The 119,932-nt window shown below is 34.0% G+C and overlaps 7 protein-coding genes across 10 annotated transcripts; 5 read left to right on the top strand and 2 right to left on the bottom strand.

Moving 5' to 3' along the window:
- Positions 1–21,683: 21,683 nt before the first annotated feature.
- Positions 21,684–35,321, top strand: LOC115717209 (polycomb group protein EMBRYONIC FLOWER 2). 3 transcript variants are annotated; one of them, XM_030646170.2, is made up of 15 exons: positions 21,684–21,796; positions 21,981–22,118; positions 22,530–22,585; positions 23,339–23,403; positions 23,757–23,809; positions 24,467–24,520; positions 24,596–24,652; positions 29,164–29,210; positions 29,315–29,439; positions 30,546–30,822; positions 32,404–32,452; positions 33,009–33,092; positions 33,958–34,037; positions 34,248–34,337; positions 34,973–35,321. In XM_030646170.2, exons 2-15 carry the CDS (start codon positions 21,993–21,995, stop codon positions 35,103–35,105), a joined length of 1,296 nt encoding a protein of 431 aa, XP_030502030.2. In that variant the 5' UTR covers positions 21,684–21,796; positions 21,981–21,992; the 3' UTR covers positions 35,106–35,321. The 3 variants fall into 3 exon arrangements, with proteins under 3 accessions (XP_030502030.2, XP_030502031.2, XP_060971882.1); XM_030646171.2 differs by having other exon boundaries at positions 21,729–21,848; XM_061115899.1 differs by lacking the exon at positions 21,684–21,796 and having other exon boundaries at positions 21,858–22,118.
- Positions 35,322–36,175: 854 nt separating this feature from the next.
- LOC115718026 (increased DNA methylation 1-like) lies at positions 36,176–47,858 on the bottom strand. 2 transcript variants are annotated; one of them, XR_009687980.1, is made up of 11 exons: positions 47,463–47,858; positions 47,246–47,371; positions 43,851–44,728; positions 43,633–43,747; positions 43,453–43,535; positions 43,108–43,352; positions 37,263–37,349; positions 37,054–37,153; positions 36,714–36,912; positions 36,251–36,522; positions 36,176–36,214 (listed from the first exon to the last, which is right to left on the bottom strand). XR_009687980.1 is itself a non-coding variant. In XM_061115898.1 (9 exons), the coding sequence occupies exons 2-9, from the start codon at positions 44,694–44,696 to the stop codon at positions 36,452–36,454; spliced, it is 1,746 nt and encodes a 581-aa protein (XP_060971881.1). In that variant the 5' UTR covers positions 44,697–44,728; positions 47,246–47,635; the 3' UTR covers positions 36,261–36,451. The 2 variants fall into 2 exon arrangements, 1 of the variants encoding a protein (XP_060971881.1); XM_061115898.1 differs by lacking the exon at positions 36,176–36,214 and having other exon boundaries at positions 36,261–36,522; positions 47,246–47,635.
- A 2,250-nt stretch (positions 47,859–50,108) lies between these two features.
- On the top strand, positions 50,109–55,034 carry LOC115715852 (uncharacterized). Its single transcript, XM_061115897.1, has 8 exons — positions 50,109–50,310; positions 50,431–50,497; positions 51,821–52,549; positions 52,649–52,804; positions 52,897–53,481; positions 53,572–54,099; positions 54,183–54,670; positions 54,750–55,034. Exons 2-8 carry the CDS (start codon positions 50,438–50,440, stop codon positions 54,901–54,903), a joined length of 2,700 nt encoding a protein of 899 aa, XP_060971880.1. The 5' UTR covers positions 50,109–50,310; positions 50,431–50,437; the 3' UTR covers positions 54,904–55,034.
- Positions 55,035–56,136: 1,102 nt separating this feature from the next.
- Positions 56,137–59,598, bottom strand: LOC115718024 (uncharacterized). Its single transcript, XM_030646991.2, has 2 exons — positions 59,301–59,598; positions 56,137–58,759 (listed from the first exon to the last, which is right to left on the bottom strand). Exon 2 carries the CDS (start codon positions 58,755–58,757, stop codon positions 56,253–56,255), a length of 2,505 nt encoding a protein of 834 aa, XP_030502851.2. The 5' UTR covers positions 58,758–58,759; positions 59,301–59,598; the 3' UTR covers positions 56,137–56,252.
- A 23,470-nt stretch (positions 59,599–83,068) lies between these two features.
- On the top strand, positions 83,069–85,615 carry LOC115715885 (uncharacterized). The gene is made up of 6 exons (XM_030644561.2): positions 83,069–83,221; positions 83,386–83,425; positions 83,537–83,805; positions 83,967–84,003; positions 84,212–84,474; positions 84,653–85,615. The coding sequence occupies exons 1-6, from the start codon at positions 83,156–83,158 to the stop codon at positions 85,334–85,336; spliced, it is 1,359 nt and encodes a 452-aa protein (XP_030500421.2). The 5' UTR covers positions 83,069–83,155; the 3' UTR covers positions 85,337–85,615.
- Positions 85,616–92,718: 7,103 nt separating this feature from the next.
- Positions 92,719–95,470, top strand: LOC115717342 (probable enoyl-CoA hydratase 2, mitochondrial). The gene is made up of 8 exons (XM_030646313.2): positions 92,719–93,050; positions 93,138–93,307; positions 93,710–93,784; positions 94,171–94,261; positions 94,372–94,423; positions 94,693–94,796; positions 94,879–94,955; positions 95,112–95,470. The coding sequence occupies exons 1-8, from the start codon at positions 92,852–92,854 to the stop codon at positions 95,286–95,288; spliced, it is 945 nt and encodes a 314-aa protein (XP_030502173.2). The 5' UTR covers positions 92,719–92,851; the 3' UTR covers positions 95,289–95,470.
- Positions 95,471–97,151: 1,681 nt separating this feature from the next.
- Positions 97,152–100,164, top strand: LOC115716839 (ubiquitin carboxyl-terminal hydrolase 3). The gene is made up of 9 exons (XM_030645743.2): positions 97,152–97,336; positions 98,023–98,154; positions 98,242–98,280; positions 98,368–98,473; positions 98,950–99,008; positions 99,107–99,181; positions 99,446–99,494; positions 99,614–99,690; positions 99,819–100,164. The coding sequence occupies exons 1-9, from the start codon at positions 97,262–97,264 to the stop codon at positions 99,906–99,908; spliced, it is 702 nt and encodes a 233-aa protein (XP_030501603.1). The 5' UTR covers positions 97,152–97,261; the 3' UTR covers positions 99,909–100,164.
- Positions 100,165–119,932: the final 19,768 nt, after the last annotated feature.

The following is a 119,932-nucleotide window of genomic DNA, read 5'->3' as shown; positions in this document are numbered from 1 at the left end:
GCTGAGTAATTTCTCTATCACGCCGCAAACGCTTACAGTTTTTATATTTTCTTATATACAACTGACATTTGCAAAAACACGGTTTTTCAGATACAGTGCAAAATGAGGACCAATACATGTTTATCAATAACTGTAAAAAAAAAGTAATTAATCCTATTTTTACTATTTCCAATTTGGTCCCTCATCAAATTAGAAATTTTTCTTATGGTATCCACATATTAAAATCTTGACAATCATGCCCTTGAGTCATAAATTTTATTCTGAAATAGACCACATAAATTTGACTCATTTACATGATGACCCAACATATATTGTATATATACAGTCACTACAAAAAACTGCTATAAACTTGAGCATACATATTAGACTCCCAAGTTCTAGCAAAGAGGTCATCAGTTCTCAAGTTCCGCCATCTCAGCCAATCCAAGCCCCTTCGCCCAGTTGCCTAGAGACAAGATAGATCTTCCACCACATCCTCCTTTTAACATTGTCTTACCGGTTTATTATTCTTCGTTACCAGAGGAAGTAGTATGTATTCAATTGGAGACATTAGATTGATTTTTCAGCAAGAAAATCATTTTTGAGTATGAAAATATAAGGAAAAAAAGCAAATTCGCTTTACACTAGGCCAGGTGCAAAATTCGTTGATGCTACAAAATTTAACGAGCCACTTCTTGACATTTTTGATCGTCAAGCGATTGCTGAGAGGCTCTGGCCCAGATCTGGCTAAGTTTGCAGCAAACTTATTGGACCTAAATGCTGTTATGTGTAGCAGATTAGGTTCTGATAAGTTTTTTACAATGGTGAGTGGAGATCTAGTCTTTATAGCCGATAGTCTTAAGAATCATGTTGCTGCTGTAAACTTATTAACTTTTGATTAAGTCATATACATTTTTTAATCTTTGGCTTACATTTAATTTCATATAGTTTCTCTTTTAGATAAGTCTGATTGTGGAGAGGTGTTGTAACGCCCTAACAATTAGGCACGCCACGACAACTAATTATGAAACCCTAATCCCCTAAACTGGGATTACTAGGAAGAAAAGCGCGAGAAATTTAAACTTTAAACTAAAGCGAAATGAAAATAAAACTTATAATAGCATTAAACTTTACAAATAAAAGTGACAAGTTTCGGGATCCCAAAAATCTTTTACAAAATATTACAAGTCTTTTCACTAGCCGACCTAAGCGACAAAAATAGAGTTACAAAAGTACATCGCTGGTAGACTCCAACCCGCTTGGTCTAGTGTGGCCCGAGCATGTACATACATCGCCAAGCCCTCGCACTCATGGCTGATCAGAGACAGATTTACCCTTTCCTGCATAGTAGAGCACCCGTGAGCCAAGCCCAGCAAGACAATATAAAATATCAATAGTCATAATTAACACATCACATAAACATTAATGCCATTTCACATTTGTCTGTATGACACAGACCCGCGTGTTACGCTCACACGCCTATTTATGTCTATGTGGCATAAACCTACGTGTTACGCTCGCACGTCTAAATATAATAAGGCCTTAGAACGGTTCATCTCGGTTCTAGTTACCGAGTCCAACCCAATTATACCTTTAACGTATAATCCTTATTCGCAATACATATATAACATGACATAGCATTTACACATTAATAATCATTAGGGTAATAACCCTATGCCATTAAACCGTTCATGTTAGGGTAATAACCCTAATTCCGGTTCCTAATTACTCACATATATCATTTTCAATATAAGTGTCACCGCGCATAACTCTACGTGCTAACTACTGTCTTACCTGATGTCCTGCAAACGTGGAGATTTCAAATCTCTGGGTGCTCCTGACCAAGTACCGGTAATCCTAGTCACAATTTTCGAGATTCACAAGTATAGGGTTAATCCTTAAATCCACTTTCACATAATATAAAACTAGCATTCAAAATACTAGATAATCACATAGAGCTCAGAACGAGCTTTCCAACGATATATAGAACTCCTAAAACAGAGTCTGGATCACAAAGTTACAAGGATTCGAATAACGCGTTCGAATCTGCCCAAAAACGTAGGGCGGGCCGCGACACTCCCCACATGGGGCCGCAACACCTGGGTTCAAAACCCATGATTTCAATAGAGGCGGGCCGCGACCCCTGGGTTTTAAACCCAAAAAATCCCAATTTTCAGCCTCGAAAATTCCTGCTCAAACACACCCAAACTAAGCCAAAATATGCTCAAACACCACATTTATCTCCACACAAATACCCAACATAACAGAGGGCAAAAAAATATATTTAAAGCTCAAAAATCACAGCTTAATGCATAAAACTTCAGATTAAATCACTACTCAAAAATAAGCTTCACACTTGAGACTCACCCAAATCACAAACTCAAGAACTTGGATATTACAACATGTTACACTAACATCCAACAACTAAAAACTAGAGCCAAGGATCAGATTTTTAAACTCTAAAAACAACCCTAAATAATCACCAACAAGGAAAGATGCAAAATCCCCATATGGGCAAGTTTAAGAAACAATATCACCATCATCTAACACCATTTAACTTCTCATGCATTCAAGAATATTCAAAGCTCAAAGACATAATTCTCAACTTCCATTTCAGCAACAATTTAAAGACAAAAAGAGATAGGACTACCTCAAGATCTCAAATCACTCAAGCTCCAAAGATTCCCACAAATCAAGCTTGAACCAAAGCAATTTCTCAACAAATTCAAAACTTGGAAAGATGAGTTTAGAGAGAAAGAGAGAGAGAGGGGTCGATTTTTGGGTAAGAAATAAACCAATAAATAACACCTCAAAATTCAGCCGAAAATCTCTTTTGTTGCAAATAATTCAAATGCCAAAAATGACTAATATACCCCTAGAACCATATAACACACATATTCATTTAAGGCCAAATAGGTCATTTCCATCACATATCACATATCACATATTCAAATAATTTTCAAATTAATCACATATTAATAAAATGCCAATAAATAATCCCGAAAATAAATTTTGGCCCCAAACTCGGTTCGGCCCAAAATTCCCAATTGTGACTATATCGAGCCGACTTGTCACTGTCAGAAAATACTTGAAAAAGGACAAGACAAGTATACTATATAATAATATAGTCCCATAAGCACACAATTAAATTAAATCCACAGTTTTACCCTTCTCGGGTCAAAATTACGAAAACACCTCTAGCTCACCAACGGAGTCTTAACATATTATAAATTAGACTAATTCACATATAATAGATTATATATTAATATAATTCCATACTAATACAAATTAACTAGTTAGGGTTTGCTAATCTATTTTCTTAATGTTAGCGTATTACAGGTGTTCTTCCCTGATTAACAAATTGGCTTACGAAATTGAGACCTTGAAGAGTGAACGTGATAGTTCTGAGCAACAAAAGGAAGAGGCTATCAAAGCTTTGAATGATACTAAATCTCAAACTAAGGCTATAGTCAAACAAGGAATTGAAGATTATTTTAACGATGAAGTTTCCAATTACAAGACTTCTGTCGAAATGGAGAAAGAGCACGCTGAAAAATACAAAGAGCCTTATAATCAAGTCAATTCACATGTTTCCAAATTGGAAGAAAAATTAGCTGACACTCAGGAGAAAATTAACATATATAGGAATAGAGACATAAGGACATGGTAATATATTTGGATAATTAAAATTTTTCCTAAAGAACTTTAACTTGTATTAAATTTTACGTCTCTTGAATTTTGTAGGTCGTTAAAAAATTTCTTTGAACTATTTAAATTGTTGGATAAATTCAAAAATTTCTGTCCAATTATGTTCACAACAAAAAATTTTACTTTTAGTCACAACAAAACTTGTGATTAAAAGTGAAAAAATTGTGACTAATTATAAATTATGATTCTTATGTTGTGACTAAAAGGTTCATGGATAAAAGTATTAGTCACAAAAATTACAATTTGTTGTGACTAAATGTATTTTTAGTCACAATACTTGTTGTGACTAAAACTAAATTAGTGACAACTTGTAACTAAATACTATGTTTTAATCACGAGTAACATTTTGTTGTGACTAAAAGTTACATTTAGTCACAAAAAAATTATGTTATGACTAAAAAGTTGTCACTAAAAGTAGCAGTTTTTTGTAGTGGTTTAATTTTATTAACACGATGATTGTCTATATACAGATTAATTGTGTCATCCAAACTTTGATATGTATCCGAACTTTGACACGTACCAAATCGTGTCATCTTAACTTTTATCCACGTCAAGTGCCCGCTAATTAAATTAGATAAAAGCTCTTGAATCTAATAATTTAATAGTTTGTGGGAAATTTTTAGTTATCTGAAAAGTTTGAAAGTATAATTTAATACACATCAAAGTTTAGAGGTAAAAATTTTTAATTAGTTGATATTATTATTATTATTATTATTATTATTATTATTATTATTATTATTATTATTAGTACACTTTTAATATGAAGTATCATATAATTTGATATAATCAATCATAGGGTGTGGTATTGCACAACCGTAATTACGTGTCAAATAACAATGCTAAAGGAGGAAATGCTTTTCCTTTTCAACCCAGAAAAAAGGTGGTACTTTGTTAGTTAGTTAGTTATGTGTGTTTTCAAGATCTAACTTAATCAATTTGGTACTATTTTGAAATAATATATATGAACAAGAAATAATGTTTGGATCGATGACCTTTTTTTCCTTTTTGAAATGATGACCCTATATATTTATTCATTAATTCGATTAATAATTTTTTTTTATTAAATTCGATTAATAATTTAATAACTATATATTGAAGTTTACAATATAGAAAATATAATTGACATTATTTATTTGGATTATACAAGACTATATCTTCTTTAACTAATTCATGCATGCATGATCATCAGTCATCAGTACGTAGCAAGATCATGATGATTACCTTTTTTTTTTTATTCAAAGAAAAATAATCACACAACAAATAGTTGATTTTAAAAGTTGGATATTTATACATCTTTAATTGTACATCGTAATATATAGTCATAAAAGATATAGAAAACTAATTTTTAGTCATTGATAATATTCTTTGATGAATTCATGCATATAATACATAGAAGTCGGCTAGCTATAATAAATTAGGTCCAAGTCTTAAGAAGGCATTTCTCTCAAACAATATATATATATGTAAACACAATATTGTTCTCACTAGTATATATGTATATGCATAGGAAACTTCTCTTGTCTTTCATTTTCACTACATAATTATATATTGTTCATACATATACAAGAGTGGAGCCATGATTATTTGACCCTGCAGGCATGAATATTGGACTATAATAAATCTTTATTATATATTTATACATACGAGACCTAACAAATTAAAACATAAAGATATAGTACTGGTGGTAGCTATATGGGTACACAGAAAAATAGTTAAATTTGTAAAGCAGCCAATAGAAAAAAAGTAGCATAAATATATTTATTTTACTCTTTTGAATGAACAAAAAGTAACTTGACTACTATATATGTTTTATATGTAACATGCATGTTGTACGTGTTGAGTTTCTATTCACACTGGGTTAATATTTTTCTGTAGAACATGTGAAAATAGAATATATATATAGAATTTAAAAAAGATTATATTGAAATTAATCAAGGATATTTGATACGTACCAAAGAAACAATACTCCGAAATTAATTCAAAGACTCTTGTTATTTATTGTGGCGTGCTGTTGTACTAGTAAAAAGTTACGTGCGAGGTACGTATACTAAATTTTTTATGCTAAAATTTTTCTAATTTATATAAAAGTTATATAATAAAAGAAAAAATGTTATTATTTATTAGGTGAGATTATTATTATGTATATCTAAATAATGTAATTTATAATTTAACTGCAATATGTTCTTAAGATTATCTAAAAATAAACTAAAAACTATTGTTCAAATACTAAAGAAAACAATATACTACTAAAAAAGTTTTGCACGAATATAGGTCTTGTCTTTTGACATGGTTGTGTTGTTCTCTCTTTAGTGTTCTGTCTTTCGTTTTGTCGTCTACTGGTTATTGACTATAGTACGTATATGTGTCATGGCTTCAACAAGTTCTTTGATTAAGGATGTGGAAGATCAATATGCTAATATATTGATTGAAGGAGAAGATGATGGGGATACTGCATATGATTTATTTGATGATTCAGATCAAAGTGGGGAAGATCGTTGGTGCATTGTAGGGAAGTTTCTAACCGAGAGGGCTATTGATTTTGATGCAATGAGGCATATGATGGCATCGTTATTCCAACCCGGACGTGGTATGTACGTTAAAGAACTCGAACCAAATCGGTATTTGTTTCAATTCTATCATGAGATTGATCTGGAAAGGGTTATTGAAGGAAGTCCTTGGACATTCAACCGTACACAATTTGTTTTTGAAAGGCTTCAACGGGGACAAGATCCTCGTTCTGTTGTTATCTCTAAATTGGATATGTGGGTTCAAGTGCATTGTTTGCAACCTGGCTTCAAAACTGAAAGAACTCTTCGTGAGTTAGGGAATTATATTGGAACCTTTGTGAAAACAGACCCAAAGAATTTCCAAGGCATATGGCGGGATTATTTGCGGGTTCGTGTTACACTCGACATCAACACTCCATTGAAGAGGAGGAAGAAGCTACGTCGTACTGCTGCTGAGGAAGGATTCTGGGCTATGTTCAAGTATGAATATGTTCCTACCTTCTGTTTTATTTGTGGAATATTGGGTCATTCGGATAGGTTCTGTCCTCAACTGTTCGTTGTGCCTGCTGATAAAATCGTTAAGCCGTATGGGGCTGGTATGCGTGCCCAGCCAAGAAGACGGAATCACTTAATCGGATCGAAATGGCTCAGAACCGGTGAGGATGAAGACGACTCCTTCAATGGTGGTGCGACTGGTCCAGGTTCATTGCACCCAATCAACGCTCAAGGTCAAATTTCCTCTTCAGGAGAAGTTATTTCCACCAATCAAGGAATATCAACAGGTAAATTACCTGTTATTATTTCAAATCAATTTGAAGGAGTGAATATTGGAAAGTCAAATATCCAAGGAAATAATGTTGTTGCTGATCCTATTCACGTGGGGACTATTATGGAAACAAGTGAGGCTTCTCCTTTGCTTGTTGTTGATACTAAAAGAAGAAGGACTAATGAAGTGGGTTCTAATGGGCCCGATGGAGTGGGCTTGCAAAATAGTGAAAATATGGATATTTTAGTGTGTGATGATGATACTGAAGAAGGCTCAAAAAATGGGCTTTTGGTGGGTACTGGTTCCCAGGCCCACCGCTCATTATGAATATACTAAGCTGGAATTGCCGGGGGCTTGGGAACCCACGGGCTTTTCAATTCATTTCGGATCTTGTTATCCAGAAGAGACCCAATCTTGTTTTTCTTTGTGAAACGTTATGTCGGAAGAATTTGGTGGAAAAGCTTAGAGTGGCTATCGGTTTTGAGGGCATGATAGCTAGTGATGCTCGTGGTCATAGTGGTGGTGTTGCGTTGTTGTGCCGGTTTAGTGATGAAGTTGTTTTGTTGGGTTATTCTTTGAATTATATTGATTTAAAAATAACCACGGCTAGAGAAGCACCTTGGAGGCTTACGGGGTTCTATGGTGAGCCTAATAGATCGTTTCGTGCTAGAACTTGGGATCAAATTCGTGCTTTAAAGTCTGACTCTCCTCTACCTTGGTGTATTATCGGTGATTTGAACAATGTAACGTCTCAGGCGGATAAAAGAGGTGGGCAGCCGTACCCACAATGGTTACTAGATGGTTTTTGCAAAGTGTTGGAGGACTGTAATCTTAATGATTTGGAGCTCTCAGGTTATCCATTCACTTGGGAAAGGGGTCGTGGTTCTAATAATTGGATTGAGGTTCGCCTTGATCGTGTTCTTGCTTCACATGATTGGACTCAACGCTTTATTTCGGCCCAGCTCTTCAATCTTGAAGTGACGATATCAGATCATTGTCCTATCCTTCTCCGTACTGCTGCGATCAATCTCCACCATTCGGTTACTAATTTTCGTTTTGAAAATGCATGGCTCCGTGAGCCATTGTGTCGGCAAGTAATACTTGACAGCTGGGAAGTTTGCGTGGGGCTGACTCTAATCGACAAAATAAAATATTGTGGTGAGAAGTTGATGGTTTGGGGTCAAGACTACACGGGCAACTTTAAGAAGAGGATTGCTAATTGTAAAAAAGAGATCCGAAGGCTTAAATGGTGTACTGATGAGGCTTCTATTGCTCAGTATAAGCGGTCTGTTGCTGCTCTTGGGGAAGTGTATACTCAGCGTGAGGTTTTTTGGCGCCAGCGTTCCAAACAACTTTGGCTTCGTGAGGGTGATCAGAATAGCAAGTTCTTCCATGCAAAGGCAACTGCTCGTAAGAAAAATAACTCCATTAACTCTCTTTTGAATAATTCTGGTGTGTGGGTTGATTGGGAAGGGGGTCTTTCAGATGTTATTGTTGATTATTTCTCTGATATATTTACTTCCACTAGCTCTAACTTTGATACTGTGGTAAGTGGTATTCGGCCGACTATTACTAGTGTTCAGAATGACTCTCTGTTACAACAAGTTACACCTGAGGAGATTAAAAAAGCTTTGTTCCAAATGCACCCCGACAAATCGCCTGGACCCGATGGAATGACACCTGGGTTCTATCAGAAATATTGGGATGTGGTTGGTGTGGATGTTATATCTCAAGTTGTTGATTTTTTTGAGACTTGCTCTTTTCCTGCTGCTTTGAATCAAACCAATATTGTCCTCATTCCTAAAAAGAAACATGTTACCACTATGAGTGATCTAAGGCCTATCTCTTTGTGCAATGTGGCTTACAAAGTTGTTTCTAAAGTGCTTGAGAATCGACTCAAGATAGTTTTGCCGAGTGTTATCTCTGAAAATCAATCTGCTTTCATCTCGGGGCGTCTTATTTCTGATAACATCATGGTTGCTTTTGAGGTTATGCATTACCTTAAGCGTAAGCGTAAAGGGAAAACGGGATTTATGGCACTAAAGTTGGATCTTAGCAAAGCTTATGATCGCATTGAATGGGGTTTCTTGAAGGCTATGATGCTTCGTATGGGTTTCCATCCGCGGTGGGTTGAGCTTATGATGGCCACTGTGATGCATGTGGAGTATAAAGTAGTCCATGGTGGTAGGAGTATGGGTCCTATTATTCCTACGCGCGGTATTAGACAAGGTGATCCATTGTCACCTTACCTTTTCCTTCTTTGTGCTGAAGGTTTTTCTTCTTTGATCAAGCAGTTCGAAAGAAATGGAGAGTTGAAGGGCTGTAAAGTAGCCAATGGAGCTCCAACTATCTCACATATGCTATTCGCTGATGATAGCTACATTTACTGTCGTGCTACTGAGGAAGAAGCTCACAATGTCCTTAGATTGCTTAATATGTTTGAAGCTGCTTCGGGTCAAAGGGTAAACTATACTAAATCTTCTATCTTCTTTAGCGCTAATACTCCGATGGATTTGCGAGATAGATTGTGTAACCGGTTGGGGATGGTTGCTGCTGATGAAAATAGCTTTTACCTGGGCCTTCCGTGCACTATGGGTCGGAAAAAGACAGCCATTCTTGGCTTCCTGAAGGAAAAGATGGAGAAGAGAATACTGAGTTGGGAGGGTAAGTTTCTTTCTAAAGCTGGCCGTGAAGTCCTTTTAAAAACGGTAGCACAAGCACTCCCCAGTTATGCCATGTCTGTGTTCCTTATTCCACTTGAAACTTGTAGTGCGCTTGAGAAACTTATGGCTAAGTATTGGTGGGGCAATTCAAAGAAAGCTAGAGGCATAAGTTGGATGAGTTGGGATCGTTTGAGCAAACATAAGAGTTCGGGAGGGATTGGTTTTAGAAACTTACATGACTATAACTTATCTCTTCTGGGCAAACAAGCTTGGCGATTACTAACTAATGATAAGTCCCTTGTTGGCCGAATTTATAAAAGCAGATATTTCCCTCATGGTTCTTTTCTTACTGCTGAGATTGGCAACAATCCTAGCTTCATTTGGAGGAGTATCTTTGAGACTCAATCGATTATTGCAGCAGGTGCACGTATTCGAATTGGAGCTGGTTCAAATGTGCCTATTCTAAACACTCCTTGGTTACCTGATCCGAATCCGTGTGTGTCGAGTACTCATCCTGCTCTTGTGGGGGCCGTGGTTAATCAATTGATGACAGCATCCAAGGATCAATGGGATGTGGAAATTCTTGAGGACCTGCTTGAGCAACGTGATCGAGATCTTATCATGCATATTCCTCTGAATTCGGGCAAAGAAAATGACATCTGGTTTTGGCAACATGAGAACTCGGGCTTTTATTCAGTCAAGAGCTGCTATCAATGGTTACAAGTGTCGAAAGGGAGATGGTCTGCTGATATGGAATCGAACCTTTGGCGTTCTTTATGGAAAACCAAAGTTCCTCCTAAAGTTATTCACTTTGTTTGGAAAGCAATCACTGGGTGTCTTCCCACTCGTACTCAACTTTATACCAAACATGTGCCTGTGCAACTTGATTGTCCTTGTTGTTCAAGAGAGGAAGAATCGATTTTCCATGTCCTGGTTACTTGTAATTTTGCTCAATCATGCTAGAACTTATCAAGTGTGCCTACTGGTGCTATTATGGGGACTGCATTTGGTGATTGGATAGAGCAGATTTTAGTTAATTGTCAGCCGGTGGTGTTTGAAGAAGCTCTTATGGTGGCATGGGCAATTTGGAAAGCAAGGAAAGAACTGCTATGGAATAAAAATGCTACTAGAGCGGCTGAGGTAATTATCACTGCAACAACAGTGCTGAATCAATGGAAAACTGCTGCTGCTAACAGGTTTTCCCCCTTACCTGCTGTCGTAAACAACACCAGCAACAACGACAATAACTGGACAGCACCAGCTGCTGGTTTCTTGAAGGTTAACGTCGACGGTGCTGTCTTTTCTGCATCCGGTTCTTTTGGTGTGGGAGGCCTAGCCCGTGACTCTAATGGCCAGCTGATTGAAGCGTTCTGCATGCACAAAGCAGGGTGTTTTCAACCCAGTTTGGTAGAGGCCATTGGTGTGAAAGAAGCTCTAAGTTGGATTAAAAATAAAGGATGGGAACATGTTACTTTGGAAACTGATTCTCTTGTGGTTGTTCAAGCTCTTCAAAGTAATGTGGTCATGCATTCTGTGTTTGGCTCTACTATTACATATTGTCTGAATCTTTTAAAGTCTTTGCCTCATGTTAATGTTTGTTTCGTTAAACGATCTGCTAACAACGCTGCACATTGTCTTGCTCGTGGCGCTTGTTATTGGTCAGATTGTATTTTTGTTGGTAGCAATGTCCCTACTGCTATAAACACTGCTGTAATGGCCGATTTGGCCGTTCTTTCTTAATGAAGTTATCTATTTTCATTCAAAAAAAAAAAAATACTAAAGAAAACACAACTTAAATGTGTGTAAAATAATAAAAAAAAATTAAAAATCAATCTCTAAATTATTGATAATTGAAGATAACATCTGTCTAAAAGTTATAGATAAGAAAAATAAAGATACTCTTAATGGGTGGATTTTAATCTTCTATTGCTTCGACAGAGACAATAGTGTAATGTTTGTATTTTGCACTTTTTATTCTAATTGGGTCCGCATATAATTAGATTATCCATTTTTCCAGTGAATAAAATATATATGGTAGTATTGACAAAGTGGCGGTGTTCCTGCAAATAGTTATTTATTTTCATTTAAGATGATAAGACATAGTGTAAATAATTAATTTAATTAAAAAAATCTACTTATGAAAGGAATGTAAAATTATTTTTAATTCAATTCCAATAAGGAAGGAGAAAAATTATAATTTTATTATTATAAAATTATAAAATTAGAAAGTAATCGTTTTTTTAATTAATAATATACAAGGTGTGGTAGAGGTACATGAAATGTTAACAGAGATGTTAATTATATGCATTTAAAATAATATAAATTAATTAGAAATATTCTGTTAAATAGTATATTCTGGTTAAACCAAAAATATCGGTGACTTAGACTTTAAAAGTAATATTAATTTATTTAAAAATTAATATTAAAATACATCTTAATAAAAAATAATTGTTATTTTTGAATAGATTTTTTTTTAAAAAAAAAGTCACCCAATAATTTTTCATAAATTAAGAATTCTGTTATATAGCCACATTTTATATAGAATAGATATACATATATATTTTATATAAAATATGATTATGTAATATAATTTTTGATTTAACTGTATTTTTTAATTTTTATCTAAATTTTAATAGAATATACTATTACTTAACAAAATATTCTTTATTAATTAATTTTATAATATTATTATATATATTTAAAATTAAAAATCATATAAATATCTTATATAAAGATGTTTAAATTTTAATTTAGAATAAGTAGATATTTTTAATTTTATAATAATTAATAGAGAATAAAAAAACACAATAAATAAAACTAATTATTAATAATATTTGACGAAAATAAATTATTAGAAAAAAAGAAATTAGATGCAATGTTGTAATTTTTTTTAAGGGTAAATACTATTTTGGACCCTGTGTATTTGTAAAAATTTACCGATTGAACCTTCTATTTTGTTAAATGATAAAATGGACCATGTATTTTTTAAAATGGTAAAAATAGGACTCTGAGCTTAATTTCTAACAATTTTTTTTAAATATAATCAACTTGAAGACAATTACTAACACGAACAGATACAAAAATGTAAATAGTTTTGTCATAACACCTTTAGATCGAATTATTATTAAATTTTATTTTGACAAAAAATTAGTTCAGTGTCCTATTTATATACCATTTTAGAAAATGCAGGGTCTATTTTTGTCATTTAACAAAGTAGAGGGTCCAATTAAGAACTTTTGCAAAAACAGAGTGCAAAATGGTATTTACTCTTTTTTTAATATTACTTACATATACCATTGATTAAAGTATGTCAATTGAAAGTAAACAAAATGAATCAAAAACAAAACTATCTTAATAAATTATATAAACTAGCTTAAATGGCCTTTTATCACTACTCAGACCGAAATTATAAACATTATCCAAGATTATTATGCTTCTATTTTCGATTCTTCTAGTATTAATGAAGCTGCTCTTACTGATACTTTGGCTACTATTCCCACCACCATCACGCCCACTATGAATGATATTATGCAGAACAAAAAATGTCGCTTTTACCAGCCCAGTTCGCTACTGCGCTAAGTAATTTTTACCAGCGCATTTCGCAAATTGCGCTGGTAAAAAAGTCAAAATTTTACCGGTGCACATTTGCAGTGGCTAAAATCTAACTTTTACTAGCGCATTTACGCGTTGGGAAAAGTTATTTTTGCCAGCACTTTTCATTTTGTGCTGGTAAAAGTTCTAATACTAACTTTGATTTGCTAACCTCTTTTGCCAACACATCAGAAGTAAATTCTATTTTACCAGTGCAATACTAAACTTTTGCCAGCACAAAAATGTGCGGGTAAAAGTGACATTTCTTGTAATTTACTAATCACTGGTTTGTGGTGAGCTCTTTAGTGACTAAGGGAGTTCTTGATATTCTTAACAAGGTCGGGGACCGTTCTGGCATCAATAATACCTAGTTGACTTTTATTCTAAAGGTCAAGAATCCTACAACAGTGGCTCAATTTAGGCCTATTAATTTTTGTAATGTGCTCTACAAACTTGTCTCCAAGGCTATCGTCCTACGCATAAAGCTGTTCCTGGCCCATGTCATATTTGGATGCCAAAGTCCTTTATCTCCAATAGACTAATAATGTTCTTGTGGCCTACAAACTTCTATATTGCTTGAGACATAAAACTAGAGTCGTACGTGGACTACAAACTTCTCCATTACTAATATATAAAAAAATTAAATATTATATTTATTAGTCATTATCTTAAATTTTTTTTTTAAAAAGAATATTTACTAATTTAGTTTCTTTCTTCTTCAAAAAAAAAAAAACTTAGTTTCTAAATTTAAGATTATTTTACATCTCAGTTCTTAACTTTTTAAGTTATATGAGACTCGATATTCAGTTACAGTAATAGCGGCGATATGATATCTCTTTTAACAATTCTCTTTAAAATTATAAAACAAGGGCGTTGGGATTAGATTTAGTAGGTCAGTTTTGGAACCAATAATAAGTCTTGACTTTTAAGCCTTAAGAAAGAAATGGATGATGGCTTTTTTCTTACCAACTCTTCTATTTATTTCATTTCTCATCAGATCTCCTTGTTCTTTACATATTAATAATTATAACTAATTAATTTGTAGATATGGTGCAAAATGCTAAAAAGATATTAGTGTTATTATGAAGTTATACTCTTAAAATATAATTAAATATTAATATTTATTATAAAAAAAATTGTTAATCATTTACAAAGAATGCTTATGAGTATTAACAATTATTAGATTTAATATATATGTAGGATCTAATATTTCATTTTATTATATTGATGTGTTGATATGACTCCTAGTATTGATAGATACTATTTGATGCTTTTACCATCGTCTCAAATTTGTGACCAAAAAACTATAATATCTCAAATTCATGATTTAAGTTTTATTTGTTTAATTAATACTATAATACAATCTTTTCAATTGATCCTTAATTTTTATTTTTTTGGTTAAACTTAAACAAGGTTTTATATTTTTACCCAAAAATTTATTTTCTCTAAGCACTTAGAAAAGAAAAAAAAAATGGAAATAGTTTTCTGAATTTATTAAACTTATAGTTTCTAGTAAGGTGCTCTTTTTAATAGAAACTCACAAAAAATGTATCTTTACTAATGAACCAAAGACTTTTATTTATAGTATTTAATTTCACACATTTTGAAATTAAAACTCATAACCCCATGGATGTTATAGACTTAAGCATAACTTATGTACACACCATAACTCCTATAACATTAAGAATTTTAAATTAAAATGTGTAACACTTTTTTTACACACTTAATATTGATAATAATTGTAAAGGTTATAAAATATAAGTAACTAACCTCTTATATATATTTCAAATTATGTGAATATTACATGTATATAACCCATAATCAAATTATATATACATATATTAATTTTTTTATTAATATATAATATATCACATTTTAATATTTTAATTTATCTTATATTATAACAAATATAATATAACATTCATTATATATAATGTGACGCGTTGGGGGAGTAGTAAACAGTTTTAGCATTTTTCTTATGGAAACATTATTATATTTTTCTATATAAAAGTTATATTAATTTTTTAAAATATATATATATCTCATATACAATAATTTTTTAAAAATGAAACTTCATATACAAATATATAAAACTATCAAATTTTAACCATGACTTTATTTTAAAAATAGATGATGATCGATCTCTTTCATAATATATAACACTACATACTCAAATATTCACATAGAAGATATACGTAGATAGATATAATGAATGAGATCATGCTCTTTCGTCAACATCCTTCATTTTAAATTAAAATTATTTAATAAAAAAAGAAAAATAATAAATATACATTGACATTAACATTGACATTCACCAAACCTTAAATCTTAAATTTGAAAATGTTGCCCATTTATTAGTCTTTTTTGTTCCTTGAATTGATGATGATGAGTTTCATGCTTAATATTATAATAAAATATGAGAAAAAGGTACTAATAATTAATGGATCTTCATCAACAGGAAACTTCGGGTTTCTTTTTGTTTGACTATATATCCTAAATCAACAAAAAAGTCACATATATATGTTTAAGTCATGTTACTGTTCAAATAAACAACAATCTCTACTTTATTTATGGTCTATTTTCCATTTTTCTATCTAACAAAATTATTTGAGTACAGACCTATAAAGTGCTGGCTTTTAACAAACATTTATGAACACTGATTTTTCTTTTGACAAATGAAATTTCCACGACATTAATTATCACAAGCAGATTTCGATTTCCCAACTAACTTGTAATTATAAGTTAAATAGTATGTAAATATATATTATATAATAAAAAATGAGAAGAAAATGACTATTAGCATTGTACACCAGTCTTATACTAATTATTAGTGTGTTAATTATAATAATTTTATTGCAAGATTTTTAATAAAAAATTCGAATTAATATTGATGTATTTCGGTAAAATTGGTATACTAAATTTAAGTATTAGATGTGTTCGCGGCGCGGGTAATGCGGGTTGTAATTTTTTTTCTAACCAAATCACATATATGATTTTTGTAATCTCCGCAACCGCATTGTAAGATCTTAAAACTGTAAAAATCACATTACAAAAATATAGTGTGATGCGGTGCGGTTTGAACGGTTTACACTATATCATCATTATCGAACATTATAATTAAAATTTAAAAATCAAGCTATAAAGTTTTAACAATAAAAAAAATATTATTAAAGTTTTAACATCATAACATATATACTAATTTTTAAGTCATGATATTGAATTGTCTCTAAAAAAATAATGTAATATATACATATATTTATTCTTATGTGAAAAAGAATAAAAATTATAATGTAAAAATTAATAATTTTGTAATATATAATACGGTGTAGTTTGAATCTCAATTATTTAATTCAAAATCACAAACCGCAATGCACCGCGTGATTTAAAAAAATACACAAACTGCAACCCCACCGTAAAAAATTTAAAGATACATCTTTTATTCAGTATGATGCGGTGGGGGCGATTTGTGCAGTGTGAGCAGTTTTATGAACACCCCTACTAAGAATATCAAAATTAATTAGATATGCCACTTTTTTATCAAATCCAAAAATAGCCCTCTCATAACGCACCCCTCCTCTCTCACTTCCTCTCATAACAGACACGAAGACCTTAGCAACCCACGGTTGCCAACCACCGCGCCTCCAACTGAAGACCACCAATCCACCAATGAAACCCAAGACCCAGGATCTCTGAACCACGACCACCGAGCCATAAATGTAAGTTTTCCATTTCATTTTATTGTAATATTCTATGTAATTTATGGTTGAAATTGTTAAAAATTGAGCTTAGGGTCCTATTTTTACCATTTTGGAAAATATAGGGTCTATTTTGTCATTTAACGAAATTGATGATCCAATTAATAACTTTTGCAAAATATAGGGTCTAAAATAGTATTTACTATACTTTTGGTTCTACTTCTAATAATGAGGTGCATGTTCTTGTGAAACTAATAAAAGAGGAATTTGAGATGAGTATGGTGGGAGAGTTGAACTATTTTTTAGATTTACAAGTCAAGCAGTTAGATGACGGTATATTTGTTTCTCAAAGAAAATATGCTATGAATTTGGTAAAAAAGTTTAGACTTGAAAGTTCAAAGATTGCCAAAACTCCAATGGGAACAAATGTAAAGTTGTCCAAAGATGAGAATGGTGTCAAAGTTGATCCTACATTGTATAGAAGCATAATTGGTAGTCTTCTTTATCTCACTACTAGTAGACCCGACTTGAGTTGTAGTGTTGGTTTGTGTGCCAAGTACTAAGGAAACCCCATGGAGTCTCATGTAACAACTATGAAAAGAATCATTCGTTATGTTCATGGGACTGTTAATTATGGTCTTTGGTATTCAAAGGAAACTAATGCTAATCTTATGTAATTTAGTCATGCTGATTGGGCAGGTAATACTGATGATAGAAAAAGTACCAGTGGAGGTTGTTTCTACTTGGGAAACAATTTAGTTTCATGGCATAACAAGAAACAAAACTTAATCTCTCTCTCAACCGTTGAGGCCAAATACATTACTGTTGGAAGTTGTTGTGCTCAACTTTTGTGGATGAAGCAAATGATGATGAATTATTGGTTTGATCTTGACACTTTAACTATTTTTTGTAATAATACTAGTGCAATCAATATTTCAAAGAACCATGTGCAACATTTACGAACTAAACATATTGATATTTGTAATCATTTCATAAGAGAATTAGTTGAAAATAAAGTCCTTGTCCTGGAATACATTGAAACACATAAATAAATTACTGACATTTTTACTAAGGTTCTTGATTCGGTTCGCTTTAATTTTCTCTTAAAATCTTTGGGGGTTTGTTCTCTTTAACTTTCAAAAGTTTCTTTTTGTTTCCTGATCAAATTAGGGCTAAGCATAAAATCTAGAAAACTAAAAGAACCGTTCAAACCGACCTAGCGAACACCGTTGGAATCGAAACCAACGGAACCGAAAACTGAAAAAACTGTTAACGGTTAAAACTGCCATTGAATAGTCCGTTTTTTTGGGTAATAAACCGACCGAAAAAACTAAAACCGACTGTTGTACATATATATTAATTTATTAAGTTATTTTTTTTGCTTTATGTGTTGTAGTTATTAATAGTATATAATAACAATATATTATTATTTTATTAATATTAAAGTTAAAAGAATAAGATAATTAGTTTTTGAACAATTAATTTGTATGTTTGTAGTTGTAAAATGTAGAATAATGTGTTTATAGAATAAATTGGATCATATTTCTTTTTTAAAAAAGTTCGGTTTTGGGAGGTTTAAACCGACCAAACCGTGGTTCAAAACGGTCGGTTTTGAGATAGGTTTTTGATTGGTCGGTCAGTTTTCAGATTGCACTAATCCAGACCGAAAACTGAATTTTGGATTTTTATATAGAAAAAAACCGACCAAGCCGACCGATGCTCAGCCCTAGATCAAATGTGTTTATTTCTAGTTTAAGAAATCTAATAATCTTTTTGAAAATTATGTTTTGTGTTTAGATAGATAAATTGACTTGTGTTTTGAGATTTTAGAGGTATTTTATTGAGAGAAAAAATAATCAATTCTTCCTAGACATATTCTAGTCAATCAATCAATGGTTAATGTTTGAGCACCCGTTTGTGTAGCATTGTATCAAGCTCCTGTGCAAGAATAGAGCTACCTGCATCAGTGTGTGAAAGTCATCTTTTAAGTAAGTTGGTACTTTGTAATAGGAGTTTTTACACCACATGCTTAAATTTCTAACTTTTTAACTTTTTTAATGTGGGCAGCATTTTTAAAAAAATATTGTGTTTTTTTTTTTTCAAAAATACTGTGTAAGTTTTATACTATGTACTGTGTTAAGTTTCACTGTTATTCCGTGATTATTTTTTAGTTGTTCCACTGTTGTTTTAATTGTTCTGTTTTCTTGTTTTTCAGTAGTTTTATAAAAAGATAGTATTTTTGTAAAAAATTCTGTATAATAGTAAAATTGTAAACTTTTATTCAAAATCTAGTATTTTTTTGTAAAATCCCTTATATAATAATATTGGAAGCCCAATTTTAATTAAAATAAATCATAATATACCTTGAGTTGGATGTGTTATGAACATAATTACATTTTTTTTGTATTTTTTGTGCTAGAAATTGGTTCATTTAAGATATACTTTAGTCATATGTATAAAAGATTGGAGAATTTTTATTTTTATAGTTTTTAAAGTATAAGTTTATAAAAATATGATTTTTTTTCTCAAAAAAAATTATTTTGTGGAATTTTTTTTAAAAAAATAGGTTAAAATAATATAAAAAAAATAGCATAAGGTATCTAGTTATTCTGGTTTTTCTATATTTTTTTTTTCAAATTTTCTATAAAATAATCTTTATTTTTGCAAAAAAAATATAAAATCTATAAAATTTATAATTTTATCTAAAAGAAAAAATTAAAATTGAGTTCATAATATTATTATGTATTATTTTAAAAAATAAAAATCTAAATTATTATTTAATAAAATAAAAAATCAATTCAACAAACTTTTACAAGAAGTAAAAAATATTATTTCCAAAATATATTAGATTTTTTTTTTAAAGTTTTTCTTTTGTTAAAAATGACATAATTTTTTCTTAAGAGGAAAAATAACATAAGTTGAAATTGAAACTCAAATCAATAGCGCAACATGTGAAAGTTAAGTACCAAACAAAATAATATTCTTATTGGGCTAATGTTGTAACATTTTTTTGAGAAATTTACATGGTATACTAACTTTTGCTATTTTTTTACAAAAATACTGTCAGGCGGTATTTTTTACTTTTTTACTGTGTTTTTTATAAGTTTCATACTGCAGTATACTGTGTCAAGTTTTCACTGGTATTCTACTGGTGTTTTACTAGTGTTCTACTGTTGTTTTGAGTTGTTTTGTTTTGTGTTTTACTGTTGTTTTATAAAAACACAGTATTTTTGAAAAAAAATTCGTGTGACAGTATTTTTGTAAAAGTTAACCCAAATTTCAGTATTTTTGTAAATTTCCCCATTTTTTTAGGGAAATTTACATGGTATACTAACTTTTGTTATTTTTTTACAAAAATGCGTCGAACGTATTTTTACTTTTTCTTGTATTTTTTTATAAGTTTCATCTTTGCGGTATCTTTTGTGTTAAGTTTTCTTGGTGTTCTCTTGGTGTTTGTTTCTTAGGTGTTCTACTGTTATTTTGAGTTGTTATGCTTTGTGTTTTACTAGTGTTTTATAAAAATACAGTATTTTTGAAAAAATTTCCGTGTGACAGTATTTTTGTAAAAGTTAACTCAAATTCTAATATTTTTGTAAATTTCCCTTTTTATAAGTGGCATTATATAATTTAATTAATAATATTTTTTTAAAAAAATTATTTTCTTAATTTATATAGATAAATATTTAATAAATACTTGATACTAATAATATTTTTTTTTAGCAATTTTCCGAACAAAATTACTTAGGGAAATTTGAAATTCTATGCTTAAAATGCCATTTTATTTTTTCTCTAAATGTATAGTTATTAAAATTGTTCCTATATGCCAACTTTTCTAATTTTCCTAAACTACCCCTCACATTTCAAACAATCATCCTCTCTCTTCCTCTTGCTCAGCCGAACCGTCCCCCACGATACCCATCTATCACAGCCAAAAATTATTCAACCCATCCCTCTCACAGCCACCCATCTCCGTCGACGCTCGGCAGGCCTACCCACCGCCGTCGAAGCTCAACCCCGACCAACCACGGCGACCAATCTCAGGCGAACCCGAAGCAAAAATGTCGAAGGTGTGTTTGGTTTTTTTTTTTGTTTTTTTTTTGTAAGTGTTAAAAGATTGATTTAGATGTGTTTTTTGTTTGTGAAACTTTGTTGGATTGTGTAAATTTGTTAGATCTATTAGTTAGATTGAAGAATTTTTTTTTTTGTGGAATGGGGATTGGGGTTCGGCTAAACATTGTGGGTTTTTTTTTTTTTTTTTTTTTTTTTTTTTTCTTCGGATATCGAGAGAGGAAGAGAGAGGCCCGATGGTCGAACCTTGGGGTCGAGGTGGTCGGACCCCAAGGTCCGACCATCATTGTGGGTTTTTTTTTTTTTTTTTTTTTTTTTTTTTTTTTTTTTCCGATTTCAGAGAGAGAGTTCCGATGGTCGGACCCCATCGGACCCCAAGGTCCGACCATCGGGTTTGTGGGTTTTTTTTTTTTTTTTTTTTTTTCTTCAGATTTCAGAGAGGGTCGGGGTTGAGCGTTCGGCCGGGGTTCACTTCGAGGTCGGGGTTGAGGGTTGGTTCGTTGAGTGATGGTTCGGCTGGCTGCGTTTTTGAGAGAGGGGGTTCGGCTGAGAGAGATGAAGAGAGAGGAAGAGAGAGGTTGATTCAAATGAGGGGGTAGTTTAGGAAAATTGAAAAAGTGGTCATACATAACCAATTTTAATAACTTTGGATTAGGGAAAAAATTATAGGTATTAGTAAGTATATTAATTCAAATTTCCCATTACTTATTATCCTATTATATTACCCTTTCCCGAGAATATAATTATATTATATTATATATATTATACATATATAAAATTTGGGATCGCCGGCGATATTGCCGTGGACTTTCCAAATCCGTAAGCAGCTTCCTACATCTTCCTAATTAATCTAATCATTAACCTGTACACAGTAATAACATTTTTCTCAGAACAATCAAATTTTCTTTTCAAGTTTTCAGAGATTATATATATATAAATATATTGTGGTATAGAGGTGAATTGTGAATCTGGGATTTTGTTATTATTTATGACAATTATTCAGATAAGAGAAGATATGTGTCGCCAGAGCTGTTGTGTGCATTTGTCTGTAGAGGACGCAGTGGCTGTGGAAGAGACTCTGCTTGTGTATTGTAAACCAGTTGAGCTTTACAACATTCTTCGATGCCGTGCCCTTGATAATGTAACGTTTTACGACATTATTTTCATATTGTGTGGAATCGTATCTAGTGTAATTGGGATTCTTTTGATTTGTATAATTGCGTGATTTTTACTGTTATTTTCTTTTTTTATTATTATAATGCAACCTGGACTATGTCTAAGTGTACAGAATTTGTGCTTGAATGTAAAACTTTTAGCTTTGAATTTGATCTCACAAAAACAAGAAAGCATGAGTTTTTAAACTATTTGATATTATAAACTGGAGTCATTTTGATATTTGGGCTTGGCTTTATTTAATTCATCTTCATATTGATGCTATAAACTTTATATTTTTTGTTTGATTGAATTCGCATTGTCTGGTTAGAATTTTTGGTTTGTGATATTACCCTTAGCTTAATTTCTATTTTCTAATTGAGAACCTTTCTCTTTGTAGCCTTCATTCCTTCGGAGATGTTTGAATTACAAAATTCAAGCAAGGCGTAAAAGGAGGTATTATTTTAGTTACAGTTATCTTTTAATGCTCTCTCTTATATTCTTATCATAATATTATAATTTTCAATTCTACTGAAGTCTTTGAGTAGAGGTTTCTGTATTGTCTGTAGAGTTTTAGCAAAAGCTTGATGTACTCTGATCTCCATTGTAGTCTTTGCTGCTCAGTTGGTATTTTTAGCATATAATAAATGGAGACATACCAAGTCCCATGATTCAATGGTCTTTAGCATTTTCATGGCCTATTTTATGGTCATTTCTTTATTCATACTCTATCACAGCTGCGTGTGCACGCAGTACTACCCAAATGCATCTGATTACTTAACATATTGCATATGTAAAATTGAGAAGGGTCATTGGTAGGCAAGTTAGATGCTGAATGCTGCCAAATTATGTTTCAGAATGTTGTTGAAGCAAGTTTTTTTTTGTTTTTTATTTTTCATTGACTGCTTGGCATGTGTTAGAATTTTCAAGACTACTATTTTAGGTTCCATATAGTTTTTCAGTAATTAAGTAGTTGGTGTAATGAAGAATTCAGATGGTTTAATTGCTATACTTTTCACTTTGCCAGAGTAATACTCAAGGATTGGTTCAAAACTGTAGTTTGATAAATATAATTTACTATGCAACTCAATTGAATTAAAGCTTAAAGCAAGTTCTTATGTAATTTTTCTTACTTGTTTCACTCTTGTAATGATTGTTTTGTGCATAAATTGGCTGCTCAATTAGTTTGTTTTTTAAATAATTGTGTAGGTTGAGGGCTGGAACTGTAATATTCAATTATAGGGACTGTAACAACATGCTTCGAAAGACTGAAGGTATGAAAGAAGTAATTTTCAACTTCAATGGGGGATAGTGAGAACTGAGGATGGTGTGTTAGAGGATTCTCATTTCAAGAATTACGTTGCTAAGAAGAATGGTTATATAGTTGCATTTTTGGGAGTTATGTATGTAGTTGGAAGTATAGAGCATGTAGTACGTATCGGGAATTACAGAGCATGTTATTGGTTAATTCCTTTCCTAAAATATTGGTTTCATGTTTGACAGTGTTCAGAGATATTTATACTTTTCTAAAATATTGTCTCATATGTTATTATATTGCCGACAAAGTTAAAACTTTAGATTCAATCTTGATTTAATACTAACTGTTTTGTGTATGTGTCTAACACAGTTACTGAAGACTTTGCTTGTCCATTTTGCTTGATGCAATGTGCCAGCTTTAAGGTATTTTGAATATGACATTTTCCCTTAAAGTGAATCTAAAGTCCTTGAGGCTTCATGAACAAAGCATAGGGCATTTTATGTAGATTATATCTGATAAGATTACCATCTTTGTAGGTGTTTTTTCTTGTCTTAGGACATGAATTGTAGTTCTGTTATGGAAGCCTTTTAGATCGATTCTCATGAACAGCTATTTGACTTTTATATGAATTATTGTCAATTCTTCATGATAATAGGCATTATATAGACATCAGTCTTGATATATATTTCATTGTACTAATATTGCACACAGTTTTCTCATTGTTGAGAGTTTTTTTTTTAACTTCTTGTTTCATTTTCTCTTTTATTCAATAAGGATTTTCATTATCATAATTTCATCTAATTAAACAATAGAAGCTGACTCTTTTGTCATTATATGTTGCTGTAACTCCTGAATTCAGCCTTTTTCTCAACCTTTTTGTCTTAGAAAGCTGCTATGCGGTCATTTTTTCATAATATTTTTAGCATTAGAAACTTATGTTTTTCCGTCCTTTATAGTGTATTATATTCTTTTGTACATTTTGTTTCATCATGTAGAGAAAGAGATATACTAACCTTAGCTTTCAAAATTGCGTAACATGTTTGGTATGATATTAAAGGAGCTTAATTTTTTGCTTGCAGGGTTTGCGTTATCACTTGTCTTCTTCACACGACCTTTTCAACTTTGAATATTGGGTTTGTAATTTATAATATCAAGTTGTTGCTTTCTCATAACTTTATAGAGGCTAATGTAGACACATTTATTTGTAGGTGACTGAAGAGTATCAGGCAGTGAACGTTTCAGTGAATATAGATGTATTATCTGAGGTCAGGACATTTATTCTCTTAAAAATTATTATTGAAGATTTTTATGTTTCAGATTGATATTGATAGGATTTCTCATGTCAAACCTTCAAAAAAGGTTGTCTTGTTCAGAACACGTACATTAAATATGGACCCTGTGCTTGTTTTTTAGGCATGGTAAAAAATGGTGAATGAATTGCGTGTTTTATTTAATAGAATAGTATGTATTTATATACAAAATTAGAGAGAGTAAATAGGAAACTAACTAAATAGAGTAAATAAGAAACTAAATAGAGTAAATAGGAAACTACCCAAATACAAATAACATAGCTAATATATTCTAACACTCCCCCTCAAGCTGGAGCATAAATGTTAATCATGCCCAGCTTGTTACAAAAGATACTCAACCCGCATCTCATTCAAAGCCTTTGTAAAAATATCTCCTAATTGTTCTCTAATTTTCACATATCCTATGGAGATCAGGCCTTATAAAATTTTCTCACGAACAAAATCACAATCAATCTTAATGTGCTTAGTTCGCTCGTGGAACATAGGATTTGAGGTAATATGAAGAGCAACTTGATTATCACACCACAATTTTGCTGGAACTGAAGTTTTAAACTTGAATTTAGTCAAAAGTTGATAAATCCATACTATCTCACACACAAACTGTGCTATAGCCTTATAATCTCATTCTGCACTGGATCCGGACACAACATTTTGGTTCTTACTTTTCCAAGAGACCAAATTACCTCCTATAAAGACAAAATAACCTGAAGTGGATCTTTTATGTACCTTGGAACTAGCCTAATTTGCATCTGAAAAATTCTTGTAAACAATACCTCGTCTGGGTGTTCCTTTCAAGTAGCACAAAATTTTCTCTGAGACTGTCCAATGATGAATTATTGGAGATGACATAAATTGACTGACAACACTAATTGAGAATGCAATATCTGGATGAATCACAATAAGATACTTTAGCTTTCCAACTAATTTGCAATACTTCGCAGGGTCTTTAAATGGTTCTCCATCGCTCATTAAATGAATAGCAGGATTCATTGGAGTACTACAAGGTTTTGATCCAAATCTTCACGTCTCAATTAACAAATCAAGTACATACTTCCTTTGAGATAGAAAAATTCCTTGTCTACTCCGAGTGACTTCAACTTCCAAGAAATACTTGAGCACCCTCAAATCTTTCGTGTGGAACTAGGTATGAAGAAATGATTTAAGGGATGAGATACCTCTAATATTATCTCCAGTAATAACAATATCATCCACATACACAACCAACAAAATAATACTGACAGTTGATCTTTTATAGAAAACAAAATGATTTGACATACTTTTTAACAAACCAAATTTCTTAACAACCTGGCTAAATTTACCAAACCAAGCACGAGGACTTTGTTTCAAACCATATAAAGACTTGCGAAGATGACTAACTCCCCCTAACCCTCCCTGAGCAACAAACCCAGGAGGTTGCTCCATATACACTTCTTCCTCAAGATATCCATGAAGAAAAACATTTGTAATATCAAGCTGATGCAAAGGCCAATGATGAGTAGCTGCCATAGAAATGAACAGTTGAACAGATGTCAGTTTAGCAACAGGAGAAAAAATATCATAATAGTTCACTCCATAAGTTTGAGCATAACCCTTGGCAACAAGACGGACCTTTAAGCGAACAATTGTTCCTTATGGATTGACTTAAAATATTTGCACCTTATGACCCGTTTTCTTGAAGGTAAATGAACCAAGTCCCAAGTACCATTCGCAACTAAAGCATTTATATTTTCTATCATTGCAGCAAGTCAACTAGGATGAGAAATGGTTTCATGAATAGTTTTAGGAATAGTGATAAAAGTAAGAGAGGCAATGAAAGAGGAAGAAGAAGAGGACAAATGATTATTACAAACAAATGAAGGAATAGGATAGGTACATTTGCGTTGACCTTTACGAAGTGCAACGGGAAGATCATTGCTGGGGTTCGGATCCGATGATGAAGAAGCAGGTGCAGGACATGAAATAGGAGGCATAGGGGGCAGACGCCTAGAGTACACTATAATAGGAGGTGGAGGAGGCGGAGGTGTAAGCATGTCGGGAGCTGTGACCAAGTCAGATGGAGGAACAAGAGACTCGTCAGAACATGTGTCAAGTGAAGAAGATGTGATAGAATATACCAACAAATCATTATCCTCCTCCTGACGAGTAGGAGTAGGTGAAGATGAAAAATAAGTAGTATTTTCCATAAAAGTAACATCGATAGAAACAAGATATTTATTAAGATCGGGACAATAACACCTATACCCATTTTGAAAACGTGAATAACCAAGGAATACACACTTTAATGACTTGGGATCTAATTTAGTTACCTGTAAACGAACATCACGAACAATGCAAGTGCTACCAAAAATTCTTGGCTCAATATGAAATAGTGGCTTATTGGGAAAAATAATTTTTTAAGGAATTTTACCATGAAGAACAAAAGATGGCATGCGATTAATTAAAAAAAATGCAGTAGAAACAGCATCGACCCAAAACGTTTTAGGAACATGCGTTTGAAATAAGAGAGCTCTAGCTGTTTCAAGGAGATGTCTATGTTTTCGTTCTCCTACACCATTTTGAGATGGAGTATCAACACAAGAAGTTTCATGAAGCATGCCGTTTTGAGCCATATAAGATTGGAATAAACCAGATTTGTACTCTTTGGCATTATCACTTCTCAGAGTACGAATAGACACATTAAATCGATTTTGATTTTAGCACAAAAGGCACGAAAAATAGAGATCAATTCAGAACGATTCTTCATCAAAAACAACCAAGTGAAACGAGAATAATCACCTACAAAAGTAACAAAATAAGGAAAATCAGGTTTAGACAAGATAAGAGAAGAACCCCAAACATTAGAACAGACTAATTCAAAAGGAACACTAGCATGTTTATTGACTCTAGGACTTGAACTAAGGCGATGATGTTTAGTAAACTGACATGGTTCACAATCAAATGAAGACAACTTACTATATTGTCGACAAAGGTTTTTAAGCTGAGGAAGAGATGGGTGACCCAACTTACAATGTGCCTCGAAGGGGGGGTTGTACACCAGAACAAGTAACTGATTTAGGTATTGGTGCATCAAAAATGTAGAGGCCTCCAGATTCACGCCCTTTACCAATAATTTGCTTTGTCATAAGATCTTGAAATAAGCAATGATCAAGAAAAAAGAAGATACAACAGTTAAGATCACAAGTAAGCTAACTGATAGAGATCAAATTAAAAGAAAAATTAGGTAAATGTTAGGCAGACGACAAAGGAAGTATTGGAGTAGGAGTAATTGTACTAGACCTAAAAACAATCAGCTAAGGTAATAGTAGAAGTGGAAGCGTGAGGTTGAAGATTAGAAAAAGAATTTAGAATTACCTGTCATATGGTCTATAGCACCAGAATCAATGACCAATTGGGAAGACGAGGAAAGAAGACACGAATTTGATTTACTTGAATCAACAATAGTAGTGATAGAAGAAAATGAATACTTATGAGACTCCTGATACTGTAAGAATTTGGCATATTCAACTGCAGAAACAAGAATTGGTCTTCCAGAAGCCGTTACATATATTATGTTTGTCCAATCAAAGTAACTCAAACAACAAACCAACCAAGAAATTCGATAAAAGAGCAAACAAATTGAGACAAGCCAGAACAAAATGAGATACTGAGCCAACAATCCAAATGTCACAACCAAAATAGGAGAACTCAAACCTTCACAAGCACAAATCAGCGAAGCATATAAGGCATACTAACAGAAATGGACAACGAAACCATATGGGAGGTCGAGGAGAACGACAAGAAGAAAAACAGTGATTTGGAAAGTGCCATGTGGCCCCACACGACGACGCCCGGGAACAGTGGCAGCAGAATGGTTCAGCGCGTGGGGCCCACTCGCAGGTCTTCTGGGCACCAAACTCCTGCGACTAGCAGATTGTAGGTTGGGTTGTCCGTTGGTGGCGACGGTGAGAGCTCACGTGCTCTCTAAATGTGTTTCCCAAAAAATGAACCTTAAGATAGATGAAGAACAAACCCTAATTGCAAACCTCAATTTTGGGTTAAACCCTAATGTCAAATTTCAAATTTCAAATTTTGTTCTGATACCATGTAAAAAATGGTGAATGAATTGCGTGTTTTATTTAATAGAATAGTATGTATATATATACAAAATTAGAGAGAGTAAATACGAAACTAACTAAATAGAGTAAATAGGAAACTACCCAAATACAATTAACACAGCTAATATATTCGAACAGGCATCACATTATCTTAATAACATCATACTGTATCTTGAATGTATGCTTCTATTGATTCTTTTCCCACTGAGTTGTGCCCTGTCAAACATTTTTCTTCTTAAGTAAAGTTTTGGACTTGAAAACATAGCAACAGTTCTACTTTAGTAATTGAGAAGCACTGACATGTATATATTTTTCTCTTCTTACTTTCATGATATCTGCTTATACTACCTTGGTAATATGCTTTCCATGCAGACCATAGCAGATAGGGCAGTGCCACAGCTACAAACATTCTTCTTCTGGTCGGTTTGAAATCCTTGGGTACAACTTACTACTTTACATTATAACTTATTATCTTTTTAAAAAGTATTGAGAGTTTAGAAGGTGAAAAAAATTGTTTGTCCAGCTCAAAACGAAGAAGGTGTCGGCGAAGGAACCTTGTTCAGAATGAAAATAATGTTAATGTGCAATTCTTGGAGTTGGACTCACCTAGTGAAAATGTACAAACGCTTGCTTTGGAGAGAGATGATGGTATGTTCTTTTCTGATGCATCTAATTAGGCTGGGATCCTAACTTTGATGTTAACAATCTCATAACCTCTGAGTTATTGCATTGAAAAATCATTTGGCTTGATATTATTTTATGCAAAAGATAGCATAACATATATTGACAAAAATAAAATAAAATTATATACTCCAAATCTTAAGAACTCGTATCCCATTTCAGAATTTCGCTTATAAGTTCATTTATAACCTCTTTAGGAAAAAAAAAGATTATTCTCCTTGGAGCAGGTTTTCCAATTGTCTTTCCAGTATTGACTATTTTTTACTTGTTTAGTTACATTCTAGGAATGAAAATTCCATGTATGTTTTCTTTTTTCTTTTTTGGTGTGTGTGTGCTTATGTGTAATTATTAACAAAAGTTGCTGCAGTCCGCATTTCTGACATTCTTTTCTTAAAGAAACAGAGGATGTGGTGTTAATAACTATTTAGAATACGAAATAAATGAGAACAAGGTGTCCTCTCAATTACATCAAAAACCTCAATGTAATCTGGAAACATCACAATTTCAAATTCTGCTGTTCTTGAATATTGTGCATTGTCTGTTTGTCTTGCATCTGTTTGAGTTCTGCTGAGAATATGAAATCCATTGAGGATATTATGTTCTCGTGATAATTTCAGTGTTTATTGTTCCCACTATATGTCACGACAGACGTAAGGTCAAAATCATTTGTGAAGATTGTGTTACACAACTAGTGGTTGAAACTAGATTGGGTTGGGTTTCCTATAAACTAAATATCTTACATAGTAATAAAACAATTAAAATGTTGGATCTGTTTTGATAGAGCTGTAGATGTACTTATGAGAAACCCAGTTTTTTTACTTTATACGTGTATATGTATATGGAGTCTTTATAGTGGTTTTCAAAAATTTGAAATTCGTATGGTTATTTTCAAATTGATCATAACTATTGAATAAAGATCTAACAGCTGAAATCTATGTAACCATTATTGAGTAAATATTGACAACTGTTAAGTATTGTTCAATATATATATGTGTGTATGTATTTTCATTCAATAATGTAAAGATCAAGTATTTTAAGTGTTTGCTGGACTAAGAATTAACTTCATGCTCTAGATTCTCTATCATGTAAAGATGAAAATATTTCAAAGCCATTCCCGGGAGAGAAAGATCTGCCGAATGGAAGACATGGACGAGAACATTATGGTCCTGATTTTCCAAGTTCGAGCGAGTGCATAGAACGTGTTGCATCAAGTTCCAACGATCTAGGTGTTACAATTGCCATAGCCCAAACATCTGTGGACCTTGATTTTGTCAAACCCCTCTTAGGAGGTGAGCCTCCCCTCCCCTCAAAAGCAAAGAAGATATCCGTTGAGCGAACAGACCTGAAAAGGTATGTTCCAAGATGCTGTATGTCTCAATATATATTAAATTCACTATATTGAAGAGTATCTTTTTTAGCTTACCTGACCTTGATTATATTTGTTAAGATGGCATTTCAAACTTTCTGTAAAATGCATGTATTAGCAAGTAATAAAAAGCATTCCTAGATTGGAGATAGTAATTGATTTTTGGACTAGTGTACCTGAAGATGTCATTTCAAACTTGCTGTCTAAAATTCATGTATTAGGAAGTAAAAAAAAAGCATTTCTAGATTGGAGATTGGTAATTGATTTTTGGACTAGTGTACCTGAAGCTAGGATCTAAATAGGTGTGCTGTTTAAACCTGGTTTTTCTCCATACAATGATAATAGATGAAAAGTTTCTTTTACAATAGTCCACCCAGTAAACAATGATTGTAGAGGTTTTGAAGGAGCTGTATAAACAAAAATCATATTGGTCTATTCCAATTTCCAATAAGTTATTATTTTGTGGCTCAAGATTTTGTTGGGATTTACAAAACTGTTTTGAAATTGTGAGTGCTGACCTTCGTGTGTGTGGTTTGGTTATAGAGAAATCAAGGTAATGAGAGTCCTTTTGCATCTTTGTGGGAATGGATAAAGTTCTGAGTTGCTGTGTGGCTAAACATTGTGAAAATGTTTAAGAGAATTGGAGGTTTTGTTGTAACTAGTTTGGGGTTTGGGTTTGTTTTTGTGTTTTCTATGGGCGCCCCTTTGACTGCAGTTTTCCTCTTGTAATAAATATATAACTTTGGTTTTTCATTAAATAATAAAATAGAATAAAAGGTTATAGATATACTTATTTGGAACTTTGTAGTTCATCAAGAGTGTGAAAAATACTACTAGCTATTCATAAATTTACAAATGGACAATTTTAACGTTAGAAAATCCATTGCTTATTAATACTCTCTATTTAGTTCCATAGATGTAAAATTTATTTATATTTTTTAATTTCTGCCTCACTTTCAAAGGATTACATTATGATTTTTTGTTTTAGGTAAATCAGAGAATCCATTATGATTTTTTGAAGAAATCCTTCCCCATATTTTTATTTACAACTAAATCTGGTACCAAGTGAAACTTGTCAAAATTAAAACAGAAAAGCCCAGGCCTTAAATCTTAAATTTAAAACCAAAAGAGAAAAGGTATTTTGTTTTCAGTTAATTGGAAGTATTGTAACAAGTAAATCACACAAAATATTTTTTTTTTTATTTTTTAGTGTACATTAATAGATTTAAGATTTAGGTTTAATTACATATTAGATATACATGTTGAATATGGTGTTTTTTATTGTTGATTTCATATTTCAAATAAAGAGATTATTGGATCTCGTAAAAATCATGTTAATTGTCTCTAAAATCAAAACAGATGGGGAGTTTTTGTTGTTATCAGCTTTCTCAATCACTGTATGATTTATGTTCTAGATTTTGTTATTAGCATGAGTTTTTGTATGTGTTCAAGACTTGAAGTTCAAGTATAGATGCGTCCACAACACTAAGGCTATTTATTTTTGTTAAGAATGTTTTCTACTCTTGTTTTCTTTTCTAATGTTCTCTTGAACTTCATTTTGCCAGCCGAGTGCTTCTTCACAAAAGACAGTTCTACCACTCTCACAGAGTTCAGGTAGTTAGCTACTTTTAAACTTGTTTTTTAGAAATTCTTCCTTCATCAAGCTATTTCATATTTGATATTCTCTTTATTTACTGCCATTTTGATTTTCCATTAAGATTTTTACTTTGGAACTTTTTATTGTTTGATGTACTGGGTTGCCTACATTTATAAGGTTTTGATGTGCAACTGATGTTTCAGTTCACAAATTGCTATTTTTGAATATTTATTGGGTTTTGATGTGCAACTAATGTTTCAGTAAGCTGCTTCTAGTTTTCAGAATTAAAAAAGCACTTTTGGGAGTGTTGGGCAAAAAATAAAGACTTTTAATTTTTATGATCTTTCTTGTGGAGCTAAACTTCTCAGAAAAAGACTCCTTGTCATTTTATTTTTTCTTTTGGTCTGTCTTGCTTTGTATTCCAGACAAGGAAGATGGCTTTCAAATCATAAATCTTGGCATACAGCTTTAAGTCCTAGCTATAAATGTGTGCTGTATTTGATCTGTAGATTGTAATTTGTTAATAATCATTTAATCTCAAGTAATTTACTGTTGATTTGTTTGTGTATTAAGCCTATGGCATTAGAGCAAGTGCTTTCAGATCGAGATAGTGAAGATGAAGTTGATGACGACATTGCAGATCTTGAAGATAGAAGGGTATGCTGTTCTGTAAACCTTCTGCTTTTTTTTTCCAATGTTGAAAATTTTTCCTTTCAGCAATTGAATATGGTTTCCTGTTTAATCTGCCAACCACAAGCCTATACGTGTAGTCGGTCTCGTTTAGTTCTATAGCAAAATGATAGAAGAAAAGTCACTTATAGGACATAAGAGTCTGTAATACATGTAGATTGCCTAACTCACTTAAGCATAAGTCCAGCTGTTTTATCAATCATCTAAAACTAACTTTAGAAACGTAAGGTGAAATCAGCTTTAACAAAATTTGAATATAGTTAAATGAAAATTGATGGAATGTGAAATTTGTTTTAGCGAGCAATTAGTGTGATATATTTGTCTTTTTTTATTTTCTTTTAAAAAATGGTAATAGAAATAATCCTAATTGTAACCTATATAGAAAACACAATACTCTTATAAAGGAAAATGGTTACTTCATTTAACTATGACCGATCGGTTTTAAATTGGAGCTCCAATCCTACTCCAAATTTTCTCTTTGTAATTTGTAATATGATTCGTATCAAGAGGCAATGTTAAGGTTTTGAAGCATTCCAGTTTTGACGTTGGGACCTCTAGGCTGATGTGTGCCGCTTTGTCATATTGTGATGTTCATATATAATGTAGATAACTTGGTGTATTTGAAGATTTCTTTTGGCTGTCAAGTTTCTCTTGTGTAGAACCCATGAAAAATTGTTATCAGGTCTTTGCCTTTCTTTGATTTGTTGGTAGAAAGGTGAAGGAAAGCTATCTGGGAAGCTATTTCTTTTTTAATCATGACATGTCTTGCTTGGTTGCCCGTTTATCCTACTCTTAGATTACTCGAGGACTAATATCAAACTTTAATTTCCAGATGCTAGACGATTTTGTGGATGTCTCCAAAGATGAAAAGCAACTTATGCATCTTTGGAACTCATTTGTGAGAAAACAAAGGTAACTAAAATCTCACTACTTTGTTCTCATCCTTTAAACTCTAAAATCGCTTCTTTTTCTTCTTAGTTACTCATTGGAGTGCTTTTTTAACTCATTTTCTTTGTATTTAAAAAGTAAATCTATTTTACATCATCCCATTGCGAGTGCTGTTATACCAAAAGCCAGCTCTAAAGATTATTATCAAAACCATTTACACTGTTATTGTTGCAGAGTTTTGGCAGATGGTCACATCCCCTGGGCGTGCGAAGCATTCTCGAAACTCCATGGGGAGGAGCTAATCGCATCCAAACCTCTTTTCTGGTAATTTTCTTGCTTGAGTCTATGTCGTAAACTTTTTGACTTAGCTACATGATTGTTGTACTCTCCTAACTTGAAATTTATTGCGGTAGCTCAAATAGTCGAGCTTGTGGTTTACTTTAATAAGATTTAAGGCTCGAGTCTTAGGTAATCCCGTGATCCGTAAGGAGAATTACTGAGTAAGTTTTGTGATCCCACACTGCTTGGGAAAAGTTAAGTATGATGATTCTGAAACTATATAGGTATAAGACTACACAATTGAAGAGGGCTTAAATAGATTAATTGTTACAACATATTAACAATGTGCATCATATTTTCTGATAGTCCATCACTTAAAAACTCCAAAGTCAAGCGGGCTTGACTTGGAGTAATCTTGAGATGGGTAACTTCCTGAAAAGTTTTTCTAAGTAGCGTGAGAGTAAGGAAGCACGTTGAAAACACTCATGTTAGTTTGTAAGGTCAGTCGTCATTTCAAGAAATAGATATAGTGGCATACTTATGTATAAGAGTCATTAAAGCGAAGGCCTTACAATACCAACATAGTGATTGTTGTAGTTTTGACTTACGAGTATATATGTGTATATATAAATATATTTATATTTTCGGCTTTAACATTGAAATGCTGTTTGTTGGCTCAGGTGTTGGAGGATATTCATGATCAAGCTTTGGAATCATGGTCTTCTTGATGCTTCCACTATGAACAGTTGTAATATAACTCTGGAGGGTTGTAGGGATAAGGCAAAGGCACCTGTTAATGAGAAACTAACATGAATTAAGCTTTGTTATGTTTGGCCTCAAATCCAAACATTTTTCATTCAAAATAGTAGGAAATAGAGGGTTACCCTTAATTTATTGCAATAGCCTTTAATTTATTTAAGTTTAATTAGAGTAGGAAGTTCGGCTTACCCTTAATTTATTTACTCTTACCATTGTATTATTCATATGCCATATAATATTATATATTCTTATAAGCTATCACATTTTCTATTTTGCTGATTTATATATATGATTATGAGGTTGCAACTCTAAGGTTGTTTTTTTCCTTTCTAAATTAGAGTTCAAACACATTTTTTTAATACATATGTTTTGACACCATAAATTATTTAAAATTTTGTAAAAACTGATGGAATATTTGCTATAATTATAATGTAGAAACTATTGCTATATCATTAATAATTAATAGATATTAAATAAAACTAGAAAAACATGGTAAGATTGAGAGTCGACTAAATTTAACAAGATATCGATGTCTTGGGAATACTTCTTAAATGTGTAATTATGAAGAAAAAAAATGTTAGTTTACCCATTTTACTAGTAAGAAAAGAAAGAATGAAAAGAAAAATGGGAACAAGAACAAAATGAAATGAAATTTAATGCCTATAAATAATTTTTTTTTATTTATATTATTATATTAGAATGGTCTTTTCTTTTACTTATAGATGTAACAGTAGTTCTTTCACACGATTAGTGTAAAATCGTTTCATTGAAATTACATTTTAATATTTTGAAATATAATCTAAAAAAATAATCATTATGAAAATTTATTCATTTCTTTTTCATTGTATTTCACTACCCCCAATCAAACAAGCAATTCCTCCTTCAAAATATGTTGAAATCCAACGACAATTACATATTCCAACATAAACTAGTCTCAAACTTCAATAGCATTATTAAGGAGAACTACTAATCATAATAGAAATAAAATTTCATAAGTGGATTTACATACTCCAGTCCACTACTTACTCAACTCTCCTACTTTCATATAAGCTCTTCCAAAATCCTAACTAGCAATGATCTAGTTGAATTAGAAATCATCGAACTCAAAGCCACATACTCAAAAGAAAAACAATAAGAAACCTCTCATTCAAAGATTTTGGTATCTGACTTTACTGGCCAACATGAAATAGTTGCAGCACATTGTCTTAAAAGTACTAAGTAAAAGCAAAGATTCAGTTTTGACACAATTATTTAATCCCAAATTTGGCAAATGTGATATGAGAGGACAAAAGTCTTGAGTTCCAATCAAACTCAATATGGATTGGTAATACTTATTTATTTTATGAAGTAATAAATGAAAAAGTCTTATTATAAGATTAAGCTTCTCCTTGTCATTGATATCATTCCTCATCCTCTTGAGGAGGTTCATAGTTCAAGTCCAGCAAAGCAGCTCTTTTGGAATTACTACTCTCTGTTCACAACAACCAACAAGATATATGATTAGCTTCATATATATACATTTATATATATAAATACAGAGAGAGAGAGAGAGAGAGAGAGAGAGAGAGAGAGAGAGAGAGAGAGAGAGAGAGAGAGAGAGAGAGAGAGAGAGAGAGAGAGAGAGAGAGAGAGAGAGAGAGAGAGAGAGAGAGAAAGAGGGACCTTGAAGATGTGAAGTATTTGGCAAAAGGGGTTTGTGTAGTCTGATAGCATAGGGAAACATGAGCATGTTAGAGAGTACAATATGTTTCTCCAAGGACTTGTCAATCTTTTTTGAATAATAGAAATTGTTGATCCACATCTTTTCCACTCCTGACGAAGATGGTATCACTACATTTTCCACTTCCAAATCACACAGAGTCTGCAAAACAAAATATCAGATTGGTGACTCTTCATATATGAAAGTACATATTTCAACAGTGATAATACTATTCTATACTTCTCTCATAAAGAGAAAAAAATTCAGATTTTTGAATGGAAAAGATTATAAGTTAGAGCTTACAGATTCAATTGCAACCATTAGCTTCCGCATCATTCCTCTGCCCCTGTAGTCCTTAGCAGTTGTTACAAAGGGTATTTCCGCCATTTTCTTTCCATGTATTCTGTCCAATTTTTCAAAGAATACTCAACAAATTAACTCTATTTTTGTAGGAGTGATAATTATAGTTACAACATTATTTTTATAAATTTTTGAAATTTTTTAAATAATACCTGATAGATGCGACTACGATTATATTATCGTCCTTTTCTAAGATAGCTGTATAAAAATTTCTGAAGTTGATTCTGCTCAAATTTGATCTGTTCTTTCATATATATACGTTAATTGACTAACACAACTACATAATTTTATTTTGCAGATACAATGTATAAATATTTCCAAATCGAACAGATAATAACTTAGAAACGATTAGAAATCTATATAACTATAATTATAAAGAAAATGTTATAACTAGAGTACTAAAAAAAATTAATAATCACACTCAATTCTTCTTAATAATATAATTAAAATAATTATTTCTAAATACATAATTGCTATGTATTTATAATCTAATTGAACAACTAAAATAGAGATAAGTTTACAATCCACTTTTATATGTTCCAGAATCTATAACAGAATTTTTGTCTATTTTTTTTTTTATATATATAATTGTGTATATTTATAGTTATTTAGAATCAAATATAAAATTTTAGAAAATTTTACCGCGTTAAAAAAAATTATATATTTAAACTTTAATTTTAATACTTTATACTAACACGACATGCATCCTTTTCCCTTTCTGACATGTTTGTTAGTTAGTTATTACCGTTACTGTTAGTTATATTCTGGTTGTTAGTTAGTTTTGTATCTGGTGGCTTTTTAGTCTTTTCTCATTCCTGTTTGTAAGCTCAGTCGAGCTATATATATGTTTCCTCTGTTTGTACACTCAATCGATTAATACAATTCATCTTTCATTTTCTCTCTAATTCTGTTTTCGTAATATGGTATCAGAGCGGGGAAAAGAAGTTTCCCCTCGATCTTGATCTGTTCTTCGTCCTCTTTGCTGTGTTTTCTCTCCAACAAAGACTCTCTCCTCTTCCCTAAAGTTCTATTCTGAACCTCTTCTCTCTTCTTCTTCGATCAGCGCTTATATACCTGATCGTTCTTCTTTTCGTCCATGGAGACCGATAACCAAGCTGAAAGTCAAGAAACGGAGGACAATGGAGGATATGCCACTGTCGAAGAAGGAATTACTCCCATGTTGCAGAACAGTCGCGCTTTGCAGAGGAATCCTCTTGAAGATCCTTCAAATCCCTACTACCTGCATCATGGAGACAATCCAGGTAATATTCTTGTTTCACAACCCCTAATTGGACAAGAAAATTACATGTCATGGAGCCGTGCCATGCAATTGGCCATATCTGTCAAAAACAAAATCGGATTCCTTGATGGAACCATTTCTAAACCCCTTCCATCTAATCTTGTCATGTATAATGCATGGTATAGAAACAACGACATTGTCATTTCTTGGATCTTAAATTCTGTTTCTAAAGATATCTCTTCTAGTCTTTTGTATGATGAGTCGGCTGCTGCCATTTGGGAAGATCTAAAGGTTAGATTTCATCAGAAAAATGGTCCTCACATATACAACTTGAGGAAAAATCTAATGAACCTTAAGCAAGAAAGTCAATCGATCAGCATGTATTTTACTAGGTTGAAAACTGTTTGGGAACAACTTTCAAATTACAGGCCTAATTGTGTTTGTAATGGATGTACATGTGGTGGTGTGAAAAAGATTCAAGAACACTACCACATGGAGTACATAATGTCCTTTCTAATGGGACTTTCGGATTCTTACTCCCAAGTTCGAAGTAATATTTTAATCATGGATCCATTACCTGAAATCAACAAAGTTTTCCATCTTGTAACTCAAGAGGAAAACCAGAAAGGAAATTCCAATCTTGCTGCAGAACCGAATTTAGGAATGGCTTTTGCCTTCCAAGGAGACAAAAGCTCGAACAATAAGTCAAATCCTCAAGGAAATAGGTCAAATTCTTCCAAAAGAAATCGACCTTTTTGCACTCACTGTAACATTCTTGGACACACCGTTGAAAAGTGTTACAAAATCCGTGGATACCCCCAAGGATATCACAAGAATGATAGAGGGAAAGAAGGCTCGGCATCTGCTAATCAGGTTCAAACCAGCAGTGATTCCAACACCAAACAAGAAGGACAAGCCCTACTACCTCAACTCACTGCTACACAGTATCAACAACTGTTAAATTTGCTGCCTGTTCAACAATCTGGTTTGGTGAATTCTGATGCAGGAACCAACACAGGTAAATCAGGTATGGTCCTTTCAAGCATGTCTGATTTTCCTTCCATTAATTCTTGGATATTAGATTCGGGTGCTACTAGACACATATGCTGTGACAAAAATCAATTTCAATGCATATGTAGTACTCATCCTACCAGATTAATTATTGCCTAACAATGAAAGTGTTGTTGTTAATCAAAGTGGTATTATTGCGATTTCTAATGAATTGCATCTAAATAATGTGCTTTATGTTCCTACGTACATTTAGATATAATATCATTTCCGTAAGCTGCCTTACTAATGACAATAATCTTTCTGTCAAATTCTACACTAATAACTTTGTCATTCAGGACCGAACCAACAAGAGGGGGATTGGCAGGGGTGAATCCAAGAATGGCCTATACATCTTGGATCAAATACCTCATTACAGCCCGATTCTTGCTATTTCTGCTAATACTTGGCATTCAAGGCTTGGACATCCTTCGAACAAGAATTTGAAACTTTTAGATAACAAGCTTAATTGTAATACTTCCAATTTACATAAAGACATTCCTTGCTATATTTGTCCTATGGCTAAACAAAAGAGGCTTCCCTTCAAAAACAAAACCACTTTTGCTAATAATGTCTTTGATTTGATTCATTGTGATGTGTGGGGTCCTTATCATATCCCATCTCATTCTGGTTTTAGATTTTTTCTTACTATTGTTGATGACCACTCACGTTTCACTTGGATATATCTTTTAAAGCAAAAATATGATGTGCACACTGTGATTCCTCAATTTTTGACTTATGCTGAGACTCAATTCAACTGCAAAATCAAAAAGTTTAGGTCTGACAATGCACCTGAACTTGCCTTTAAGGATCTTTTTCTAAAATATGGCACCTTACATGATTTTACTTGTGTTGAGACACCTGAACAAAATGCCATTGCTGAAAGAAAACACCAACATTTATTAAATATGGCTCGTGCTCTTTGTTTTCAAGCTCACACACCTCTAAAATTTTGGTCTGAATGCATTATGACTGCTGCGTTTCTCATAAATCGCATTCCTACTCCAAATCTAAACAACATGACACCTTATGAATTATTATACCACACACAACCTGATTATACTCAATTAAAAATATTCGGATGTCTTGCTTTTGCTTCTACTCTTACTGCTCATCGAACTAAAATTGATTATAGAGCAAAAGCTTGTATTTTTTTAAGTTATCCCCAAGGTGTAAAAGGGTACCGATTGTATGACATAAACAGTAAGCAAATTTTTATTTCCAGAAAAGTTGTGTTTCATGAACACATTTTTCCTTTCCATAAACTTAATGATGAAACAGGTAACATTGATCCATTCACTACTACTGTTCTACCCTCTACTGTTATTAATAATACACCAGTTGGTGATTACCCTATTGACAACATAGCTATTCCTAGCAATGACTTACATGTGCAGGACACAACAAATACATCAGCAGCAGACATAACACACACACCAGCAGACAAAAATCACACACCAGCAGACACGACTCACGCACCAGCTGGCATAACACATACACCAGCAGCTGAAACTTCTACTTCAGCAGTTCTTCCTCAAAGAACAAGTAGAACCACCAAACCTCCTGCTTATCTACGAGATTTCGAATGTTATTCTGTCCTTCAAGACAAACATTCTACCCCTCACTCTATTGATAAATATATGTCATATTATCGATTATCTGAATCTTATAAAGCATTTATTCTTGCAGTTACTTCACTCAAGGAACCTCAAACTTATCAACAAGCCATCCAATTCAAACATTGGCTTGAAGCAATGAATGCAGAACTCCATGCTTTACGCAACAATAATACTTGGATCGTTGTACCATTACCTTCAAATAAAAGAGCCATTGGATGTCACTAGGTTTACAAAATCAAACTAAATAGTGATGGTTCTATAGAACGATTTAAAGCAAGATTAGTTGCTCAAGGATATACACAACAAGAAGGCCTAGATTTTTTTGATACTTTCTCCCCAGTCGCTAAGATGGTTACCTTCAAATTGCTACTTGCCATTTCCATAATCAAAAATTGGCATATGCTGCAAATTGACATCAATAACGCTTTTCTTAATGGAGACCTCAATGAAGAGGTCTACATGAACATACCTCCTGGACTAACAGTTTCTACTTCTGTTCCTGCAGGTACCACTCTTGTTTGCAAATTGCAAAAGTCGATATACGGACTAAGACAATCATCCAGACAATGGTACAAAAAGCTAACTGATGCACTACTTCAAGAAGGTTTTCAGCAGTCTCAAGCCGATTACACCCTCTTCACCAAAGGACGGGAAGACACTTTCATTGCATTGCTCGTATATGTCGATGATATCGTAATTACAGGCCCCAACCTTACCATCCTGCAACAACTTCAAGAATCTCTACATCATTAATTCAAACTCAAGACTCTCGGCAATCTCAAATATTTTCTTGGTTTTGAAATTGCTCGAACCAAAGACAACCTCTTCCTTTACCAACGAAAGTACACCTTACAACTACTTGAAGAAACCGGTTACATTGGTAGTAAACCAGCTAAAGCTCCTATGGACCCTCGACACAAACTTGATGACCAAGAAGGCGAGCCTCTCACCAATCCATCCCACTATAGACAGCTCATTGGCAAACTCCTATATCTGACTTTGTCACGGCCAGATATTACTTATGCAGTCAATGTCCTCAGTCAATTCATGGCATCTCCTCGCACTCCACACTTACAGGCCTTGCATCATCTCATACGATACATAAAAGGTAGCCCAGGACAAGGGATTTTGTACTCTGCCAATTCATCCCTGCATCTCCGAGGATTCTCGGATTCGGATTGGGCTTCATGTCCCATCATAAGACGGTCCACCACTGGCTTTTGCATCTTCATAGGGGACTATCTCATCTCCTGGAAAACGAAGAAACAACCCACCATATCACGCAGTTCGGCTGAAGCCGAGTATCGTGCTCTCGCTGCCACAACAAGTGAAATCACTTGGCTTCAATACCTCCTCAAGGATTTACAAATCCCACAAACTGCCCCAGCGTTCATATATTGTGACAATCATTCAACCATTCATATTGCTAACAACCCTACCTTCCACGAACGCACCAAACATATCGCGTTGGATTGCCATTTCGTTCGTGACAAAATCAACCAATCCGCTGTCCGTCTCATCTCTGTTTCCAGCAATCTTCAACTCGCAGATGCTTTTACCAAACCATTACCTGCCTCCACTCTCTCCACCCACATCAGCAAGATGGCTGTACACAATCTGTACAGTCCACCTTGAAGGGGGGGTAACACGACATGCATCCTTTTCCCTTTCTGACATGTTTGTTAGTTAGTTATTACCGTTACTGTTAGTTATTATCTGGTTGTTAGTTAGTTTTGTATCAGTGGCATTTTAGTCTTTTCTCATTCATGTTTGTAAGCTCAGTTGAGCTATATATATGTTTCCTCTGTTTGTACACTCAATCGATTAATACAATTCATCTTTCATTTTCTCTCTAATTCTGTTTTCGTAATATATACTATTCGAAGTTTTTAAAAATTTACATTTGGTCTTATATAAGTATAACAGGCGATGGTATAAAAAATGAACTAATAAGATCTTTTGAGATATTAAAACTATACCAAACCATTTCTTTTTAGAGAGGGTGTACCATATATTTTTCTTAAGTTCTTTTACAAAATTCACATGTATATATATAGTGTGTATATGTTAACACAGTGTTAATATACATACCTGGCATTGTAGACGACACTTCTGAGTAAATTAATACCAGTGTAACGATCAATTATATTTTCAAAAGATTGATCCAAGAGGCTCCAAGCAATGGCTATTTTAGCATTGCACTCCATAAATTCATAGAAAAATTCAATATCTTTTATATCAAACGACATCAAATCAGCATGTCGTATGAGTGTCCACGACAACCCTTCCTCCATTTCATTCTTCACTCCCACTATTCTCTGAAGTTTCTCATAAACCTTTTCCAACATATAACAACAATAGAGAAAACACAAATTCAAATCAAGTCACCAAAAATTATCAAACAAAATATTTAATAGTATGGTTTATGTTAATTACATTGTAACATCCATCTCCACAAAATTGTGGGCTTGTATTGTTGTTGAGATTCAGCTCTTTTTGCTCATAACATGCCCAATGATCTACAAAACAAAATAAATTATTAACTTTAAAAAAGAAAGGAAAAGAAAATAATAAAATCTTTATTTTTTTTTCTTTCTAAAAAAATTTAAGACTTACAAGTCTTATCACACAACATGCATTTAGAGAAGTCAATACCAAGATCCTCTCCTGTTGGTATACCACAATATTTGCATACACAATAGGGACATGACCATTCTCCAAAAGGAACTCCCTGCAATCCCAAAAAATTTTAAAAAAATAAATATTAAAAAAAACCCTTTAAAAATTTCTTCATTATAATTTGAAAAAAAAAATCAAAAATTAAAAATCATGACCTCCATTTCCAAACAAGAAGGATGAAAAGTTGAAGGGCATTTCTCACAGCAAATTAAGTCACCTCCATCAGCACAAACCATACAAGCATCATCATTTTTGTCACCATCATTATTTTTAGGCACAACATTATTAACCACATCCATATCTCCTCTTTCCAATCTTGTATACCAAACAGAAACTTGGTATTGCAACAATGAATGACCACTCCTTTCCAACACAATATTTTGATATGGTTTTCCAAGAATACCACTCTTATTACAACTACTACTATTCTTATAGGAATGTTCTTCAAATTTCCCAACTGTAACCATTTTTTCACAACAACCACAATGTATCCCAGCTCTAGTAACTTTCCCACTATTGATTTTCTTAAGATCCATGTCCAAATAATGCACTTCTTCATTATCTTTGATTTCCTTCATATCAATCAACATTGCCAAGATTGTGTTTTTCTCCATCCCATCTTCCACCACATACCCTTTTTCCAACCCCGAATAAGAAGAAGAAGAAGATGCAACAGCAGCTCGACGCTTCTGACTCCTTTTCTTTGTCACCAAAGGGCCTTGAATTTGCGAAAGAGCACAAACACTATTACTAGCCGACGCCTTAGCCTTAGGCGGTCGGCCAGGTTTTCTTTTCATTGGAGAATAACCAGCAATTTTGGCCACAAGAACTATTTCTCTGACAACATCATTGTTGGTTGAGCTGATGAGATTGCGCTGAGGGCGCCTTTTCACATAATCGGTATCTGATTCGCCACCATGATCAGAATCATCTGATGAAGAACTTGTATCATCAATGTATAATACTTGCTTCTGCTTTCTGTCCCTTAATTCATAGGCCATAATGGTTTTTTTTCTCTTGTAGAATAGTAGCCCTGTACCAAAAAATTAGACTAGTATATGTTAATGAAATTTGTTTTTTCTTTGGTCACTATAACAAGTGCCAAAACCAATTCTTATTAGACATGTTTTTTCTGGTTGTGTTTTCATTTTAATGCATATTTATCAGTGGGGTTTTGGCTGGAGAGAAAAAACAGCTAGCTTTGTAATTGTATATTGATAAATGAGAACCGTTTTGGTCACAAAAATGGTAATGCTTATTGTATTTTTACAGTTAAAATGTTCAATTCTGAAGTAAATGAAAATACTAACAATTCAGAAGGTATAACATACACATATTACATATTAACTCTCTGTGATTTGATTTTAAAGGTGCTACTTAAAACAGTTAAAACCTTTTTTTTAAAAAAAAAACTTTCATATTCTATGAATGACTCTTTTGTAAAATAATATAGGGTGAAAAAGACATTTTAAAATTAATTGGTTATAGGAGGAGTAACCTATTTATTTTATATATGGTTATTTATTTTCATACATGAGTAATGTGAGGCTAACTCTAATACACCCTCTTAATGTTTGGGCTTAGAAAATATGGGTATAACAAATAACTTTTAAGAGACCACAAAGTCAAATGTAACATTTGAAAGAGTCACAAGGTCAAATATTGAAAAATTTGTGGGTGTACACATTAGAAAATTTGTGGATATTGAAATAGGTTAAAGACCTCAACACTAAAAACTGGCACACATTGGACGAAAGATCTCAAATGGAGGTTAAAGGGGAGATGGAAGTTTTTAAGTTTGGCTCGTCTCTTTGGTCCGGCAACACTCACAATAGATCACAAATGGATCTTTTATGGCTTATCTTTTTGGATTGACGACACTTTAGGCTCACAACGGATCACAAGTGGCTCTGATACCATGTTACAATTTGATATAAGATGTGATTAAATGTGCATGAGGTTCTATCTCAAAACTAATTGATAATGAGAGGAGTAATTCATTCATCTTATATATGGTAATTTATTCTCACACATTAGTACTGTGAGACTAACTCTAAAAAATCCATTCCTAATAAAAGGTGCACTGATACATCTCTTACAGTTTTGACATCTAGAAAAAAAAAAATTAGTCTATTTTTTTAAGGTTGTCTACATTATAATTATTAAAGACATCCTGTAAAATTTTGAAAAAATTTAAAATAATTTACAGTATAAAAAATAGTGTTCAAACAGTCCATTTTATACGCGTATAAAATAAAAGAATCACCTGAGCAACATACTGTTTAAACTTTGTTTTTGACATGTTAAATTTTGTCTAAATTTTTCAAAATTTTATAAAATATCTTAATTAATTACACGGATAAAAAGTTGGTGCACCATAGAATTTTATGTATAATAATATATTGAAGATTAGTATGGTAGTGCTAGTTGACTATAGAACAACAGAAGATCCTAGTTGAATTTTTTTCTAAGTAAAATAACATCCAAAAGAGATATGTTTGGATTTTATTTTTTAATGACACCAAACTTTGTTTGTAACGTTTGTTTTCATTGGTTATGAAAACTTAAAAAGGTTTTCATTAAGTCCAAAAAAAAATACATCAAAGCGTGCTGTACGAAAGTAACAATATTGAATTTTAAAAAATTTGTATAAAATAAATAAATTGGTTTCAAGTTCTATTACTACTTTCTCAAATATTATACATAATTCAATTTTCACTCATATATATTTATATTGGTATTAATATATACATCCATAATATATAACATGAAAAGTTGAAGATAAAATGCACAAGAAAAAACTTTGTTTAAATCACGTAAAACAGGATTATAACTTATCTAACGTTATAATTATAAGAGACCCATTACATAATATAAAAAAATTTAGAAAACTTTTTATTACCTATAATATATTGATAGACAAGGAGAAAATTATATTAGAAAATTGTTTCTTTAAAATAAATTTCACCACAAGAGGGTGAAGGGGAGTCTTTTATTCTAATTTTTAGAGGCATTTTATTTCGGTTTTATCGAAAAATAGAGATAAAACTTTATCCCAATTATTTTAAAAATTAATCATGTTTTCAAAATTGGGGTAAAATAACAAACTATGGCAAGACTATATTGATAATTCGTTTCATATAATGAGGAAAACTAAAATTTCAGCTAAACAATTATTCAAAATAAAAATAAAAAAGCTAAACAAAAATTGGACAATAGTAACTTCGATCCTTAGAATGTGGTTATATAGGGCTACAACCCCATTGAAAAAAAAATTACACTTCAAAAATTAAATATTTTTTTTATAAGTATATACTAAAATAATAAAAAAAAATACTAAAATAATAAAAAAACTCCCATAAACACTTTTTGTGATAATTAAATCTTTAAAAAATTAAACAAATTTTTTTTAACAAAGTGATTATAATTTTGTTTGAAGTAGGTGTAAATACTTTTAAAATAATTAAGCTTCCACAGAAAAAATTGGGTCCGTCACTGATTGGGAATTGAAAAGAAAATAAACTACTGTGATTGAATAAGAAAAGTTTACCTTCTTTTTCCAACAGAAATTGTAATCGATCTAAAAAATTTTTCAAAATGTCGATCTCCAAATCTCCGAATAATAAATCTATCTGATGAATTAACTTCTTTATCGATGAAATTTCTTCGATTGGATCTGAAATAAAATGAGATTATATAATAAATTACCAACAAAATTTTATAAATACTTTCAAATCTTCAAATCGTAAATGGAAATGAAAGAGAACCTCGCTGGAATTTTTTAGATATGGATAGTGTAGGGTTATGAAACGGCTACTAATTGGTGGGTTGAAGAACTGACAAAGTTGTGGTATCCTCAACATGCAAGACACTAGGCAAAGATACACACCGGACTACTTTGTCTTTCTAAATGTCTTGCTCCTAAAAATGACATGAAAAATCCAATTTCAAACCATTGTATACAAGCCAAGAAACATGTATGAACTTGTCATTTTATAGGGAATGAAAAATTAATCCAATGCTTTAGAAAAAATAATCAAAATAAAAAACACATATATAAGGTAAAATAGTATCACATGACAAACAAGATGGCATACATACCATATGTTGTAACGCATTCAAGAATAATTTTATTTATTGAAAATTAACTAATTATGTAACACTACTCTAATGTAAAATTAATTAAAAATATTAATATTAGGTTATTTGTTTTTTCACATTATATATTATGGTAACTAAGTTGGAATTTGCTATAGTTTCTATTAGAAGAATCATTAATATTTTTTGTTGACAGGTTCAACATGAGTATTTTTTTTGTTTTGTTTTGTTTTTTTGTTTTTGTTTTTTTTTTTTTTGAGTGAATATAGCTGTAGAGTATTGATGACTATGCTTACTAATTTTTTTAAGTGTCTTTTTAGAGTATTTGGTGTACCCAAAAATACAAAATGTTATGAATGTATTCTATTCAACATTTTTTCTATTAGTATAATGCCTTGAAATGTTAAGAATGTAAACTTTTACCTTAAATACGTACACTTTAAATTTGTACACTATAAGGTAAAAACAAATAATACATAATGGTCAATTTAGTGAATGGTATCATAGAAAATATAATTCTTTCATACAAATACTCATGAAAATATTAATTACCAACACAAAGATGTTAGAAAAAAAGTACTTGGGTTTGATAACTATCCACTATGTTGATGCATTTTAAAAAGAATAATTAGCATTTTTACTTTTTCAAATTTTGATATTACTTTTTTTTTTTTTTGAAGAAAGCTCTATTATGTCTTTTAAAATAGGTTAATTAGTAATTTTTTCCCCTGAACTTTGACATGTATTAAATTGTGCCCCCTGAATTTTTTTGGCCGTTAAAAATTCTCCTCGAACTATTGAGATTGTTAAATTCAAGGACTTTTGTCTAATTTCATTTAATTTTACTGCTTCAGTGATTGTTTATGTACTAAACCATGCTTTAGAGACTTTGATATCTACCAAATCATGTCCCTCAAACTTTGATATGTACTAAATCATGCCCCTTGAACTTTCATCCATGTTCGAATTTTTTACTAAAATTAGACTAAAGTCCTTAAATGTAACAATCTGAATAGTTCGGGGGGAATTTTTAACGGCCAAAAAAGTTCAGGGGGCACGATTTAGTACATGTCAAAGTTCGGGGGGAAAAATTACTAATTAGCCTTTAGAATATATGGCTTATTAAAAATTTCTCTTAAAATATAACAGTTACATAATCATGCTCTTTCTGTTAAGTTCTGTTTCTTTTTACCGTTAAAAATTTAACATTTTTACCCCTGAACCCATTAGGGGTTTTGTAAATGGAAAAAATCCCACTGGTTGGGATAAAATACATTGATATATTGACATTGGGTTGGTTCAAGTAGGCCCACGGTTGAGGAAAATCTTCATTCGTACACATAGGTACGACTGATAGTGATAGTTGGATCGTGAGCCGTCAGTTGGTTGGGGAATGTTAGAGTTTCGGGCATTAGCCGAAAAAGGTGATCTCATTTTTTGTGCATCTTTCCAAGATCTAGCATAGGGGACAAACCCCTAATTCTTCGAGATTCTTGTCTAGGACGTGCCCCGTAGGATTGGTCGTAGACGGTCGGCAATCCCTGACACCTTTTCGACTATCATTTCCAGGTGACACCTGAGGGCATCCATCTTCATTTCTTCAACTACTTGTTGACTATGAATAAGTGTCAACCTTCTAGATCTATACATCCATCTTATTCATGGAAGAGTTGAGGTTAAATCTGAACCCTCTACCTGGCTTTGTTTGTGGGTCCGGCCATCAATTCGTTACGGCTTAGTGAGTGGGTCTAGGAACACATGAAATTACATTTGTGACCCTCTTGGAAACACGAATAACACTCTCTATTACATAACTTTTTGGAATATCTTATAAGGAACTTGAAGATTTATAGAATTTCTTCTAATAAATTCTTCAAATTTACGTTCTAATTTAGTAGAAAATATCCACTTGAGAACTTGTCTCATTTGATCCCAACTCCTTTAAGCTCTTAAGCTTATTTGGGCAATATAGGTTGCTCATCAACCTTTGAACCTTTTTCTTCATAAGATTTTTCAACAATAGTTGGTTCTTGAAAGTTGTTATCTCATTATAACAAGTTCTTAACAAACTTCACTTTAATAGGTTTAATTTCTCATACACTTAATGTCAAATAGCCTTTAGCGTTGCAATGAAAAATTTGTCAAAATGGACTTTTGACAAATTGAAATTAGCAAAATAGACTTTTCTATTTTCTTTTTTTTTTAATTACTTTTATTTTACACTTAACATTTAAAAAATTAATTTAATATTAAACAAAATTAATTAAAACCTCATAAAACAAAATACTAACCCTAATTTTTCTTTTTACAGCCTCTCTTTCTTTTTGTTCTTCTTCTCCTCTTCTCCTCACCCAAGTCACTCATTCTTCTTCCTAATAAGACTAAAAAGACCATGAATACTCACAAGTGAACCATTCTTCTTCTTCTTCTTCTCTTCCTCTTCTCATCCTTTTTCTTCTTCTTGTGGCAAGTGGTGGCAGCCATAGACAAAAGAATTTAAAATTCATTCTAACAAAGGTAAACCCTAATAATTTCCTTGTCTCTTCTCATTTTGTTTCTTTTCTTTATTTTTTTTTTAGTTGTAGCTATTAATATTTTTCTTCTCTCAATTTCTTATTGCAATAACTAATCATTTAGAATTATAATGGAATCAACAAGTGATGCATCAACCACAATACCCACACCACCCAATGAACATGAACAGGTAACATATATATTTTATTACAGTCTTTTGAGTTATAATTTTAATTTTTGTAATTTATGGATAAAAGACCTTGAATCTGCTCTGAATAACCATAAACGACCTTAAATTTACACTATGCGACCATCATGGTCTTTTATGTTCTTTAACTAACTTTAAAGAACTTAAATTTTCTTCGAACGACCTTAAATTTACATTATGCGACCATCATGGTCTTTTTTGTTTTTCAACCATTCAAAGAACTTGAATTTGCATGGAACGATCATAAATAACCTTGAACTTACATTATGCGACCATCATGGTCTTTTGTGGTCTTCAACCAATTTTAAAGAACTTAAATTTAATCTAAACTACCTTGAGTTTGGTCTTTTATGTTCTTTAACTAACCTTATAGAACTTGAATTTTCTCTGAACGACCATAAACGACCTTAAATTTACATTATGCGACCATCATGGTCTTTTTTGTTTTTCAACCATTTAAAGAACTTGAATTTGCATGGAACGATCATAAACGACCTTGAACTTACATTATGCGACCATCATGGTCTTTTATGGTCTTCAACCAATTTTAAAGAACTTAAATTTAATCTAAACGACCATAAACGACCTTAAATTTACATTAAGCGACTATCATGGTCTTTTATGTTCTTTAACTAACTTTAGAGAACTTGAATTTTCTCTGAACGACCATAAACGACCTTAAATTTACATTATGCGACCATCATGGTCTTTTTTGTTTTTCAAGCAAAAGAACTTGAATTTGCAAAGAACGACCATAAAGACCTTGAACTTACATTATGCGACCATCATGGTCTTTTATGGTCTTCAACCAATTTTTAAGAACTTAAATTTAATCTAAATGACCATAAACGACCTTGAATTTACATTAAGCGACCATCATGGTCTTTTATGGTCTTCAACCAATTTTAAAGAACTTGAATTTGATATGAACGACCATAAACGACCTTGAATTTACACTATGCGACCATAATAGTCTTTTATGTCCTTCAACTAATTTTAAAAAAACTTGAATTTGCTCTGAACGACCATAAACGACCTTCAATTTATATTATGCGACCATCATGGTCTTTTATGGTCTTTAACCAATTTTAAAGAACTTGAATTTAATCTAAACGACCATAAACGACGACTAAGGTCGCACACGGTCGCACAGGTTGCATAGGGTCGCACATGGTCGCACTATCTATTTTCATACCACATGTGACCTTATTTATTTAGTTAAATTTGTAATTCTTTTTATACTTTTTATATTTACGTTCTTATCGTTTATGTATTTTTTATTCATTTCACTCATTATTATTGTAGATGCCCAAAACTATATTAACAACAGAGCTTCCATGTATACCTCGTGCCATTACTACTAATACAGCTGCAAAATCTAAAGTTACCATCAAATCCCCGCTAAGTGTAATAGGCCAAATAAAGAATTGGCTCACAAAGTCTGACCAGGATGTTTTTAAACATTACTCCCAATTGGGTCGTCTCTTGGACCTCGATACTAAAGGGCTTTTTCCTGGCACCTTAGTAAACCAGATAGTTTTGAGGAGGGTAGATTGCCAAAAGAGGCATGAGTTATGGTTTTTGATAAATGGAAAACCTGTGAGATTTTCTCTCCAAGAGTTTGCAATTGTATCTGGATTGTACACTGATGGTGGCCCGACACCTGAAGAAATGGAGCTTGTTTCTTCTAAGAACAAGTTAAAAGAAAAGTACTTCAAGAACATTATGTCTATTAAAGTAACAGATGTTGCCAATGCTCTAGATAGCATATCTAGAGAATCAAAGACTAGAGAAAGAGTGAAGTTATGCTTTATCTATTTGCTCAGTGCATTTCTAATAATGCCAAGTCCTTCTTCGGCTATAGATCTTGAATGGCTACAACTAGTGGATAATCTACCAATATTTGACAATTATTGTTGGGGAAAGCTGGCATATGAAAAAATAATTGAGCAAATTACAAAAAAAGATATGAAGAATAATCCAAGTGAGAAGGATATTAAGTGGAACCTCTTTAGTTGTCCTTGGATATTTCTGGTAAGAAATATGATTATGATTATAATTTAGTTTATTTATTTTTAGATATTTTTTATTGTATTTTGAGATATAATTTTGATATGAATTTTTCTTTGATAGATATGGATTTGCGAAGCAATGCCAAAGTTGGGTGAAATGGTAGGACAAAGAGTCCCGGGAAATCATATTCCCCGATGGCTTGGTTGGAAAATCAATGATAAACATAAAAATGTCACAGTTACAAGATTATCAGAAGTAATAGAAAATAATACTGAGGTATATTTATCCACATGCAAAATTTTTTATTGTATTGTATTAAAAAAATATGATCAAGAAACTTATGTTAGTTCATTTTCTTTGTGTATTAGTTTTTTGTACGACCTACATTAGCTCCAACCTCAAAGGAGAAGGCAGAATTGTTTTATGAAAGACTTGGTAGCTATGAGGATAATGAAGATGACGTAATTGATCAGATTTCTTCATTTTTAGTGGGTGATGTCATTTTACGTAATCAACAGTGTGTTGCACCACATGTGGAGCCTCCATCTTCGAATGTAGGGCAATCGAATATGGAGCCTCCATCTTCAGATTTTGAACATCCAACTAATGATGTGGAGCCTCCCCAATTCACTCAAATTCCTCAACAATCACACTTGCATCCCTCCTCACAACCTCCCTCTTCTTATGATGCTCGAAATGACTTGTTAGAGTCAGTGAAGTGTTTGATAGCTGAGCAAGAAAAGTTGCACAAGTCAAGATATGAGGAGATTGAACGTGTAAATAGAGAAAGATACGAGACAATAATGACAACTATCTCTGACCATGCTTACTTGAATACAGTGAGGCATGAGACAATATTAACAAAATTGGATGATTTGACTCGCATTTTTCGACCTATAGCTGCACAATTTTCTGGAGCTGGAGGAGAAAAGACTACAGAAAACAACCAACAAGTAATTTGCATAATTTTAATATAGTTATTATTATTACTGTCATCTATATTTTATTTATAAATAATATGCCTTATAACTTCATGGTTGTAGGATTCACCATCTCATGCACACTTTTTTGGAGATGGATTTGTAACACCTGCAAGAGAGAGGAACATGGAGGGTGATCAAGTCTCCACACTTGTAGGAGAGAAGACGGTTGAGAATACAACATCTAACTTTCCTACACAACTTACAGAAAATGAAGTCACCACACAATCTCATGTGTCTGCAAACTCCTATGAGACACCGCCATCAATTATTTATGAAGGGGTTAACTATGAAGAGCCTGGTGATGAGGTAGAACAAATTGTTCGAGATGGTCGACCATTGAGGTTAAGAAAACGTGCTGCAAGCTTGAAATCACCTTTCACACCATGGCCGAGGAAACGTCGATACTCTAAGTTAGAACCACCAACTTTTGATCCTTTCAGGCAGCCTATTGAAGAGGATGTGCAAGCATTCTTCAGGTGGTACAATGGCGATACAAACGGTAGAAGAACCATTCGTTGTGGCCAGACATCACATGATAGAAGTTTTTTTGAGATATTGTTGGCAAAGCAACGGTATATTGATAGTGAGGTAAGCTTTATCATTCGAATATATCATAATTATTATATCATATTATCATCATAACTAACAATGAGAAAATAATTTTTTGGCAGCATGTAGATGAAATTACCTATTTATTTAGGAAAAGAATGGATAAGTTTCATAATATCTTTCCAAAAGATATATGCATATTGACAGATGAGTTTGGACAGCGTGTGCGTGCTCTGTACAAAGAATCTCGAGAGGAGAACAATAATGTATGTAAGACCAATGAAGAGCTAATGATGTTTGTCGAAGGTACCAGGCCAATTAGAGGAAGAATTTGGTCAGATGTCAATTACTTCTATGTGCCTTGGCATGATGGTAAACACTGGATGTTAGTGGTAGTTGACAGACATAGTTGGACAATATTGATTTATGACTCGATTCCAGATCACTGGAACTCCATAGAGGCAATGAAAAAATCTGTGGAGCCACTTGCAGCATATTTTCCTTTTTTACTTAAAAACAGTTGCCATATTGGGAGCCTCCATCATCAGTGTAGTGATCTCATGAGTATAAAAGTAGCTCCTGCAAATACTGTTCCTCTGAACAAGAGAACGTAAGTTTTATTTAATATATCTGCCTTTAAATCCAAGTTGTTAATATTAATGCTAACGTAGTTAAATTTGTCTTTATAGCGGAGATTGTGGTGTATTCATGCTTAAGACAATGGAAATGCACATTGCTGGTAAGTGCAACGAGTCAGCTACAATGTTGCTCAACGACGACAACATAGATACATACAGGAAGGCATATGCAGTTCAATTATATGTGGGTAGTGCAGATCCTTAATTAACCATGTCCTTGTTCGTAATTCTGAATTTTGTAATTTTGTGGATAAACTTGAATTTACTCTGAACGACCGCAAACGACCTTGAATTTATACTATGCGACCATCATGGTCTTTTATGTTCTTCAACAAACTTTAAAGAACTAAATTTACTCTGAACGACCATAAACGACCTTGAATTTATACTATGCGACCATCATGGTCTTTTATGTTCTTCAACAAACTTTAAAGAACTAAATTTGCTCTGAACGACCATAAACGACCTTGAATTTATACTATGCGACCATCATGGTCTTTTATGTTCTTCAACAAACTTTAAAGAACTAAATTTGCTCTGAACGACCATAAACGACCTTGAATTTATACTATGCGACCATCATGGTCTTTTATGTTCTTCAACAAGACTTATACCATGTAATTCAATGATTGAGTTATTTAAAATATGTAACTATATAGTCACCAAGACTTATACAATGTACTTTAATGGTGAAATCCCTACACAATTATAAAATATACTTTAATTATAATCTATAGATTATACTTAAATGGTTATACATACATATTTTATAAAATAATTTATTTTATATATTGAATCTCATATATATATATATATAATATAGTTAAATAATCACATACACTTATACAATTATATAATATACTTTAAATATAATTTATAAATTATACTAAATAATTATACACATACATACTTAATGAAATAACTTAGAAAATATAGTTGAATAATTTATTGTCATATATAATGTATTAAATGATTATATTGAAATATACTATGGTCGCACATAGTCTCATAGACCAATATTATGATATATTTTGAAATATACTATGGTCGTACATAGTCGCACAAGGTCGCACGTCGCATAGACCAATATTATGATATATTTTGAAATATACTATGGTCGCACATAGTCGCACATGGTCGCACAGGGTCGCATAGACCAATATTATGATATATTTTGAAATATACTATGGTCGCACATAGTCGCACATGGTCGCACAGGGTCGCATAGACCAATATTAGGATATATTTTGAAATATATTGTGTTCGCATATAGTCGCACATGGTCGCATAGACCAATATCAGAATAAAGTTTTAAATATACTATGGTCGCACATGGTCGCACAGGGTCGCACAGGGTCGCACAAACCAATATTAGGATATACTTTGAAATATACTTGGTCGCACATGGTCGCACAGAGTTGGACAGAGTCGCACAAGATCCATAATAAGTACTTTAATTAGCATAAATTTTACAAATAGATATAAATAAAAGTTTGCATATATCAAACACAAGAAACATTAAATATATAATTTAGAGAACTGAATAATAATAAATCACACATGAGTTGTGCTTCTACCATCTGATGGCACTTGTGGACATGTTTGCGAATTATGTCCTGACTGTCCACATGCTCCACAATTATATTGTTTCTTAAGAAATTCACCTTTGGAAGCTATGCGATTGGTTCTTGGTCTTCCTATAGTCTTGTCTTCAGGAGGTGCTATCACTTGTACTGCAAGAATATCTTCAGGAATGTCAGTCCATTGTGAGTTTGGAGGTACAGGATAAATAGTTTCAGCATATGCTAACAACCAATATTCTGATGTGTAGTACTGTGAACACATAGAATATATGAGTTCCCCAGTATTTTGGGGTTGTGCCTTTCCTGCTGCTGCTATTGCATGGATACATGGAAGTTTCTCAATATCAAAAACTTTGCACGTGCAACTCTTTGACCTTAAATTTACTATTGCATCGAGTTCTCCACACATCACATTGTACTCATTCTCATTTAACTGGAGAGTTATCAATGAACCGGCTTCATCCCATCTCTTGCGTAATATTTCTTCCCTCTTTGGTGTTAATGGAGTTGTAACTACACATGCTTCCCGCCGACGTTCAAAAAACCATTGTCCCATCGTGCTAATGATAAAATCAATCATAGCAATAATTGGATACTCTCTGGCCTTTCGCATCATATTGTTCACTGACTCAACTATGTTAGTGGTCATGACTTCATATCGGTTACCAACAAAATGTGCTCTAGACCACTTACTGAACTTGACATCATTCTCAAGATACTTAGCAACACGTGGATATGTTTTGCGAAGTTGGTCGAAGTGTTTATTAAACTCTTCGATACGGTACGCTATTGCAGCTTTCTTATACAATTTAGTCCCAGCAGCACTTTTGAAACGGTGTTTTATATTTTGCTTTACATGCCAATAACATGCCCCATGAGAAGCCATAACATAAACACGACGAACTGCATGTTCAATACTTTGATGTCTATCAGAAACAAAACATAAGTCTGAGCTATCAGGTATTAAGTCCTTCAACTTCTCTAAGAACCATGTCCATGAAGTGTTATTCTCACTGTCAACCAAACCCCATGCAATGGGGTAACTATGGTATTCACTATCTTGTGTAGTTGCTACTAATAACACACCTTTATGCTTAGTCTTGATCCAAGCTGCATCTATACCAATTACTTTTCTCATGTAAGTGAACCCTCTTATGGCCACACCTAAAGCCATAAAAAAATACTTGAATTTATTTTCTAAATCAAGTTCAATGTGAGTAACTGTACCTGGATTTGCCCGCTTCAACATGTGACAATACGAAGGGAGCAATGCAAAATTTTCTTTAGCTGTTCCTCTAATCAAATTTTGAGCCCATTGTTTTCCTTTCCATGCTTTCCAATAACTAACTTGAACTTTCATTTCCTCACGCATGAATCCTGCAAGGCTTTTTGGGTTAAGTGGGTCCTTACTATTCTTAAAGTGTCCCTGTACACGAGAACCAATAACGCGACTGGATGCTTGTCTATGATTGGCATTTCGGTTCATTAATGAGCAACTATGAAGACTATGATATTGTCGAATGACAAAGAAATGTGAATCTTTCATCTTCGTAGCACGCACTCTCCATAAGCAATTTTCACTGACACAACGAACCTCCTTTATAGACTTGTTTGATTTGGTTGTTCGCATTTCAAATCTCCCATTAATGGCAATGATGCTAAGATAATAACTCAATTCATCCTTACTCACAAAGTGTTGACCCACTTTCAAATTCGATCCATCATGTCTGCCACTATCCTGACTTGCTTCTCTATTACATTGTGCAACATTTCCCATAAACATATCATAATGTTGATAAGGGATAATTTGACCTCCTCCGACTACAATGTCATTCTCAATTACATCATTATTTTCTTCAACTACTTTATCACATTCCTGAAGTTCATTGTTACCGCTCTCATGTACAATATCATCTGGTGTGGGATTGGAACCAATGATGCCTTCACCACTCTGAGGTATATCTTCATTCGGGACATAACTTGGATCATTCGGAACTTGATCTATTATATGACACCCAAAATAATTATCGTAAAAGCTTCCATTATCAAAAACATCATCATCACAATCAAATTCAACATCATTACCAGTGAGTTCATTACCATCACCATCATCATCATCATTGACAAACTTTGTCTTTCCTTTATCATTATTCTTTTTTACGCACACATATAAAGGAATCACTTCTTTAACTTTGTACAACTCTTTAAATAGATCCTCCACATCAGAATCACCACAAATCTTACTTGGTGCCATCTTGTTGAATGTTTCACCTGCCACCTTATGAGTTATTTCAATTTCATACAAATTTCGATCAACACCTATTTTTTCATAGACTTTATTCACTAGTTGATGAAACTTGATACTACGATCAACCACAAATCCCTTGTTGCAACCAGTACCAAACCATTCCCAAATACGATTATCGGTAATCTTCCACTCACCATTATAGTCCATGCATATAAAGATATGATCCATACCTGTCATAAAGTTAAAGTTTCAAATTAACAAGTGTAAAGTAAGAATATCAAATCACTTAGCTTATAGTTATTTTGAAGCCATTTAGATGCATTTAGAAATACATGTCGGAATCCAAAAATTAGTAGAAAGCAACCATGTTAGACCATGTGCGACCATGTACGACCATGTACGACCTACATGGTCGCATAATATAATTTTCTAATTACATTGAGCGACCATGTGCGACCACGTACGACCTACATGGTCGCATAGTGTAGTTTTCTAGTTACACTGAGCGACCATGTGCGACCTACATGGTCGCGCATGGTCGCATAGTATTTTTTTTGTTTTCACTAAACGACCATATGCGACCAAAGGCGACCAAAATTGGTCGCACATGGTCGCATATCACAGGTCATCTTCAACCTCGAACTGGAGTTGTTTTCACACCAGTTTTTTTTTTTTTTAAAGAATAACCTAAATTTGTGCTTTATATTGCTATATAAATGTAAAATAATAAATACCCAATCATTAAACTTGAGAGTAAAGTTAGTTACTAACCTTTACAATTGTTGGATGGAATTTTCACTTCTTCTTTAAGGGTTTCTTGAATTTTTTAGGTCAAATGTGCATGAATACCACCATTGAAGAAGAAATTCTTGAGTAGTGCTATGAAAATGAAGATAAAAACTCATATAGTAATGAAGAACTCAATTGAAGATGAAGATGAAGATGAAAATGAAAAGAGGTGATGGGAGTCCAACCAAATCTATTTTTTTTAATTATAAAGAAAAATTAATATTAATTGTATTTATTATATCAATTATTATATCAATTAAAAAAAAGACTATTTTGCTAATTAAAATATTTGAAAAGCCATTTTCCTAATAAAAGTTTTCATAAAGACTATTTTGTTTTGTTTTTTTGTTTTTGTTTTTTTTTTTTTTTTTGAGTGAATATAGCTGTAGAGTATTGATGACTATGCTTACTAATTTTTTTAAGTGTCTTTTTAGAGTATTTGGTGTACCCAAAAATACAAAATGTTATGAATGTATTCTATTCAACATTTTTTCTATTAGTATAATGCCTTGAAATGTTAAGAATGTAAACTTTTACCTTAAATACGTACACTTTAAATTTGTACACTATAAGGTAAAAACAAATAATACATAATGGTCAATTTAGTGAATGGTATCATAGAAAATATAATTCTTTCATACAAATACTCATGAAAATATTAATTACCAACACAAAGATGTTAGAAAAAAAGTACTTGGGTTTGATAACTATCCACTATGTTGATGCATTTTAAAAAGAATAATTAGCATTTTTACTTTTTCAAATTTTGATATTACTTTTTTTTTTTTTTGAAGAAAGCTCTATTATGTCTTTTAAAATAGGTTAATTAGTAATTTTTTCCCCTGAACTTTGACATGTATTAAATTGTGCCCCCTGAATTTTTTTGGCCGTTAAAAATTCTCCTCGAACTATTGAGATTGTTAAATTCAAGGACTTTTGTCTAATTTCATTTAATTTTACTGCTTCAGTGATTGTTTATGTACTAAACCATGCTCCAGAGACTTTGATATCTACCAAATCATGTCCCTCAAACTTTGATATGTACTAAATCATGCCCCTTGAACTTTCATCCATGTTCGAATTTTTTACTAAAATTAGACTAAAGTCCTTAAATGTAACAATCTGAATAGTTCGGGGGGAATTTTTAACGGCCAAGAAAGTTCAGGGGGCACGATTTAGTACATGTCAAAGTTCGGGGGGAAAAATTACTAATTAGCCTTTAGAATATATGGCTTATTAAAAATTTCTCTTAAAATATAACAGTTACATAATCATGCTCTTTCTGTTAGGTTCTGTTTCTTTTACCGTTAAAAATTTAACATTTTTACCCCTGAACCCATTGGGGGTTTTGTAAATGGAAAAAATCCCACTGGTTGGGATAAAATACATTGATATATTGACATTGGGTTGGTTCAAGTAGGCCCACGATTGAGGAAAATCTTCATTCGTACACATAGGTACGACTGATAGTGATAGTTGGATCGTGAGCCGTCAGTTGGTCGGGGAATGTTAGAGTTTCGGGCGTTAGCCGAAAAAGGTGATCTCATTTTTTGTGCATCTTTCCAAGATCTAGCATAGGGGACAAACCCCTAATTCTTCGAGATTCTTGTCTAGGACGTGCCCCGTAAGATTGGTCCTAGACGGTCGGCAATCCCTGACACCTTTTCGACTACCATTTTCAGGTGACACCTGAGGGCATCCATCTTCATTTCTTCAACTACTTGTTGACTATGAATAAGTGTCAACCTTCTAGATCTATACATCCATCTTATTCATGGAAGAGTTGAGGTTAAATCTGAACCCTCTAACTAGCTTTGTTTGTGGGTCGGGCCATCAATTCGTTACGGCTTAGTGAGTGGGTCTAGGAACACATGAAATTACATTTGTGACCCTCTTGGAAACACGAATAACACTCTCTATTACATAACTTTTTGGAATATCTTATAAGGAACTTGAAGATTTATAGAATTTCTTCTAATAAATTCTTCAAATTTACGTTCTAATTTAGTAGAAAATATCCACTTGAGAACTTGTCTCATTTGATCCCAACTCCTTTAAGCTCTTAAGCTTATTTGGGCAATATAGGTTGCTCATCAACCTTTGAACCTTTTTCTTCATAAGATTTTTCAACAATAGTTGGTTCTTGAAAGTTGTTATGTCATTATAACAAGTTCGATCTTAACAAACTTCACTTTAATAGGTTTAATTTCTCATACACTTAATGTCAAATAGCCTTTAGCGTTGCAATTTATGGTATTACCTACAAATGCACTCTCAAAGGCTTAGAAACCCTGTTGGTCATGTTTCTATATGCTTTTGCACGCTTTAAGATAACATTGATTAGGTTTCTTTTATTTTTCATAACTCATGAAAATTTATTTCAAAAGAATTTCATATTTATGACACTTATAATATGCAAAAGTTTCGCATAAAGTAGAGACAACTCAACATGTACACTATTACATAAAATACACATCCCTTCACTGATACTCTACTTACAGATCATAAAATATTAAAGATGTATACTCTCAAGTAAACACACATGTAAACCTAGAGCAATCATTTATAAAGTGTCAAGAAGTTTTCTCCATATATATCTCAATATAGCATGCCAAATAAATCATATAAATTATTATGCATCTCACAAATATAAGTGCATGTTTGGCATCATAACTAAAAAACTGTTTTTAAAAAAATAGAAAATTGTTTTTAAAAACAATTTAGCTTGTTTGGTATTGTTTTTTAAAAACAGTTTTCAGGAAACAAAGTTACAAAAAATAAGAATTTTGAAAACAACAAAATGTTGTTTTCTGTTTTAAAAACCAATTCACTTTTGGCTAATATGTTTTTAAAAATCACTAACCAAACGTCACTTGTGTTTTAAAAACTTCAAAAACTATTTTTTGTTCTCATTTCTAAAAACAATTTTTTTAAAACAAAAAACAGAAAACAATACCAAACATATCACTACTCTAAAAAATTCAATACATATTTATAATTCATCATGCTCATACACATCTCAATCAAAGAATTAAAATATTTCATTTTCAATCATAATATGATCAATAAATTCTCATTATATCATGTTTATTCTCAACATAATAAATAAATCATATTTAATCACTCTCTTATTTATGTTAAGTCATATGTAAGTAAATCAATAATTTCACAAAATAATAAAATTTTAAACAATCACATCACAAGTATTTAGTGGCGCCACAAATTATTGTTATTATTAAGAATATAAACTTTGGTCATTTTATATAAAGTAAATAGCGGCATAAGTATCCAAAGTTTTTATCAATGCGAATTTTATTTCGAGCAACAAACCTATCCCAATTTTGAGCTTCCTAATCCGCAAGGTAGGATCAATTTTAACTTTTTCTAGTTCTTTTATCGGCCCAACGTTTGTACTTGATTCCCCAAAGCAGGGATCCATGTCCTCATCCCCACCTTGGGTGGATCCCTATTTGGAAATATTTCCTTGCCTTTCTTCGAACTTTAGTTGATTGTTTCTTTTTTTTTTTTTTGGCTTTTGTCAAAGCAAAATTGTAGTATTCCCATGCAATTCTTTGATTTCCTTTCAGGCAACCTACTCTTTCTAGTTAGAAGTTTGACGCACAAGTGGTAAACTGAGGTAATTACTTTCAAATCATAAAGGGCTAGTCGACCCAACATGACATTGAATGCAAATGGTACGTCGATTACCAGGAATCGTGTTGCCTGTTGAAGCTTTTCATACCATGAGTAGAAGGCGAGTGTGTCTAAGAGGAGTTATGCTTTGCCTAGAGAAACCGTACACTAGTTGTGTGTAGGGAACCAAGTCTTTGAGTTGAAGTCCCATCTTCTCATACGTTGTCTTAAAAATAATGCTTGAAGAGGCCCCATTATCAATCATTTTGTCTTGTTTGCAATTTGTACCTCAACGACTAGAGGGTCGTTATGTGGATAAATTACATGGTCAGAATCTTCTTCGCTGAATGAGATGATTAGTTCCTCTCTGCACAGCTGTTTCAAATTTCTTTCATCTACAACCAATATTTCATCTTTTTTCTCATACTACAAGGTTTAGGCATACCTTTCCCTTGCCTTGTTTGAATCTCCAGCAACGTGAGAACCCCTAATAATCACTTGTAAATGCCCATCCACAGGTGGAGGCATTAAATGATTTTGATTACTATCCGGTTGGTTGATCCTCTGTCTTGTCTAGCCTTAACATACCTACGTAAGTGCAGGTAGTTCTTCCTGATGAGGAATTTTATTTCTTCTTTTAAGTTGTTGCAATGGTTGTGGTCCTTGAAAGCGACAATACTTGGTGGTGTCCCTCTTGCCTATATCTTTTTTAATTGGAGGGGGTCTTTTGTACAAAACAACGGACTGAGTTGCCATGAAGATATTTTCTCTTTCTTTTGTAAGGATACTAAAGGCAGTGAATTTTGGAGCCCTCTCTCAACAATGTTGTTGATCGGGATTGTTATTGAGCTTCCCTTTTTCCCATTGCCTTGGTTATTTTCGTTGTTTTACCTTTTACCACCTTGGTCTGAATTGTCACCGTTTTGAGGTTGGGAGTTTTGATTGCACTGGAGAGATGTATTGTCAGCAGTGGTGGGACTTTGGTCAATCTTTTTCTAACTGACTGTGTCCAGTCATCGGACTTCTTCTTCAAGCTTTATAAATTCGTCTACACGGTCAAAGAATTCTCCCATTGACCCTATAGTAAGCATCTTGATGTCTTTCTATAATTCTCCCAAAGGTTTAATTCCTTCTTGGATGGTGGCCAACCTTCCCTCCTCAATCAATCCCTTCACCTTTGTTGCCTCGGTCATAAATCGACTGATATAATCTTTCAAAAGTTCATCTGATATCTATTTTACTTTGACCAAGTCTTCTAAGTGAGTAGGGAGTTTCCTGGAAGAGGAAAAATGTGCGTGAAACTCTTCCATGAAAGTGTTCCATGAATTTACCTAGGGCTAGCTCGAAGTACCATTGTTGGGTGGCCTCTACCAAGCTAGCTAGAAAGATTCTACACCGTACATCACTCTTTATTGATTGTAGGTCCATCTGCATCTCAAAGTACTTGATGTGAGATAGAGGGTCATCTTTGCCCGTATACATCTTGCATATGGGCCTTTTAAACTTGATCGGAAGATCAAGGGCATTGATTTGAGGTGAGAACGGTGATCCTCTTATTCGGTCGAGTTCTAAGTCAGTGAATTTTGGGCTGGTCAGGCTTAATACGAGGCTCTTAAGTTGATCTATTTGGGCTTGCACTACAAGATTAACTTGACCTGCTATTGACCAACATGTGTCACCTATGGTCCCCCTAGAACCTCGCCAAACACATAATTGTTCACATTAATTGGTTGACTGTTGGGAGGGTTAACATGCTTGTTTTACACCTCCTTTCTCTGATTCAAAGTGTTTATTAGATCCCCTATCTGTTGGAAGTTATTTTACCAGGATCTTAGATCTACTCACAAGTATGTTGATTTAACAACCTAAATATGAACTTCTAAAACGATAGGAAATTAAACACATAAGAGTATCAGAATTCTTACAGTGATTGCATCGGAATATATGTCTCCTCCCACTCAGATCTCTAACCCTTGATTCCTTTCTGTAGCAGAGTATAATCAAGATCTGAGCCCGATAGTCCTTCTTTGTTGTTTCTGAATTCTACATAGCCTTCCTCACTATGATTGAGGTATTACTTGATGTGTGTGGGCACTACTCTAGCACTTATACATTTCGAAACAGTGAAGGAAGAGAGAGAGAGAGAGAGGGTGGCGGCTCAGAGAGAATTTTCTGAGAGAAAATTCTTTCAGAATAATATTGTGAAAAGGTTGTACAGTTGTATGCAACTCTGAAGCCTTTGCCTTCTATTTATAGAAGACCACCAAGGGCTATGATTGACATTTGGAATTGAAAAAATCAAAGAGAAAAGGAAGCTAAGTGGCCGGCCTAGGCATTGTGAAAACAAGGCTTGCCACTTTTCCAACTTTCTTTTTCCTACACTGATAGTTTCCTGTTTTGTCAAACACTGCCAATTCCATTGTCAACCACATAAATGACAAATCTAATTATTTAATAATTAAAATTAATTATCAAATAATATATTATCATTTATTTTATTAATAATGAAACTAATTAAAGTTTCCTAATTAATAAATATGCCCTTCAAAATCTCTATTCTTGTTTTTGCCCTTAATAAGTGATAAATTCTCAAATAGACAAGTCTATCTTGAGAATTTTTAATTGATTAATTAAAATCAATTAAATGAGTCTCACAAGTAATATCATCTCAACTAGTGAGGGGACCATGGGTCTATATATCCGAGCTTCCAATAAGCAGATCTAGAATTTACCACTTAAATTCACTGACTTATTAATTCTTCGTTGAATCCACACATAGAACTCAGAATTGCACTCTCAGTATATAGAATGCTCTATATGTTCCACCATATAGACACATTATTAGTTATCCATTGTTATAATCCTAATGTGATCAATGATCCTCTATGTGGATGATTTACACTGTAAAGGGACTAAATTACCGTAACACCCTACAATGTATTTTATCCTTAAAACACTTAACCCTGTATAAATGATATTTCAACTAAGTGAAATGAGTACTCAATCATTTATCTCGTTTGGTTAAGCTCGAAGGAAATCACCATTTGCTTACTATTCGCCAGATAGAAGCAATAGATTCCATATTTATGTTAGCGCTCCCACTCAATCGCACTACCGTGTTCCCAAAATGTATGTATTGCCCAGACTAAAGATTAGGCTTAACTAACAAATCAAAGAACACGAATAATACTCTTGAAATTGAGCCTAACCATATCAGGATTTCGATCATGTGATCTAGGATCAACTTATGATATTGAATTGAATAGACATTTACGGTAAGTTTCAAAATCTAATTCAAAGTTCAATATCGGTCCATTCCAATGCATACTCCATGCATCCAACCTGAGCTTTACTTTAACCTATGTTCTGGAAAGAACATAACATTTCTCCAAATGTAAGTAAACTCTGTTGTAGATTGTCATATCAGTGAAACCCAGTGTTCTGATAAATCTAGGAATACTTTATTCACATAGTCATGTTTATTTTCCACTGTGTTGACAACACAATAAACATGATCAAGTATGTGAAAAGGGGTTAGGATGAATTTATAAATCAAATAGACAAGCAATTGATTAAGTGAACCAAAACATACACAAGTGAATGAAAAATTACTTCTGTTACTTTATTGATATTGAATAATCTGGATTACATTGAAACAGAGTTTTATTTAGGGCATAAAACCCAACACTATCCTGGGTCCCATCCTGTCAAATATTGATCCACTTAGAAGCCTTCTTGTTTGGTCAGCTGACCGAGCTGGTCTTTGAAGATCAGTGTTGTTTGGGGGATTCTCTCACTGAGCACGACAATCATGATGATGTTGGGCACGAGTCACACTATCTTCCCCATCTTCATTATTACTTGAAAAGGATTGGTCACTTTAAGATCTTATTTGGTCTTGCAGCGGGTCGGTAAATAGAGTTTATTGGTAGTACTAGACTTGCCCATTTGGATCGTAAATAGCCACTGGCCCACGATCTCTTCCAGACGGCTGGGTTGGTGCATCAAGTTAAGGACAAAAATTGTGTTGGTTAGTTCGCCTAAGACAATGACCTTGCAGTACTTACTAGCCTACCGTGTGGCCCACAGTCTGATCATGTGGCCTTGAATTGAACAACCTACCTTCTTGTGTCTGAATGTAATAGGCCATATGTTCCTCTAGTTCGTATTGCTGTTTGGTTTATTGATAGGTCTGTCTAATTAGAGCAGTTGCCTATCTAGATCGATAATCAATCGCTGCTTGTTAGGCTCTCACAATCTCTGTTTGTTGATCCATCCACTCTTGGAATTGGCATTTTTGTTGCTCGAATGCTAGATTCACGATTGCTCGAGTATCCTCTTGATTATGATGGAGAGTATTGGTGTGATTTTGGACCTGTCCTAAGGCATCCCTAGGGTTTTGTAATTCATTATCATTGCCAATATTCACTTTGGACTCTTCGATGGATGGGTCTCCGATACCCAGCCCAATCGCTCCAGCATAGTGAGTACTGGTGGTCCCGATTTCCTATGTGCCTGGAGTGAATCCTGTCAAAGACGTTGTTATTCCCCGTCCTCCTATTGGTGGAGGTCATGGAGGTAGACTGGGATTTATCACTAGTGGATCTCCTTGATTAATAAGAGTTTGCACATTAGGATCTGTGGCAATTGGATTAGTTGGACCAGTGGATTGGGTCCTTCTTGTATTAACAACTATTTTTCTAACGACTTGTGGAGAATCAAATTTACAGAATTGTGTTCTTTTGCACTGAGTGAAAGTACTAAAGTATTGACCTTGCTTTTAGCTAACGACGCTGAGTCAATTAAAGTGATGTGATAATAAATAATAAATAATATAAATGAGAAAATAAGAATGAAAAATTTATAAAGGTTCAACCCCATGATTATGGTAATAGCCTTCTCCTATTTTATTTGTATTACTTCGAAGAATCCTCAAGATCACAAGAAGTTGGCCAAGTGAGTTTCTTAAAAAATCTTAATAAAAAAGCTTACAATTGTTTGACGGTATAAAAGCTCTCAAGAACATAAGATTTCGTACCCCTGAATAATTAGAATAGCTCCTCTATTTATAGGGGAAAATATATGAATTAAGTTTACTAAAAGAAATAGGATTAAATTGAGAAACTAAGCTAATTTCCTATTATTCATTATAGTGCATGCTAATTCCATGAAAATAGGGATTTATGTGGGAGATATTTATGGGAAATATCCTTAGGAATTGTGATTCAGCCACATTTACCCTATGTGGAGTACTCTGCTTTACTGTCACAAGGGATGCTGCCCGGGTGATAACATTTACCTTGTCTGGATATTTCAGGCTACCATTCTTGGATATAAATTACCCTGATCAATACATTGAAGGAAATACCATCTAACCAAGTTTGAGGAGGTTCTCCACGTGTCACCTTACTAGATGTCACATCACCCTGTGTAGAATTTGGGATAACACCTGGAAAAGACATTCCACTTAACCAAGTATAAGTAAACCACATCATTGGTTACCGCATCTATGTAAATCCTATGCACAGATAAATCACAAAACTAAATAGTTTGAAGCATATAATTACGATTATTTTCTACTATGGTGACAAAACTATAACAATGAATAACTATATGTTCGAGATTTAACAAAACTTATGTATTAATTATATAATTATGAAAGTAATATTTGAACCAAACAATATACATTAGTGAAAAAAATGATCTATGCTCTTTTATTGATTTACTAAATAAGATTACATTAAAATTGAGTTTTATTTAAGGCATTAAAAACTGATCCAATCCAATTATATTTATATACATTAAAAAAAATTATTTATATATAATAAAAATATTTGAAAAATAATATATATATAGTTGTTATAGTGAGATTTCTCTCACCTAGAAACTCGAGACCAGACTCCTCTTTAAAGGACACGTGTATTCAGATTTCCAATGAAGGCTGAATGTCCGTGAGAGATTTCTCGAAGTTTAGACCTCGCGCAGGCTAAAAATAGCGAGATACTGTAGGTGCGACTTAAGTCACACCGCATAACCATAATTCTCATCATGCAGGGTAGATCCAATTCGCATATGTCAGAACATGTGCGAGTGTCCCCCTCTATACCTCCGCGACGAGTATAGAGACCAATGCCCTATGATGCAGTTTCGGTCCCAGCGACCCAATAGCCCTAACAGACCAATATAAGTTCGCCTGTCCAGATATTACCAGCTTCAACATGCGACGTCTACAAAGGGCGATTACCTAAGGACGCAGACGTTCCAAACGTATGTGCGACCCTACGAGCTCAACAGACGGAACATGAACGGTCAACTCGCAGATGCGAAAGACGCATACGTTGATGAATTTAGTAACTGTCATACATTTATTAATGTTAACGTTGTTTGAGTTTAGTCATTGCAATTCAATGTGTAAAATTATGGATTAACAATAAATGTGATCCTCATGTAACCGATTGGACACCTACTTTGTATATAAAGGGGTGATCCACCATGAAAATGGACCTACGAATCCTTTGCTACAGTGGACTAAGCAGAACGAAATCTGACTGAACCACTATAATTCATCGTCTTACTTATTTTTTCCAGCCTTATTGTTTACTCTCGCATTCCCATCCGAGTACTCGCCATTTTAGGTTGAATACTCGCACTTGTCATCTCTCAAATAATTCCCTGTTTTATCGATTAAATCATATTTTTTGGTGTTGCGAAATTTGCTCGACAACATTTGGCGCCGTCTGTGGGAATTCGACTGTAAGATTCTATTCACTTCAAAGAACACCACTCATCATGGCTGGAAATCACGCTAATGGAGCTAACAACGAATCCATCAATATTGGAATGATGAGCGTACCATTGCACAGGAGCCGAGTGCCACTGTAGACGTCATCAACGGCGGGGTAGGGAGGAGCAACATCAGACCACTCAACCTATTTCCAGAAACAACTGGTCCTCAAGTCGGAGGCACGTCCACACCACCAGCAACCATGCACTTTCCCCCTGTCACCCCGGCGGTCGTGTCCGAAGGAGTGGTCCAGCTCACGACTGATCAATACGCTGCAATCCAGGATCAGCTGCGAGCACTACAAGCCGAGGTAGATGGACAGAGCCGAGCTCGACGCCCTCCTCGGGTCCCTGCCATTCGTAACGAAAACCCCCAGGTAACAGTTTCCCGACGTCAAACTAACCGTGCACGCAGGGAACGAAGAGCGATCACGAAATCTTGGACTTGAATCACCCGACGTCAAGAGACCAATCTGCAAGGTTGCCTAACCAGAGCGCGCAAATCGACGAGGATCCTGAGCGCCGCAACCCTCGCAGTCGTCCACCTCGAGATAACGACGCAGAGTCAGCCTCTTCATCCTCGCATGGCCGCACTCCGAGCAGGTATACGAGGTCTGGCTCTGTGCAGACACAGCAAGGAGGACACTATCGTGTACACCGAGGTGATCTGCGTGATCATCTCAACGCAGTCTTTAGGGCGCGCTCCCGCGGCCCGCATAACACGGAGACGCTCCATGATCCCCATACGGGCGATCAGGGTGTCAATACAGTTAACAACCCGCCTATCGCGCCGATCACGACTACTGGGATCAATATCCCTTCGAACCTTGCCGCAGTGGCTGCGAGCCCCGCTGTTGTAGCAACTCCATCCCCTGCGACAGGAAGAATCGATCAAAGTATGCTTCTGCAAGCCTTGAAGATGCTCGAGCAGCAGCGTAAGCCCATATACAAGCTGCACGGCACCTCGCCTTTTACCGCAGAAGTGCGACAGGCCCAACTTCCAAAGGGGTTTCGTTTATCCGAATCCCTCAAATATAAAGGTACTTCTAACCCGTTAGATTACCTAGAAAAGTTTAACACTATAATGGAAGTGGACCAGGTACAGCAACTTGCGAAGTGTCGCATACTCGCGGCCACACTCGAGGAGAATGCCCATGATTGGTTCACCCAATTACCAGAGGCATCGATATCGACGTGGGAGAACTTCGTCGACTTATTCCTCACACATTTCCAGGCCACGATGACATATAGGCCACCCTATACGACTTTGGCCAATATCAAACAAGAGCCTGGTGAGTCTTTGCAAAATTATTTCAAGCGTTTTAACGCCGAAGTAACGAAGGTTGAGAAGGCCCCCGAGTCTTCGCTTGTTTGCATGCTAATAACAGGTATCTTACCAAAAACCGACTTCTGGAAAGAGCTACAGGCCCGAAGGCCAGAATCCTTGGTAGAATTCTTCGCCATGGCCGAACCTCATAAGAGAATCGAGAATTCCTTGGCGGAATTGGAGAAGGGCAAGAACAAACGGCGATCGCCCATACCGCGGTCGCGGTCCCGCAGTCCGCGAGGAAAGAATTCCAGGGGCCGAAGCCCCAGAAGACGCAGTCCACGCAAACCGCGGAGCCCGAAGTTGGCTAAATCACCCCCAAAAAAGGAGTCCTCGCCAAAAAGAAAAGGGGGACCTCGCTTCGTCAATTATACCGAACTTGCCGTACCTCGAGACCATATCTATGCGATTGAGGAGAGGAATGGCGTCTTCAAGAAGCCGCCTCCCATCAGGGGAAATCGCGACCGAAGAGATCCCAAAAAGTTCTGTAAGTACCACAAAGACATCGGTCACACTACCCTTGAGTGTTGGGTCTTGCAGGACGAGATTGAGGAATTGATCAGAAGGGGAAAGTTCGACAAATATAAGAGAAACGAGGAAAGACATCCCCAAGCGGATGGCAAAGAAGATAGTCAGAACGCGAGTGGCTCGAGAACGCCTCGCAACATTTTAACCATAATCGGAGGACCGCATATCGCTGGCGACTCTCGCAAGTCACAAGAAAGGTATGCTAGAGAAGCTAAGGAGAGGCCGTTAACCAATGTAAACAATCTTGGTGAACGGCCGGAGAAGCTCTTCAAGAAAGAATGCGAGGACATTGTCTTTATGGAGAGCGATGCGAGATGGGTCCACCACCCGCATTCTGACGCACTCGTGATAGTCGCCAATATAGGTGGAGACAACGTCCATCGCATATTGGTCGACAATGGAAGCTCGGTGAATTTACTGAACTTCCAAGCCTTCAAGCAAATGGGGTTACAAGAAAAGGATTTGCGGCCAATGACATCGAGCATCTATGGCTTCTCGGGAGATGTCATAGCTATCAAAGGAATGATCAAACTCCCAATCACTTTGGGAACTGCCCCAATAACTGCCAAGTCGATGGCCGACTTCGCAGTAATCGACCAATACTCAGCGTATAACGCCGTGATTGGGCGGCCAATTCTGAAGGAGATGAAGATCGTAACTTCGATCTATCATCTAACAATGAAGTTCCCCACTCCCTCTGGAGTAGGATCAGTGAGGGGAGTCCAATCTGACTCTCGAGAATGTTACAATGCAGCTGTTAAGCTCGCAGAAAAAAGGACAGTTAATGTTATTTACCTTTTGAATGCACCACCACCTCGCCAGGAGATCCTCAGGATCGAGGAGGTACCGCACGTGGACAACCTAGACTTGGACCCAAGAATCCTTGATCACACCGCCGCAGCCCAAGCCGCGGAAGACACAATCGAGGTACCTATAGATCCTATGGACAATAATAAGGTTTTAAAGATTGGTTCTAGATTAAATATACAGTTGCGAGAACGCTTGACGACTTTTCTAAAACAAAATCTTGAAATTTTTGCCTGGAAACATTCAGATATGGTCGGGATATCTCCACAGGTCATGTGTCATCGCTTGAACATTGACCCAGAAGTGCGAGGTGTCCGACAAAAGCGCCGCAAAATGGACCCCGCGAGGTACCAAGCGCTGAAAGAGGAAGTTGACCGCCTCCTTGCCTGCGGCTTTATACGGGAGTCATTTTACCCCGACTGGTTAGCTAACCCAGTACTCGTGCCAAAGCCCAATGGCTCATGGCGTACATGCGTTGACTTTACAGATTTGAACAAAGCCTGTCCCAAAGACAGCTTTCCTCTTCCTAGCATTGACCAGCTTGTCGATGCCACTGCAGGTCACGCACTTTTAAGCTTCATGGATGCATACTCGGGATACAATCAAATCCCGATGTACGAACCAGACCAAGAACATACCTCGTTCATTACTGATCGAGGATTATACTGTTACAAGGTAATGCCTTTTGGTTTAATAAACGCAGGTGCGACTTATCAAAGGCTAGTGAATATGATGTTCGCAGATCTTATTGGAAAGACAATGGAGGTATATGTTGACGATATGCTCGTAAAATCGCAACATGCGGAGGATCATATTACGCACTTACAGGCCATGTTCGGCATATTGCGACGATATAAGATGCGTCTAAACCCCTTAAAATGCGTCTTCGGAGTGGGTTCCGGAAAATTCCTTGGTTTTATGGTAAATCAGCGAGGAATAGAAGCCAATCCTGCAAAGATTAGAGCGTTGGTAGAAATGCCGTCACCGACTAAGCCAAAGGAGGTTCAGAGCCTCACAGGCAAAGTCGCGGCTTTAAACCGCTTCATATCCAGATCCTCTGACAAGTGTAAAGAGTTTTTTCAGATTTTGAAAGGTAACAAGAGGTTTCAATGGGATGAGAAATGCGAGCAGGCTTTTCAAGCGTTAAAAACGCATCTGGGGCAACCTCCAATTCTATCAAAACCATTGCCCGGAGAGGTTTTGTCTATTTATTTAGCCGTCTCCGAGTACGCGATCAGTTCAGTACTAGTCCGCGAGGACCAAGGACGTCAACAACCGGTGTACTACGTCAGTAAGCGATTATTAGACGCCGAGATGCGTTATCCTCAAATGGAGAAACTGGCTTTCGCCTTGATAATATCCTCAAGAAAATTGCGACCTTATTTCCAGGCTCACAGCATTGAAGTTTTGACAAACTTCCCCTTAAGACAGGTTTTGGCTAAGCCAGAGACATCGGGGAGATTGTTAAAGTGGGCGATGGAGTTGAGTCAGTTCGACATCAAGTATAAACCAAGAACTGCGATCAAGGGGCAAGCCCTGGCAGATTTTATACTTGAGTTCCCAAGCACAGAGGTGGCGGTTGTAGAGGGAGGAACTGACATCGCCATGATGGGCAAAGAGGTATGGACATTGTATGTCGATGGAGCCTCAAATAATGAAGGTTCTGGCAGCGGGATCTTGTTAATCAGTCCCAATAATTTCAAGGTACACGCTGCTCTACGTTTTGAATTCCCTGCATCTAACAATGAAGCCGAGTATGAGGCTTTAATCGCAGGTCTGAAATTGGCCCTCGAGATGAAAGTCGAATATCTACAAGCATTTAGCGACTCTCAAATCGTGGTATGTCAAGTGAGTGGAGAATACCTAGCGAGAGGCGGAAGATTGGTTAAATACTTAGCCATCGTTCGAGAAATAATGCAGAAGTTCAAACATGTAGTTGTGTCTCGAGTACCGCGTACTCAAAATGCCCACGCAGACGCATTGGCCCGACTGGCCTCCACCAGAGAAACCGAATTACTCGATGTAATTTCGGTAGATGTATTGTCTCATCCAACTATAGATCGAGAAACAATCATGGAGATCGATGACGTTCAGGAGATTACCTGGATGACTCCTATCATCACATACCTTGACAAGCGGCTCCTACCTGACGATAAAATAGAAGCAAGAAAATTGCGACAACGAGCAGCCCGTTATGTGATATATGACCAGAGTTCGTATCGCCGAAGTTTTAGTCAACCACTTCTCAGATGTATCGGTGGAGAAGGTTGCGGTTACATACTGCGTGAAGTGCATGAAGGAATTTGTGGAAATCATACTGGAGGTAATTCCCTTGCCTTAAAAATTATGCGACAAGGATATTACTGGCCAACATTGCGACAAGATGCCCTCGCATTTGCAAAAAAGTGTGATAGATGCCAGCGAATAGCCACTTACACACACCAACCCCCGAGTAACCTCCATTCTATCACGAGTCCCTGGCCCTTTGCGATATGGGGGATTGATTTAATCGGTGAGTTACCCAAAGGAAAAGGCGGAGTCAAATATGCTGTAGTTGCGGTCGACTATTTCACGAAGTGGGCTGAAGCGAAAGCACTCGCAACCATCACTGCGACAAAGTTACGCGAGTTCGTCTACACTTCCATCATTTGTCGTTTTGGCATTCCGCACAAACTCATTTCAGATAATGGAAAACAGTTTGACTGTAAAGAAATGCGACAGCTATGCGATGATTTAGGGATTAAAAAAGCCTTTTCCGCAGTCGCTTACCCACAGAGTAATGGACAGACTGAAGCAGTCAATAAAATAATTAAGCACACCATAAAGGGAAAGTTAGAAGATCGCAAAGGGGCATGGCCAGACGAATTATCGCCAGTCCTATGGTCTTATAACACAACCCCTCGATCTACAACCGGCGAAACACCCTTCTCGCTTTGTTACGGGTGCGAGGCCATGTTGCCAATAGAAGTGGGGGCAGGTTCCTTACGCAGAGATGCTTTCGATATCTCGCAGAACAACGAAAATCAGTTGTTTTGCCTTGATCTTTTGGAAGAAAAGCGTGATAAAGCGCAACTACAAAACGCGGCTTATCAACAACGAACAGCAAGGTACTTTAACTCGAAAGTAAAGATAAAAACTCTGCGAGTAGGAGACTTGGTCCTTAGAAGGGTAATGCCAAACACCAAAGTCCCATCTCATGGAGTCTTTGGGGACAATTGGGAAGGACCATACATAATCGCAGATCAAATTGGTGATGCCACTTATCGACTCGCAACACTCGATGGAACCGCGATTCCACGAGCATGGAATAGCGAGAGCTTGAAATTTTATTATCAGTAATATTCGCGTTATTCGGTTATGTTAATTCGAACACTTATACTTAGATATTTTTTGTTCAAAAATCCTAAGTATAGGGGCATGTGTACTCGCATGTATTACTGATTGCATGAATAAAATTACTTACTAAGCTTTTCGAGTGATTTAAATTTAAATTACCAACTTAGTAAATATTTCTACTTTATTACACCAAGCTGTAATTAAAGTCGCATATTACTATATATAAAATTGCGATTACACCAAGCTGTAATCAAAGTTAAAATAATATAAAAATCGCAAGTACCCGTGTACTGCGTAAATATTAAAGTATAAAGCTATCCCCGCGAGGATAGAAATTTGTCCAAAAGGTAAGATAAATTTCTTTAAGTACAGAAGTGCGAGTACCCGTGTACCGCATATATAAAGAAAAAAGAGAGTGAAATTAAACAACAACATAAGATAGAAAATAATCAAGCGTCTGGAGCAACGGGAGTAGTCTCATCAGGAGCAGCCTCGTCCGCGATCTTGCTGACGACCTCATTCTCGACCTCTTCAGCCTGTACTCCCTCGATTTCGTCCGGAAGGTTGCCTCCCCCACCTTGAGTCTGGGTAGGAGACATGGCGCGAAAGGCTTCAGCCATCTCAGCAGCTTCAGCTCCAAGCAGCGAGAAGTCGAAGTCAGGGACTTTGGAAAGAGTGGTATAAATGTAATCAGACACAGCCTGATCGTACTGTTTCTTCCCATTCTCTTTCTCAGCCTCCAAGTTGCGAGCCATCTCAACGATCGTTGTCTGCGACTTCTTGAGCTCGAGCTCCGCCTGTTCTTTTGCCCTGCTGAGTTCCTCGAGCTCCTTCTCCTTGGCCTTGTTAAGCTCCTCCATCCTCGCCACATCCTGCTTCAGCTTCTTTATATTTTCTTGAAAATGGGCGTTCTGCCTCTTCAGCGAATCAGCTTCCTTCGAAGGAGTAGCCGCGGCTTTCATGAACAAAGCCATGGATTGCACGGCCAGTTCAGTAGATCGAGCAACGAGATCCTCGTAAGGGATCTCAGTCAGAAATTTTTCCTGCATGGCCAGGAAGTCGCGAGCACGAACTGGAGAGTCGATGACGACTTTCTTCCCCTTATCCTGAGTAGTCTTGGCCAACTTCTTGGAAGAATCTGCGACAAGCGAAGCCATCACATCGCTCTTCCTCTTTTGGGCGACGACCGGCGAAGTCGCCGGTGTTCCACCCTTTTGCTTGATTTTCAGGACGGGGGCAGACTTCAAAAAAGTCATGTCTACAAGCAAAAAGGACAGATAAGTAAAAAATCACAATCCTACCCGTCAGTTTATAGCAAAAAGACGAGTTACCTGAAATTTGCCGAGGAGTTTGCTTAGAAAGACGTTTGTCAATCCGCTCTTGCTGCTTCTCAGATGGTTCTTTATATACTGGCTCCCGTTGAAGACTCGCGTTCTCAGGGATCAGCTGGTGTTCTCGCAATTTCGCAGTTGTGCACAGTAATCGCCAGTCGCGATCTTGTACGGAAGACTCCCGAGAATTTCGATACACTCTCTCCTTTCTAGTCGCGTCAAGAGTGGGTCGAGCTGGTCTATCTGCGATAACAACAAAAAGCGAGTTAGCAAAAGATCTCAGAGAACAAAGTACAAATTATATCTAAGTCAACAAATACGCGACATACTGGGTCTGCGATTAAAGTCAGTTCTAATCCCAGGAACCTTAAAAACGTAAAACCACTTCGACTTCCAGTCACCCATGTTCGATACCATCCCCTCGACACTGTTTATTTCAGAAGTCGCCCATTTACTAAAGCAATAGAAGCCGTTATGAAGACCCACGCTCTTTATGTCATAGAAGTAACTAAACTCCTCTACTGACGGTGCCCTATGAGCATACTCCATGTACATCGCATAGAAAGCTAGTACAGTGCGATAACTGTTGGGTGTTAGCTGAAAGGGCGATACGTCATATCGCCTGAGAATGGCTGCGACGAAAGGATGAAATGGGACCGATACACCACATCGAAGAATGGGTATTGAGACGACCACGTCCTCTGTAGGGATAATCGCAGGGTTGGTGAACGGAAGATGCGCTCTCTGAGATGGTTTGGGACGTTGAAACGCAAGTCGCAACAAATTCAACCTCACGAAGGTGGTGAAGTCAGATTTGGCGACCCTCGAGACTAAGTCTTCGCATGAGAAGGGTTCGTTCAATTGGGAGTCGTCAACCGAATCCGTCCCGCTCCCTTCCGCTTCCTCTTCTTCCCCACCTGACTCACGGACCGGAGTGGTCCATTCCTCCTCCACCTCCTCGACCTCGATGTCGGGAGCATGTCTCGTATGTATGAGGTAGTCGCGTGCTGACACTGTGGATTCGCTATCTCGAATATCGATTGTCCCAGGTTCAGCGAGCTCCTGTACCATCCTCTCGATGTCTACAGAAGACATCGGACCTAACTCTATCTCTCCGCCGGCCTCCATTTCGGAGATGTCCGTAGGGAGAAAACTGTCTCTCTCTTGGTCCGACTCCCCGTCAAAAGGCGCGACCTCCTGAGCCGAGCTGCTGGCTATCCGATAGATCGCTCATCTGAAAGATAGAAGATCTTTTCAGCGTGATGGATGTGTGAAAAAATAAAGGTAAGTGATCTCACCCGCAGTAGATTATAAAAGTCGCATTCGACAGGAAGGTCAAGCTACGTGCGGCCGACCCTCCTATCAACATGCGAGAAGAAATATAACTATCTTTGGGCGAGTAATTCACGCATCCTCGGTTGTGCGGTATACCTCCAGAAACGGCTGGGCGTATCCCAGTGACTCAAGAGGTATGCATTTTCGAGCATAACCCTGAAGTTACTGGGAGACTCCCACCGTTTCGAGACTACCTATCAACCAAAGAGTACGGTCATTCGAGTATTAACGCACGTCAACAAATGGCTGGGTGTATCTCAGTATCTCAAGGGACATATAATCGCATATATAGCCATTAGAATACTGTGACACACCCACCATTTGGAATGGCACTTAATACTCTCACCACTCAGCCCGCGACATGTAAAGATCCTAAAAGATCTAGCTAATAGTTAAGCGGAAATAAGTCTTGGAAACATGCGATTATTCAAATTGTTCATCCGAACACCCGCGAACATTCAAATTGTTCATCCGAATGTCCGCGAGCATTCGAGACGTGAATCAGTGCCTATGAATTGTATGCGGTTATGTCAATTTACAGGCCCTACACTATGAATATTACCCAGTTTCATTGACCCAAAACACATAAATACCCACTAGCATACACTCCTAAAAAGTCTTCGAAAAAATCCAAACCCAGAAAGTAAAGTGCAATTTCTCTAAAAACAAAAACGAAAAATGCAGAAAACTAACCTTTAGTTTTGATTCCCGCGAACTGCTCTCGATCACGCCTGAAATTGGAAATGTTGTAAAAGTGGCGAAGTACGGGGATGAACTTTTTCTGAAGTGTATGAACTAGAGGGAAGTTAAGAGAAAAGAGGGAAAATGGGGAAATTTGATTCGTATCAAAGCGTTTAAATACCCATATCCCTTATTAATTGGGATCATGACACGTGGCAGTCAGAATGCCTAAGGTCGCCCAATCTAACGGCCAATTATGGCCACGCCTACACGAAAACCGAAGGGTTTTGTGACGTGGCATCCTAGAGATAATAAAAATTAATTATTACAGCCGTCATTTTTCGAAACCCTCGATGGGACAACCAAAAGGTCACCTCCTCGTGACAACCTTTCACCTGTCTCTCGAGCAATAGTTTCCCTCAGTGACCGCTCTAGTCACGTCGCGAAACTAGGGGCATGTGTTATAGTGAGATTTCTCTCACCTAGAAACTCGAGACCAGAATCCTCTTTAAAGGACACGTGTATTCAGATTTCCAATGAAGGCTGAATGTCCGTGAGAGATTTCTCGAAGTTTAGACCTCGCGCAGGCTAAAAATAGCGAGATACTGTAGGTGCGACTTAAGTCACACCGCATAACCATAATTCTCATCATGCAGGGTAGATCCAATTCGCATATGTCAGAACATGTGCGAGTGTCCCCCTCTATACCTCCGCGACGAGTATAGAGACCAATGCCCTATGATGCAGTTTCGGTCCCAGCGACCCAATAGCCCTAACAGACCAATATAAGTTCGCCTGTCCAGATATTACCAGCTTCAACATGCGACGTCTACAAAGGGCGATTACCTAAGGACGCAGACGTTCCAAACGTATGTGCGACCCTACGAGCTCAACAGACGGAACATGAACGGTCAACTCGCAGATGCGAAAGACGCATACGTTGATGAATTTAGTAACTGTCATACATTTATTAATGTTAACGTTGTTTGAGTTTAGTCATTGCAATTCAATGTGTAAAATTATGGATTAACAATAAATGTGATCCTCATGTAACCGATTGGACACCTACTTTGTATATAAAGGGGTGATCCACCATGAAAATGGACCTACGAATCCTTTGCTACAGTTGACTAAGCAGAACGAAATCTGACTGAACCACTATAATTCATCGTCTTACTTATTTTTTCCAGCCTTATTGTTTACTCTCGCATTCCCATCCGAGTACTCGCCATTTTAGGTTGAATACTCGCACTTGTCATCTCTCAAATAATTCCCTGTCTTATCGATTAAATCATATTTTTTGGTGTTGCGAAATTTGCTCGACAACAATAGTAGCTATTCATTTTTTTGGTGTTGAATTTGTAACACTTAGTTGTTTTGTGTATTTATTTTTATGTTTCTTTATTCTATTTATTAGTTGACAGTGTTGTTGTTTTAGTTATCTCAAACTTTTAGTTGTATTAAACTCGTAAGTATGATATTTTTTTTAGAGTATTAAACTTAAATAAATTGTTATATTTAGTTTTTAGGTATTTTTCTTCATATTTTTAAGTTAATATTAAAGTTAAGTGTAATTGGTTATCAAATTAAAAAACCGATCTAATCCAATTAGTAATTAGATTAGATTGGATGACATTTTGAGGTCTAGTTGGATTGAATTGGATTAGGGCCGAGCATCGGTCGGTTTGGTTAGTTTTTTTCTATATAAAAATCCAAAATTCAGTTTTTGGTCTGGATTGGTACAATTCGAAAACCGACCGACCAATCCAGAACCTATCTTAAAACCGATCGTTTTGAACCTCGATTTGGTCGGTTTAAACCGCCCAAACTGAACTTTTTTTTTAAAAAAAAAATCCAATTTATTCTATAAATATATTATTCTACATTTTACAACTACAAACATACAAATTAATTGTTCAAAAACTAATTATCTTATTCTTTTAATTTTAGTATTAATAAAAAAATAATATATTATTTTTATATATTATTTGTAACTATAATACATGCAAAATAAAAACTTAATAAATTAACATATATATATATGTATAACGGTCGGTTTCAGTTTTTTCGATCGGTTTATTACCAAAAAAAAATTGACCGTTCAATGGCAGTTTTAACTGTTAGCGGTTTTTTTGGTTTTCAGTTTCGTCGGTTTCGGTTTCAACGGTGTTTGGTAGGTCGGTTTGAACGATTTTTTTGGTTTTCTAGATTTTATGCTCACCCCTAAATTGGATGTTCAAATCTAATTATTAATTGGATTGAATCGGTTTAGGAAAAAAAAGTTGGACTCACTACTACAAAATAGAGGTTCAGCTACAGATTTTTTCAATCACTAAAAAAAAGCATTGCTATAGCTAAAAGGGAAAAAAAGTGTCTTGGAACCCTTTAGAGGCGAGGTGGTTAATAGGAAATAACCGCCTCTAAAGGGGTTGCAAACTTATAAATGGGTTTCAACCCATAAGAAAACCCTAAGAACCTTTATAAAAACCTAACGAAAAGCAGACCGCCTCAACCATAAAAAAAACCCTAAAAACCCTAAAGAAACACGCTCTCTCTCTCTCTCTCTATAAATATACATATATCCTCTCTTTCTATCTTTGTTTGGCTTACCAACCACCGCCGACCGCAATGAAAGGTAATTTTTTTGCTTTCTTCTTTTCATATCCCTTTCTATGTGTCTCTTAGCCTAACCACCGCCGACCCTAGCACCGGTGATGCCTCAACCACAAAAATCCTACCAACGCCGACGAAAAAACTCTCTTTAGCACCGACGACACCCAACCTCGACGGCCCAACCATTGTCGAAGGTCCCATTTCTCTCTCTCTCTCTCTCTCTGCCATGTGTTTTCTTTTTGTGTTTTTTCTTACCATTTTATTTTTGTTGTTTGCAGGTGGTTCTCGCGGCTACCTCAGATTTGTGGTGCATTTTTTTCAATAAAAAAATGTTCTTTAACATTTAGATTTATGATTTCTTAGTTAAAGCGGACTCTCTCTCACTCTATTCATCATTCTCTGTCGTCGAACTTCTATTAAAATATAAAATATAAAATATAAAAAAACACTTATGGTGGCGGTCATTTGCCAATAACCGCCTCTAAAAGGTCCCTTTATGCCACCATAAGATCTTTTTAGAGATGGCTATTAAAAAATAACTGCCACTATAGGGTCTTTTTAGAGACATTTTTTTTACGCCTTTAGTGACTCCTAGAACGCCTATGGTTGCAAATTTCTCTAAAACCATCTTTAAAGACTATTTTTTATAGTAGTGATTGGATCGGATGTCGAACTTTAACCTGCACCCTACGATCTCCTTATTTGCCTCTTTATCTTGCTCACATGTACATTGATATCAATACCAATCAAATTCATTTATTAAGTGAAAATATAATATTTTTTGTAGTATTTTCTTAAATTATTTATTTTTTAAAAAAAATTGTAGTAAAAATATGGAATAATCACACAACAAGTCCAATAGTGCCCTCAAAGCAAAAAATAAAGGCTAGTTAGGATTTTTTACCTTTGGAACTTTGACATGTACTAAATCATGCCCTTTAAACTTTTCTGGCCGTTAAAAATTCCCCCAGAACGAATGAGATTGTTAGATTTAAGGACTTTGTCTAATTTCATTCAATTTTACTATTTCAGTGATTATTTATGTACTTAACCATGCTCCCCAGACTTTGATATCGACCAAACCATACTCCTCGAGCTTTGACATGTACTAAATCACGCTCCTTGACCTTTCATCCATGTTAGACTTTTTTTACTAAAATTGGAGAAAAGTCTTTAAATTCAACAATCTCAATAGTTCAGGGAGCATTTTTAACGACCTTATAAGTTCAGGGGGCATGATTTAGTACATGTCAAAGTTCAGGGGGTAAAAATTCTAATTAGCCAAAAATAAAACAAATTATTAATTAAGCAATTTTTAATTTAATTTTTTTAAAAAAAGGGAGCGAAATATGTTCCCCAAATCCAGTGTTTAAATATTTCATAAAATTGGCGCCAATTTCATTCACCCGGCAACAAATACTAAAGCAAAAACTCAAGCATGCTCCTTTGCTCTGAGAAATTTGATGGAGCTTTCCAAATCACACCTCCGAAGCTCTGATTTGTCTATCTCCAATTCTTCGGATTCTCAGGTACTGATTTTCTTTGTTGCGGGTATTTTTCTTTTTGGAGTTCTGTTTGGTTCCTGAGAAAGTAATGGAAATCTGCTGCCTTCGACCCTTGAAGATCTTTAGGTAGAGTTAATGGGTTTTGTTTTAGATTTCAACGTTTCTTAAGTTTCGCTTTATTCTTCCAGATTTTGGGCTCTTCTTCATTTTCGCTTTCCCTTCTCTCTGGTTCGTAAGCTACAATTTTCTCACTAGTCAAACAAAGCATAAATTTTGAATTGTCTTTTGTTCATAAAGTTAGCTAACTGCAGTGATTTATTTTGATTTGGGGTTTTACAGAGCCTCCTGAGCTAGAACACTGGTTCCCAAGCTATAAGTATGAATCACCCTTACTAGACACCAATTGTGAATTTGGGGATTCTATTTCTGGAAAAAGTGAAATTGAGTACAAGAAATTTAGCCAAGAACAGGAAGAAAATTTGGATGGGTTTGAAGGATTTGAAAATAAAGATGAAACCCTCGTTGGGCAGAAGCTGAAGTCAAATGGGTCTTCAGAATATAGCTGCTATTTGGGGAGTGATAAAGATGAAGATCAGTGTTTGAGTGAGGTACTTTTCTATGCATTTTCTTCTTCTTTTTCTTCTTGTGATGTTACTTAGATTTTCAGTCTAAGAAATTATTCTTTTTCAGAGAAAAACAATTATTTCCTGAGAAAATATCAAGATTTGTTGTGTTAGTTACTAAAATATATGTTTTTCTTGATTGGTAGAATGCTGATTCTGCATACTCGGCTTCACTTCTTTCTGGTTAGTATTTCAATTCTTTCTTTAATTTCTTTAGCAGTATTTTATCAACAGATTGTCTTATGAGGAAAATGTATATGTGGGAATGGAAGCTTTTGAATCATTATTGCTTTTCATGAGCTAAAAGGCAGGAGACATGTGAAATTGAGATTTCAATTTATTGAAATGGAAAATTGATTGTTTAAAACTTTTTTTTTTTGCAATCTACTAGAGCCAATTGACGTGAGAAACTGGCTCTCAAGCTATGTGTATGAATCTCCAATTTTGGATACTGCTGATGGTTTCAAAGATTCTCTTGCTAAGGAGACTGAATGTGAAAACAATGAGTTTATGGCTGAAGAGAGTAAAAGAAATAACTATAGAGAGTTCAGGAGAAATAAAAGTAGTGATGATGCTGAAATTTCAAATGGGCTTGGCGACTATGACAACAAAACATGTGAATATTACAAACATGGAAAACAGTCTTCTGACAAGGTTCTTACTGCTCCTATTTTTTTGGTCCCTTTGTTGATGGCTTTTGTTTCTATTTTTGAAATGATTAAAAGCTATAGTTATTGTGAGTTGGGTTCTGAGAATTTGTACCATAATGAATAAGATTAAAACTATTTCATTGTTCCTCACTAGTCACTACTATCATGTTTGCAAATTACAGAATGATTCAAGGAGTGGAGACAGTCAAACCTTGGCAAGTGACAGAGGTGTGTGCTTTGACACTGTCCTTACAAAATGCTTAAAAGGCAAAGCACTACAAAACCAGGAAATTAGTCCAGCTAAAGATGTTGAGTTACCAAATTTGGATCAAGAAGATCACAAAGGCAAACAAAACTTATCTAAAGTTATTAGTATTGCGGCTACAAGAGTTGGAGAATCTTCTGAAGAGTTGGCACGTACAATGGAGAATGTTAAGGATTCAAAAACAAATGGTCACTTGGAAGTAGAAGCTAGCTTTCTATCACCTAAGAGTGGTAATCTGAAGACAGATGAGCTTATGGTTTTTGCAGCATCAATTGAAAAATCAACTCATGGATGTGAAAACGACGGAGAAGAAACTTCAAAAGATGGTTTTGTAACAACAAGAAAAGGTAGATTTAACAAAGAAAATGAAGAAAATCTATTTGAATTGCCAAAGAAGAAGAAAAGAGGGACAGATTCATTAGCTGGTGGAAGAAGTTCTGTTGTAGAAGTACAAAGAAAGGCTTTAGTTGAAAGAACAAACTTTAGTCTCTCTGGGGTACCTGAGGCTACTGGAAAATGGCAATGCCCCCAGAAAAGAAAGCCAAATCATGGGCCACCATTGAAACAGCTTCGCCTTGAGAGATGGGTCCATAGGCTGTGAGAGTTCCCAACTTTGACTACTGTAAGGTCTGGTCTTGCATTAGGACACTCTTAGGCTGATGATCATGTCATAACGTAACCCCAGTTGGTCCTTGTGTTAGGTTAGGTGTACCAAAAGGCCAAATTAAACTACAAATAACACTTATTTTCTAAGTTTCATTTGTAAAATCGAATGTATTGTATTAGGAGCATTGCTAATGATGTCTAAATACTACTATGAGGTGACACTTGTTAGTAAAATTTCATAAAGTTTATTATATATTTTAATTACTTATAACAATAATGATATGAATATATTGGGTAGTGATGGTGTCTTTTAACATTTTTTTATTGTATTGTATTTGTATCTTCAAGATTTTTTAATTGCAATAGGATATTTATAATTTATATGATTAAAACAAAAACAATTCAGTCATATTAAATATAAATTTGATTAAGATTATAAGAGGATGGTTTTGTATTAGTTTGTCAAATACAATTTTCACAAAGCAGAAGGGCTGTGAACTAGTACTTAAACAAACAAGCGGGGAGGATAATAAATAAAGTGATATTATGCATTATAATAAGTATTTTGTTCAAGTATTACAAAAGAATTAAACGATTTTATTATTATTATTATTATTATTATTATTATTATTATTATTATTATTATTATTTTGAAGGAAAGAACTTTTACAATTATACAATTAAATAATAAAAATTGAAAAATAAAAAAACAAGAAATTGAATTTGAAAAAATATATTACTGTTGTATATTTAATATCTGTATTTTTAGAAGAAACAGAAAATCATGGAGGTGGTATAGTTTCAAAAAGTTTCCAAAAATAAATAAAAAATTATCATCAATTTGTAGATAATGTTTTTAATAATAAATTAAAAGTTATGTATATATATAACAAATTTGATTATATTTTTTTAGTCACACAAATTACTACATTTAGCATATAATTTTTTTGCTTAACACATTTAGTATATAATTAAGTCTGATTTTTTATTATTTACTTCCCATTATTGCCTTTACAGGGAAGAATTAAGAATATGTGAATGGATGTCTTCTGTAAAACTTCCCTATATGGTCTACGAATTTGGAAAATTATCTGTCAGATAAATTTTTTGGTAGGTATGCAAATAAGAAAAATATTCAATGGGTATGTTTTTGGTAGGTATAAATTTTCTATGTAAAATTTTTTCTTAAAAAAATAATAATAAAATATCCAATGTATAATCTGCAAATAAGATGAGTATTTAATATAATTATTTTTGGTAAGTATTGTCTGGTTAATTTTTATTAGTAATTTCACATAAAAATATTATTTTTGTTATGTGGTTTCTTGCCTAAAAAATTATATAGTTTTTAATTTAAACTTCTAATTTTGGGCAATGGTTTATTTCTTATTTCAATTAAAAGATTTATCACCACTATCATATGAGATATGAGATATGATTCAGATGAAGATAATGTTAGAATTGGCCTACAACAAATTAATTGGCACCTATATAGATCATTACTCATTAGTGATTAATGAGATGAACAAAAAATTTCTTATTATTTGATTTTTTTATTTGAAGATCATCAATTTGAAATAAAAATTTCTAACTAGTATTTGTTGTATTTTTTATAAAGTTCGATTCTTATTCTTCTCCATTTAAATAATAACAATAACAATTTCTAATTAGTAAGATTGTATTATAAAATAATATAAAATATATAAGAAAAAAAGAAGAAGAAGATGAAGAGAGAAAGAGGAGTTGAATGAGAATTTCTCAATTATTTATTCTAATACTTAAACAACTTTATAACTTAGGGATATTTTGATCAAAGCTATCTACCCCGAATAATCCAACCGCTCCCAGTACAATTCTATAACTCATTCTATTACTGTCGTGATATCTTAACCACCAATTGGTCTCCATGGGTGTCGAACCTAAAAATATTTTATTTTACCAAAATCATATATTATATTTATACATTCCAATAAAATCTTCGTAATTTATAAATTAAACCTATTTACGCATTACACTAAAATTCTTAATTATAACATAATTAGCTTAATAAGATTATAAATTATAATTTTATTCATTATAGCATAAATACTGATATAATCTCATATTTATTAAAATATGTTAAACTGTACACAATTATATTTTTAGAATATTACAGTAATACTTATTGCATGTGTGCTCAGTTTTTAAATTTAAAACCCGACCATGTACTATGAAGATCACAACCACATGTATGCGAGCTCGAGTTCATGGAGGGACTCCGACCATGCAAAGTTTACGTCGAAACATGCATGAGATGCATGCAAGGACTATTGTCCTTTATCATGTACGGTTGAAAAGGGAGGAGACCCTTTTGGGTTTAAGGCAATGGTCAGTCCATGTGGCCATGGACCACGGTGGTTGGACCACCATCCGAACTAGGACCCTAGTGGTCCAAGCCACCCTTCTCGAACCTGAACAACTTCAAGTTGTTCCCTCTCGACCCGTACCAGCTCGACGTGAGCAAGGTTCTTCGAACCCGACGACACACTAAAGACTCAATCGAGTCTTGGGTATCTTGACCCGTGACTACTCCTCCTCGTGTCGCTGGTGTGCAATTGAACCCTATGGTGGCCGGTTATGGCCACCATGGCCATGGTGGCTCCCCGGAGCCGCCAGCCACGGTAAGGCCATGGTGGTCGGCCCTATACCCAAACTCGACCGGCACTATTGTATATAATGTATATATATATTATATAGTGTATGTATAGTATATATATACTATAAATTATCGATTAATTATTTATTGTAAAATAATTAATTATTATTTTGGGATATTTATTTGGATTTGAATTCTAATATGGCTAATTAGGATTTTTGTTCCCCAGAACTTGACATGTACCAAATCATGCCCCCTGAACTTTTAAGGTTGTTAAAAATGTCCCCTGAACTATTGAGATTGTTGGATTTAAGGACTTTTGTCCAATTTTAGTAAAAAAGTCTAAAATGGATGAAAGTTCAGAAGACATGATTTAGTACATGCATGTCAAAGTTCGAGGGGCATGATTTGGTAGATATCAAAGTCTAAGGAGCATGGTTTAGTACATAAACAATCACTTAAATAGTAAAATTAAATGAAATTAGAAACTACTTAAATCCAACAATTTCAATGAGCTAAAGTACTTAAATTTTAAAACCCAAAAATTCTTTACTTGGAACAATTAATAACTCTAACAAAAAGAAGTTCGAACAGTAACAGTTGTTACAGTTCACCTGGAAGATACGCAAATTCAGGTCCTTTCCTTTCTTTCTAAATATATTCATTTATTTTTCTGTTCAATATATTTATGATTAAAAAAGTTTTTATAAAAACTGGTAGCTGGAGAAATACACAAACTCTAATAGTGAAAATCACATGAAGAAACACTAAACTATCTGGAAGAGGCTGACATGGAGAAATACTCAACTCACATAAAAATCACAAAGTACTCAACTCAAAACTTGGTTCTTCTCTCATTTCTTCACTCTCCATCTCAAATCCTTGTCTCATCTTTTTCCCTTGTCTCTTTTTCTTGTCTCAAATTGAAATAACTTGAGTTAGAAGTCAAAGCGAACTATCTTTTACTAAACATTCTTGATAGTAGCTTCCATCACACCCAACATTATTCGTAGTACTCTAACTAGCTCAAGTTAGTTAAATAATGTTGACTGTTTTTTAGTAACCAATTGACGTAGAGTCATAATAAATGAGAAAATAAACTAAAATTATAATAAATGCTAATAAAGAATACTAAAATTTAAAGAGGTTTGATCCTAAATATTGGCAATAACCCACTCTCCTTATGTATTATTAATCTGGATTGTAAAATCAAGAACAAACTCTTAAATGCAAAGAAAAAAATAGCAGAGTTTTCGCTTGTGAGTAAAATTTTGGATCCCCTTCCTAGGTCAGGTGTGAGTCGTGTGACCCTTATATAAGGGAAGAGTTTGTGCATCTCACTTTAGGAGACGCGACCTTAGTGCTAAAATATCTCAACCATTCCCTTGATTTTCGGGGGTAGTTGAGGTTCAATTCTTGTTGTAATATCCTACTATTTTTGTGGGTTTGTAACCACCTTTGAGTTTCATGCGGGATTGGATGATGCTGGGAGAGTGTTAGATGCGTTGGGCTATGTGGGGGTACGTACCCTCGAGGTACAGTCTGGCTGACTGTCCTTATGGTGGGTAGCACCTACTCCGGGGTCGTATCCTCGGGACATCTCCTCCTTGTTTCTCATGTTGTCTTTAGAGCCTAATAATGTATAATCTTGATACTTAGAGCAAGTATTGCACCATCCATATTCATACGTAAGTAGGTGTGATACTAGGACTATAAGAATGTAGAGGTAAAGAGTTAGTCACCTGAACTAAGCCACCTGGGGTAGTCACTTAACCCACCTTGGAGGTGGTCACTTAATATGCCCTCAAGGGGTAGTCACTTAACATACTCCAAGGGGGTAGTCACTCAACATACTCTTCCAGAGTAGTCGCTTATATACTTCTGGAGTTAATCACTTAATAGTCTAGGGGTGTTCATAAAATAACCGATCCAATCCAATCCAATCCAATCCGCAAAGTGCGGATTGGATGTTGATTGACATGTAAAAGTAACCGATCCAATTCAATCCACACATCTTTATAAAAAAAATTAAAAAAAATTATATACACAAATAATATTTTAATGTAAAGAAAATAATAATTTAAAAGTTTAATATATATAATACAATTATATTTTAAAACTTAATAGATAAAATGTATATTCTATTATTATATATAATTTTTTTTCTACCTACAATTCAAAATAAAAAGTAAACGTTTCTTTATACATATAATTTTTTTACTTCGTTTGAGTTTGTTATTTGTTATTTATTTTAATGTGTTGTTGGAGACATAAAATAATTATAATTTGTTTTATTTTGTTACTAGTTATGTGAAAAAAAATATTTTTTTTTTCATAAATATTAAATAATTTAATATAAAAAAGTAACCAATCCAAAATAACCGATCCAATCCGCACTTTTACGGATTGGATTGGATTGGATTTGAGCCATTGTGTGGATTGGATTGGATCTAAAAAATGAAATCCGCACTTAGTGCGGATCGAATGAACTATAAACAAAATAGTGCGGATTGAATTGGATGAACACCCCTACTTAATACCCACATTCAACATACTTCCAAGAGTAGTCACTCAACCCACCTGCGGGGGAGTCACTTAACATACCTCCGAGATAGTCACTCAACATACACGTGAGGGTAGTCACAACCCACCCCTAAGGGTATGCCTAGTCACTCAACATACCTCTAGGGCCCGTTTGGTACGCAGGACTGGATTGGATTAGACAGGCTAATTTGTCCAATCCAGTGTTTGGGCATGTTAGAAGTCTGAATAACTAATCCAGTTAACCTCATCTGTCTGGGATTATTTATCCCATCCAGCAGGGTGGGATAAATAATCCCATGCAGGTGAGATTTTTTTAATCGTTTTTTTAATTTAAATTTTATTAATATATTTTAAATTTAATAAGAATTTAAAGGAAATAATTATCACACATTTATTTATACATTTTTTTTTATCAAAAACTTATTCATTAAAATTAGTGAAAATGTATAATTTTGAATTATTATACATAAGTTTTTAAAATTTAGAATATTATTAATTAAATAATAGTTATTTAAATTGATTCTAAGAAAAAAAATATGACAATAAAATTATATATTATTTTTAAATGACTAAAAAATTTATATAAATATTTTAGAAAATTAATATTTATATTAAATTAGTGATTAAATTAGTGTTTAAGATAAACAATTTTATATTATTCAAGTATTTTTATTTTACTAGTTTTATTATTTATTAAATAAAAAATATGACAAAATATTTTATTATATATTTATGATGTATTCTTAATTATATATGATATATTATTTTTTTTGACGAATTATTTATTTATATTTATTTATTATTATATATTTTAATTTTAATTTATTATTATATATTTCTAATTAATTTAAGTTTTTTTTTTTTTTCTAAAAGTAAATAAATAAAATAGTCCAGTCCATTCTTAAACCAAACACAGGATTACTTTCAGCATAATCCAATCTTGTCCAGTCCAGTCCAATCCTTTTCAGTCCAATCCAGTCCAATCCTGCGTACCAAACGGGCCCCTAGGGGTAGTCATTCATCCCACAAGGGTAGTTACTCAACATACCCCCTGAGGGTAGTCACTTTACAGTTTACACACCTTCGGATTGTATTAGCTTTACTTCCCCCCTACATAGCTCAAATCAAGGCTCTATCCTTCTTTTCTTTAGAATTGTATTATTTTGTCAAGTGACTTTAAGTATTTTTCATAAATTTAGTCTTAAGTACTCTTGTGTTATGTGTTATTATACTCGCCATGTCACCCTTGATAAACAAATAGATTTATATATATTTATATTTGTAAGTTGAGGTTATTTATTTCAATTACAAAAAAAAAAAAAAAAAAAAAGCAAGAGAGAAAATTTGTTTGACAAAAAGTAATTTTTTAGGGTATTTCTATAATGTACTTCACTGAAATGAATGTACTTGTGCTTGTGCAACCCTTAATGGTTTCGACATCCAGAAAAATTTTGTAGTCTATTTTTTTTATAGTCGTGTGTGTTATAATTATTTAAGACATTTTATAAAATTTTGAGAAATTTGAAATAATTTACAATATAGATTTTAATATTCAAACAATTTATTTCACGCACATATAAAATAAAAAAAACATATGTACAACATGTTTCTTGAACCTTATTTTTGACGTGTTAAATTTTTTCGATTTTCAAGATATCTTAAATAACTAAAACATGTATAATTATGAAAAAAAATAGTCTAAATTCTTTTTTTTTAATACTAAAACAAATAAAAATAGATCGATACTCTATAGAGTAGAGTTTTCCTTCTTTTTATTCTTATTTGGCTAAATAGTAATTTTTCCTCCTGAACTTTGAAATGTACCAAATCATGCCCTTGAATTTTTTTGGCCGTTAAAAATTCCCCCTAAACTATTGAGATTGTTAGATTTAATGACTTTTGTCTAATTTTAGTAAAAAAAATCTAACATAGATAAAAGTTCAAGGGGCATGATTTACAGATTTAGTTAATATTAAAATTTGAGGGGCATGATTTGGTAGATATCAAAGTCCGGGGAGTATAGTTTAGTACATAAATAATTACTAAAACAGTAAAATTGAATGAAACTAGACAAAAGTCCTTAAATTTCACAATCTCATTAGCTCGGACGGAAATTTTAACGACCAAAAAAATTCAGGGACACGATGTGTTACATGTCAAAGTTGCCTAATAAAAATTACTAAATTTTGAGTGAGTTGGCCTTCCATAGAATAAATAACTCAAAATGGAGGCTCTTGTTTTGTCTGTAAAACTGATTTTATACCAAACTCAGTTTTCTCTGGTTATTCATTTTCAAGCTTTAACCTTTTTTGTTTCTCTAAAACAAAAGAAATGCAAGCACTGAAAGGATTGGCAGGAAGGTCGCTTAGCTTGAAGAAACACACAATTTATCAAACATTTTCCATTCTTTCTGCTCCTGCCGAGAATCATCATCTCCCTAAATGGGTTTACCAAACTCGTCGGACCCTCATCTTGGAGCCAACTTCCTCTCAGTTCGTCAACCTTCACAGACTCTCCGACTCCGATTCGGGTATGAAAGAAAAACTTTTTCTTTTTAATTCTGCTTTGTTTAATTGTATATATGTAAAGATCCCAATTGGGTTTTGATTGGTGACAGGGATTGTTGAGATTAATTTGAACAGACCCGACAGAAAAAATGCCATTGGGAAAGATTTTCTGAGAGGGTTGCAACAAACCCTTGAAGATATAAGTACAGATGACTCTGCCAAAGTTGTTTTGATTCGTAGTTTAGTTCCTAAGGTGTTCTGTGCTGGTGCTGATTTGAAGGTGACCCAAATAAACCACTCAATATATGATAATTCTACTTTATTCTTTCCAAAATAATTTCCATGGCTTTGTGTTCTGTGTTGGTACTAGATTTTGTTTAGAGTTTTATTATGATCCAATCCCAATTGATGAGAAAGAACCATAGTGAGTCTTTGTATGATTGTATCCCATCCCTTAAGAGGAGAATCTTGACTTGAGTCATAATTTGTATTCTTAACAAGTAAACTCAAATAACTTGTGAAATTAGTACATTTAAATTGAAAAGTTTGGTACTTAGGATGGACCCTTAGAGAATTTCTTAGTGATTGAGGTTCAATTACCATGCTGTATATTCTCATCATTATGATGTTTGTTCTAGTGGAGGTAATTATTGTAGTTCCTGTCTGTTAAATGAATTGGCAGGAGCGCAAGATGATGACTCAATCTGAGGTCAATTCTTTTGTTGAATCATTACGATCCACATTCACTTTCATAGAGGTCAGTTCTCGTCGTTCGCCTATTCAATTTTTAGTGAATATTTTTCTGACTTGAATGAGTGATCTGCTCAAAGCATGGCATTATTGGATAAGAACAAACAAACAAACAAAAAAAATACTTCAAGACAGCAAGCTTATGCAGTTTCTATTTGCTAATCGTTCGTTTGGAACTTGGTTTTTATATTAAAAAAACAAGAGATAATTTTTGCTTTTGATCCAATCTCTATGAATCAATAGAAAGGGAAAATATCTTAGAATATATCATTGAAAAAAGAAAATTCAACCCAGTATGTAGGAATCTCCTATGGTGCTGAAAATTTCAACTTGGCACAGCTCTACACCGTTCTTGTTGAACATTTACTTGAATAGCTTAAATTTTTGTTACAGACACTTCGTGTTCCTTCTATTGCTGTCATTGAAGGAACTGCACTGGGTGGTGGACTTGAAATGGCTCTATCATGTGATCTTCGGATATGTGGTAGTTCCATTTAAAAAGAAAAATTGTATTTAACTTATTGTAATGAGTGAAAGTTGGTTGTTAGCTGAGTTTTAGCTATCAAACTGATCATTCACACCTCAAATGCTCAGGAGAAAATGCAGTACTAGGCTTGCCAGAAACAGGACTTGCCATTATTCCTGGGTATGTTTTAGATTCCAACCTCATTATTCGTTTTCTAAGCTTTACTTGTTAACATCATAAATTGTAGAACAGCATCTCATATATTGCGGGGGTGTTACCCGCTTCCATTTTTCTCTTAACATCTTTTTGAAGCAGTTGCTAAGTTTTGTTTCCTAACAGATGAAACATCTCAATTAAGGAATGATAATACTAATATGTTTGGCTTCTATTCTTTTCTTTCTACATACTCATATCAATGCTTGCTGCTTCACAAACCTTCCTTTTCACAGAGCTGGTGGGACACAGCGACTGCCTAGATTGGTCGGAAGAGCAATAGCTAAGGAACTTATATACACCGGGAGAAAAATTAGTGGCGCTGCTGCAATGTCTATAGGTGCATTCATTTAGAATCCACTGTGTTTTTATTTTTGTTCATTTGTTTTTTAGTGGCAGAACTATATTATATTTTGCTGCAGGTCTTGTTAATCACTGTGTTCCTGCTGGTGAAGCTCATGTGAAAGCACTTGAGATCGCTCGGGAAATAAATGAGAAGGTACTTAATGTTTCTTTTGTTAGAGCTGATGCATTGCCTAGATGGTCCTATTCCTCTTGGCCTTGCTTGTACTCTTCAACTTTTAACTTCTCTATTGATATTCTCTTAACAACAAATTCATAGTTAATTGTTGTCCCTTGTTCTTAAATAATGCAGGGTCCATTGGCTATAAGAATGGCAAAAAAGGCGATCGATGAGGGTTTAGAGGTAAACATGGTTTCGGGTTTGGCAGTAGAACATGACTGCTATGAACAACTCTTGGATACGCAAGATCGGTTGGAAGGTCTTGCAGCTTTCGCTGAGAAGCGAAAACCGAAGTATAGCGGAAAATAAGACTGATTCCAAAGATGATTTATGAAGTAGAATCCCAATAGTTACAAAGTCTTTTAAGTTTGATGATCAACTCTTGGTTTTGTAATGAAAATATTGACTGTTGGTAAGTTTGAGAAGTTGTGTTATAAATAAAGATGGTTATTATTTTTTCAATACAAAGTTAATAAATATACATTCTTTAATTTATAATATATAGATTTAGAACATGTTTTTAAATATTTTTATATAAAACAAAATATTCACCAAAATATGCACAAGGGGCCAATCTTAAATTGTTTTACCATATACAAGATATCAAAATAGTACTAAAGAAATTATACCAGTTAAGCACCTAATTAGTCTTAACACCAAATTGGTATTATTGGTATCTTATTGATTACATTAATATTTTATAATTGTTACACATATCATTTTAATTAAAAAAAGTGATAGCAAAAGTACATTATTTTACAATTTTGTTGCAGTCGTATTATTTTTTGGTCATTGAATTCAAAAATACTTGGTGACATATAATTAGAGCACATATTAAATAAGCTGAAAAATCTGTCGCCACGTATTTTTGAGTTGGCACTTAACGAGCTTAATTGACAAGAGCCAAAAAATGATATGACTACAATAAAATCGTAAAATAAAATACTTTTGCCACCACTTTTTTAATTAGTCATATGTGTAACAATTATAGTTATTGGAGTTTTATCGCAAATATCTTTTTATATTTTTAGTTTAGTAACTTGTATATGGTCAATTAATTCAAAACTAAAATTTATTTATTTTATTTTTTTAAAAAAAAGAAAGAAAGGAAAAGATTTAATTCCACATGGGTTTATGAAATAAAATTGACATTTCTCAAATGCAAATTCTGAAGAACATTCTTTAGCATAAAAAAAAGCCTAAATTTATTTTTAAATTTTCAAAACATATCATCAAACACTACTTTTTTAATATTAATGCATTAGATAAACCAACTGATCTAGTATTATTAATCACTGTCATTTTATGATAGTGTTGTGGATTTTTTTTGAACAAATGACAGTGCTCGAGTATCAAGTCTATTATTATATAAATATGTGTGTGGATATTTAGAGATAGGTATGAAATCGCTGCAGAAAAGAGAGAAAAAAGAAAGAAGGAAGATAGGTATGTAAATGAGATTTGGTCTGTGCTAACCAGGAATGCACACCGGGCAAGGAATTGGCAGGGAGTGCTTTTCCAGTCCCCATCTCCATTAAGAATTTTAATCCCTATTCCCATTTATTCTCTATCGGGAATGAGACGAAAAATCCCCTAATAGAAGTGGGGACAGGACGGAAAATTCCTTAATAAAAAAATAAAATTTATAATATACAAAGATATTAAACTACATAAAAATTAAAATATTACACATTAATTATTATTCAAAACACAACTTAAAATTCATAAAAAAATACTAATATAATAAAAAAATGCAAACATAAATTATAAATTATTATTAAAAATATAAGATAAAATACTAAACTAGTCTCATCGGTTCGGGGAGTGTGATCCCCTTCCCTACCATGTTTAACATTTAGGGACAAAAGGTAATCTCCGTCCCTGTCACATTCTCTATTTAGACGGGAAATCTCCACCCCATTAGAGACGCCCATCCCGTAGAGAAAATGTGTATCCTTCGTCCTAACAGACAAAAATATATATATATATGTAATTTGATATTTTTAAAATTAAAAATTTAAATAATTGGATTTTTGCAGTGTATTTTTTTTTTTTTTTGGAAAAGAGGTTTGTAGTTATCTCTTTATTTGGGCCTTTTAGATGGGCTTAATTGTATGACAAATGAGAAAGTTTCTAGATCCATAACATATAAATATGTATAAAAAAGAAAAATGAGATTACTTGACTGACACTTGTTCTCTTAACTCACCTGATTCCTTAACCTTTCATCAAATCTTCAGAACCCTACAAAAACCAAACCCACACTCTCTCATCTTCCAACAATGGCTACTTTGGATGAAACTCCTGCTGCTAAGAGGTGGCTTCCTCTCGAAGCTAACCCCGATGTCATGAACCAGGTCTTTATTTTATTTATATATTTATTTTTCCATTTCCAGATTTTATCTCTGCAACTTTGATTTCGATTTTAATTTTCTTTTTCAATTTTTCGTCCATGTTATGATGTATATATTTATATAATATATATATGTGTGTGTGTGTGCGTTCTGAATCTTAGATGAAGAATCGAAATTGTTAAACGATTGAAACTTACTTTAATTGCTTGGAAAGATTTAAATTTCGAGAACTTCTTCAACTCAACTCCTCTGATGAAAGAGACTTCGATCATATGAAATTCGCTACGAAGTCTTCTTAGAAGAGTGCATTTATGTTTATTCAAAAAAAAAAAAAAAATTGAAAATATATATTTCTGGATTTTTAGTCAAACTTAGAAAATGAATTGAGGAAAAAGAAAAGACCCTTCAGTTTTGATGGTGAAGTTAGCTTGGATTAGGTAATTAAAGAATAAATTAAGGGTTGTGTGGGAAAGAGTTTTCGTCTTATGAGTTGTGCGTTTTTGAAATATCAATCTTCCAAAGATATCTATGCTAATAAACCCTTATGAATAAATGAAGCATATTTCAACCCCATTATAGTTGTTTATAAAATTATGATCTTCTCATTTTGCTTATTGCTTTCAAAATGTCATCTTTAGTAGAAAAAGAAAGAAGAATCTTCGTTTTAGCTTGAATTTTTCATGATGCAGTTCCTATGGGGCCTTGGTGTTCCTGATACTGAGGCAGAATGCTACGATGTTTATGGGTTCGATCAAGAACTCTTAGAAATGGTCCCAAAGCCTGTACTGGCCGTGCTATTCCTTTATCCTATAACCTCACAGGTATCAGTTATAACTTTGTTTATTTAATTTCTGATTTTCTTAACTACGGGAGGATGGACTCATTTCAAATTTTTTCATTGTATCCAGAGTGAAGAAGAGAGAATGCTACAGGCAAATGAAATAAAGGTGTGTGGTGTTGATATTGAATCCTAACATTAATGTACGTTTTAGCTTTAGAAATTGGTTTTATGTTAATCTTTCTGTTGGTAATAGGAACCTCATGGTAAAGTTTATTTTATGAAACAAACTGTGGGAAATGCTTGTGGAACCATTGGACTTCTGCATGCTGTTGCCAATATCACCTCAGAGATCAAGCTTAGTAAGTTTCGTTTTTGGAATTTTTCTTTCGTACAGATTTTGCCTGCATATTCATATGGTGATCTATTAACATTTTGGTATTTAAATGTTATGGGTGCATTTATAAATGTATCTAATTTTGTGTTATCCTACTCTAGACTTGTTCAAAGCTGTTTCAAATAGTTCGAAACACTTTGAACAACTATGCTTGTTGTCAGAACTTCTCCGCAAAACTTCCTTCAAATTGATGAATTTGTCTACATATTTTTTCTTGACCTTAGAATAACTCAAAAGATTGGAATAAAACTATCTTGGAATACACTTTCTTCATTTAAAAACCAAAATCACATAAAATACTTGCAGGGTTAGTTTTCCTAGTTTTTGAGTAGCGCATTTTGTCTCATCCCTTAATAACAATGAATCGTTACTTATATAAGCAATTGTTTCAAGATTGTTTATCATACCAACTATTTTGGTGTGCTTTGTTGTTATTTTCAGATGATGGATCTTTTTTAGACAAGTTTTACAAATCTACTGCTAGCATGGATCCATTAGAGGTTCTATTTCGTCTATCCTTTACTTCATCATTTGATCATGTGTACCTATATAATTCCCTTCTTCTGTCTCATTCTTGCATGTTTATATATTTGTGTAGCGAGCACGATATCTTGAGAATGACAGAGAAATGGAAGTTGCCCATTCCATAGCTGCAACTGCTGGTGAGACAGAGGTAAGGTGACTAAAATTATAGGTGGGCTTACATTTATTTTGACCTTGAGAGATCTTGCTTTTATGTTAAAAGAGTACACATTAGGAGGATCTACAGGCATTTTATGGATTTGGTTTATCTATGTCCTCCCCAATCCTCATCTCCAAAGGCTTTTTCAGTTCAATTCCCTCCACCCCAAAAAAGTGACAACGAAGAGTAATGTGATACATGTGTTATATATTTTGTATTTGGCTTCTCATTTTACCACTTTTACCTTGCATGCAGGCTTCCGATAATGTGAACACTCATTTTATCTGCTTCACATGTGTGGATGGTATATCCTTTGTTGACTCTTTATCTCTGTTTGTGGGCTTTATAGTTAAATACATTCCTGTCGGAAGAATTTTAAGTGGACCATTTATATATCGACTTACATACTAAACCTTTTCATAGGTGTTCTGTATGAGCTTGACGGAAGAAAGACCGGACCAATATCTCATGGGGCCTCTTCCCCAAGCACTCTTTTGCAGGTATTACTCCTGTACAAAAATGATATACCGGGCAATTAGGATGTTATTATATGATTTTGGTAAAAAAAAAAAAGCTTCTTTTGTTTGTGCTCTTTCTACTGGTAATTTTCTTGTGTTCACTTGAACAGGATGCTGCTAAAGTCATACAAGGCATGATACAGAAAAATCCCGACTCACTCGACTTTAATGTCATTGCCCTTTCGAAGAAATCTTGCTAAAGTTGCTACTGCGAGATCATCCGAGCGCCACATGAACGGTATAAAATTTTAGTGATGTAACTGTGCTCAAGATAGTTGTTTAGGTCACTCTATCTAGTTGTTTTGTGGGTTCAATACTAGAATGTTTATCATTCCGAAGCTTATGGATTTATTGGCATGAGCTAATACAAGTGTGTTGGTTTAGATGGTAGGTACACAACTATCTTTAGGGGACATAATATAATAAAGGTAATTGGGTTGAATAGTTTTTCGTTTAGTTAATTTGTAGAGATTTTAGCGAAATTTCAGTATGTGGTGTAAAAATCGCAATAGCTTATGGACTCATTGAGTTGGCCCAAGAAAAAATCGCAATAGCTTATGGACTCATTGAGTTGGCCCAAGATCCAATGGAGATTTTTCCCCATAAAAATACAACACCTTGAATATTCCTACGAGTATATTTTAATAATATTTCTATATCTATATTGATTTTAGACATTTGAGAGATCATATTAATAAAGGGAAAAAAGTTCATAAAATAATTATATAAAAAATAATCATTTTTGAAAAAGTAAAATGTAAGATCAATAATATAGACCAGAACATAAATTTTAAACATATTTAAAATTTGAAGAGCAAAATATTTCAAATCTAGTCTAAAAACAAAAGTATAAGAGTTTTTGATAGTCAAAGTAAATCATAACAAAAAATCCACCCTCAACCCCAACATATACATAAAAATAAAAAGAGTAATGATTGAGACCAACTCAAAATTGATCTCAAATTATATAATCTTTTTGTTAAAAAATTTCTTTTGTATTCTGATTAAAACAAATGATATTTTTAGAAGATAGAAGCTTAGTAGAACTGCATACTTTGAGTTTGAGAGACATTTTTGAATGAAATGAAACGCTTAGAAGAGGCCAGATAGATTAACATTTTTGAAAATACAGTTTTTTTTTTCTTCTAAAAATACTATTTATTTTCTATACTGTATATTGTGTTAAATTTCATTTGTTGTTTCACGGTTATTTTTTAGTTATTCTACTATTATTTTTAGTTGTTCCATTATTGTTTTTAATAATTTGGTTTAGTATTTTACGTTTGTTTTATATAAAGAGTATTTTTGTAAAAAAATTCGTGATAGTAAAATTGTAAATTTTTATCCCAAATACAGTATTTTGTAAAAATCCCTAAAGTATTAGTGAATGATGAGCACTAGGTTGTTTGTACAAACCACTCTATTCGTGGGCTACTCCAGAGAACTAGAATAGGCTTTAGTTAAATTGTAATATTTGATGTCTATCTACAACCAACAATACAAACTCACTTAATTATGGGTTTTACTACCCACAGTTCCTTAAACATATTTAGACCTACAATAAAGTTCAAAGGAATGGGAAACCCAAATAAATTAGAGCTCATTTGAATCTATATTGACTCATGTGGCCAGCTAGGTAGCCCACTACAACTAAGTCTAACCTCACAACAGTCGTGTATGCGACTCATGAACTATACCACTTTAAGACATAACTATTCACATTTTTCTTGATCGGGATCGTTGTCATTGGGAAAGTGTGTACAACCCATCATGTAGTGGAATATTGATTCTACCCTCCAACTGAACTACGATGAAATTTGATCTCTTATATAAATGTAGGCAACTTGAGCTCTTGTACAGAGACTACACTGTAAATTTAAGCTCAATCCCAAACTTCTCGCTCACTCAATGCTCAGACCACCATCTATTGTCTCTACAACCAACACGAAAAGGTTATACGTTGTTGGCGATCAGATCACTTCTTTACCCTCACTGCTTAAACCACCATTTATTGTCCCCACAATTATCGCGAAAAGGTTATACATGATTGTTGAGGGTGAAAATGTGACGATGATACACTATTTTTACTGTAAGCGTACAATATTATTGTAGCAAAGTTTTAATACTAAAAAATTATCGAATCCACGGGGATTGATTATTAAATTTTACTAATTATTATACTTTTTAATTTTATACTTTAATTAGATAACAAAGTCAATTATAATTAAGAATCAGATAATAAAATAAATAGAAAAATAAACAGAGAAACAACGATTTTTAATTAGAAAGTACAACCCAGAGCATTGATTTTCCTATTTCAAACTATGAATATCAATTTACCGATTATCTCAATTTATCCTATAATTTGCAATTTCAAGAATCCTAATGTAATCTATTAACATTTTCTCGAGTGATGATAGATTTAACTTAAATTAAGTAACAAGATATCTCTATTTAATGTTAATCAAATAAGCACTCATAAAGTAATATGATTCCCTTTAAATGAAACTTATAAAATTAGTGGAATCTCTCAATCTCACACTTTTCTTATGTTATGCAATTCTAAGTCCGATTTTAAATTACCTCTCTCAAGTGTAAAACTTAAAATCTCTATACTAATTAATGGTGATCAAGCATTAAGAAAAAGATAATTAGCACAAAATTGCATAAACAAATAGCAAGAATAAATATGAGAATAATCTAAAAACTTAAATTCATAATCTAAAATAGTTCCATCAACACTTTAGAATTAGTATTTAGTTCATAATCACAAACATAATAACTACAATAATCATCTTTATAATTAAATAACTAAACAAAAGGATATATAAGAAGAAGAAAAAAACTCTATTGATGAAAGTTGATGATGATTGCTTTGAATGTCTTCTCTCTCGCTCTTCAATGTATTTTTTAATCTCAAAGTTGCTTGTTTTTATCTCTCCAGTCGTCCCTCCATCTGATTTACATTCTTCTTTATATAGGCCAACAAAGATAGATGAACTTCCTTAGAATTATGATTTATTTTTTTTTTTAAAAAAAAAGATAGGTGCTGAGCTATAGCGCGTAAGAGAAATATCTCAAAATAACCACGTGCTAAAATTATCTTTTTTTTATTGCAATATTTTTTCCCAGACCTGCGCTATAGCACCTACACCTTGCGCTATAGCACCAAGCACTAACTTTTTTGCACTTTATCTTGTTTCTCGATTCGGTTGCTCCTTGATTTTGGCACTTCGCTCAATTATGTACGGTTCACTTCTAATATGTCATAATTTCATCACTTTATGTATAAGACTGCGCACTATAGAAAACACATTAAATTTATACAAAATTTAAGAAATAAATACTAATTTAACTAATAATTGACTAGGAATGAGTATACAAACGTGCACTCATCAAACGGACCGCCAACAGTCGTATAGAACTTTTTTGCGTTGGCTATAGAGACAATAGATGGCGGTTTGAGCAGTGAGTGAGTGAGAAGTTTGGGATTGAGCTTGAGTTTATGGTGTAGTCTATGTAAATAGTTCGGGATCTCTTCTTAAATTTCCTAAATACCTTCACATAAGGGATTAAATTCTATCGTAGTTCAGTAAAAATGTAGAATCGTTATTTCACTCTATGATTCAAATATGTTATCCTATCGTTGTGGGCTAAACACCCACTTTTTCAAGGATATCAATCCACGATCAAGAAAAGTGGGATTAGTTATAATTGTCTTAGAGTGGTATGGCACATGGGTTGCGTACATGACCATTGTGAAGTTAGACTTGTTAGTAGTGGGCTACCCAACTTACTTTCGTGGGCTAATATAGATTCAAATGAGCCATCATGCATTTGGACTTACCATCCTTTGGACCGTTGTAGGTGTAAATAAATATAATTTAGGAATTGTTGTGGGCTGTACAACTCATAATTAAGTGAGCTTGTATTGGTTAGGGCTATTTTCAAAAATATGGGAAAAATTATTAAGGTTATGATAAATATGGCATAAAAAGTAAATACCACTAAATATGGCATTATCTAACCAATCAAACTAAAAATATGGTTTTTTTCTAAAAAAAACCATACAAAACATTAAAAAGAAATCTGAATTTAAAATTCATAAAAAATAAAAACTTAATTAAATTACCATAAAAAATATTAAAATTCCCTTCATATTTATTTTTTTTTAAAAAATAAAACTATAGTGATTGCCGAAGTTGTCACTCGTGCTGGAAAAGTCACCGGAGTTTACTGTCGGCACCGGAAAAGTCGTCGGAGTAGCTGCCAGTGCCAAAAAAGTCGCCGGAGTTGCTGCCGGCGCCGAAAAAGTCGTCAGAATTAGCATTGTCGCTGGAAAAATCACCAAGAAACCGGTTTCTTGATGTTAGAAACCGGTTTCTTGGTGATTTTTCGGTAATTTTACCAGTGACAATGCCAAGTCCGACGACTATTCTGGAGTTTGATGTCGGTGCCGAAAAAGTTGCCGGAGTAGTTCCTGGTGTTGGAAAAATCGCCAGAGTTATTGCCGGCGTAAAAAAAGTCGTCAGAATTGGCATTGTCGCCAGCAAAATCATTAGAAAAATCACCAAGAAAGTGGTTTTTCATCAAGAAATTGGTTTCTTCACCAAGAAAGTGGTTTCTTCATCAATGAACTAATTTTGTTACACAACAATAATAAAGATTATGAAAACAAAACAAAAATGATATACACTGAAAATAATTGAAACCAGTTTCATCAATCAACCAAATAGAGAAAAAAAATATAAAAAAATTACCAAGAAACTGGTTTCTTCATCAAGAAACCGAAAAAAAACCAGTTTCTTGGTGATTAGCCCGATAATTTTTCCGGTGACAATGACAATTTTGACGAATTTCCTAGAGTTTACTGTTGGTACTGAAAAAGTCACCGGAGTAGCTGTCGGTGTATTAGTCGTCAGAGTTGCTACCAACGCTAGAAAATTCGTCAGGCCATTGTCGTCAGAAAAATTACCGGAAAAATTACCAAAAAACTGGTTTCTTCATCAAGAAACCAGAAACCAGTTTCTTGGTAATTTTTCTGGCGACTATGCCAATTCTAATGACTTTTCTGAAGTTTACTGTCGGTGCCGGAAAAGTCGCCGGAGTAGCTGCTAGCGTCAGAAAAGTCGTCAGAATTGGCATTGTCAACGGAAAAATCACCAAGAAACCGGTTTCTTAGACTTTAAGAAACCGGTTTCTTGGTGATTTTTCAGTGATTTTTCCGGCGAAAATGCCAATTCCGACGAATTTTCCGGCGCCGGCAGCAACTCCGACGACTTTTCCGGCACCGACCGCTACTCCGGTGACTTTTCCGGCACCGGCAGCAAACTCCGGTGACTTTTCCGGCATCAATGACAAATAAAACTTCCTAAACAAATAAAAACAGTAAATATGGGATTTAGAAACCTAATTACATATATATGGCATATCAAATACCATACAAAAACCTAAAAACAAAAAAATACCATATAAATTGGCCAAACTTAAATGTGCCATATTTATCATAAGAACTTTTAAAATCCCATACTAAGTGTAATTTCCTCTATTGGTTACAACTAGAATTTTGAGATCCAAACGAAATTTCTAATGGCTTACAGTAGCGAATTTTACATTATTTCAAACTAAGATGTGTATAACTTTTACTCGTTTATCCAATTTTGTTCTCTTAGTTAAATTTTAAATATCATTTTGTAAAATAACTTGTTACACAAGTTAGTGGGCTAAAATTCGTACGTAAAACTTTTTAAGTATGGACTTGAAAATCACTGTACAAGACTAGAAAATGTAAATAAACCTTCATGAAGTCTTTTATTGAGTTCCTTGAGTCTTGGAATCCACTTCGGGTCACTTTTGAGAATTTTAGTAAAAATACCATTTTTAAATTTTGCTTTTTTAAAAAAATACTTAATTGTCTTTAATTTGTGCTATAAAATCAACAAAGTATTAGTGATAAGTAATAATCAAATATTTATTAATCATCAAACTAAGGAGGCTTAAGAGTTTGGGTCAACATTATGTTGTATTAAAGTGGTTTTTAGAATATTTTTTTTATTCCACAGTTTTTTTAGTTTTTTTTTTATTCATGTGTATTGTTTATGGTACATATTTTTAGTTTATTTCTGACAGTCTTTTTGTTGTATGTGTGTTGCTTTGTAGATGTAGATACAGATATTTAGTGTATTTTTTTGACATATTTTTTCAAAGTTACAATGATATATTTTTTTTTATTATTTTTTCAATTGACACAATATGCACTAGTAGATATTAACATATTAAAAGTATATTTTATTTTAATTATATATTACCTATTATATTATTAATGTAACTATCTATTTATATTATTAATGTAACTATTTATTTAACTTTTAAAAATAAATTATCATTTTAACTGTCACTAACTCAAAAATGAAGAGGAAAGAAAAGAGTTGAAAGTATGAAGTTGTAACAACAAATTTTATGCAAAAAATAATATAGTAGTATAAAAGATAAATCAAATTGTCAAAACTAAATAAATAAAAAATAATTCTGTAATACAAATACATGCTGAAGACTTGATATTTTTTTGCATATTATGACGAGGTCGATGTCTTTTTTTTGTTATGTTGTTTTGTAGTTGTCTTTTTGTTATTTTATAATTATTTTCATATTATTAAGGTGTTTTACGGTTACTTTTTAATTTTACTAAAATGTAATATTTTATGATTTTAAAATTTTAAAATAGTATGTTTAAAAATTTAGTACATTAAAAATGTAATAAAATATGACCGTAAAAATATAAAAATAATAAAAAAGATGAGTATTTTTGTAAAAATAAAATTATAAAATCCTGACTTAGAGAAGTGTGTAACGAGAGAACTAAATATGAAAGCTGAAAGTCCTAATTACTACCAGTTCATATTGATGATTCTTAGCAGATTAATTCTATGTTATGAATTAGAAATTAAAAACAATGAACACAGAATTTACAAGCTTCCTCTGCATTGGAAACGCATTCCAACCGAGTTGTGCTTGGGTTCCCTTGAACCGGGTACAGTAACTTTCACTAAACAATCAATTCAATTACAATATCCAGTTGTGATTCTTCAAATCAAACAATGTAATCTAAATTGACTTTTATACAAAGTTACCTAATGCTTGAACAACCTCAAGCTTTGAGATCTAAACACATTTAGATCTCAAACACAAGAAACACACAGCTGAACTACCTTCAGCAAAGAATCTGAACTCCCTTCAGATCAAGCAGATTTGAACTTCATCTTCAACCTCAGGAAGATCTCTCGAACTTCAATCTGCACAAACAAGAACAAAAACAGAAAATATGTTGCCCTAGCAGAGCAAGAATCAAGAAGAAGATTCTAACAGAAGAGAGTTAGTTAGCACAACGGTTTTGATCGAATTTATATACTAAAGATAATAAACCAGACTAACTAACCAACCAGCAAAGTACAGCTGGCACACCCTAACAAACTAGCAGAAAGCTGACATGGCACTAAAATGATATTAGTGAAAACAGATGCAACTAACTCCAGAACAGATGTTAGAGACAACAAATACTGAACAAAAGCAATATCTAATTTGCCACACAAAACATGACACTTACAATCTCCCCCTTGGCAAATTATGATCAACGACAAACCACATTGAAATCATCAACAGTTTAGACATACGCAATACTAAAACACAGCCAGTATCCACAATATTAACACAAACCCCAAAAAAAACTGTGTACAAAGTTTATATCAAAAGGTAAGAACAAAGTTTATATCAAAAGGTAAAATAACTCCCCCTCGATGATCATAATCAATCACTGCTGGAATATGAGACCAAAGGAGCACCAAGAATCCTTGAGTCACCACCATCTGGAGCAGAGACCGGAGCCACAGTGGAAGGCTCCCCCTGAACAGCTGCCACATTTGAGGGCTCCCCCTGGACTACAGCAGTGTGTGACGACTCCCCCTGAATACCAGTCCCAATATCCTCGCCTTGTTGAAACCAGGAATCAATCTCTTTGTCAATGCCAGCTGATGAAGAGACACCCTGAGCACCTTGAACATCAGCAGAGAAAGGGACGGGAGTGGCTGCAGACAGTTGTGGCTGACTTTGTCCAGCAGATGGGTCTATGGCTGCAGGAGATGGAGAGAGACCAGGAGCAGGCTGATGCTGGTCAGATTCATCTGCAGAAGAGCTAGACACCATCCCCTGAGAATGAACAGCTGGAGAAGCTTCAGATTCCTTGAGTACATTGGCCATAGCAGTGAGAACATCAATGACCGATTTTTCAAAGCGACGTTGCCTGAGTTGGTCACGAGCATAGGAGGTGGCCAGATCAGTGACTGTGGCGAGCAACTGAGAATGCCAATTAGTGGAAGCAGCCCCATCTCGTGAAGAGGAAGGAACAGTTGTTGCAGCAGGTAAATCTTCCATTAGTGAAGCCCCAACAGCAGAAACATCCATGACTGATAGTGGAAGTGGTTTGCTATGCACAGGATTAAAGGATTTACCAATGGATGGAACCGGAAGAAGTTTGTCTTGCTCATAAACAACTGGAGAGCCTCTTTTAACCACTCTGTTGATCAAGCTGGGATAAGGTAGGGTATGTTTGATACTTTTGGCAGATGCAGAACTCATAATTCGATCATACATGAGTGTTGGAAGATCAATGCTGACCCCAGTACCTAAGGCATACAGAAATCTAGCTGTATTGTAGTTGATTGTGGAAATGTGAGAATTGGCCCACCAGTTAGACATGGCTATTTTATGGAGGATCCTGTAAAACTCGGAGAGAACCGTGACAGGTAACTCCTTCCCATTCCAAACAAAATTAGGATTGCCAGTAATCTCAGCTCCTACAACCTTAAACTCAGGTTTATATTCATCATTAAATGTGGGATGGGTGATGGTTTTGATTTTCAGGACACAACTAATGGTGGAGGGAGCAAACCGAAACCTATTACCTCTAATATAAGCTAGATAAAGGAACTGACTCTTCCTATTTAGAATGCTTTCATCAAGGTTGGCATAAAACTCTCTCACCATATTCTCATTTGGGGGTTGGAGATGAGTAACAGACAATGACCACCCACGAGACTCAATTAACTCCTTAATTCTAGGAAAATGCTTGAGCTTAACACGGTATTCAGGCCACAATGGGCGACGACATACATTTTCTTGAAATCTAAGCAGTTTATCATTAGAGTAAAATGGTGCATTGGACAGGTTTTGCTCAGACACACTAGGTTCAGGAATTTTGAATTTCTTAGGCACTGACGAAGGAGTAGCATCAGAGGAAACATGTTTCCGTTTTGGGTGAGACTTTGGCAGAGGGGGCGGAGACGAGTCAGACTCAGTGGGAGGCAGGGGTGAAGTGGTGGATGAGGGTGGAGCCTTAGTCGAGGCAAATGGAATTGACATTGACCTAGTAAACCTTCTTGGAAGACTTACAGAGGAAGAAGGCTTACCTTGGATTGGTGTGCATGGAGGCGATTCTGACCTAGTGGGGGACGAGTGGGGTTGCACCGGTGGTGAGAGAGACGACGAGCCATCGCCAGTTAACGCAGACGTTTTCACGAGACGCCCAGCCTTTTTGCCCATTGTTGCACAGCCAAGACACCCCAGAAACAGTAAAATCCAAAGAGAAATTGAACTGAGCTTAAGAAGATGAATAGTTTGAGTTGACAAGTTTGGTGAAAGCAAATGATGGTAAAAACAGATATTTATTACCATTTATGGAAAAAGACCAAAATGCCCTGATCATGTTATAGAATGAAGCCCAAGCCCATTAATAAAAGAACAAAAGACAACAGCCCAACTCGAGATAGGCAATACGTACTAGAAAAAAAACGACTGAGAGAAAAAAAATTGTGAAAAATACCACATGTGAAAACAGACACTCAATTTTTTTAAAAAAATATAGCTCTTCAGGAACAAACACCAATGCTTTGAAAGACAATCTGTAGAAGGACACCTACACAGGACAACAACACTTAGAGCACAGGTAAGTTAGTCAATAAGATTTGAGAACAACAGGGATCAATATCATATGCATGAGAGGATAACAATTGACATATGAGCAAGGATGAATCACCCAACTACCATTTGTGTGTGTAGTGACCTCATGTGAAGCTCCAAGAAGTTGATCAAGGCACTTCACTCATCTCAAACAAGACACTCAAAAGAAAAGAAAGATGACTTGCCCCAGTTTTTTTGTTTGTTTTTTTTTTTAAAATTTCTTTCCCTTTTTCTAATGATTGATAGACACACACTCTCTGGGTTTTGCCAACCAGTTGAGGCTTTCACTCTTTCAGGGAGATGTAGCCGTCATCCTTTAAATTTTTCTCTGAGAGTGACTCGAAAAGGAGCAAACTTTCCTAGGCACTCAAAGGTACAAGGATAGCTCTTCCCATTTCATCCAAGAAAGGTAGCCTTTGCAACTGGGGTAGTGAATGATTCTTCCCTAGACACAACCAATTAATAATCCAAACACCATGTGAACTCCCTAGACTTAGAGTATTGACCAACTTACCATAGCCAGAGGTTGTTGACTCATGTAAGATGCAACTTCCACAAGATCAGATAGTGCAAACTCCAATGGAGTTACGAAGATGAGCAAAGGTGTGAGCATCCAGAGCCTTGGTGAATAAATCAGCAAGTTGAGCACCTGTAGACACATGAGTAATAGTCAACAATTTAGATTCAACCATATGTCGAATGAAATGATAACGTATGTCTATATGTTTTGTACGTGAGTGCTGAACTGGGTTTTTGGAAATGTTAATGGCACTTGTACAATCACAATATAGGACCAATGAGTTCTGTGGAAACCCATAATCAGTAACCATTTTATTAAGCCAGATCAGTTGAGTACAACAGCTACCAGCTGCGATACTCAGCTCCTGCAGTGGAGAGGGAATTGGAGTTTTGTTTTTTGCTTAACCATGACACAAGGTTATTTCCCAAGTAAAAACACCCTCCCGACGTACTTTTCCTATCATCTAAGCTCCCAGCCCAATCGGAGTCACTGTATCCAACAATAGACATGTTGGTATCTCTGGAGTACCACAAGCCAAACTCTGAAGTTCCAGATAGGTATTTAAAGATACGCTTAACAGCAGACAGATGAGACTGTTTGGGATTAGCTTGATAACGAGCACACAAGCCTACACTAAAGCAAATGTCAGGTCTACTGGCTGTCAAATATAGAAGACTACCTATCATTCCTCTATATAGGGTGGGATCAACAGACTCACCAGACTCGTCTCGGCTAAGTTTGGTAGTAGTACTTAAAGGGGTAGGGGCATGTTTAGTGTGATCTAAGCCAAACTTCTCAAGCATTTTTCTAACATATTTGGACTGTGAGATAAAAATACCTTGATCAGTTTGCTTAATCTGTAGACCTAAAAAGAAACTCAGATCCCCTATAAGACTCATTTCAAATTCACTAGTCATGAGATCAACAAATTTGACAACTTCCTTTTCACAAGTAGACCCAAAAATGATGTCATCAACATAAATTTGAGCTACAAAAATACCTGGTTGCAAGAGCTTAATAAAAAGAGTGTTATCAGCAGTACCTCTGGCAAACCCATTTGCAAGAAGGAAGGAGGTTAACCTGTCATACCATGCTCGAGGAGCTTGTTTAAGCCCATATAGAGCTTTCTTGAGTTTATAGACATGCTCTGGGAACTTCGGGTCCTCAAATCCTTTGGGCTGTTTCACATAGACCTCCTCCTGTAGGACTCCATTGAGAAAGACACTTTTGACATCCATTTGGTGAAGTTTGAATTTCAAGAAGCATGCCACAGCTAACAGTAACCGAATAGACTCAAGTCTAGCCACGGGGGCAAAAGTTTCTTCAAAATCAACCCCTTCCACTTGATTGTAGCCTTGAGCAACTAACCTGGCCTTATTTCGAACCACTGTCCCGAACTCATCAGATTTGTTCTTGAAGAGCCATTTGGTTCCTATAATGTTTACTCCATCAGGTTTAGGAACTAGGATCCACACTCGGTTTCTTTTGAACTGCCCCATTTCATCCTGCATTGCATTGTTCCAGAATTCATCCAGAAGAGCCTCAGTTACATTTTGAGGTTCTACCAGAGACACATAACAAGCAAATGCAATAACATTTAGCACCTTGCGACGAGTGACCATAGTTGCATTTGGGTCCCCAATGACAATTGTGGGAGGATGAGCTTTTTGAATCCAAGACGGGGGACCCTTCTTATATAATCGAGAGTGAGGTGAGGACATTGCATCCTTGCTGATGGGCTGAGGTGCTGAGATGGCGTCATCTCCCATAGAATCAACAGATGAGGTACCATCATTTGCAGATGAGACTGGTTGGCTGTCAGATGGTGTTATCTCTGGTGTTTCTTGATTAAGTGTAACCAGAGGGAGTGATGGGATACATGGGTCATGGGAATCTTCCTCTCCAGATCCAGACCCATTGTCTGACACCTCCAAGTCGTCAAACTTTACATTCATTGATTCCATGACTGTAAAAGTTCGTTTGTTGTACACCCTATACGCACGGCTGTTAGTCGAGTATCCAAGGAAAATTCCTTCATCACTCCGAGCATCAAATTTTCCAAGATGATCACGATCATTGAGTATGTAACAGGTACACCCAAATATATGTACATGGCTCAGATTAGGAGTCTTGCCTTTCCACAGTTCGTAAGGAGTTTGAGATGCACCAGTTCGCAGATGAACTCGATTACATATATAACATGCAGTATTCACAGCTTCGGCCCAAAACCGGATAGCCACACCCTTTGCACACAGCATGACCCGAGCCATCTCCTGAAGAGTTCTATTTTTGCGTTCTACGATCCCATTCTGCTGTGGAGTCTTAGGTGCAGAGAACTCATGGCTAATACCCATTTTATTACAGAATTGAGCAAATATGTCGTTTTCAAATTCCTTCCCATGATCGCTTCTGACCCGATAAACCTTGCCAATGGTGACACCCTTTTCATTTTGCAGCTGCAGACACAGAGAGGAGAAGGCTCCAAAGGTATCTGATTTTTCTTTGAGGAAGTTTACCCAAGTGTATCTTGAGAAGTCATCTACACACACCATCACATACCGTTTCCCCGCAATGCTTGCAGTTTGCATTGGACCCATTAGATCAACATGAACTAATTCCAGTACTTTGGAAGTAAGGAGGGCATTTATAGGAGGATGAGAGGACTTAATTTGTTTACCTTGTTGGCAGGGACCACACACCCTATCTCTTCCCAATCTGAATTCAGGAATCCCACGGACAGCTTTGATGGAAACAATCTTCTTTAAGTCTCTGTAGTTTAGGTGCCCCAGTCTGTAGTGCCATAAATCAGGTTTATCCAAGAACACCCTGTGGCATTTTACTTGATTGGTCAGAACATAGCAGTGATCAGCCGTTCTGTTCCCTGTGAGAACTGTTTTCCCATCAGATGAGACTAAGCATTGTGTCTTGGTGAAGTTCACATCATAGTTAGCATCACATAGTTGACTGATGCTAATTAAGTTTGCTTTCAGTCCTTTCACGAATAGCACGCCTGTCAGAGAGAAGACATCCAAGAGATCTAGATCACCCTGCCCCATAATCTCCCCTTTATTTCCATCACCAAAGGTGACAAAACCTTCTTTGGATGAATGAAAGTTCTTAAGATCATTGCAGGAACCTGTCATGTGTCGTGAGCATCCACTATCAAAGTACCAGCAGTTATCTTTCATAGCTGACAGGGAGGTATGAGCAACAAGAGCCAGATTTTCACGTTTGGATTTCATCTTCTTCTTAGTTCCGTGTTGAGGGGCAAAAGAGAAATTACCGTGGCCAGATTTCCTATTGATAAGGTTTGTCAAGTAAGTTCGGAGTTTGTAACATCTTGGCCTGATCTGTCCTCTTTTATTGCAGAAGTGACACGTTGGAACAAATCGATCAACCTGTTTGTCTCTTGATTTTTCACTCATAGGACCTCTTTTGACAGAGTTGGGCTTAGATTCATCAGGTTTTTTCTCTGGTTGATCATCCTTGATGGTAGTAGAGGCAGACACAAACTTTATTTTATCACCAGAGGATGAAGCTGAGTTATCTTCAATAGTCAAATCATTCCCTTGATTGTATAACAGTTTGTATCCAATAGATGTTCTGTCTCCATACGGCTTCTGATTTTGGAGAGCTTGATTCAGTGCAGCAGTGCCCGAGGGAACATGAGAAAGGGACTGCTTTGCTCTCACAAGTTCAGAAGTCAATTTGTATATCTCACTGTCTTTGGAACACAACTCCAATGTCATCTTCTTGAGCTTATCTTCTAGTTCACATTTACTATCATCAAGAGCTTTGTTCAGATCCTGTAGTTCCTTCACTCTCTTAGCCATATAGCCCCATTGGGCAAACATTTCCTCATAAGCCTTATTTTTCTCATCAGCTGTTGATTCAGAATCAGACAAGGAGTCATCTCCCTCAACTTCTTCAGGGACAGATTCCCTGACCATAAATGCCATTACAGACTTATCATCCTTCGATTCATCACTAGCCTCTTCTAAACAGATGCAACTAACTCCAGAACAGATGTTAGAGACAACAAATACTGAACAAAAGCAATATCTAATTTGCCACACAAAACATGACACTTACAAAAGCCATATAAAAATTAAAGTAAAAATTACCCAAAACATGAAAAAATTTTAAGAGTTTACTTTTTTATGGCATAAATAAATAAAATTAAGTGGTTATGAGTTTTTTTGTTTTTTTACATTTATATGGTTTTTTTTTCATACCATATTTTTGTAAAAAAAGTAGAAGTCCCATATTTGTAAAACAACAATAAGTTTGCCGAAAAAGTCGCCGGAAAAGTCACCGGCACTAGAAAAGTCGCTGGAAAAGTCGACAGAAAAATCGCTGGAAAAGTCAACGTGGCCGAAAAGTCAACAGAAAAGTCAATGTTGCTAGAAAAGTCACCAAAGTAAATATCTCATATATATATAACTAAAAATATAACCGGTTATATGAATAAAAACTAATAACTCAAACCGGTTATAATTGAAATATAACCGGTTCTGTAACATAATAAATAAATATAAATAACATAAAATAACTCAAACCAGTTATAATTAAAATAGAACCGGTTCTATAATAGTGTTATAATGAATAAAAATAAATATCACGAAAGAACTCAAACTGGTTATAACTAAAATAGAACCGGTTATATAACATAATGAATACAAACAAGTAACACGCAATAACTCAAACCGATTACAATTAAAAACAAAGAAGAAATCAGTTCCTAAAACACTGAAATATAAATTAAAGACAAAACTAGTTTCATAATAAAATACTTCATAACACATAATACCTCATAAAACCGGTTATAATTTTTTTTTTAAAAAAAAATGAGGATCAAATGTCTCGGATATAATAAAAATAGAACCGGTTCTATAACATAATGAATAAAAATAAATAACACAAAATAACTCAAACCGGTTATAATTAAAATATAACCGGTTCAGCAACATAATGAATAAAAATAAATAACACAAAATAATTTAAACTAGCTATCATTAAAATAGAACCGGTTCTATAACAGTGTTATAATGAATAAAAATCAATAATACGAAATAACTCAAAACCGATTATAACTAAAATAGAACCGGTTATATAACATAATGAATACAAACAAGTAACACACACTAATTTAAACCGATTACAATTAAAAAATAAAGGGAAAATCAGTTCCTAAAACACTAAAACATAAATTAAAAACAAAACTAGTTCTACATCGTAACACATAATACCTCATAAAACCGATTATAATTTTTTTAAAAGGTGAGGATCAATTTGAAAAAATACTAAAGCATAAATATAAAAAGAACCAGCTCCGTAACAAAATAAATAACACAAAGTAAAAATTGATCAAACATTTTCACATAATAAGCTTAACTTATTGAAAAAATTAATAATGAGAGGTACAATATATTCTAGAAGACTATATGAAACACTAAGAGAAATTTGATTATAATAACCAGAGGTATCTAAATGTGATTGTTGTGAAAATTCTATTGCTTTATAATTTCGCAAGTGTACACAATCACAAACAAGTAATACAATGATAAGTAATCAAAGTTCGTCTCCACAGGGACTTTTTACTAAATAATGTTAAATCAACTAAAAGTAATTCCAAGAATTTCAAATAAAAATAAAATAAAGTCACACATTAATTCATGAGAAAAATTTGTAGCCTTGATTCTAAACTTGAGAAATAACTTTTTAAACTAAATAATCTAAAAATAAGAAACTAAAAGTGATTAAAGTGGTGGTAATTTCAGATTTGGAAAATAGACTTGGGTGATTAATTTCCACTTGTATGTCCCAGTTGATACAACAATGACCCAGCAATGACTCAGCAATCCTGGCAGAGTTAACAGATTTCAAAAAAAAAAACCAGCAAGCTTTTTCCAAAACTTGCAATAAACCATTCACAATCTCACAATGCATTCCTACATCAGTTTAGATCACAAATAGCCTAATAAAGCATCAAATCTTTAGTTATGCGTGGTAGCAAAATATTCCTATCTCACTACTAATTAATACCTAAAAGAAAAGGTAAAAATCATGCATCAATTAGAGGGGTTCAACTAGGTCTTGCTTTTCCAAGTAAGATCTAGCTTGGTAAATGTTAAAAATGCCCAAAAATTAACATTCAATCAACATTTCATCACATCTAATTGAACTAAGACAAGATTACTTCATCATTGCAAAATCAAAACACTAGTCCATACAAGGGTTTATAACCACCCAAATCTCAAAGATTTTAGTTCATAGCTGAAATTAAAAACTCAAAACCAGAAAATATATTGTTCATGGAGTTAAAGAGAAACTTAAAGAGAAGAAAATGATACAAAACGAAGTGGAGAGCAAGAGAGATGAGTGGTGAGCTCAAATCCTTTCTTTGATAGTTGCCTTCTTCTCCTTCTTCTCAATCTTCTTCTTCTTTCTTTGTACTCTCTTCTTTCTCTGTACTTAGAAACTTTTTTCTGTGATTTTTCGTACTACTTTTTCAAGTGCAGCTAGCCATCTCTATTATCACCCCTCTTTTCCTTTTTGCCCCCCAATTAGGGTACCAAAGTTTACCCTAATTGGAAATCCCAATCATCACCCACTTGTCCTTCATTTTCCACATGTTTGTTGAGTCAATAGCCAAATTCCGCCACCTCATCTCGTTTTTCTTTTCATTAAAGCCAGCTGGACTATTTGCCAAAATAAACTTACTGGGCTGACAAATTGCTATGCGATGATTGCTATAGCAATGCCAGTCAGCAATAATCATTTTTTCTGCTCCTTTTTCTCCTTGTCCCAAACATTTCCAAATACCTATTCTTGTATTTTTTTTCTGCTTAAAACACATAAAAACAACAACATAAGTCCATCTAACACTTACTAACACACACACACTTCCATTTATTACAAAGACACAACAAACTAAACACAATTACATAGTATAGACATTAATTGCTCTACAATTCACATTAAATTCAAGCTTAAAGATATGAAAATAACTCTAAATCTTAGAGTTATCAGTGATATCTCAAAGCGGAATAATAATTCAGTCCGGGCGTCATGTCATCTAGTCCATAACTAAAAAGAACTATTGAGAATGAGCTGATGGTATGTGGCACTACAAAAAATTGTATAAATTTTATTGTGACTAAAAGTAAAAAAAATTTGTAGTGTGGTATCGGAGTAGGCGACATATCACCACACTTCATAAACCAATTTTAAGGATTTTGCAATTTTATAGGAAACTATGCAACTTATAATTGGTTATTTTTTCCATACTTATTCTTTTTATTTTATTTTATTTTTTAATACCTGAGCTGAACCTGAATTTATCAAACCTAATTTTTCTTTGCACTACGTGTGATTTTGAATTTGATTCTATTACTATTCAGATCATTATTATTAAAATGAGACTAAATTAATATAACATTTCACACTGACTAATCCAATTATGTATAGTGTAGACCAAGAAGAACCATATTAAAACCTTTTTCTTTCTGAATAAGAAAACCATATAAAAACCTTGATCTATATAAATATACATATAACCATTTCAATACATTAATTGGACTAAAGTTATGATCTATCCATGCATGCATGCAACTAGTGTACGTACGTGTGTGAATGTGCTCATCCCAAAAAAGTTGTCGTATTTTTATTATTCAAAAAAGATTTTTTTGACCAATCTCTTAAATCTTAATTAATAGATCAATTAATAAGACTAGGCAAAATTGACCAATTTTGGCTAATCTTCACTGTTTTGTTTTTGGGTATATTTATAAAAAGAAAATCTCATATAAATAGAAGTGGAGCACATATATTCAAGAAAACTCTTGATTATTTATACCCTAACAGACCACTAGTACTAAAAGTAATATTAAATAATAAATACATACATATTTATTTGCTTCAACGACATATATAAATGTTCCTTTGAGAAAATGAACAAAATTTATAAGAGAAGAAAAAAATCACGTACGATAAGGTAAAAATATATATATATATATATATATATATATAAATAATAGCCCACGTGAACTGAACAATATATATTTTTGCATATCCTTGAAGCAAAAGCCAATAATTTAATTTAGTAGTCATGGAAAGGAAAACGTACGACAAAAACGGCACCGTTTAGAATAAAGTTGAAATGTCAAAATGAGAAAAGTCAAGGTCAAAGCTTTATTGGTCAACAAAGAAGAAAAATGAGATGGATAGAATTGGATGATATATAATATATTGATTTTGAGGTTCGTAACTTTATATGGATGCATGATTGGTCAACAAAGAAGAAAAATGTTTAGGCTTTCATTGAATTTGTAAGCTCTCGCGTCACATTTCTTAAATTCCATGTAATAAATTAGCTAGTCAACTTCTTTGGACCTCATTTAATTTCATCGACAAGTCTCTTCACTACCATTAAATGCTTGATATTATATTTTGTAAAAGTTATCAAATGTTTTTGTTTTATTAAATGATAAAATAAATTTTATATTTTTTAAAATAATAAAAATTGAACTTTGAAGACAATTTTGATAATTTTAATTTTTGATATAACTAATTTTAAGATAATTTTTAATACGAACAGATACAAAAAATATAATTAATTTTATTATAACATTTTTAGATCACATTAATATTATTAAGTTTTATTTTGATAACAAATCACTTCAGAATTCTATTTATACCATTTTTAAAAATAAAAAATCTATTTTATCATTTAACAAAATAGGGTCTAGAATATTATTTATCCTTTAATTAAAAATATTATTATTAAGTTATTGAGAAAAAAAAAATGAAAATTGTTAAACTATTAAAACTGTTTTCTATTTTTTAAAGCTGAAAACATTTTTAAAAACTAATAGAAATTGTTTGGCAAATTTTTTTAAAAACAGTTTTTTAAAATTTGTGTTTTAAAAACTAGAAAATAGAAAACATCAAAATTTTATTTTTATTTTTCAAAAATAATTTTTTTTGTCTAACATATTATATTTTACATTTTTACTCACATACTCGAATCTTAGACCCAGAATTAAACCCGAATGCGAACTCGAATGGGTTCATATCATGATATGGTGTTATAGTATTATTTGTTTAGTAAGAAATAATCTAAAAACAGTTTTAAAAAATTTGTAAAAAATATCATTAAATTTTAAAAATAACAAACAACTGTTTTCTATTTTTACTTTGGAAAATACAATTTTAAAAACTAAAAATTGATAACACAACCAAATAAACTCTTATCTTATCAAAGTATTATTTTACAAATAATAAATAATCTTTTATGGTAATTATTAAATTAAAATATATAAAATTTAATATTTAATTATATAATCATTGTACGTGTAACCTCGTAATAAGAACACAATATTTAATAAATATGTCACTATAATAAAATAATTTCTCAAACTAATTAGAATTCCATTCCCATTGTTGTTATGAAAACTCTCTACTTCACACTCTTTATCTATACATTAACATTAAAAAAGACATCTAGAAGTATATTTTCGACTTTTATATGGTTGAAAAAAGAAAACATCAGTACAGCTGGTTTCTTTTCCCATATGTTGTCTTATTTAATTGTCAATCATAATTTAAGAGATAGAGTAAAAAGAAAGAGATTTTTTCTATTATAGACCAAAAATAGATGAAATTTACATTTATGGCCCTAAAAAAGGAAAT

Source organism: Cannabis sativa, chromosome 5, assembly GCF_029168945.1.
Source record: "Cannabis sativa cultivar Pink pepper isolate KNU-18-1 chromosome 5, ASM2916894v1, whole genome shotgun sequence".
Taxonomy (NCBI): Eukaryota; Viridiplantae; Streptophyta; class Magnoliopsida; order Rosales; family Cannabaceae; genus Cannabis; species Cannabis sativa.
Note: the sequence above shows the minus strand (reverse complement) of the source record. Positions and strands in the feature narration are given on the sequence as shown.

Excerpts from the sequence above, each read along its gene's own strand:
- LOC115717209 (XM_061115899.1), top strand. The coding sequence starts at position 21,966 with ATGACAATTATTCAGATAAGAGAAGATATGTGTCGCCAGAGCTGTTGT. Across the intron at positions 33,093-33,957 it reads CAGATCTTGAAGATAGAAGG|ATGCTAGACGATTTTGTGGA; the intron begins GTATGCTGTTCT and ends TTTAATTTCCAG. Across the intron at positions 34,038-34,247 it reads TCATTTGTGAGAAAACAAAG|AGTTTTGGCAGATGGTCACA; the intron begins GTAACTAAAATC and ends TTATTGTTGCAG.
- LOC115718026 (XM_061115898.1), bottom strand. The coding sequence starts at position 44,696 with ATGGCCTATGAATTAAGGGACAGAAAGCAGAAGCAAGTATTATACATT. Across the intron at positions 43,536-43,632 it reads CATGTTGTGTGATAAGACTT|ATCATTGGGCATGTTATGAG; the intron begins GTAAGTCTTAAA and ends TTTGTTTTGTAG. Across the intron at positions 37,154-37,262 it reads ATCGTAGTCGCATCTATCAG|AATACATGGAAAGAAAATGG; the intron begins GTATTATTTAAA and ends AAAATTGGACAG.
- LOC115715852 (XM_061115897.1), top strand. The coding sequence starts at position 50,438 with ATGGAATCAACAAGTGATGCATCAACCACAATACCCACACCACCCAAT. Across the intron at positions 54,100-54,182 it reads AACGGTATATTGATAGTGAG|CATGTAGATGAAATTACCTA; the intron begins GTAAGCTTTATC and ends ATTTTTTGGCAG. Across the intron at positions 54,671-54,749 it reads GTTCCTCTGAACAAGAGAAC|CGGAGATTGTGGTGTATTCA; the intron begins GTAAGTTTTATT and ends TTGTCTTTATAG.
- LOC115718024 (XM_030646991.2), bottom strand. The coding sequence starts at position 58,757 with ATGGATCATATCTTTATATGCATGGACTATAATGGTGAGTGGAAGATT.
- LOC115715885 (XM_030644561.2), top strand. The coding sequence starts at position 83,156 with ATGGAGCTTTCCAAATCACACCTCCGAAGCTCTGATTTGTCTATCTCC. Across the intron at positions 84,004-84,211 it reads CTCGGCTTCACTTCTTTCTG|AGCCAATTGACGTGAGAAAC; the intron begins GTTAGTATTTCA and ends GCAATCTACTAG. Across the intron at positions 84,475-84,652 it reads GAAAACAGTCTTCTGACAAG|AATGATTCAAGGAGTGGAGA; the intron begins GTTCTTACTGCT and ends TGCAAATTACAG.
- LOC115717342 (XM_030646313.2), top strand. The coding sequence starts at position 92,852 with ATGCAAGCACTGAAAGGATTGGCAGGAAGGTCGCTTAGCTTGAAGAAA. Across the intron at positions 93,051-93,137 it reads ACTCTCCGACTCCGATTCGG|GGATTGTTGAGATTAATTTG; the intron begins GTATGAAAGAAA and ends GATTGGTGACAG. Across the intron at positions 94,956-95,111 it reads CTCGGGAAATAAATGAGAAG|GGTCCATTGGCTATAAGAAT; the intron begins GTACTTAATGTT and ends TAAATAATGCAG.
- LOC115716839 (XM_030645743.2), top strand. The coding sequence starts at position 97,262 with ATGGCTACTTTGGATGAAACTCCTGCTGCTAAGAGGTGGCTTCCTCTC. Across the intron at positions 99,009-99,106 it reads CTAGCATGGATCCATTAGAG|CGAGCACGATATCTTGAGAA; the intron begins GTTCTATTTCGT and ends ATATTTGTGTAG. Across the intron at positions 99,495-99,613 it reads CTGCTTCACATGTGTGGATG|GTGTTCTGTATGAGCTTGAC; the intron begins GTATATCCTTTG and ends ACCTTTTCATAG.